Genomic DNA, 144,179 nt, shown 5'->3' with positions numbered 1-144,179 from the left:
AAGGAGGTCATGTGATAAAGTGGGAAGAGCTTAGAGTAATACCTCTCCATCCAAGGAATGTCACAGATGGCATCAAGCAACAGAAGCACAGAGATGCAAAGGAGATCTCTCCCTTATAGCACCCTGGTCCTGCAGGCACCTGATTGCATCTTCCAGTATCCAGAAAGATATTTCCATTGTTTTTGTCCATGGATTTGCTGCACTCCCATGGATCCTTAGGAAGTAACTAAGGCTTATCTATGTAAAAGATAGCCTCACATGATGAACCAGAATAAACTATTCTGGGAAGAATAGTCTTTGTGGCTGGGAGATAGGGCTAGGGGCTAAAACAAACATTGGAAAGAATATTCTGTGGTGGTGTTATTGAGCAACTTAAATCATTCCCAAGGGTCCCACCTAAGCCACATCCCATGATGTTGAGATCCCAAAAGCTTGAAAGGGGGATGATTCCAGGGCTCGAAAACTACATTTGGAGAGAACTCTGGATAGTGTTGACAGTATAACCTGAATTTTATAACAACTCCCCACCACTCACCAACAGCAGCAGCCACCAATTAGCAAAAGATCTTCTAAAATACTGTTTGGTCTTAAAGCAATGATCTACTCCCTTCAAGTAGTACTTTTCCTTGAAATGCATTAGTTACTTTGTTTCTGTCTTGGCCCCTTTTAGCCAGTGGGGAAATGAATATTTGAGACACAAATGCCTGCTTGGACTAAGATGGAGTGACTGAAACTCAATGAATTCCCCAACACTGCCCCCAAACCTCACTTCTTAGAATAAAGAGGTATTAAATTACTATGATAGTGAAAGCCAACAAGGCTACACAAGATGCCTACAGAAAAGTCATCTTTTTCCTGTGATGTGGACGCTCAGGTTAGGAATGGTTACTATCTTTATTGTTGAAAGAGTCTGCTTCTTTTTCTGATTATTCCACAATATTAGATATTGAATTACCATTTTCAGAAAGTTGCATGTGGTGAGTATCTGACAATATAGAAGTCTCAAATGGTGAAGAGGTTTTCCCATGGCTAGTGGAGGGACAGAGACAGGTTCAAACCTCACTAGTGTTATAACATTCCAAGTCCTTCCACTGCCTGCTTTGCCTTTCTAAGGTGGAACAAGGATTCCTCAAATGGGGGTTGGAGGGGCAGAATTCATTAACATCAGCTACATCATGTGTTCTTCCAAGCTCTGATAGATTTGCTCCATGGAGCCATTAAAAAAAGCACTGACCCAAGGGTTGTAAATTACCATTTTCCTCACGCACAGCTGCAACCAGCTTTTTTTTTTTTCATTGTGGTATATACTGTTTATTGTCATAAAAACCACTTTTATAAAACTGAGGAATTATCCTACTCTTGCCAGTTTGCTAAGGATTTTTTCATTGGTTACCATAGAAATTTAAATGCCTTTTATACTTATAATCTATAAACTGATCTGTGTTTTTAATTAATGTTAATCAATAAATCATACTGCTTTTTTTACAATTATGTATTTTCCTTCTGATTCTCTTACAATGTAATTTTGTTGGGAGATACTTTTATCGTTTGGTGTCTGCTTGGTAGACTTTCTCATATTTCCAGCTTTTTAATGCCAGGGTAATACCTTTCTTAAAATAAGCATCAGTTTTCTGGGCATTTATACTCTAACACTCCTGGTTTTCCATCCTTGACTCCATTAATAGAATTCTCTTTAATTCCTTTTCACTTTTAATGGCTTTGACAGGGACTAATTTTCAGGCACAATTGCTAATTTTACAGTGGCTTTCTGCTTTGTCAGCATGAGGCTGACTAAGGAGTTATTAATAGAAGAATGGGATTCCCTTTTCATCCCTTTGCTCTTGACTGTAGCAGGAGGTGGGACAAAAATCCATTATTTAATAACATTTGTTCTTCCTGAAAGGTCATCACTCCAGCCCTTCAGTTTCTCCTAAACTGTAGCAGTATCAGCAGCGACACAACCACTTTCTCTTCCTGAAAGCCTCCTGGCTTCATTCCAGATCACACAGTTGCTATAAGAATGCCTTTGAGTTCACCTTGGAAATCGAGTTCAAGATGGGAATTTTGTCAGTATTCCTTTGCATTTTCCAAATAGTATTTCCTCAATGTAAGAATTTGTAAGTACCTCAGGGACTTGCCTTACAATGCTCAGAATAATTGTCAAATGTGGGAAGTATTAACTAGAAGTTGAATGTGGCTGAGAGGGTGGTCAACAAGAATTTAAGTAAAAGATTAATTTATTGTTCACATAAAATATGTGTTAAAATAGATATTTGGGATTTGTATCATTGTCACCAGGGAACCCAGACTCTTGTTGTCCTGCAGTTTTATGGCTACTAACGTGCAACTTCCATGGCTGCTGTATGGTTTAAAACATGCATGATTTTGAGAAAGAATCAACAAACCCAGTCACGAAGCAAAAGGAAATGTCATTTCTCAGTCCATCTCCAACAGAGCTTTCCCAGAAGTTGCCCAGTAACATGTTTCTGACCACAAACATCAAGGGAGGTTAGTAAATATAGTCTATTCTGCTGCTGCTGAAACTAATTCTATCATTCAGGAGAAAGGGTAGGAAAACATGACAGAGGCAAATGACATGTGTATTAAATGCAGCAAAGAGGACTATTGCATAAGGAAAGTCAATAATCATTAATGAGCTATTTTGGAGATCAGGTAAAGAAAAACTGACTTATCCCTATAAAGAATAAAAGCTTATACAACATTTATTCCTATTGTCTTCTTAGCCTGGAATACTTTCTCCTTCCTTGCTTACTGGCAAAACTTCTATAAATTATTTATTCTTCTCAAATATCACCTGATATCTGCTGCTTCCCTGTCTCTTGGCTCCCAGATCTTATGGATAATTTGTTAATTCTTCTGCTCTGTTACAATTTGTATTTTACTTTTGAGAGAAATTCTTACTGTATAGCCCAACCTGGACCTAAGTTGGAGACTGATCCTCACTCAGTCTCCAACGTGGAAGAAATGATGGTGAAAGATGCTATACTCAGTCCTGTAGCACTCTATTCTTGCCTTAATATGCCACTTCTCCTTCTGGGTGGGGCTAGACAGGGGCCAGCTTCATTTCTCAGGTCTGAGACTTTGGATAGATTCATTCATCTTTTGAGTTGCAACTTCCAACCTCCAGTAGAAGGAATACTATATCCCTAATCTTGGACATCTGAAAACTAAATCAGATGATGTGTATAGCGCATGGTTTCAGAGAATCTTTAGAAATATGATAGTCTATCTCTTTATGCTTCATCCTCTATATGTCTGCTATAACTTGTAGAAGAAAAAAATCTTATTTAAGCTAGATATATGTCCTTTTGGTTTAGGCCATATTCTGCTAAAATTTAACATACTATAATGATTATAAAGTCTGTTGAGATAAGTCATTTCTGTATCTTTCCTTAAAATTCTAAATGAAAGTGTAGTTCATCCAAAGGACAAAGAAAATTCAATAGTAGTGAGAAGAATGATACGATATGAAAAGACTATCATTGAGGACTGATACATGCAAACTAGATTAAGCTTCAATGATGACTTCTATAAATTTGTCTTAAAGACAAACTATAAAAATGAGATAATATGAAAGCGACAATAAATTAACTATAATAAATAGATGTAAAATGCTCAGATCATATAAACAAAACAAAAATATAGAGAGATACTGGAGAGATAGCTCAGTTGGTAAAGTGTTTATTGAACAAGCATGAGGACCTGAGATCATATCCCAAAACATGCCCATGTAAAAACCAGGCATAGTGGTACATACCTGTAATCCCAGTATCAAGGAGGTTGAGACAGAAAATTCTGGGGTTCACTGGCTGGCCAGTTTGTCAAATTGGTGTGTTCTGGGCACAGGAGGGTCCTGTCTCAAAAGATAATGTAGATGGGGATTTAAGAAGATACCAGATGTCAATATCTAGATTCCCCACATATGTGCACAAAAGTGTGTGAATACCCCACACATACAAACACACAGACAGATGAAAAATAGATAAACATGGAGGCACAAGACAGTCCTCATTTATTACAGCTTTAACAGCCTATATCTGTGGTTAAGATGCTGCATTATGAAATAGCAATGTGAGGATCCTATTTTTCACTATAAACATAGCTAGACATGACTGGAACTCAAGGCAAACCATACATTTGGTGATCACTGTAATGACATTCAAATCATTAAAATACATATGGAGCAAACCTGATAGAATTTGGCTAAATAATCTTAAATTTGTATGCAAAGAAACCTCAAATAGCATGTAATTTGACATAAAGTATAGATGTAACTAAAACTAGAGAAATATTCATACAAATAGATAAAAATGACCTAAATTAAATTGTATATCTTCTGTTAGTACAAACTTTACTTTCGTTTTTTATTAAGAAATTTTTTATTCATCTTATAAACCAACCGCAGATCCTCCTCTCTTCCCTCCCTCTGCTCTCCCCAACCCACTCCACATTCCCTTCTCTGAAAAGGTAAGGCCTCCCAAGGGGAGTCAGCAGAGCCTGGTACATTCAGTTGAGGCAGGTCTAAAGCCCCTCCTCCCACATCAAGGCTGTACAAGGTGTCCCACCATAGGTAATAGGCTCCAAAATGCCAGCACATGCACCAGGGATGGATTCTGATCCTACTGCCAGGGGGCCTGCTAATCAAATCAAGCTGTACAACTGTCTTGCTTATGCAGAGGGCCTAGTCCAGTCCCACGGAGGCTCCACAGCTGTTGGTCTAAAGTTCATGAGTTCCCACTAGCTTGGTTTGGTTGTCTCTATAGGTTTCCCCATCATGGTCTTGATGCCCCTTGCTCACAGAATCCCTCTTCTCTCTCTTTGACTGAACTTCTGGAGCTCAGGCTGGTGCTTGGCTGTGGGTGTCTGCATCTTCTTCCTCAGTTACTGGATGAGGGCTCTAGGATGACAGTTATAGTATCCACCAATCTGATTGCTGGGATAAGCCAGCTCAGGCACCCTCTTCACTACTGCTAGTAGTTTAAGTTGAGTTCACCCTTGTGGATTCAGGGAAACTTCCTTAGCACCAGGTTTCTTCCTATCCCCATGATGTCTTCCTCTATCAAGATATCTCCTTCATTGCTCTCCCACTTTGTCCTTGTTCCAGCTTGACCATCCCATTCCTTTATGTTCTCATCCCCCATCTCCTACCCTCTAGTGCCCTCCAACTCACCCTTAGTTTACACATGGAGATATCATCTATTTCTCCTTCCCAGGGAAATCCATGTATCCCTCTTAGGGTCCTTTTTATTATCCTTTGCTTTACATCTAGTATCCACTTATGAGTGAGTACATACCATGTTTGTCTTTCTGAGTCTGGGTCACCTCACTCAGAATGATATTTTCTAGTTCCATCCATTTGCCTGCAAATTTCAGGATGCCATTGTTTTTTACTGCTGAGTAGTGTTCCACTGTGTATATGTACCACATTTTCTTAATCCATTCTTCAGTTGAGGGGCATCTAGGTTGTTTCCAGGTTCTGGCTATTATGAAAAATGATGCTATGAACATAGTTGAGCATGTGTCCTTGTGGTATGATTGAGCATTCCATGAGTATATGCCCAAGAGTGGTAAAGCTGGGTCTTGAGGAAGATTGATTCCCAGTTTTCTGAGAAATTGCCATACTGATGTCCAAAGTGGCTGTACAAGTATGCACTCCCACAAACAGTGTAGGAGTGTTCCCCTTGCTCCACATCCTCTCCAGCATAAGCTGTCTTCAGTGTTTTTGATCTTAGCCATTCTGACAGGTGTAAGATGATATCTCAGAGTCATTTTGATTTGTATTTCCCTAATAACTAAGGATGTTGAGCAATTCCTTAAATGTCTTTTGGCCATTTGAGATTCTTCTGTTGAGAATTCTCTATTTAGCTCCATAGCCCATTTTTAGTTGGACTGTTAGGTATTTTGAAATCTAGTTTCTTGAATTCTTTATATAATTTGGAGATCATCCCTCTGTCAGATGTGGGGCTGGTTAAGATCTTTTCCCATCCTGTAGACTGCTGTTTTGTCTTATTTATCATGTCCTTTGCCTTACAGAAGCTTCTTAGTTTCAGGAGGTCCCATTTACTAACTGTTGTTCTCAGTGTCTGTGCTACTGGTATTATATTTAGGAAGTACTCTCTGGTACCAATGCATTCAAGGGTACTTCCTTCTTTTTCTTCTATCAGGTTCAGTGTAGCTGGATTTATATTGAGGTTTTTGATCCACTTGGACTTGAGTTTTGTGCATGGTGATAGATATGGATCTATTTGCAGTATTCTACATGTTGACATCCAGTTGTGCAAGCATCATTTGTTGAAGATGCTTTCTTTTTCCATTGTACAAGACAAAGAATCAATGAAACAAAGAGTTGGTTCTTTGAGAAAATCAACAAGATAAACAAACCCTTATCCAAACTAACCAAAGGCAGAGAGAGAGCATCCAAATTAACAAAATCAGGAAAGAAAAGGGAGACATAACAACAGACAATGAGAGAATCATCAGATAACACGTGAAAAACCTATACTCTACAAACTTGGAAAATCTAAAAGAAATGGATGATTTTCTTGACAGATACCAATACCAAAATTAAATTAAGACCAGATAAACAATTTAATTAGTCCTATAACCCCTAAGGAAATAGAAATAGTCAATAAAAATCTCCCAACCAAAAAAAGCCCAGGGCCAGATGTTTTCAGTACAGAGTTTTAGCAGAATTTCAAAGAAGAACTAATACCAATACTCTTGAAATTGTTCCACACAATAGAAACAGAAAGAACATTGCCAAACTCTTTTTATGAAGCTATAGCAAGGCTGATATCCAAACCACAAAAAGATGCAGCAATGAAAGAGTATTACAGACCAATCTCCCTCATGAACATTGATGTAATACTCAATAAAATACTAGCAAACCGAATCTAAGAACACATCAAAAAAATTATCCACCATGGTCAAGTAGGCTTCATCCCAGAGATGCAAGGATGGTTCAACATATGAAAATCTGTCAATGTAATATACCATATAAACAAATTGAAAGAAAAAAACACACATGTTTATCTCATTAGATGCTGAAAATGCCTTTGACAAAATCCAACACCTCTTCATGGTAATGGTCTTGGAAAGATCAGAAATAAAAGGAAATACCTAAACATAATAAAGGCAATTTATAGCAAGCCAACAGCCAACATCAAATTAAATAGAGATTCAAAGCATTTCCACTAAAATCAGGAACAAGATAAGGCTGTCCACTATCCCCGTATATGTTCAATATAGTTCTTGAAGTTCTAGCTAGAGCAGTAAGAGAACAAAAGGAGATCAAGGGGATACAAATTGGTAATAAAAATAAAGAAGTCAAACTTTTGCTATTTGCAGGCAATATGATCGTATACATAAGTGACCCCAAAAATTCTACCAGGGAACTCCTACATCTGATAAACACCTTCAGTAATGTGGTATGATATAAGATTAAGTAAAAAAAGAAAAATCAGTAGCTCTCCTATATATAAATGATAAAGGGACCAAGAAAGGAATTAGAGAAACATCACCCTTTACAATAGCCACAAATAATATAAAATACATTGGGGTAACTCTAACTAAGCTAGTGAAAGTCCTGTATGACAAGAACTTTAAGTCTCTGGAGAAAGAAGTTGAAGATGATATCAGAAAATGGAAAGATCTTCCATGCTCATCAATAGGTAAGATTAACATAGTAAAAATGGCAATCTTACCAAAAGTAATCTACAGATTCAATGCATTCCCCATCAAAATCCCAAAACAATTGTTCAAAGATCTGGGAAGAACAATACTCAACTTCATATGGAAAAACAAATGTACAACAACAACAAAAAATAAAACCATGATAGCTAGAACAATCCTGTACAATAAAACAACTTCTGGAGGCATCATCATCCCTGGCCTCAAGTTCTGCTATAGAGCTATAGTAATAAAAACAGCTTGGTATTGTCAGAAAATTCTGACATGTGGAACAATGGATAAAGACCCTGACATTAATCCGCACACCTATGAACAGCTGACTTTTGACAAAGAAGCCAAACTTCACTTTCTTTTAAAGGATTACTTGGATGCTTTAAATAACTCTATTTTAGAAAAAAATTAAAAGCGCTATAAAACTCAAAAAAAAAAACCATTACCGTATACTACATTTTCATGAAATGCAGCAATACCAAATACAAATATCAGAATAGACATCAAAAGTACACTAAAAGTGTACATGGCCTCTTAATTTGTACTTAAAAAAGAGGCTCTGTAGAAGTATCAGGAAAATTACAAGATGAAAACACTGATAAAGAAGTCACTTTAACTTTGCCAAGGATATACCAATAAAGAAATTCAAAAGATTCTAGTAAATTAAAATATTTAAGTATTAATTATATGCTCATATGCTTAATTAAATGGCATAATTTCTGAATAAAGCTAAGAAGAGTACCCTTGAAAAAATTATTCAGCGATTAATTTGCTTATAATATAAGTGGGAAAAAACAGAAATTGTAATTAGAAATAAAATAAAGACAAATATCCTAAAATTATAGGAGGAATTACTTTAAATAACATTTGTAAAATGTTACAATAATAATTTATTAAGTTGACTATATTATAAATTATGTTCTTAAATGTAGATCAAGAAAATTGTGGGTTTTATCTTGAAAATCTGGAGTAATAGAATCTGTCAATATTTGTAAAACATTTAACAAAACTAAATCATATATTAGAAATGTATTTGTACCATGTATTACATTCTCCCACCACTCCTCTCGTTACTCCCCAACCCTCACCCAATTTGAATCGACTCTCTTTCTGTCTCTCACTAGAAAAGAACAGATTTCTAAGAGACAACAACAAAACATAACAAAATACAATATAAAACCAAAACCATCACATCACAATTGGACAAGAAAAACTGTCATCAGGATATATTGTATGAGAAAAGAATTTATTTTCAATAAAAAGGGAAGGGGGGAAGTAATAACCCATGCATGACCAATAAAAATGTGTTTGTAAATATGAAACTGAGCTTATGAGACTATAAGTAAAATCCTTTATAATGAAATACAGAGGGTAAATGTAAATTCAGACAGGGATGCAAATACTGTGAAAGATTGCTCCCTCCTGCATATGCAGAGACACTACAACCCACAGTCTTCCCAAGTGGGATACAAGATCTAGAGACAGCAAAGTAGAAAGTGGAAATAAAGACCCCCCAAAATAGCTGAGACCTCCAAGCACTATGCCATTAATAAAAATGTAACATAAAAAAGAAAAAGGAAGATAGATTGAGGAAGAGAGGGAAGGAAGGGGAAGAGGAAAAGGAAATACAGAAAGGAGGGAAGTAGGAAAGTGGGGTGGAAGAGAAAAGAGAAGATAAAGAAGAGTAGCAGGGAAGAAGGAAGAGGGAAAAAGAGAGGGACCAGAGGTGAGATGAATGGAGGTGTCACACCCGCAAGTTAACTCTTTCCTAGCCATGAGCAAAATTGAAAGAAGAAAAATATTTCCCAAATTGCCTATATCAACATAATGCTACCATAATTTCAACCTAAAAACTTAATACATTGCTGTTCTGAATTAAGAGACATTTTAGGCATTTAAAACTCATCAATCACAGTTATTCCTTAGAAGTTACAGAAAATATAAATTCACAATAAAAATTTAGAAGTAACATGAACCAGTGAATCCCAAATAAAACTCAGCATGAGTAAGTGTACACAGAAAACATATAGCAAGACAGTCCCCAAAGACTTTGCATGTAAGTGTTTTCAATGTACATATATGCTTATGTTTTCAATATAATCAAAAAGAAAACATCTTCATGTGAATTTAAAAGAATCATTTAATGATTTAATCTTGGGGAACATTTCAGTCAGTAAAGTGCTTGCCTTTTGTGCATGAGATCCTGAATTTGATCCTCAAAACTAACATTAAAAAAAAAAAAGCCAAGTTGGACATTGTGCCACACACCTGTTATTCCAGTACTGGGATGCTGGAGACAGATTCCTGTGGCTCTTCCACCAGTTAACCTAGCCTACTCTTTGAGCTCCAGGCTAAGTGAATGGCCCTTCCTCCCAAAATATTGATAGTGACTGAATAACAACAACTGAGGTTGTCCTCTGACCTATACACTTACTTATACACACATATGCACATGCACCTGCACACACATTCATCTGCACATGTGCCCCAAAACTTACATGTACACACACAAAATATTAAAAGCAAAATATGCCAGATGGCGGTGGTACATGTCTTTAATCCCAGCATTTGGGAGGCAGGGGCAGGCAGATATCTCTGAGCTAGAGGACAGCCTAGTTTACAGAGCAAGTTACAGGGGAACCAAAGCTACACACAAAAACCCTGTCTCCAAAAACCAAAAGGAAAAGCAAAATAAACAAAAAAATATTAAATGAAATGAGAAGTTGGAATAATGAAAACTATCCTAAATGTTTAAATGTTGGCTATGGAACTCCTGAAATTAGAAACTTAAAGAAATGACACAGAATCAAATATATCAGTTCAAGAGCTACTGTAGGTCTTTTAGAAGCATCAGATGAAATGTCTGATGACAAAATACAATTAAGGAATGGACACTATAAAAATTTATAAAGCATGGAGAATAAAAAGCCATAAAATATTTGGAATTTCAGTGTATACTAGTTCAGTGGAATTATATCATCAGGATTATACAATTGTTCATGATTGTCTATTCAAATAGACAATAGTTATAACTAAAATAAGAAAAACTATATACAAAAGTACAATAACTATATATAATATATACAAGTAATAAATACCTAAACAATGTCTAGTCCATTTGTATTTGACAAATTCAGAGAAAATAATTCCATTATCTATCCTATTTTGGAAAGTCCAAAATGTATCTAATTCATTTTCTATCCTAATTAATCTTCAACTATAACTAACTAATCATCAACTCCCTCAGAGATCCAAGAAGGAAAATAATATTAGCTAATAAAAAATAAAAACAGGAAGTACATGTAAGCAACTTCCAAAAAAATTGTGAGTTGGCAGAAACAGCCAGCTGCCTGGACAGTCACCTGAGGTCTCTCCACAGGGGGCATCATCTTCAGCCTATAGGCTTAGCGTATCTGACAGACTCATTTGTGAAGTAGGATGTACACAAGGTCAATAGTTCGACCTCACATTGGGTGAGAGCAGTCCATGTACCAGAAACACCTGAATTCCACTAGTGTCGTGTCATGATTCAGGATTTTAAATTCTAGAAATTGTTGATGTTTTTCTTTAATTCAGCTGTCCATTCTTCTTGGCTGTGTATATGTCTATTCAATTGATCAAGTTCTACAAATAAATCTACACTCAGACCTATCCCAGAAATAGCAAAAATAGAAGAACAAGAACAAAGACAAGAGTGAATCCACCCAAATGGAGACAATTGGAAGAGTGCAGAACTCCATATCTACAACAGAAGCTAGGACTGGGAAAACATATTTAGAGTACTAGTGAGTTAATGAGTTAGTGGGAGTTACAACCCATTGACACTCGCTATCAAGATCGGGGGCAAATAAGATTGAAATAAAACTAAGTAATTTTACTACTAAGATGCCCTCAGGAAAATGATCTATAAAAGATGTGTTCCAGGAAAATTCAAAGGAAGAATGGTCTCACAAATGAGAAAACTTAGAGTAAGAAGAAAGACTGATTAAAGAACCAAAGAGCTAGATAATAAAACATGGACTCCATAAAACATCGGTAATAGTATTCAAATACAGATATAAAATAAAACAAATTAAAACTTCAATTTTAATTTGACACTGTTCTAGCTAATTTTTGTTGCCATGATAAACACCATGATCAAAAGCATCTTGGGCAAGAGAGAGTTTTTTCACACTGTAGTTCCACATCACAGCCCATCATTAAGAAGTCTAGGAGCTTAAGACAGGAAAATGGAAACAGGAACTAAAGCAGAGGCCATTGTAGCTAGAGTTTTTCTACCTGGCCCACAGTCAGGACAAATCTCTCTCACCCGCCAGTCCCACAGCCACTCAGACCCAACCAAGTAAACACACAGAGACTAATATTGTTTACAAACTGCATGACTGTGCCAGGCTTCTTGCTAACTGTTCTTATATCTTAAATTAATCCATTTCTATAAATCTGTAAGTTGCCATTTGGCTCATGGCTTACTGGTATCTTAACACGTTGCTTCTCATCACGGCGGCTGGCAGTGTCTGTCTACCTCAGCCTTCTACTTCCCAGAATTCTCTTCTCTGCTTGTCCTGTCTATACTTCCTGCCTGGCTACTGGCCAATCAGCATTTTATTTATACAGAGCAATATCCACAGCAGGCCATGGAAAATGTTCCCTACTGGCTTGTTCCTTATGGCTTGCTTAGTCTCCTTTCTTCTAGAATGTAGGTCCACCTGCCCAGGGGTGGCACTGTCCATAGTGGACTGGGCCCTACCATTTCAATCACTAATTAGGAAAATGTCCCACAGAGTTTCCTACAGGACTGTCTAATGGAAGCTATCCTCAACTGAGGTTCCTTCTTCCCTGTGACTCTAGTATTTTTTAGTTGACAAAATATAAGCAGAACAGATAATAAGCAACCCTTATAATAGAAACCATGAATCATTTCAACATCAGTAGAGAAGAAAATTGTTTGAGAAAAGGAAAATTTCATCTAAAAGAAATCAAGAAATGAAGTCAAACAGTTGCATGCAATTAATTTTAAGTGGACAAAAATGCTAAAGATAGAAAACAGCCATAAGTGTAACACACACAAATGAATATTTCATCAGAAAAAGCAGAATTTTATGGATTGAATTATTTAATACTTGTCATCTAAACGTGATACAAGTAAACCATGAAGACACTGAAGGTTGAAATAAATGGAAAGAAACAAATTTGGACAAAGTAGCAGCCTACAAAATGGGAAAAGATTTATACCAACTACACATCTGAAAGAGGGATAATATCTAAAACGTATAAAGAACTCAAAAATCTAGATATCAAGAAAACAACCCAATTAAAGTGGGGTACAGATCTAAATGGAGAATTCTCAAAAGAGGAAACTCAAACAGCTGAGAAACACCTAAAGAAATGTTCAACGTCCTTAGACATCAGGGAAATACAAAACAAAACTACCTTGAGATTTCATCTTACACCCATCAGAGTGGTTAAGATCTATAAAACATGTGACAGCTTATGCTGGTGAGAATGTAGAGTATGGGGAACACTTATTCATAGCTGGTGAGACTGCAAATTTGTACAGCCACTGTAGAAATCACTGTGGTAGGTCTTCTACCTCAGTGGAAATCAATCTACTCCAAGATCTAGTTACATCACTCTTGGGCATGTATGCAAAGGACAATTCATCATACAACAGAGACAGTTGCTCAACCAAGTCCATTGCTGTTCTATTCATAATAGCCATAAATTGGAATCAATCTAGATGCTAGCAAATAAAAACACCAGTACCAGGAATGGCTTACCTCTTTTTAAGTTGTTGACCAAAAGAGAGACCTCCTCTCACCCCAGGAATTACAATCTTTTGCCAATTCTCTTGGATGTTTTCCGTGAACTTCCAGTAAGACCCCCATTGCTGAAGATGTCACATAGTTGAGTCACATAATATAGAGAAATCAAGCTGGTACTCACCTGGAAACTGCGTCCTTACTGGCTAGCTTTCATGGTGGTAAAAGATACTGTGCACACTACCAAAAAGAAAAGTAATCATCAGTTTTATCCAGCTGTAAATTCTATACAATATAATGGTAGCACTGAAAAGATAAGCCCACTGGGACAATAGTGACACAAATATTATGGGAGTGTGTAAGTTAGGGTTTCTATTGCTGCAATAAAACACCGTGACCAAAAAGCAAGTTGTGGAGTAAAGGGTTTATTTGGCTTACAGTTTCATATCACTATTCTTCATCGAAGGAAGTCAGCACAGGAACTCAAACAGGACAGGAACCCGGAGGTAGGAGCTAATACAGAGGCCATGGATAGGTGCTGCTTATGGGCTTGCTCCCATGGCTTTTTTCAGTATGCTTTCTTATAGAACCCAGGACTACCAGCACCACCATGGTCTGGGCCCTCCCTCAACAATCACTAATTAAGAAAATGCCTCACAGCTGGATCTTATGGAGTTATTTTCTCAATTGAGGTTTCAACCTTTCATATGACTCCAGCTTGTATCAAGTTGACATAAAACTAGCCAGGACAAGAACAACCAAATTTCTGACTGAATCTAAAGCTCACTTCATGAAATGAACCTATATTTGTTACTGTTAAAAGAGCTAAGAATCTATGGCTAAATATATTATAAAACCTCTGGGAGAACCCAATGATACTATTCTACTAAATGGATATGGTATTAAAATGACTTCTAATGATTTGTTACTATATTCATAAGTCAGAGAATCTTAACTCTCATCAGAGAAGCATCTTCTTGTAGCAGATGGCAATTAACAGAAAGGCCCTCTAATCGCCACTGTGTAAAAAAATAAGGGATTGTGGAGAGCTCAGACCAGAAGTGGACACACACAGTATAACCCTGTTCTCAAAGCTGAGAGCTCTTCAAAGACAGGGTAGAAAGATTTAAGAACCAGAGAGAGTGAATAATCTCCAGGAACCCGTGTTTTCCAGATGCAACATGCAGTTGCAACTATGAACTCATAGTAATTTTGACAGCATGCATGAGACCCGTGTAAGCTCACACCAAATAAAATCCCAGCATAGAGGGAGAGGTGAGGATGAAATTCCACCACTAGCATAGGAACTATTTGTACTTGATAACTGCTTGTGGAGGGAGTGTCAATTTTGTTTAATGATATAATTCCTCCAGGTCAGCCACATATTGCTCTTAAGAGTAACCTGGAAACATAATTTGAGAAAAGAGGTGGATAAGGAAGAAGAGAAAGAGGAGGACTCTTCAAAGTTAGATTGGAAGGGATGGGGCATAGAGAGGGTTGTTACAGTAGGAATTCAGTAAGGTAAATAAGTTCAAAAGACACTACATAAAATTCTCCAAGAATTAATAGAAACAATGTTTTAAACACTCAAGGACAAATTATATACTAGATATGATACATGTGAAAATTTTCCACTTCTTTAAAGATAAAAAGAAAAAAAATGCATCAAGGCCTGGTGATGTGGGCCTATAATCCTACCTATTCCACAGGCTACACTGGGAGCATAATAGTTCACTGCAAGTTTGGACAACTTATTAAGCTCCTATTTCAAAATATAAAGTATAAAGAGGTCTGCAGATGCATCTCAGTGGCAGAGTGCCACACTAGTGTGCAGGAGGTCCTAGGTTCAATCAGCTAAAAGTGAAGTTCTTCCTTAATTCTTTAGATGGACCCCTTTTATTTACATGTGACAATTACATGGACATGAAATTATATTTCAAAGAAACTTCTCAAGAAAACTAACACTTGTTTTTATAACTGTAGAATGCCAAGTGCCTGTTATTTTACTATGTGTCCTTATTTTTCTTGCTTGATTTTTTCTTAATAAGTCTCATATCTTTTCTTTCTTGAAGAAATGACTTGTTGCAAGATCTGTACAAAGGAAACCCAAGATAAATCTAGAATATTTTGTGTCAGACACTAACAATTTAAAATCATCAATAAGTGAAAGTCAAGGCTTAATTTTTTCTTATTCTGTATAGTCTGCCTATGCAAGGAAAAGTATTAAAATCTGGAAAGCCATGTTTAACCCTGTCATTAAACATACCACTTGTCCATCAATGTTCCTATGTAAAGTGAGTACTACACTGAGTTGCTTGACAAGAACTTCAAAACAGTTTAAAAATTCAGAAAGCATTTACACAAAATAATACTGTTAATTAATAATACACACTATCCCTTCCCAGGAGAAGATGAAATAACTTCCCAAATAAAAAGTAAACCAAAAGTACCTTGTGGGTTAATACATCCTAATGAGTTTACAATTTAAAACCTTATCCCTCCAGAAACTATTCTTCAATTCATTTACTTTAACTAATTATTCCAGAATACCACTTCTTAGGGGAAATATAGCCCTAAAATTAACACTTATAACACTCAAACCCTATTTTTTTCAATACCAAAATGGGAGCTACTGTTACAGGGGCTATAAGATAAGACTAGAAAGGACAGAGGCCTTGTAGCTTCTCTCCTTGGAGTCGTGAAGCCCTTATGCATTTATTTCTTCTTTCATCCTCTGTAGGGATACTTAATCAGAATGTTAAATACCTATTCTTTCTTAAAAATTTACTGTATTATTTTTATAACAGGGTAAAGGACATGTTTTCTTCATTGTAACCTGAAAAAATTAAAGGATTGATGATTCTGCACATTGCTGAATCACCATCTCAAACATCTGTTCACTTTCATCTCTGAATAGCAATGCCTGATTACTGTTATGGCAAATGTAAATTTCTGTTTACTGAGTGATCACTATTATGCCTAGTATTTTATTGAACAAGTATGATACATTAGTTACCACTAACACACACTTTAACTTCTTTTAACAACAGCTATGGTTTGGATATAATTTGAAGTCTGGTATAAGATGAGAATGTAAGCAAAAATATAATCCTTAGAATGCATTATGTACTTTTCATAGGACTTCAGTAAGCTCTCATGGGAGCAGATTAAGGAGTCACATTGGTGATCATCACTCCAATTCTCATCTCACCACATTACCTCCCTCTGAACTCACTCCTGCCATGTGACATCATTCATCATGATGTCCTCACTAGAGTCCAGTTGATGCTGGCATCACACCACTGAGCCTCCAAAACTGTGAGATTAACAAGCTTTTTTAATTTATTCATTATCTATCATATGTACTTTTTATAGTAGCAGAATAGAGACTAATATACATTCTACGTTTTCAAGATAAGAATGTTGTAGTGAAATGAAATTTAATTTTTCCATCATCTATGAGTTAGCTGACTGGAAGACATTGGGGTTTAGGCTGGAGTTTTTACTTAGTGTAAAGTGTATACTTGGTGGGCACGAGAGCTGAATCCAATCCTCACACCAAAGCATAATATGCCAGCAATGAAAATCCTATCTAACTCCAAAGTCTGTTCTTTCTCCATGGCCCCAGGCTGGTACATAAAACAGTAGAGCTTGTTCTTGTTCATGGAAATGGAAGACTCCTCACCATCGATCCTCTGAAGCCTTAATCTGTGTGCTTGCTCCTGCTCCAGGATCTCAGGAGAAGGTGCTGGGTCTTAGCCGCTGATAATGACATCCACTTCAAAGCGCTCAAACTGAGCATTTGATCTCCTGCCTGACTGCTTTCCTGAGGAACACCAGAGAATAAAAGTAGAAAAGCAGGAATGATTTAGTCATAGTTGTTAAACATTTGCGGTACCAGTCAGAAAAGATGTTGACCTTAAAATTAAGAATTAGAACCACACATTCCATGAAAGAAATCAGTTCAATAAGAACAAAACCAGCAGTAGTGGAGAGGCTTCTGGTTGCCACAGAAGACAAGAGGCATATGTAGCTGCTAAATGATGTGTTTCATCTGGCATTCCAAGTAAGGGGCCACTCCAGGGTGGTGTGGTTTTGTCCGCCCATATGGTTCTCATGAGAGAGTGGAGCAGTCAAACAACTTGTGTAGTTTCCAAAACATAAGAAACAGTCAGTGGGTTGGGAGGAGCAGAACAGGTAGACAGCCTACGGCTACTGCTGTGTTCTGTTGGCTTCAGCAGTATGTGACTAGAGGTCAAGTCAGATAACCGGCAGAACTTAGCAGTTGCTCTTGACAAGCTTGCCTTTGAGATACTTTCTTTAATATATTACAGTAAAACACACATAACATTATTTCAACCATTTTCAATACCATTATGTATATTATTAATGCTATGAAGCTATTGCTATAATCTAGTTCTAGAACTTTCTCTGTCTCCCAAATGTAATTCCTCTTCACCCAGCCCAATGACAATTAATCTGCTGGGTGTCTTGATGGACTTGCCTATCCTAGACATTGCATCTAAACACAACATAGCATGTCTTCTTGCATGACTGACATTTTTGAAGTTTAATCAAGGGAGATGTTATTCAACTAAATTATCTTTGGTGGCCCCTACTTAAATTTGGTGTTGGGACCAAATAAAATGTGCCTTAATTACCTGCTTTAGTGGGCTACTAAAAGTTGTCCACAATGCTGGGATAAGGATAGTTCTACTCCTGTACCAGTGTAGCAGAAAGCAGCTCCTTGATATTGAGATGAGGCTAGTTGTGATTTTTTAGGACTGGTTGAGCAGGAGACAGATTCTAAGGAGCCTTTTAAGATAACTCCTCTATTTTGGAATGTACTCTCCATACCTGCACATGTGGCTCAGTCTTCCATTTCTTTGGGTCTTTACATCCACATCCCTCCTACTTCAAATTGTTGGTATAGGTAAGATACTATGCTTCTTATTATTTTCTGTAGACTAACTTTCCTCCTTAGGCAATAGAGGACTTGCTAACTAGCAGTAGCCAATGACAAATCTATAATTGAGGCTGGGTATTTCTTTTGTAAAGAGACTAGACCAGGGTTTTTGTAAACAATCCAGAGTAGCCTGGAACTTGCAACCTTCCAGCTTTAGTCTGTCCACTGATAAGATTGCAAGCCTCTGCCACCAAACTCAGATATGTGTATTACTCTATTAGCAGTTGACCCTGAAATATGAATAAACTCTGATTCACTGGGCATCTCTGGTAACTTTAAGGATCAAGCCCACACCAACTCCACCTTGGAATGCATATTTGGAAAGTTGATCTGCCTTTAACCAAAGCTAAATGCACCTTGGCACCACTGCCAATCTGCAGATTTCTCAAACAAATCTAGACCATATTGTGTAAGACTCTCTATACTGCCTTTGTGCCACTCTCATCTGTGACCCTAGATCTCTTGGCTCCCACTCTTGTTTACATCTAGGTTATTATCTGTATCCATAATGTGCACCGAACTATTTCTTTTCAAGCAGTCATCACAGTTGCTTCTAGAGATATCTGTGATACAATCCCTACATGTCACAATCTCTATCATAGGCAATTCCTCTGTTTTCTGAGGGGCTTGCTGTAATTGATCTTTCTGTATAGTAAGAAATGGCTGTTCGGGATATTTGATCACACTATGTGAAATGACTCTTGTTTAACTCACCTGCCTAAGCCACTTTCTGATTGGTTTAATATCAGACGGTGCCTTAGGCAGGTGAGGTAGCTGATTGGCCAGTAGCTAGACAGGAGAGGATAGGTGGGACTTCCGGGTAGAGAGAGGATCTCTGGGAAAGAGTCTAAGAGGCATGAAATTCATGAGCAAGATGTGGAGGTATTGAACATACAGTATAGAGAAGAGATAACAACTTTATGTCAACCCCCAAGACTACCTCATCATCTCTCAAGTCAGCAATTCAAGGAGAATTTGCAGGTGCTGGGTTTTTAAGTGTCTGTCCTCTGCAGCCTTCTTGAGAACCTAAGAATTTATGAAGTAACTTGTTTGCAACTCTGTAAGAATCATTGACCCCTTTTAGCTTACATGGCTGCATGTCTTATCACCTATGCAATGTATACCTTCTGGGGTGGGGAAACTGTGCTTTGTAGTATATATTTATATGACTTAATACATGATGTGTAATAATTAATAAAATATTTGTTGAGCACTAGTTGGATTACTGTGTTTTATGATATTTTTCTGTCATGCTATTTTATTTCTACTGTTTCCTTTAAGGCCAAATTTCCATACTTATGAGCTAATAAGCTGAACTGAAGTCAATGGAGTTAATCAGTGACTTAGCTTCTGCTTATAGCCATTTATGAGTTTGAGGAAAGCATCTGGTTTGGATTTACAAGTATCTATTGAATGAAACAAAACCACAGGGATTAACCAGAACATTCAAACAAATGTTGAAGCCAATATTGTTCTGCTGCAAAGGGAGGGCCAGCTTAGAAGTCAACATCTATACTAGTCTGACCCATCTGTTGTCTTCTGTTATGTTAAGCTTAGGGACTCTAGTATTACTAACCCATGTTTTTAATGAAGACATTCTAAGAGAATGATAAAAGTCTAACCAATGCAAATTTAATAAGGTAAACTTTGGGATCACTGAGAAGATTAAGTGAAGAGCCAGCAAGATGGCTCAGTAGTTACAAATACTTGCAGCACAAGATGCAAGACTCACAGTAGAAGGACAGAGCCAGCTTATGAAAATTGTCCTCTTACCTCCACATGCATACCCAGGAATGTACGCACCCACACTCACAAACATACATCACATACACACACACACACACACACACACACACACACACACACACACACACACACTAAATAAATAAATAAATAGATAGATAAATAAATAAATAAATAAATAAATAAATAAATAAATAAAATTTAAAAGACTAAGAAGAAAGAATTTGTACAAGTTACTATCCCATTGCTGCAGTTTGTATAGAGGACACAATTGACACTCATCTGTTCTTTCTGTAATCTATTCTTTGACCCTGAAAAGAGCTAAAGAACTCAGGATCACTCAACCCAATGAGTGATGTGTTATCTTTAGTTTATATGGCTAATTTTCTGATCACCTCTATGTAATATACCTTCTGGAATGGGAACAGTGCCTTGATTTGTAATATAATTCAATAATGGAAACCTACCTATTTTCAGCATTGTCTAGCCTTTCAGCTAGGTTTGGTTGTTTGACTGGCTGATATAATTCATTCTGTGGGCCACAGGAATATATCATAAGAACTCAGATGGTTATGGCAAAGTCACTACCTGGAGGGATCAGGGAATTCCTCCAGAGGAAGCCAAATTCCAAGGAACTTTTGGTGTTATTTGGCTTGTTATATATCAGCTGTATTCTGTTATGAAAATCATGTGTGCCTTCATAGTTTTCCCAATTGACTTTTCCCTAAGGAGGGCTAACAGTGTGGACTGATCACTCTCTGTACATACATATTCCAGGACTTTGGAGAACAGCTTCAGGAAAAGCTTTCTCTAGAATCAGATATCTCCCTTAGCCACTTTCAAGGACTAACAGTGATTGATAACAGTTCACATGCTAGTCATCTGACTTAAGGTAAATTCCACAAGGAAACACTGCCTGGGTCAGGTGGACATTAAGTAATAGCTTTATGCAATTTAGCTCAGACCCTCCCTTCTTATATTGGGACTTCCAGGGCACTGGATGGAGAAGAGAAAAGAGAATGGAAGAACTAGATGGGTAAGAACTTGAGAGGAACAAACTGAGATAGGGAAGAACTAGATTGAAGGGCTAGAAGAGAGTACTAGAGGAACAAGATGGAAGATGAGGAAAAGCCAGATGGGGAAAAACAAGATGAGGAAGAACAAGATGAGAGAGAAGGAGATGGGAGAGGAGCTGATATGGGAAAGAACTGCATGAATGAGAACCTAGAAGGGGCAGAACTAGATGAAAGAATTAAGATAGAACTTGGAGGGGACAACAGATAAATATAAAGAGAATTTGGGCAAGAAAGGAGCAAAAAATGAGAGTAGAGTATAAGCTTGTAGAGAGAGAACTGACAGAATAATAAAATGTATGGACTAAGGAATTTCGTGTACATAGGTTTATTTCTTTTCTTCAAAGATTAATTATCAGCTGGTTGTAGATTCTTCCCAGACCCTGGGAAGGGACTATCGAGGGGCTGGACCTTCATAGTCCCTGATAAATTCAAGTCTTGATCCCTACAACATCTGAATGTTTATTGTTTTACCCTAATTCAGTAAGATTTTTGTGGTCACTTATAAGTCATCATTATTAAACATGGAAATTTAAAGAAAAACCCAGTCATTATATGATTTCTGTAGATTCCAAGTTTATTTTCTGTGGTGGCTTGTAAGAAAATGGGCCCTAAAGGGATTGGCACTATTAGGAGGTATGGCCTTTTTGGAGGAAATGTCACTGTGGAGGTGGGCTTTGAGGTGTCATATATGTTCAAGATATTGCCCAATGTCTCCGACCACTTCCTGTTGCCTGTGAGTCAAGATGTAAGAACTCTCAGCTCCTTTTCTAGCACCATATCTGCCTGCATGCTGCTTGCTTCCCGCCATGAAGATAATGGGCTAAACCTCTGAACTGTATGTGAGCTACAGTTAAAACAGTTGCCGTGGTCACAGCATCTCTTCACAGCAGTAGAAACCCTAACTAAGACATTCCCATAGTGTGATAACCACCTCTTCTTACAACAACAGAATAAGTAACCATGGCCAGCACAGTGATGTGCTTCCTTGTCTATTGTTCCACTGATAGAGGATAAGCCCAAAGCAACTGGGCCAAGTTCAGGACACTCTTAAAATGATTTCTGGGAAAGGGTTTATTCCTACTATAGAACTTTATTTTCCAAGGAATGCAGGGCCCAAGATGATGGGACTGAAAGCACTGATTCTGTGGGTCATCCATGGGTATAAGGGTCAAGGCTACTCTCACTTTCTCCCTTGCTTCCCTGAGCCAGCCATGGGACTTTAATAAAGCAAAGTGCCACAAATTCAAGGCACACACCACATCTTGAAGGTAGTGTCCAACCACTGAAATCATTGTCCTGGAGATGGACACATGTTCAGTCTTGATTCAAGCTTACTATTACCCAGTGATAGGCTACATACTAAAACTAAAGTGAGTCTATTGTGACACCTCCTTTGCTGCAAGAGGGTCCCTTTGGTCACAGGCAATTTTTGTATGAGAATCACAGAAATAAGCTGCATTAGGAAGGGATTCAAATACATATCTATGAAAGATGATGAGTGGCTTAGATGAGGTTCCATTCCAAGAGGAAAAGATTTGTATGTCTTTGAACTGCCACCCAGTTGTCTGGACTGAGTAATCATGATTCATTCCTTGTTGCAAATGGACTTGCAGCTGGCCATGGTAGTGACTGGAACAGCTATGGAGAGACAGGGCTTCAGTGGCTCAGCCTACATGAAACCTACAAATTTGCCTCCAAGCCCACTCCACTAACTACACAGCACTGGCTCCAAGCCAACCATATGACTGATATCCTAATCACAGGCCAGACTCTCCCCTGTACTGAATATTCTGTCATGGTATTAAATACGAGGCATACAGTTCTATATTTTCTGATAGCAATTCTCTTTTTCATTTTTTGGTGGATTCATGATAGGCAATTCCTGGCCTCCTTTAGCACTGGTACTTTTTCTTTTTAGATCCAAGTTTGTGAATGTTTATCTAAGACTTTATAGAATTCAAACTGTCAGATATATTTAGTCAACTGTTATTATCCCAGGTGTCACGGATCTGTACCTTCTAAAATGGGCACATTTCTGACAGAACACATCTACAAAGATAACTTTCCTCCCAGCCCATTGGTTCACACAGTCTCCTCCAGAAACACCTTCATAGGTGTACACAGAAATGATGTTCTATTGCCTAATGTATCCATTCCTTAATCCAGCCAAGCTGACACATACAATTAAATGTTATGGAATCCTTGCTTGTTTCCAGATCATTCCTTAAGTTTAGACTACTCTCCAGTCTTTCATTTGTTAACATACACCTCTGGTCTTATCAAATACAGCCAATCCACTCTGTTGCTTTACCACTTAAGGAGTGTAACATCTTGTTGTCTTAATGTCTTATTCTTCAATGTTAATAGGCCAATTAAGCACAAGTGAAAACTTAACTAATTATGTTGTACAACATTTTATTACCAGTCATGAATGTTTCTTGCTTTTAGTCAAGAAGCAACGTAGTTTAAAGTCCTGTTTTCTAGAATCACATTTTAGCCAAATCTCCCAAGCAAAGATGTGGGCAAAAGAAGTGAAATGAGGGTGCTCTATTTAAGGACAAAGGCCTTAGGAAGAAGAAGATAGGTAAATTAGGGGCAAGGAAACGTGAGAAGCCATACTACACCTGACTCAGACCAGATGCCTTTCCTCAGGTTTCAGGAAGAAATAGGTTTTTGCTGTGGCATGCCTTTGCTTGGTATTTAGCACTCTTTATAAGGCTGCAAAGAACACTTTCTTCTCAGAGAAATCCACAATAGAAAAACTAGACAGGTCCAAGGAATATAACAACAACAACAATAACAAAACCTAGTATGTGGGGAGGCTGCAGCTTCAATCCCCAAGGGTCTTCCCAAAAGGAAGATCAGATGAAATGTTCTCACTTCTATTTACTGCCTGGTTTGTTGTGGGCTTGTAAATGAATTCCAGTGGCAGCAGAGTCAACAGCACCCTCTGAAGAAACTCCTGTCCCTGAAGAGAACCAAACATCTAGACACTGGACACCATGGAAAACATTAAGAAATGGTTGTATAAAATAATAGACACAATATCCAACTCTTAAGTATGTTCATGTAGGTCATGGATATTCCATGGAGAAGACTGGTGGAGAAAGCCAATGGAGCTAGGAATCCATGGAGATCTCATAGACAGTTGCTTCTGATTAACATGGAAGTACATTTACATATCTGTTATTATCTTAGAAATCAAGAAATAAAAGTCACAATATTTTTATAGCTCTATTCTAAAAATAAATTTATTCTTCAACAATTTAATCACAATGGTGTAAAAATAAATACATAAATATTTTAAAAAATGAATTAATTTAAATCATTTTGTTTGTGTTTTGCTGCAGTTTGGATCATAAATTCCCCTCATACATAGTAGTCTTGTTTTCCAAAGGGGTACTATTGGGGTGGTGGAAACTTTAAGACAGGAGGTTTAGTGAGGGATTGCTCTTCAAGCCATTGGGAGTGTGCCTTTGAAGGAGACTGTAGACATTTGTCCCTTTCTTTCACACCCTAGGCAGGAAGTGAGTATTTTTGCTCTACCAAATACCACTATCATATTCTAATACACTTACCAGAGGTTCAGTGTGTCTACCTTATCATGGAATAAAGCCTCTAAATATATGAATGAAATGAATTGTTAACTTATAAAATTGGCTGCCTCAGATATTTGCTATAGTAGTGGAAAGCTGATTTCCATACTTTTAAACATAAAGCAAGTCCAGGTTAGATGGCAGATACAAAGGTATATATAGAGAAGCATAGAGAGAAACCACTCATCTATCTCTGAGCCCATTCAAAAAGAAGTGTATTTCTCCTAAAAAGCATAGCATTCTGTCACATATCTGTGCTGTTGTACTTTTGCTACAATATTCTGTAATGTGGGGCATGTGTTTTCATGATCAATGCATATAGTATATCAAACTTGGTATACATTCAGTTTCTATTTGTTGAATTAAAGAATCAATCAATTAAAGAAAAACTGCAACATATTTTCTATCCTATTTAATTTCTTTTGGCTCATACCACATGGAATCATGATACCACCTCAAGGTTAACTAATCAACCTTAGTTAAGGATATTTGCATGAGTCTTTACAGTCTTTGTCATAACTATTTCTGAGTGTCATAAATACAAAACTGAAAGTCATGTGAGTTCATGGCTGAGGGATGAGCCTTCTAAGCTATTAGTTTCATACCTGAGATGAGTATGGCTGTATTTCCTTCAGAGTAACTTGATGGGTTCATGGCCATGTATCATGTTGGTATTCATAGACTTTAAAGAGAAGTCTGAAATTTATTTTCTTTATACAAATGTGAAAAGATGGATTGTCTTTTTGTAGGCTTCTTTGACAAGTCACTCACACTGGAGTCATTTAGTTCCTACCACAGTCCAAATTTTCCTACAAAGAGCACTTTTCCTTGCCATTTTCTTAGTCATTATGCCTCATTTCTCATAGAAACAGAATAGAAGGAGAAATCTGAACTTTAATTCTGATCCAGTCCTCGGTCCAGTGCATGTGTCTCTACTTCATAAACAGAATTAGAAATGAACAAATGGTTAGAGTGGGCTTAAAAATAACATTGTAACTTTCTCTCAGCATTCAAGATTGTTACCATACATTGGTTTTTCTATATAAAACAACTGACTATGATTAGCTTTTTTTTATTGGTATTTGGAAAAGTGTGTGGTTAGGGAACTCCCTAGATAATTCCACAGAGTTATAAACTAGCTGATGAAAAATGAAGATACTGGGAGAAACAATACATGAGTTGTCAGTGAAACAGATAAAAAGTTTATCAACCCTGGTCAGAAAGTGTTGTTAGGCAGGTAATAATTAGCACAGCTGATGACATCCTGGTAGGCAGTATTATAGGATAATACCCCAGGCCACCTCTATGAATGACACCAGTACCATTCTAGATACCTGGGACTAATGCACATATGATCTCATAGAGATATGTGGCATACCACCTGTTCATATCTAACCCCAATTGGTTCCAAGCACCAAGAGTGGAAGTTAACACATACCCCCAATCACTAACCCAGAAGCTATGTCCAATTGATAACCTACTGTGGATATTGGCCTGTATGCTGTGAATGTGTTGTTCTGATTGGTTGATAAATAAAATGCTGATTGGCCAGTAGCCAGGCAGGAAGTATAGGCAGGATAAGCAAACAAGGAGAATTGTGGGAAGGCTGGAAAGCTGAGTCGGGAGATGCCAGCCTGCTGTCCAGGGAGCAGCATGTAATGGCACACAGGTAAAGCCATGGAACATGTGACAACATATAGATTAACAGAAATGGGCTGAGTTTAAGTGTTAGAGCTAGTCAGTGGTAGGCCTGAGCTAATGGCCTAGCAGTTTTAATTAATATAAGCCTCTGTGTGTTTACTTGGGTCTGAGCAGTTACAGGACCAGGCGGGACACAGGAATTTTATAAGTGGCTGTGGGACCTTGGTGTCAGGTGAGCACAGGAAAATTTCATCTACAATAACCACTCTCAAAGGAAAAATTAGTTTTCTCCAATGGAGTCTCACTGGGCATACAAATCATACTTAGGAGCAGATACCCCATGGCCAACACAAAATGAACTCAATGGTATTTTTAGTCTTTTTTTTCCTCACAATTCTTTGGACATTATTTTTCTCTTGCAGATACTTTGCTTATATATTATGGCTCCAATTTTGTTTTATGAGTTTTCTGTGTGTAAGAATATGTGTCAATGGGAGGTTGGCTTTGAAGTTTTAAAAACCTGTGCCAGGCCCAATGGTGCTCTCTTTCTGCCTGAGGATTGGGATGTTAAGGCTCTCAACTACTTCTCCAGCACCCTGCCTGCCTGTGTGCCATCATGCTCCCCACCATGATGCTAATGGACTAAGTATGTGAAACTGTAAGCAAGCCCCAGTTAAATGCTTTCTTTTACAAGAGTTGCATTGGTTGTGGTGTCTCTTCACAGCAATAGAATAGTAACCAAGACAGTTGTACAGTGTCATTGTCAGATTCAACTTCTTAACAGACATTTGAAAAGCATTATGAATAGTCTTAAAAATAAATATTGCTCCTTTCCACTTTCTACGAATATAATAGCCTGAAGACATAAAAGAAAACTGTAAAAGCTAAGCATTTTTTAGTGTAAACAGACCAATATGCAACAATATTTTCACTTTTTCTTTCACTCACACTTTTCCTCCAACTGACCTTTTTAATGTTGGATTTCCCCTCTTTGCTATTGAAGAAGAAAGGTGGGATCAATAAGCTTCTTCCCTAAAATGAATAACCTTCTGGGGCCTCAGACTGCAGATATCCTTGTCTGTATTTTATAAAACTGAGTTCTGTAGCTATAAGGATCAGAGTTCTGGGGACAACATAATTTTGTCATTTTAGTGCTGCTACTGATTTGAGGGATGAACTTCAGAAAGCCACTTTCCAATTTTAGGCCACATTTTTCTCTTTCTCCAAATGATAGGGTGCAGTGAAGGGAATTTGTAAGTTCAATTTACACCTCAAAGTTTCTTTAATTGAGTAAGTTAATTTAAGATCAGATTAGCTTGATTTTCTTAGGCATCTAATTTACTCCAAAGTAGGCAAGACTTTCTGACTATTAAGTATAGATAGTGCCTCCATGTGGAGAGAATGACTGTTAACGTTGTCAAACATTGTGAACTTATTGGAGTTTGCTTTGGGTATATTTAAGCAATCTTGGAAGATCTCATTTGCGTAGTCAAGAGTGTCCTCAGAGATTGGAAACATGTCTCTTATGTGGACAAATCACTTCAATGTCATAGGTGGGTCTTTCTCTGTTGCTGCTTTTTGGGAATAGTCTTTCTTCTTAAGAACACATGTTCCAAACAGCCAGCTCATGCACTAAGGACAGGTCATGTTCCCACTGCCTATACAGGGACACTTTGCTCAGCCTGGGTGAAGGGAGGAGGGGACTGGACCTGCGTGGACTGAATCTACCAGGCTGAGCTGAATCCCCAGGGGAGTCCTTGCCTTGGAGGAGATGAGAATGGGGGGTGGGCTGGGGGAAGTGCTGGGAGGGGGCAGGAGGAAGGAAGACAGGGGAATCTGTGGCTGATATGTAAATTAAATTAAATTATAAAATAAAAAAGATAGAAAAATTTATAAAAAGAAGCCATTGTTATGCAACTATACCTCTGTAATCTAAAGAAGTAGCTTAATAAGATTAACACAGTGTGTGCTAAATATCAGAATATAAAGAAGGATATCCATTTATGTAAAAACAACAAAAAAAAGAACATGTGTGGATGCAGATGCCTACAGAGGCCAGGAGAAAGCATCTGTTCCCTTGGTGCTAGTGTTAAAGTGTTTGTAAGCTATCTCGTATTGGTACTGGGAACCGAATGTACTTCCTCTACAAGAATATTAAGTGCTCCTAATCACTGAGCCCCCTCTTGTTTTACTTTTAAGTCCAGACTGTACATATTAGAGAAAATGTACAGTGTTTGTCTTTCTGGGACTGACTTAGTTTGCTGAACATGATGATCTCCAACTCTACCTATTTTCCTAAAATGACATAATTCCCTCAGTTCCCTGCTAAACAGATATGGTTGACCTGGAAAAGTTAGTTATCTAGTCAATTGCAGCCTTGAACTCATGGTCCTCCTGCCTCACTCTCCAATGTGCTGTAATAGCAGGTATAACACCTAGATCAACAAGTATTTTTTTCCTTCCTTCCTTCCTTCCTTCCTTCCTTCCTTCCTTCCTTCCTTCCTTTCTCTCTTTCTCTCTCTCTTTCTTTCTTTCTTTCTTTTCTTTCTTTCTTTTTTTTGGTTTTTCGAGACAGAGTTTCTCTGTATAGCTTTGGCACCCTTTCTGGAACTCATTCTGTAGTCCAGGATGGCCTTGAACTCACAGAGATCTGCTTGGCTCTGCCTCCTCAGTGCTGGGATAAAGGTATGCACCACCACCGTCTGGCAACAAAATATTCCTTAAGTATCTAACAGAAGCCAGAATTTGTTCTAGGTGTTTAGGATAAAGCTATAATAATGAATCCTTTACCTGTGAAGACAATGACCTAAAGAACTATTTATTTCTACTAACTTTGCCTCAGGAAGACAACTGTACGGTTATTTTCTTAAAAATAGCCCTTAGGTGGGCAGGAAAGATGATGAATCAGTGGTTAAAAACACTTGCTGCTCTTCCAGAGGACCCATGTTCAGGTCCAGCTTGTATGTAGCTACTCACAACAGTCTGGTCTGTAACTCCAGTTGCAGGGATTCTGACCCAACAACACCTGACAACAGAGATGCGTGAGTGAAGAGAACTGATTGACAGGTGATGAAGTCTGAGGTCTTTAGTTGACAGCCAATAACCAGTTGCCAACTCTGTGGGGAGGGAGCAGGAGAACAAACACTCAACCTCACTTCCCTCTTGTTCTCCAAACCATACACTGTCTTCCAACTTCTACATGCACACCATGGCATGTATGCACTCACATTCACATACACATACATACAGGCAAAAGATGATAATTTTTTTTTCATTTTTCTTTATTAAGAAATTTTCTACTCATTTCACATACCACCCACAGATCCCCCCTCCTCCCTCCTCTCACTCCCCAGCCCTCTCTCCCAAGCCACCCCACATCCCCACATCCACCAAATAAAGGTCTCCCATGGGGAGTCAGCAGAGCCAAGCACACTGAACCTAGGCAGATTCAAGCTCCTTCCCACTGCACCAAGGCTGTGCAAGGTGTCACACCACAGGCACCGGATTCCCAGAAGCCTGCCCATGCACCAGGGACAGATCCTGATCCCCCTGCCTGAGTGCTCCCCAAACAGTTTGAGCCAAACAACCGTCTTCTGTATCCAGAGGGCCTAGTCCAGTCCCATGGGGGCTCCACAGCCACCAGCCCACAGTTCACGGGCTTCCACTAGTCTGGCAGGTCATCTCTGCACATCCTCCCATCATGATCTCGACGTCCTTTGCCTGCAGAATCCCTCCTCTCTCTCATCAGTTGGATTCCCGGAGCTCAGCTTTTTAGTATTTTAGTAGTTTATTCTCAGGAGACTATAGTACCTAATATTTAATAGATACAGTTCAATAGACTTTTGGATAAACAAATAAACAATTGGGTGTAAAGCACACAATGGAAGGAACTAGAGAATATGTGTTATAAGGCTAGACTAATAAATCAAATATGGGAAAATTTCATACCTCATACGTACAATGGTTATATATCTTTCAAGGGAGTCAGTTCTTCCTGTCTGCAGCTGCTCAAGTAGAAACTCAAAATTATTGGTCAGGTATTCTGCAGAAGAAACCCTGGCATTAGATTAGGGGTACAATTTGGTTTCCTTAATTCCTATTTCAACACATGAAATGAGATACTTCCCTGGGCCCTTCTGCTAGAATGGTAACTAGGCTGTGACATTCATGACATTGTTGACTTCCATGTCATAGTATCACTGTCCTTCCTATCCCTCGGTGGCTTAGCCAAGTTTACTTCCCTGAGCTACAGCTTCTACATCTGTAGATTGCAGTTGACACAGACATCTAAGATTGAGTTGGTGATGATTTTAAAGTACTGCTGTAAGTATCCATTAACTGAGCACAAACACTGGAGTCCTCCTCAATCCACACTCCCCAAACTCTTGCTCTCATCCATAAGTCATGCAGTGTTCAGAAACTGTGGCATGAAGTATAAGAAAGAAACCACTGCTGAATCTGAAGACATCATCTCACAAGCTGCCTATAGCCCTGATCACGCTCATGACCGAAAAATTCACACAATATTCAGCCTCTGGTGCTTCAGTTTAAAGGCCCTGAATTAAGAGTTTATTTGATTTCCCTATATCTTAAAAATACTTATTTGTTTCATCCACAGTTTGGAAATCCCTAAATTCTCAGAGAAATATTAGCTTGGAAAACATTCATATGCCTGTCTGCTTTTCTGACTGTTGTGCGCAGGATGCTAGCACGTGGCTAACTCTGACTTGGTCTCATGAGATTTTTCCTGTGTATTTTGGGCTTTGTGAAATGCAATAAGGCAAATGTAATTCATCTGCAATAATCAACCTGTCTCATCAGCTATCCTTTTCAAGGCAGATCTCTCCCATAATAACTTCATTTCTTCCTAGAATGAGACCAAAAATGAATACAGTAGAGCTATTAGGGTTATATTGCAATTTTTGAAAAGGGAATGAACCTAACATGAGCCTGGGTTCCTCCCTGCTGCTACACAGTAGGGTCCTCTGCTTCCTTCTCTGAACTCTTCCCTCCAAAGCCCTGAAAACTCATTCCTTGCTAACTATGAGCTTCTCCAACCATGGGGGAGGACAGCTTATTTTAACCTCCTGCCTTGAAACCGTACAGTACCTTGGCATATCTTCCTAAAATTCGATTAGTCCTTCACATAAAAAGCCCGATACTTATTGTTGTATCTCCTGTCCCCACACCACTCCACCCCTGAATAATTTTTAATACTAGTGATATGAATGATGGTGCTCAGCATTAAAAGGGGGTGAGCTGCTCAATGGAGGTGAAGAGCAAGGGGCGAATAAAAAGACTCTTTTGCCTCTAACTGGAAAATTAAATGACTTTCTCAGTTTGGGTTATAAAAGGAAGAAAAAATTTCACTCAACTCTGAAGGCAAAAGATTTGATTGATGGAGCTGTTATCCTTGGTTAGCTTTATAATGACTTCATTTGGATGGGTTGATTTTAAGAAAAATTGATTTCAGAAATCTGCCTCTGCCTCTGTGTCCTCAGTGAAGTCCAACCCCCTCCCCCCACACACACACACACTGCCCATTCTACAGCACTGTCATCATTAATGACCAGTGTTCAGATTCTGATGAGTTTGTACTCCAACTGCCAATGTGCTGGTAGACGCTGGCTATGCTAACTTTGAAATTTTCACCCAGGGTTCTCAATAAGAAACACATGCTCCTGCCACCTACCTAACTCCAGAAACTCACAAGTTTGCTGCTCGGGCTGTTTCAGAACTCCCTACAGACAAAATGTCCCTGACTCAAAGGGTCCCCTCAGTTACCACTGTGTCAAGTATGTCTGTTGAAGCAGTCATCATTAACTGTTTTATATCATGAGGGGACTGAAACTCAAAAAGTTTCCATAAATTTCTCAAGGTGACAAAGATATTTCAGAATTGAGATCTGAACTCACTTGACAGTTTATGTCCTTTTTGTAGTATTTCCCTGGGAGATCAGAGTGCTGTATCTATTGTCCAGTCACCTACCCTTTCTAAGTCTCTTCTTCCCTCTAGCAATGAGGAATGTCCCAAAGGGTGCTCCAGTCCAGTGGTGCCCCAAAGAAAGAAAATTGCGTGCCTATCTGGCATGAGAGAAATTGTCAACAATGACCTCTCAGAACAAAATAAACATGATTAAAGCTGCTCTTCAGCCAGGATTGAAGAACTGCTTATAGCCACTAAGATCCCATGTTGCTGGTAGCCTTGAGTGCTCATAGTTTTCAGGACAGAGTTCAAGAAGCTTCTTGACTTAGCCCTCTGGGGCTGTCATGGCTTTCATTATTGCTTCCACTCTGCCTTCCTCTCTTAGTGGCTTAGTCTTCAATATACCATCTACTCATCCAGTAATTTCAATAACACTGTTTCTGAAACACCTCAGACTTGCTTATTTTGCCATCCTTGTTCTTCAGTCAACTCAGACTTTCCTTTAAAAACCTACTTCAAAGTCTGCTCTTCCAGAAAGCACACCCTCACTCAAGTTTAATTTAAAGACCATTGTTAGATGTGCCCTAGGAGACGTGAGGTCCTTTCTCAGCATTACTGTAATGGCTGACAGAGTTTTCTTGCCCTTCACAGGTTTAGTGATCACTAAGGACAAGGCTATATTGAATTCATTCATATCTTCCACATCATCACACTAACTAATGTAAAAGTAATTAGTGTGTGATTTTGATTAGTAAATGATTGAGACAATGGCTACAAAAACAAACAGTAAATGACTTTTGGTTTTGAGACACCACAGAGGGGTTTCCTTATGTGTACAATTACATTCTTTGCATCCTGTTTTCACATATTCTTCTTGTTGTTGTCTTAAAGTAGATAAAGTAGTGACTAAAGTCATTCTGTGATTTTCTCTGCTATATTAAAGTTTATCATTAATGGCCTCAATTTTCACTGACAGAAGCTATGACAAACAACCCTAAGACCTTGCTATACTCTCACTTGTTACATTTATCCATACTTTCAGTTTCTTGTGGTGTGTAGCTCTTAGGAAGTTTTGCCTTATCCCCCTTTTTACACTGTAAGCTATTTAAACAAGCATGAATTCAGTTTTGCTTTAAAATATAGGAACATTAGAACTGAATTTCTTGTCCAACCATAGCAATGACATAGAACTTGTTTGCATATTCATATTCTTATTTTGTTTTATATTCTACTTCAAGTCAAACAATATTTACTACTGAAACTTTATGTCATACACCAAAACACTCTACAGACTTGGTATACATCAATTTACACAGAGAGCAATAAAAGTCCACCCCTGTGGAACTTATCTAGTTTGGAGGTCCTAGTTCACTTTCTATTGCCGTGATAAACACCATGACCAATGACCGCTGTGGGAGGACAGGGTTCGTTTCATATTTAAAGGATCATAATTCACCATCGCAGGAAATCAAAAGAAACTCAAAGCAGGAATCGAGAGGCAGGAACTGAAGCAGAGGCCATAGAAGAATGCTACTTATTGACTTTATCCATAGCTTACTCAGCCTGCTTTCCTGTACAACCCATGACCGCCTTCCCAGGAAGGGCACCACCCACAGTGGACTGGGCCCTCCAACATCAATCACTTAATCAAGAAAAATGACCCAAAGCCTTGACCTGACAAGTCTTATAGAAGCAATTCCTCAGCTGAAGTTCCTTTCCCCCAGGTGACTCAATTTGACATCAAGTTGACAAAAACTAACCAGCACAAAGTATCTTTAATTTTGCACAGGATGGTAATCACTTTCAAATAAGTGCAGTACATACAAACAAAGTGGATGCTTATATTCATTAAGTTGGTTTCTTCTTTGATAATGTATTCAACATAAGTACATCTCCCATCTAAATATAAATGCTGACTTTCTCAGATTTGAAACCTACAAGACAAACATAAAATGCTCATAGAATTAGAATCAACTCATTTCTGATGTTCTTAAATAATGGTAACATAAAGCTTATAGGCAGTTTCAGTAATCCCTAATCAACGTTTTCTAACACATTAGCAGTTGGTGTCTGGAGTCTGACATTTGCTGCGAATGAGTGCCTGACAGTTTTTGTTGTGAGTTTCAGATGCTTTTGCCTAGCAGTTTGCTCCCTGTTGCCTTGGGGTAGGGAACTTTACTTTTCACTGTTACAGGAAACTCTCTGGATTTAGCACTCCACCATCAATGAGAGTGGAAGAGAGGAAATGTATTCACTGGTGGGCTGAAGCCAGGGTAGCTCCTGAAAGACTTGGTTCAGTTCCAGTCCAGCTTGCATTCTCATTCTATACGCTAAAACTACAAAGTAGGGTGAGCAACAAGCAAGCAAGCAGAACTTTCTGGGGCAGGTAGTTTGGGGGCTTTGCTTTTGTTTTTCAAAGGCATATGGTACAGTTGCCAGGTATAAGCTTTTGAGGTCAGGTTGCTAAAGGCAACAACCACCTTGGGGTTGGGACTTTTCAATTTCTTTGGCCTTGTCCAGGTCATTCTTTTCCAGGTAGCAAGATAAAGTTATGTTTGAAAATAAGCAGCACAAGCAGTGCTTTTACTAAATAAATCAATAAATCGGTATCTAATAACCGGTCTTTTCTTCCTTATTTACTTCACCAGGCCACCTTTCATAGTGTCCATATCAGTTTTACAAAACACCCCAGAGCTTGCCCTCAGGGTTCAAGGATGACTACCCTGAAGACTCCATCATGATTGTTACCATTCTGGGATTGCACAACCCTTCTTCTGAGATATAACCAACAGTGTTCAAAAGCATATAGGGAACCTTTTCTTTTCCTTGAGAACTTACCAAGACCACTAAGGCATGAGCTGTCTCCTTTATGAACTAATGATACACAGTCTGTGGTATGCATAACTAAAAGATAATGTCTATGCAACTATATGTGCCACACATGGGAACATGTCGTTTATTTTCTACGTCTCCAAAGGGTTAGTGAAAACCTTGAGAATTACGGGTAAGAAAATGAGGCCGCTTGCATCTTTCCTCTCTCCCATCATTATCTAAGCATTTTTTCTCTCCTGGATCCTCTGCTTCTGGGTCCCCTGCTTATTTGTATGTATGTTTTGTCGGAGTATCTGGTCAATGAGACCTGAGCTGAAATTACCTTCACTGTGGAGAATAGCAGAAATTATTCATTGAATCTGAGTTCACTGACTATATTTCTGTGTAACTACTTCACTCTTGCTGTATATAAACCATACACTGATACTGTATACTTCAGCCATACCTTACAGAGCAATAAGTTAATGAAACACTTCTGAGTTTATAAAAAGAGTCAAAAAGTGACAAGAGAAACAACAAGGATGTGGCCCTGGGATAGTTCACTCCAGATTCTATGAAAAAAATATCATCATCTATTTGGTCAAGTTCACACTTTGTCTTTTTTCATGTTGATGGAAAACTGTGGACTTGTGATTATAGAAAAATAGAGGTAGCACCTTCATTTCACCAGTAAGATACCTAGTCCACTCTAGGTTGTTAACTATATTACATACTTTAATGTCTTTACTTTCAAGTAATTGGTGGGAAAATAAACTCCAAGCAATTTATATAAATTATAATGTCAAGAAGCCATAAATAAATGTACTGAATAAAGGAAGCCATTCCTGAGTCATTCCAGGACTTGGGAGGCTGAAACAGAAGGATCTCTACATGTGGCCAGCCTTGGCTACATAGTGAATTCCAGACCAGTGAGTGCTACATAGACAAAGAATGGGGTGGCAGAGATGAAGCCACTCTTAAGCGACTGCATGTTGTATGAATCCATAGAGAGAAAAAAATCAACATAGCAAAGTAGTTAATAAAAGGCAAAACACGTGATGATTAGGAAATAAACCTTTATTTCTATTAACGGAAAATAGAACGAGCCAATGGCTGTTAGAGTTGAAAGAAGAGAAACAAACTTGCCTAGAAGAAAGAAACAAAGTGACAAACCTTGGCAGAGAGAAGGAAACTATGCATTTCACGTTTCTTTTTTAAGGAGTGACTGCATGAATCTGTTCAAAATTGACTAAACTGCAGAACCACAAACTGTTTTTAAATAAAATAAATGTCAAAGGTCATGTGATTTGTCTGCACAGTGTGATAGGATGAGCTTTAGTTAGGTACCTGGCAACTGTAGATTCTCTGAGATATCTGTGCTGCGTTACATCCTGTTTATTATCTAGCCCTCGGATTTACATTGATTTAGAAATTGACAAAGATAAATTCCAGTATTTAAATAACACCTTCATAGAAGCTGAAGTTAGATAGATATGCAGCACAGTCATGCACACCCATAATCCTAGCGCAAGGGAGGTAGAAGCAAGACGGTCAAAAGTTCAGGGTCAGAGACAGCTGCATCGTGAGTTGGGTCAGCTTGGGTTACATGAGGCTCTGTCTCAAATTAATTATGTGACTAATTAAAATAAAAGTTAATATCTTGAAATTAATTCACTATGCTAACAGAGTAATAAAAACTCTATTTATTATCTCAAAAATGTTTTCCTGAAATTTCCCAACATTTAACTCTGATTATTTTTTATTAGACATAGAAGGAATATCCTTAACCAGGTGAAAAGTATCTAGAAACACACCCTAGTTGGCAACACTTAATTAATGATAAGAGACTGAATTCTTTCTCCTAAGATGAGAAAGATGTCAAGGACATTTGTTTCACCATCTCTGTTGAAAAGATGTTTCACCATCTCTTTCTTCTGGGGGTTGTACCAAGGACATAAGGGAACTTTAGGGACTGGCACAGTGGTGGTGATGATTTTGCTCCAGATATATTTATATATCAAAACTTGCCTAATATATACTTCAAAATGTTGAGTTATATTATGTCTAACATATGTCAACAACGCACAATTGCACCACTTGCTGGTAAGCACTGTATGACCTGCAGTCTTATAATTCTTGATGCTCAGAGTAACCTGCAATTTGCTGAGTAGAGTCAGGCATGGTGTTTCAGAGATGTTGGAACATCCTCTACCACTGAACAGAACCACGACAAAATGAAAGATTTCCAGAAAACACTTTACCAGCAGCAGATAAACTATAGGTTTTGATCTCAACCAGAAGCAAGAGATAACTGAACAAAAGACAAAACCTTTAGAATCCTATGGGCTTAAAAGTGACTTCTGAATTAACAAGGATTCATGTGCCTTGTATACATTTATTACACTTGCTAATTTTCAGTCCTTGATCGGTCAAATGAAAATGATATGTATTCGTATGTCTACCCACGTAAGTTAGAATACTTTCATGATTCCTCATAGCACTTCTGCAGAATAGAAACAGGAGTCCAGGATCTGAAATGGCATAACTTCCTTCAAAGAATTTAATAACCAGAAGGAAGTAAAAACAAAGTGAACTCCTTATTCATTTGATACTACACTAATGTCCTAGTTAAAGTCAATAATCACTATTATTGTCTCAATTATAGAGATAAGGAAACTGAGGCTTGGGATAGCAGTTAATGCACATTTGTGATTAGTCAAGATGCTGAGAAGAAATAACTGGTGAGTGCTCAGCATTAAAGAGGAAATCCATATCATCCCCTCTAAAATTCAGAGGACATTGCAGAAGATGAGACTAAAAGAATAAAATACCTCAATGAGCGGAAGAGGGCTTCAAAACACAGGGTGTTTGTCTGCTTGTGGTTTGTTTGTTTGGCATGACATGACCTGGGTACCTATGAACTCACAATATCTGCAGTTAACGACATAGGGCCTACACAAGACTGAGCCAGTAAATATTTAGTCCTAGATGGGGGAGGGGCTTGTGAGGTCTTGTCCAACCCACAGGAGTGAATGGCAGTCAAGAGCTATTAGAAGCAAGGAAGTCATTGCCTATATTGATGCCACCACTGAGGAGTCACTCATGCTCTAGCACACAGCTTTTCACACATGCCCATGTATGTGGCCCTGGTTATGTTCAGCAGGTCTGAAGGAAAAATCTGAGCAAAAATACATGGGAGTAGGATGGGGCCTTACTGGGATGAAGACAGGTAGAAATTGGGGTGGGGGAAAGATAAGAGAGAGTAGAGGGAAGAGAGTGGACAGAATGGATTACATACATGTATAAAATTGTCAAAGAATAAATTTAAAGAGTGAATGACTTCCACAAAGTCATAAGCCTTCTATAAGTCATAATAATCTTACCTGGATATCACATAATAATGTATCATGTATTTCAATCAGCTATCACCCTTTATGGCCTAAATATGTCTCGCCTCATTTCTACTCAATTGAGGATCAGTATCACAAAGCTAAGCCAGACCAATGACTACCAAGAGAATCAGGCATATAGGAGCATGAAAGAGAAAGAGATGGTACACTGTGGAATGAATGGGGGAGAGGACAGAATATTGTCCAGAGAAAGCATTACTAAATGTGGATCAGTCATTGCAATGTGTGTGGTTTTGTGTTTGTCCAGGGGCTTGCCCTGAGGCAGGCTTGAACAGAATATTTAGCTTTATTGAAGACTAGTGATCATTTTCTTATTTATTCAATCTACAGAAAGGTTAATTATGCTTATGACTGTGGTTGGAAAACAATTCTTAGAAAATGCTTTAGTAACAACAGGTTGGCAGTATATGGAAACCATCTGCTTCCCACAAATGTTAAGGTAAACTTTCAAACTTGTGGGCTTAGCAGTTACAGATTGTAGAGTAGTTTAGTGGAGTGAAAATACATGCTGTGTTGATGTCAACTTTCTGAATCTTCTTGACATCCAGCCTAAAAGTTGAACCATGTTATAAGAAGAGTGGTCTCTGGGCATATCAAAACTTAAAGCCATCTTTGCTTGCCCATATTAAGGCTAACAGAACAAGAACATCACACAAGGGAATACAGTATTTATACTGAATGTCTTCTAAGTAAATTAAGCTGCTCTGGTTTGCGCTTGCCCTGACCTACTAATGGGAACAGGATCATAGAGGGAGGATTTGTTTCTTATAAAAATATTCAGTTTATTCTACAAAGGAACATAAAATGCTGCTCTCCTGACCCCATGGTGTGAGCTGCTCTCAAGGGCTACAGTTGCCTTGGTACCAGCTGCTTCATCATAGACCTGCCCTCTCCTCTTCCCTGGACTGCAGGGTTCCTTATCTCCCTACCTCCTCTCTGAAGGGCAGGGAGAAATGGAAATGGCTAATGTTCTCCAAGCTTAGCAAATGCTACAAGGGAAGCTAATCAATCATTTATGTGCTTCTCAAAGAGACAAATTCTGTGAGAATCACTCAGCTGAAACTGAGAGGGAGCATTTTAAGTAGAGAGAAATTTAGAATTATGAATGGCAGTGAAGAGTGGACACAAATCATATTTGCTAATGAAAGTGAAAAATCTTATTAGTCCCTTGTGTTTCCAGCTTGCACAGCAACACCTTATTATGCTTATACTCTGGGTGGCTTATGGCCATTATGTATTGAGAAATGGCCACTAAGATACCTGTGCCACATCCACCTCAGATCTAGTGACAGACCTGATTAGGGCACTGAGGAATGAAGAAAAGACAGATAGATGAACACACAGACAAAATGCTTGAGTCAGGTGGACTGGGCCCTTTGATGAAGAAACCACAGCACCCCAGAAGCTCAGCATGTTTATTATGAGTAATTTCATATGGATGGATGAGGAGGCAGGGTTTAAGGTATACAGATAAACAAGAGAGCAGGACTTAGGATGTACAGCTAGATTGAGGAGAGAGATTTGGCTAATCTTGGTAAGAACAGTCTCTGCAGAACAGTCCTCAGGCTGTAAATATCTGGACATTTTCTGCAAACACTGTCAACATCCACACGCGTACCACAAGGGAAGGCTTTGCCATTTTTGTCTGGGCCTGAGGCTAGGGTCCTTGACATGGCCAAGACAATGTTAGCAGCACACATTCACTCACTCTGAGCTTCCTACACACACAAATTAAAGTTTTAGGTAACCCTAGATCTATATGTGATTAACCCTTTCTACACAACATCCTCATCTTACCTGAGCACTCTTGATGTTTCTAGTGAAGCCTGAACATGTAGAGAAACAACCATGCTGTCGTCCTTAGTTTATATGATGAGGGTCATGTAGAGATGGTTATAAAAAAGGACTCCAAGAGGAAATTTTGTTCAAGTCAGAACACAGAATCAGATTTGCTTGAATACAGATTACAGAGCATGATTCTATATACTTGACCTAGTGCTGGGCATTTAAAATCTTTAAATATTCAAGTTTTTATATTTGAAAATTCAGCAGATAACTGTACTATGTTTCTCAGAAGATTTCTGCAAAGGAAAGTCAGCTATCAACTTAGGTGGCATTTACCTATCATTGGTCCTTCTTAATCAAGTCTACTTTTGCTTATCCATTCTCACCATGACTACATGATCAGATAAAAGATCTCTTTTCCAGTGTAAGAGGTTATTCTTGACCGATATGTAAACCAAATATTTCCTCTGGAAGAAACTAGTTTGGGCATGGGTATGTGACTAATTTCTGGATAAAGGCTGGTGTATGATGAACCTTTGGAGAAAAGAGACCTCTGGAAAAGTGGATTGTTCACTCTGATCCAGAGCTCTGTGACGGCAAGCCTTGATTCCATTCCTCAGGCTGTGTCAGCCAAATGTAATACCTAGATCTGTCCCAGCCATATAAGTATCATAAGACCAAAGCTCAGAATACCCTAGAGAAGTAAAGCTAGTTGGATGATTGTTCCATAGTATAAGTCTATGAGTTAGCCAAATAACCAGCTTCACTTTAATGACATAATTATGATGTATAAGTCATTGCTTTATCCTTACCATGTAGTAGTCAAAGTAATTATGTATGCTATAACCCAAGAATCAACTAAATAATAACCCTAGGGGCAACATTCTAGGTACAGAATAAAGTAGAGGACTGTGTCAAAAGGGGAACCCTGCCTGAAATTATCTCAGTCCTAGACTATGTGATAGCAAACAGTTCTCTACTTACCATTTCAAAGATGGGATAAACTCATTCTGGGGAATACAACATCACTTAAAAATACCATAAATTATCATACATAGTACCTGACAAATGATGGTCCACACCAGGTACATCTAGACTAAGAGTCAGATGACTATTTTTCTAGTCATCAGACAAAAAATATACAGAACTATGATTACTATACCTTAAACAAGCAAATAATAAGAATGTAATCTGAGTTCTAAAACATCTAAAAATTAAATGAAATCTCTACAACTCAAAATGTATTAATCTACATTAAAAATTTGAAATCTGGCATCATGTACATGTTATCTCAACACTTGAGAAGTTGATACAAGAGCCTTGCTGTCAGTTCAAGGCTAATCTTGGCTAATAGTGGTCTCTAGGAAAAACTCAGAAACTAAATAATAGTAATTTGATATATAGTAATAAGCTAGGAAAAAGGTCAATAGAAATATTCACACTAAAAAATAAAAGGCAATATTTGCAGCTGATTCTGGTACATTGGATTCTTCTGACACTGTCAATAGTTCTATGCTGCAGAGTATTCCTTTATACTGTGTGAAGATGTGTCACTGTCATTGGTGTAACAAAGAGCTGAACAGCCATTAGCTAGGCAGGAAGAGGTTAGGTGGGACTTTTGGGGACAGAGAGGAAGAAAAGTGGAGTCACCACCTGGATGCAGAGGAAGCAGGACATGCAGGAGGAGAGGTAAAAGCCATAAGCCATATACTAGCACATAGATGAATAAAATGGTTTAATTTAAGTTATAAGAGCTAGTTAATAAGCTAAGGCAGAGCTTTCATAATTAATAACAAGTCTCTGTGTCATGTTTTGGAGGCTAGTGGTCCAAAAACATGGCTATAGGGTTACATTAATAAATACAAGAAAATTCTTATCCGGGCTACTAAATACGCTCTTTAAAATTTAATTTGGGCCAGGCAGTGGTGGTTCATGCCTTTAATCCCAGCACGTGGAAGCAGAGGCTGGCAGATCTCTGTGAGTTCAAAGCCAACCTGGGCTACAGAGTGGGTTCCAGGAAAGGCGCCAAAGCTACACAGAGAAATTCTGTCTCAAAACAAAAAAAAGCTGGGCGGTGGTGGCGCACGCCTTTAATCCCAGCACTCGGGAGGCAGAGCCAGGCGGATCTCTGTGAGTTCAAGGCCAGCCTGGGCTACCAAGTGAGTCCCAGGAAAGGCACAAAGCTACACAGAGAAACCCTGTCTCAAAAAACCAAAAAAACAAAAAAACAAAAACAAACAAACAAACAAAAAAATTAATTTGTATCCTATTGTTTTCTCCCCAGTGTTTTACTATTTATGCCAAAGGATATAACACATCCATATTATATTCCACAAAACATCACTGTTTTTATTTCGCAAGATAATATTCATTTAATTTTATCAGCTTATGTACTTTCTTCCACTGTCTTAAATTCTAGTAATTTTTTTCTCTTTTTTTTTTTCTAATGGGGAGAGATTTATTAGGCTCAGTTAAAAGTGGCAGTGTCATTCTGTGGGCTGGTCTTCTTTGCACTTGACTTGTTCTGGATTTCTGTCTCAATTTGCAGCAGAAAGCAGCTTCCCACACTTGTCTGTGGGTGTGTGGACGCAGTTTTAGGATGGAGTTAGAGGTGATGCTGTCTCGGAAAGTGGCAGTTGTAGGTTCTCCTCCAGTGATGGTGCACTCACCAGCCAAGGGTAGTTGACTACATTTACAGTACCAGGCATGGATATTCTCCTACTGAGAAGGCCTTAAGTCCGGGAGGCAAGAGTGATTGTAAGAGACAGAGGCCCAGGGCATCTGCATCAAAATCTATAGGATAGAGAAGTTACACCTGTGAAATCTTAAAGCTATGACTGGTTAAATCAAATCTGCATCTGGACTCTGATTTCTTTGAAAGGCTAGTTTAACAAGTTGTTGGGCATTTAAAATGCATCATGGTAGTTCTCATCTCTCTTGCCTTTGATGTTTTGTTGACTCCATTCTTCTCTTCTATAAACCAACTTCTTAAGGCTTTCTATCCTGGCCAACAATCCTCCACACCCAGAAGTCCCTCCTGTTTTTTGGCTCATATATATCCTACTGAATCTAATGGTCAGGCTTTCACCCTGGAGCCACCCTAGAGTCATTTAATAGGATGAGAATGAGAGGTTTATTGTGCTTGGTTGGGCCTGGACACATTCTTCCCCATGGCCTTGAAGGCACACAATCTTTATAGACCCATCAGAAACTGTGACATGTGTTGTGGGGAGGGGCAAATCTCAAGAGTAGAGGGTTTAGATAAAAGCATGCTGGACAGCTGAAATTTGACCTTAGAATTCAGTACACTTAGTGTCCCAAAGGTTAAGATTCATGGATTTCTACAAACACTTCACTGAGTCTAGCTGTGTCATTTGGCCTAAATATTCCTATATTCTGTGCTTTATTCTCTTCATCTATTAAATAAGTTACTAACATGGCTGTTGCAATCAAGTGGATGAAAACCCCCAAGATGCTTAGAAATATTCTATACATAGTAGTAACTACTAATTATACTAGTGGACATCTGTAAGTCTTGAGCTCCTAGGCACAAAGCGGTTTTGACTTGCCTTTGGTCACATCTTTGAACTTGCCAATATAGAGACCGTAACAAGTAAAAGAGATTGGAGCCCCACAGACATCTTTTAAACTCTGGAAGCTATGATTTGTCAAGGATGACACTGGGTCCTCAGAGAGATAAAGGCTCACTTTTATCTGTGCTTAGGGACAGTTGTATGATAATCATACTATCTTGTGCTGCATGGTGCTTTTATTTTTCAAAGTGTTTCCCATCAATTACATCATTTTACTTTTAAATATCCCTATGAGTCAGGAAAGACATTATCACCATTAGATGTTGTTCTTATTATTGATTTTTTAAAAATGTTCTGCTTGTTATGAGCAAATATAGTCATCCTCATTTTTTAAACTGTTTTAAATATTTTTTCAGTGAATTCTAGTGCATAGCTTTCTCTGACAAGAGTGGCTTTATCCAAATTGGAAATGACAAACTTCCTTGACAAATGCACAGCAAGATGGCTTAGGCAGAAAGCCACTCGAGAGTGAGAGCTGGAAGACTTTTTTTTTTTTTTTTGCATGCAAACAAATGAATTACAAACTCCTCACTTCCTAATTCTAAACTTCTGCAGCAGTTAAAGTCATAAAGACAAAGGGCTCTGTGAACTAGCTAACTCCACAAGTTAGCATCTGTTCACATGGATCCCAGACAGCTGCCAAATGAATATGCTTGCCAGTGTAAACAGAACCAACGGAGGCCTGGGCCTCACGGAATCTTGAGATCTGCAGCACTGCTCCAGCTGCATGGAAACTAGTTTTCACCTCCTTTTCTCATTGTACTGAATAGACTCTGAGAGGCTGAAAGGAAAGAATTTGGGTAGAGTTTGAAGCCACTATCTCAATTTAGAAAGTCACATTCCCTCCCTGAGCCCCATTAGCTCTGCAGAGTTGAGAGACAATGAATTGCAAGGAGAACACAGATGGATGTGAGCTGTACCCAAGTACACAGTTAATTTTCTGTGTTTTTATTACACAATCTGAACAGTTTATATTTAAAGATCTTTAAATAATGAAAATATATGAAAAGATCTTATATATCACCTGTTGCATAGCAAGTTGTCAGCAAGTATTATGAAAGCAAAATAAGCAATTATGTGTGTGTGTATATATATATATATATATACACACCTTACAGATGAAAATATATAGATAATATACATAATTATAGTATATACATACATATAATTAAGAGGGTGTTTCTCAAAATAAAAACAAATGTATAAAATATGGTATGACTCAAACATATACTATGTGTTATTTATAAATTTTTTTAATAAATCACCTCTCTTTAAAATGAGAGCCACTGTGTAAAGGGAAGAGATAGAACCATTCTCAAGTGTTACACAGGTTAATGAAGGGTCATCTATGTAACATCCAGTAGTACAGCAAGCATAATCTTTGCCCTGAGCATAATGAAAAGCAAAGGAATGCTCCTCCATTGGGAAAGTACCTAGATAGGGCACTTTGTAAAACACATAAGAGGCTGCATCCAACCTAGACTCAGTGAACTTTTGCCAGGATGAGAAGGCTGAGAACAACAGGAAGACAGCAGATCTACTGAAGGTAAAAGACAAGCCTGGGCCAAATCTAAGGAACTGATTGCAAGAAGTAAAATCCTCAACTAATAATAGAACATAAGCAGCCTCATGTATTGAAAGTACTAATAGAACATAATTAGGCCCCATGTGTTGAAGGCACTAATAGAACATAAGCAGCTCCCATGTATTGAAGGTACTAATATAACTAAGCAGCCTCATGTGTTGATGGTACTAACAAAACATAAGCAGCCCCCAAGTATTGAAGGTTCTAATATAACTAAGCAGCCCACGTATATTGAAGGTACTAATATAACTAAGCAGTCTCATGTATTGAAGGTACTAATATAACTAAGCAGCCTCATGTATTGAAGGTACTAATATAACTAAACAGTCTCATGTATTGAAGGTACTAATATAACTAAGCAGTCCATGTGTTGACAGTAGAGCTTTTCCAGGAGCACCTTCCTTTTCAAAGATGATTACTGCACACAGGCACAAAATCAAAGCAGCAAAGGTTCAGCCACTTACAAGCTTCAAAGACAAACACTGCTGAATGACTCTAAATGGATGGATTCCACAACCTAAGACTGTTTTGTGGGAAGTCTGACTTCACCATCTGAACCCACTCAACAGTGGTGTTTCTTAGCAGGTCACTGAATACCCAGACCACAGTTTCACCAATGGTGTGTTGGGTCAGCTATAAAACAACTCAGTCTTTCTTTCCTCCTCCTCCTCCTCCTCCTCCTCCTCCTCCTCCTCCTCCTCCTCCTCCTCCTCCTCTCTCTCTCTCTCTCTCTCTCTCTCTCTCTCTCTCTCTCTCTCTGTTTCTTTCTTTCTCTTTTTCTCTCTTTCTCCCCCTCTCTCCTTCCTTCCTTCCTTCCGTCCGTCCGTCCGTCCTTCCTTTCTTCCTTCCTTCCTAATTGGCATTAAAACATTTTCATAGATGTGCATTATATCCTTTGTTCAGATCCCCCTCATTATCTCTCCCCTTAGTTTTCCCAAGTAGTCTCTTTTCTACTCTCCTATCAGTTTTTGAAATGTAGATTCTGCACATAAGAGAAAAAATGATGTCTGCCTTTCTGAGTCAGGCTTATTTCATTTAATATGATGACCACCAGTTTGATCCATTTCCATGGAAATAAGGTGATTTCATTCTTCTTTATGGCTGAATAAAACTCCATTGTGTACACATACCACATTTTCTGAGTCTTCTTTTCAACCAAGAATACGTGATTAAGGTTTTGATGAGAGCTTGCTTTGCTGATACTTTCTGCCATGTGCTTTTAAGTGTTTATCATCAAGGCTGATTTTATCATCAGGCAATAACTATTTATGAAAGAAAATCCCCTGCATAATGATACCCTGTGGAAATAGAAATTGGAGCTTACTTGGAAAAATCAAGCAGCAAAACGATTTAGCTCTTGGTTTACTCTAGCCTGGGCTGTGCTCTGCATGTGAAATGAACTCAGCTTCTAATGCAGCAGATTCTTCTTGTTTGGGTAGTGTTTCTAATCGAGGCACATATATTTTCCCTCGATTGCAGGAAAACAAATTGGCAGTGGCATATTGCTTTGATATCTCAACCATGTGCTAGATTTCCATCCCTCCAAAATATCTTAAACAGAAGCATGAAGCATGAGCAAGGCAAACCAGAGAGCTCAGTATTTATGAGCCTATTTGAACCTTATAAAGATTTGATCAGAAAATACGCCAATTGATACATGATAATGTTTTACAACCACAGTTGTCTTGATCTATAAAATGTATTACGATTCTGAAGGGATTTTTACTTTGTCTGCAGACATTTCTGCTTTACTGCCACCAAGTGGTCTAGACTAGGATTGGCAATCTTGTTGCAGGTGTTTCAAGCAGAGAAAAGGAGGGTGATTTTAGTTTTAATTGTAAGATGCAAATAATCAATGTTGAGAGGAAGCTCCCTTTCCTGCCAGGTTCACTCTGTCAGCTTCACCCAAAAACCTCCCTCCCACACACAAAAAAACAGACATGTACATGTGAATGTATATGGACACACATGTACATAAGACATAGTCGCACTTGAATGTATTAGGTCGTCATATGAATGATCACCTATAACATCAAGTGGGCATTCTGTCTTTGAGTAACTATTCAGTTTCTCTGGCTTTCACTTTGGGTAAAGGATATTTTGTTTTTGTTTTCTAGACAGCCTCATCTTGTTGTAGCCTGGGCTGGCTCCACACTCTAGATCCTCTTGCCTCAGTTTACCAATCTGTAAAGGAGGCATACTGAAACTGTAATAGTCCTCTTTGTTCTGATAACTCTTGTTTATCCACTCATCATCTGATATTTTAACATCACCACATAGCAAGAGCAAAACTATATTCTTAAAATATTTACATATTAAAGGCATAACCCAAATAACTCAAAGTCTGGCTATGTAAATGAGGTGATTTATGGAGTTAAGCTGATGTGAGGCCACCAGGCTATGACTGGTATTTTTTAGGAAGGGAATGTTTGAAATAAGACACACCAGATGCATGAGCATGCAATGAGAAGGTGACTATCTGCAGCACAGAGAGACCCAAAGAGAAATCAAATCTACTCATGTCTTGAACTTGGATTTCCAGTTTCCAGAATCGTAACAAAAATCTTTGTTTAAGCCACATACTTTGTGGAACATTGTTATGGCATTCCTATTAACACAATATAAACAAATGTCACAAGATATATGAAGTATTTATTTAGAATTAAGCAACTAATGTCTTCTTATTTGAAATTTTTTTCTTTCCTTTTACATACCAACCCCTGTTCTGCCTCCTTCCCCTTCTCTCACTCCCCCCATGCCTACCTCCATTCTACCCCCATCTCCTCCTCATAGAGGGTAAGGCCTCCCTTGGTTAGTCAAAACAGGCTGGAATATCCAGTTGGGGCCAGACCTAGCCCCTCCTCCTTGCATCAAGGCTGAGTGAGGCATCATACCATAGGGAATGGACTCTAAACAGCCAGTTCCTGTACTCGGGATAAGTCCTGGTCTCATTTCCAGGGCACCCACAAACACATCAAGCCACAAAACTGTCACCCACATTCACAGGGCCGAGTGCCATCCCATGTAGGCTCCCCTGCTGTGAGTCCAGAGTCCGTGAACTCCCACTAACCTGGGTCAGCCATCTCTGTGTTTTTTCCCATCATGATTTTGACCCCCTTTGCACTTATAATCTTTCCTCCCTCTCTTCACCTGAACTCTAGGATCTTGACCAAGTACTTGGCTGTGGATCTCTGCATCTGCTTCCATCAGTGACTGGATGTAGGTTCTATGATGACAATTAGGGTAGACACAAATCTGAGTGCAGGGGAAGGCTAGTTCAAGTACCCTCTCCACCATTGCTATGAGTCTTAGCTGGGACAATCTTGTGAGTTCCTGTGATGCCCTATTGAAGAGCTTGTGACATGAAATTGTCTGAATCTCTAGTGTGAAGGTGAAACTCCTGAAAGTAATTGAAAACCAGAAGCTCTATCTATGTGTCTATATTCATTCATGGACAAAAATATTTATATTTATATGTAATATATCAAATATTCACAGTTAGATGTATACATGCATAAATATACAAGCATATGCATATGCAGCACATACACACAACAGACTTGAGAGTGAAGCCAAGTCAAGTTCAAATTCAGGCTCCATCACACACAATCAGGGTGGCACAAGTAAGATAACGACTTTTCTAAGATCACATGACTTTATGACAAACTAGAAAATAACCAATTGTGATGGTGCCATGAAGCAACACATGAAGCCTTAAAGGGTATGTAACCCTTTTTGTCTTTAGCTCCTACTTGTTGCTCAGACCATGTAGAGAAAGCTCTCTTCATCTATCTTTTTCAACTCCCTGTGTAGTCATAGTGCCTCAGGGGGAAGGGCAGTTAATACTGATCAGTAAATGTGGTATGATGATTAATATTGACTATCCATGTGACAGAATCCACAACCACAATGGAGATAAACCTATGTTATGTCTATGAGGGAGTTTCTAGTTTAGGTTATTGAAGGTGAGACGGCCAACCTTAAATGTGGGCTACAGATCTGAACTGAACAATAAACAAAAACAACAGAGATCAGCATTCATATCTCTCTTTTCTGATTGCTGATGAAACGTGACCATCTGCCTTGCACTTCTGTGGCCATGCCATCATGTCTGCCACAATGGACAGTATCCTCAGACTGAAAGCCAACATAAAACCTTGCTTCCTTTGTTAAGTCGTTTCTGTCAATCATTTTGTCACAGCAACACCAAAAGTAGCATGTACATCTGACAAATATCATGCCCTATCTGGATGAGGGGACAATGGCACAATCTTAAAGGCAACATCCCCTTTCTGTATTATATGCTGCAGATACTTGCCTCTCTGAGCCAAGAAGCTTTTGACTAAACACACATCTCAAAGTCTGCTCTAAAGACTTGACCATGCCTCCCAGGCAAGATCTTAGTTTTAGGGAAATCAGAAGGATGCCAGATCTATTTTTATCAGAATCTTGATCTTTAATATTTGTTGAACAGGGACCAAGACATCAGTGATATTGCAGACCAAAGTCCTATCTCTCCAGAGAATACAGAAATTACATTGGCAGAGACTTACTGTGCTATTGAGAAGGATGGGTTGTTAAGTGGGGTTCCTGCCTGGAAGATGCCCAGGGCACTAAGCACCAAGAAAAAGAAACTCAGTCACATGTGCTGAGCACACAAATAGAAAAGGTCTGTTCTGCAGAAGCTGCATGGGTCTCCATAGAAGCAATGGCCCTCATCCAACACAGCAATGCTGAGAGCCTTTTGATCAGTAATCGAAGTACTACAACAAATGGTTCACACTTCTGGAAGCCAGTCCCTAAGAGCAAGGAATTCTAAGTGGCCTGTAGTGCTCTGGACAGTTCATCCCAATGAAAAATGCCAGTAGTGTCTCAACTGAAATAAAAGTCCTTACCCAGACGACAGAGACAAACATGCACTCTTATTTCCTTTTCTACACACATTTTCTGAGGGCCTTCACACAGGAACCTAAATTAGAATTGATACATCTGATAGTAAAGACATTTCTTCTAATAAATCCCAATGTATCCCACTTGGGTATTCCTCCCAGTTTCACCAATACATCACTGCTGTACTTTTGTGGATTTTCTTTTCCTCTCTTGGGGATATCAAGGAAACCACATGAGAATAGTACTGTCTTGCCAGTCTTGGGTGAGGAGGTTCCAAAGGAGGATATTGGTTACCTGCCAAGGATGGATGCCATTGTCCAGAATGCTCAAAATACAAAACCCTTGGGAGATGGCCACATAACTGCCTTCCCTGTGATCCTCACAGTGTGGAGGCCACACTGGGCCTCATGCCAATGTAGAAAGACATGTCATCATTTCCCTGTTGCATAACACTTAATCACCTACTGTCTAAACAAGTATTGCATGTATTATTATATTTCACAGTCTCCTACATATTTTTGGTAATCTAGCAACTTGTAGACTGGAGTGCCTGAGACCTAGATTTTAGATAAACATTAATTTGTATCCTACTTCAGGCTTAGTCCTATTCACATAATATTACTATGTTCTTTTCTTTGAGCAACTCTTCTCCATCCCTGAGTGGGAAAAGATCCTCTCCTGAACCCACTCCCCAAATGTTGCATGCCTGTTTACATCAGTAGATATTGTGTAAATCCCAGGTTACAATCATACTGGAATCTCTTCTTCTAGTTCTTCTGAACTGAACCAACTATATTTCCTTTACATATGTTAACAACTGACAAATAGATGACATATGTAGATAGACAGAAAGATAGATACATGAAATGGAGACGCCTCCTAAATATAGCACCAGTAGCACAGACACTGAGAACATCAACTAACACATAGGACCTCCTGAAATTGAGAAGCTTCTGTAAGGTGATGGACATTGTCAGTAAGACAAAACAGCAGCCTACAGAATGGGAAAAGATCTTTACCAACCCCACATCTGACAGAGGGCTAATCTCCAAAATATATAAAGAACTCAAGAAACTAGACATTAAAATACCAAAATAATCCGGGGCTGGAGAGATGGCTCAGCAGTTAGGAGCACTGATTGTTCTTCCAGAGGACCAGGGTTCAATTCCCAGCACCCACAAGCAGCTTACAACTGTCTGTAACTCCAGTGCAGGCAAAACACCAATGCACATGAAATATAATAAATAAATTTTAAAAAATACCAAAATAATCCAATTAAAAATGGGGTGCATATCTAAACAGAGAATTCTCTCCAGAAGAATCTCAAATGGCCAAAAGACATTTAAGGAAGTGTTCAACATCCTTAGTCATCAGGGAAATGCAAATCGAAACAACTTTGAGATACCATCTTACACCTGTCAGAATGCTTAAGATCAAAAACACCGATGACAACTTATGTTGGAGAGATATGAAGAAAGGAGAACACCCTCTAGTACTGGTGGAAATGCAATCTTGTATAGACATTCTAGAAATCAGTATGGTGGTATCTCAGAAAATTGGGAATCAACCTACCTCAAGACCCAGCAATACCACTCTTGGATATAGACCCAAAAGATGTTCAACCATACCACAAAGACATAGGCTCAACTATGTTCATAGCAGCATTATTTGTAATAGCCAGAACCTGGAAGCAACCTAGATGCCCTTCAACTAAAAAATGAATAAAGAAAATGTGATATATATACACAATGGTGTACTACTCAACAATAAAAATCAATGCCATCATGAAATTTGTAGGCAAATGGATGGAATTATAAGAAATCATCCTGAGTGAGGTAATCCAGACGCAGAAAGACAAACATGGTATCTACTCACTCATAGGTGAATATTAGATGCAAAGCAAAGGATAACCAGGCTACAATCCACAATCCCAGAGAAGAGATGAGGATCCTAAGAGGGACATGAATGGATCACCCCAGGAAGGGGAAAGGATTAAGGTCTCTTGGGAGAGGGGAGTAGAGAGGAAGGGATAGGAGATGGTAGCATGAGGGTTCAAGATGGCCGAGTTGGGGCAGGGATGGAGAGGGAGAGCAATGAAATCAATATCTTGACACAGTGAACTATTAAGGGGTTAGGGAGAAATCTGGAGCTAGGAAAATCCCCAGGAACTCACAAGCATGTCCCCAGCTAAGACTCATAGCAATGGTGGACAGGATGCTTGAACTAGCTTTCCCCTGTACTCAGATTGGTATCTAACCTAATGGTCATTATAGAGTTTATAACCAGTGACTGATGGAAGCAGATGCAGAAACCCACAGTCACACACTTGGCCAAGCTTCTGGATTTCAGTGGAAGAGAGAAAGGAGGGATCATAGGAGCAAGAAGAGACAGGATCATGATGGGAAAAACCACAGAGATGGCTGACCCAAGCTAGTGGGAGCTCATGGATTCTGGACTGATAGCTGAGGAGCCTGCATAGGACCACACTAGACCCTAAGAATGTGGGTGGCAATTTTGTGGCTTGATGTGTTTGTGGGTCCCCTGACAATGGGACCAGGACTTACCCCAGGTACATGAACTGGCTGTTTAGTGCCAATTCCCTATGGTGTGATGCCTTACTCAGCTGTGATGCTGTGGGGAGGGGCTTGGTCCTGCCCCAACTTGGTATGCCAGCCTGTATTGACTACCCAAGGGAAGTCTTTACCCACTATGAAGAGAGGATGGGGGTTGGATGGGAGCGAGGTGGGGGGGGCAGGAAAAGGGAAGGGAGGGGGAACAGGGGTTGATATGTTGAATGAAAAAAATGTAAATAAATTTTTAAAAAAGAGAAAAAAGAGAGGGAGAGAGGTAGCCAAGCATAGGACATAGAAATAGTTTAGTAACATGGGACTCTATTTCTACTCGATTATGCCCATTCCATCTTCTAATCATGCACTTGATGGTCACACTCCTTTACCTGCCTACTACCTGCACACTAGGCTCTCTCCTAACAACTCATCTAATAAATAACTTTATACACCACCTGCACTGGGCTGTGAGTACACTCCTCTCTGAGCAACATAGTAGGCTTTTCCTCTCCTAATGAAAATCAGACTTATACATTTTCTACTCCAATATATTCCCAATGTATCCAAAAACAACCAGATTGAACTGATTTTTGATAAGTGAACAGTCAGATAAAACTGAGTCCTCCTGTGAACTTTTAAGGAGATCCTTCCCATTTGCCATCCTATACCTATGAATAATTGGGCATGCATACATTATAGTCAGATGCATTATGGGAAAGACATGCACTATAGAAAATGATAGTCTGACCTAATCTAGCCAGCAAATTTCTATCAACCCCATAAAAAGAAGTTTCAAATAATAATTATGGTCCTTGAGGATCTTCACATATGTGGCCCACTGTCAATCTTGACCTGTACTATTACTTTCTTTTACATAAACTTTTCTTGCTACTTTTGCAAATATGTGTAATTCTTTAGGTCATTCCTTTGAATAAATGGCCAAGAACTCTGAAATTCAGCCCAAGCCCCTATAATCAGTAACAGGGAGGGCATGGGAAAGAAGGGAGGAAGGGAAGAAGGGAGGAAGGGAGGAAGGGAGGAAGGGAGAGAGAAAAAGGAAAGCATGTGAGCAAGAAAGTCAAATGTATGTAAAATACTTAGCATACACCAAATTCTCAGTTTTAGTTAAGATGTTGTAGAACGATGCCATTGTTATCGATGGCATCTTAAAAACAGAGAAACTGAGACTCAAGGTCACAAGACAATTAGTTCATAGAATTGGATTCCTAGCTCATTTTTTTTCTGACTCCAGAGCCCAGGAACTTTTGATTAAAGCATGTAAACTCTACATTTTATCACAGAGAAAATGAAAGTATTTTGAGGTAATATAGCAAAATATCAGACATCAGAGGCTATGTGGATATGAATGTGTGTTCACATTGTACTCAAGCGCTTTATTCTGTAAGCATGGAATTCTCTTTCATCATGTTGTAACTAGGAAGCTGGATGATCACAATTAAGGCAGGAAGCATATAGCTGAATCCAAAGGAGGTGTCAGCTGTGTGTCAGCAAAGATCACTCACATCTCATGCAATGCACACCAATTTACACCTCTCTAGAGATAATAACAAGCAGATTATAGAAGGAAATAGGTATTTTTCTTTCAATATGTGTTGTGGGTAGATAAACAAAGTAGTAAATGCAACAGATGGGAAAGTGCCTATTAACATCCTATTAAAAATCTTACATGTCTCCGTTCTGTTTGAAAATACAAACATGTTCTGAACCACAGCGAATTTTATGCAAGTGGAGAATGGTAGACCAGCAGGCTCATCATGACACACTTCACTCTTTCCAGTCACATGGAAACCTGCTTTCCAACCCCTCTCTTTTGCTGTTCGGGAGGTCTGACTCACTCATTCTAACCACTGGGCTGCAAGCAGAAACTGCACGTGTTTCTTATAAAACAAACCATTTTCTTTAAGTTGGGTAGCTCTCCAACACATTTTTCTCTTTCCACAGACATCAAGGAAACAAGAAACTTGGACCAGCTATTTGAACCAACACATGGAGGAAAATTGTCCTAGAGAAATGTCTACATTTTGTGTGAATGAAAACTTGACTTTCATTTACTTCTTTTTCTATTATATTCAGTGTGTGTGTGTGTTTGTGTGTGTGTGTGTGTGTGTGTGTGTGTGTGTAAGGCAGAGGACATCTTTGGAAGTCAGTTCCCTTCTCCATATGGACCTTAGGGATTGAACTAAGGTTAACCAGCTGAGCTGCAAGTGCCTTTATGTGCTGAGCCATCTTGCAGGCCTGACTTTAATTTTACAAGTACTGAGACGTAGGTACTATATGTTAGTATATGTCATTTATTTTTTCTGACTAACATTATAAGAGAGATGATTTCATTCACATATGAAAAATGCATGTCTCTTTGCTGTTGTATGATATTTTGTTTGTGTTCTGACAAATAAAGCTTGCCTGGAGATCAGAGGGCAGAGCTAGCCACTAGTTAACCACAGAGGCCAGGCAGTGGTGGCACACCTTTAATCCCAGCACTTGGGAGGAAGCAGGAAAGATCAGGAGTTCAAGGCCATGGCTTACATGAAATTGGACCAGTCTAAAAGAGAAACAGACCCCGGTGGTGGTAGTGTCCGCCTTTAATCCCAATACATGGGAGGTTCATGCCTTTAATCCTAGCACTAGGTAGGATAATGCTTTTTATTCCAGCACATGGCAGGCTTCTGCCTTGAATCCCAGCACTAGGGAGAATCACACCTTTAATCCTAGCGTTGGGAGGTAGAGACAGGAATATAAGGCAGGTGGAAACAAGATCTCACCCCCCATTCCATCTGAGATTTCATAGAGGTAAGAAGTCTCTGGTAGCTGGTTGCTCTGCTTCTCTTGAAAGACCCCCGGAGGAGATCTTCCCTCAGGAGAGACCCCAAGTCCAAGGAACACACCGAAACCACGGATCAGATGCAAGCAGCAAGAGGGTTTATTCACACACAGGTACCTGGGGCGACAAAGTCTCTCGGAGGACTTGCGCGCCCTCCTTGGGTAAAGGGGACTTTTTATAGGATCCCAAGGGCAGAGGCACGGTTACAGAAGCGAGAAGCATAGTTACAGGGTTCCCATTGGTTGATTCAAAGAAGGCCAGGGTGAACTTGGGGACATATTTTTAATTCTCGGAAATTTGATGTGTGTGGCTGACTTGGCCTTGGGGGTGCTTTCCCAGCCCAACTGTTTATTCCCCAAGGCCAAGTGACCAACCATAGATATCTTATTTTGACTCAACGGTTTCTCTCCCAGGGCGGGTGGTCAGGGTGAGTGTTTCCTTGGTCCCAGGCTTTTGCAGCTGGCTGATTACGGTTTATGCCAAGTGGTTTATCTAAACGTACATTTTTGCAGTTAGGCCAAGGACGCCCTGTTTTTCTGGTACTTGCCTCGCAGAATGGCGTTTCTTATGCTAAGTAAAAGCCTGCTATAAGCGGGGTCTTTCACTCTGATCTTCAAGCAAGCATCATTTGTCAGAACACAAGCAAAATATATAACACTCTGCCCTAATTAAAACAAATAAATGCATTCTAGTCTGATACTGAAGATTGTCAACATCCTTCCTAATTCTGTCTTCCACCAATCTCCAGATGAAAGTAGAGTGTTCCTTGATCATATCACAATTTTTGGCTTTGTTATTTCCTCTGCTTTGTATATTTTCTCTCTCCTTTTTATCTGCCAATTATTACCTTTTAATATATTAACTCTTCAATATTATTAACTATTATATATATAACATATATTAACTCTTCAATAAAATCTTCCCTTGTATCATTATTTTGAAGCAATTGTCATGTGTTCTGACATTTATTACTTATTTTTTCTAACTACTTCTTACCTTATATTCCATACAGTATTTATTTGTAGTCATGTTTTATTTCTCAAATCCCAAAAGTAGAACTGCAGTTTGATTTATCATTGCATCTTCAATAACTCACTATAATGCCTTAATATTATATCACTATATGCTTGATAGATATGCCTCTACCTGTGAATTTCATCATAAAAACAATTGAGGTCACTTAAAAGTGCTATGAAGAAACATTCCTTCTCTGAGCCGCTTTCTGTTTCTCCCACAGAAGATTATGCTTATTGATGAGCAGTAGGGATGTTAAGTGTTGAAAAGTCCTGAATATACACACAAATTCTTCCTTCAGACCCTGAAGTAGTATCAGGAAATAGATCCAGCTTCTTTGCTCTTCTTCAATTGTTCATGAATGAAGTATGACACTGAGACTCTCAGTAATAAGAAGCTGGAGCTGACAGCAGCGGGAACTATCATAGAGAAAAAATGATATACTCTGTCCATGTGCTATATGTTTACTTGCTCTTCCCTCAGATATCAAGGAGATAATTATACAAAGAGGAGTCAATCTACCTGCCATCTTGTATACACTGTTTAATTTCTCCCCATCACTATTTCCTTCAGTGGGGACAATACTTCCTACTCTAATGATGATTAATGTGTTGGTGAGTATATAAAACATTCAGTAGAGTGTCTTTACTTAGTAAATATTTTGCAGTAACAAATGTTTTAAAAAAGAATGATGCAGTAATTGCTATTAGCCAGTATTGGTAGGTTACAATATTAACCACAAATGCCCAAGGATGTGGCAGAGCCACATTTGAATCCAAAGCTTCCAGCGTTAGAGTCAGAAATCTTACTTGTTCTAATTTACAGCCACTCTGGGGCCTCCAGCACCACCAGGCTCTTCTCCAGAGCCTCTGCTTTTAGACTATCACTTTGGGGGTATGTTTCAGCATATGAAGTGGTGGAGGGGTATATTCAGTCTAAAGTACTAAATCTGTTTAAATATTTAAAGCTTAAAAGCAAATACCTTACCTGACAAGCCAGAGCATAAGAAGCGTTCTCCTATGCTTCTAATCTTGGGATTTCTTGGTTACCTTATCCTGACTCTTTTATTACACTCTATAGTTTATAAACATAATGCTCCAAGGAGGAAGTATAAGCTATCTACCTCAACAAACATGACTCAGAGTCATGGCTTACCACTTACTGTTGGCTAGACCTTGGGCAACTTATTCAACCTCCTGCCAGGTTACTCTGACTTAGGCTTCTAAACCTTAGAACCCCTGACTAAGGGCTCTGAGCAACAGTTTTACTTATGATTCTGCACTGGTATACTCTGCGAATACAAAAGTTGGTCCATTTAGACATTCACAGACCTGTGCTGGACATACTAATTTTTTCTCAAGCGGGGCAAACTAAGAAGTTTTAGGTTTGGAGTCTCTTTAATAGAAGTGATGTAAACTCATGAACTAAGTTTGGTGATTTTCTTGCCTATTGTCTGAGGGATGAAAAAAAACACCAATGAATATCAGACTCACAGAGAAGAACTGATCTGAATCAGAAAAGGGCAATTCTCCTCTAAGTCGCTGGCATGCATTCTCTGAGAGGCTTTCATTTGGCTAGAGTTGGCTCTAGTGGTCTGTTCACTACTATAATGGTGCATATTGGTTAATCCATTCTGAAAATAGTTTCCTTGTCATCATAATGTTATTGGGAACCTACCAGAGAAGACCACTAGAGCCAACTAGACTATAGAGACACAATCTATAGTCAATTGGAAGTCTTTATTCCTGTTGGCTGGGACTGCATTTGGGTATTCTGGACCCAAGCATAGCCCCAAGAATTTAGAATAAGGGTTTTTTTTTTAAAGGCAAAAACTTCATTCTGGTGCAGGAGGAGGTTTTGTGCAAGCAAGCAGTTTAACAGAAGCTAAGATAAGCAGTTAATTGAAGGTCAGGGGAGGTACTGCCTAAGCAGACAGTTTAACAGAAACCAAGCTAATTTGCTTGCAGGCATCTCTACCTCACATTCCTAGAATAGAATTGAGTAATTTTCCATGAGATTCTCAATCAAGGAGATCAAATTCTAGTCAAACCTCAACTGGCCTCAGCAAGAATACAAAATGGAGGAACTTCTGCATGGTCTTGTCCTATCCAATCACAATAACAGGGAATATAATACATTCCTGTATTACTAAAATTTAATGAGGTACTACATAAAAATTGCCTTGTCCAGTAACTCACACAAAGGAAACCTTGAATAAATAGACCTTGAATAAAGTCTCTATTTAGAGGCTTTGGTTCTTTTTTACATATGATTACTTGTCAACATCATGTTATATTACAAACTATCATGATCAATTTTCTTGAATCTAATATGCATTTGTGATCATGTGCTATGTGCCAGTACTCTACCTAGAATGAGTGATATGAATAGGATAATGCTCAACAACATGAGGGACTCTCTTCTTAGCAAGACTTTCTTCTCTCTACCCGCCCTTATCTGGAGAATGTGTCTATGTCCAAGTAGAACTGACCTTATCTGAAAGCTGTGTCTAAACCTGGATGCCTGATTTATCCCTCATGTGACCTTTGGCACGGTTTCCTGCTAGAAGAATTTTCCCCCTGCTGCACATACGGTGACTAAGACTTGTACTAGGAACTTTGCTATAGGATCCCTCTGCCACTAACCCAGCCTTATGAATAGAGTGTGCTACTTAATGCAAATTAGAGTTTGCCACCAGGCTTCCCAATCCTATATTTTTCCTATACTCTGGGATAAAGTTGATCTGATTCACCAAAGTCATCTCCCAGGGGGCTGTCTCCATCATATCCACAGCCATCTGAACTCTGTTTCCCCGCTTCTGCTTCCTCCACCCTCAAAGACCAGCAGCCACGATCCCAAGGAAGAAGGAGAGCCACAGTTGTGTATGCCTTTGATGCCAGCAATCACACCTGGGAGGCAGAGGCAGGTAAATCTCTGTGAGTGCAAGCCTGGTCTACACACTGAGTTCTGGGCCAGTCAGGGCTAGACAGTAAGAACCTGTCTCTAATAACAGTAGGAATTTCTTTAAAATAGTTTGAAGAGAGATGGACTAAACAGCTAGACATAGCTAAAGGGTTAAAAGAATAAAACAGAAATTTGTAAGTCTGCACAATGGATTGCTTGGGGAGTCTGAGATGGAAGGGAGATAACAAACAGTAGAAGGGGAGAGTAATTACAATGTAATCATGTGCATGGATGAAATTATCAAAGAACAAATTTAATAAAAATATTTTTAAAAAGTAAAAAGTGGCTGAGCAGGGGTGAATTCCTAAAGCAGTGATCACCATGAAAAGAGTACTTTCATTAAAACCTAGTTTACTGAAGAGTGGGTCAATTGATAAGAGACATTATGGCACAGCTTCACCAATGGAGTCAAATCTGAGCTAATCTTCCAAGTCAGGAGCTGAGCTATGAGGAAGCTTTGCTGTTTCTCAGGCAAACAAAGACTGCAAAGGCATGCAGAAATCCCTGGTGCCATGAGACTGCATGTGCAAGCAATTGACTAAGAAGAGAAATACTAGACATAAAGGATTAGGAGCCAAACAAAAAGGCCTTTATAAAGCACATTAAGGAGGTGAGTGCAAAGGCAGCAACCTTGTGTGTGGACCAAATATTTTTTCTAAGTTATCTTTTCAAACATTGTATCCTCATATTTATGTATGTAATTGGTATTGCCCAAGAAGAAATCTGATCACAGAAAAGCAAGGTAGTTTGTGTGAAGTAATACCAGTACCATGCTAAGTGCAAACCGGGGTCCTGGGCTTGTTACATTGTTGATTTATGTGTTCCTGAATTTGTCAATAGAACTAACTTAACCTTCAGTATCTCCCACTATAGCTCTACATAGATATAGGATAGTAACAGAGGAATGTAGATGGAAATTTCTCTGGTCCTGCCTTGCCCAGCCGTCTGGACAAATCTATCCCACCTGTGGTCCTGCAGCTGCTTATAAAATAATTACTCAGAGGCTTATATTAATTACAAACTGTATGGCCTTTTGCTTCAGCTTCTTGATAACTAGCTCTTTCATCTTAACTAGCTCTTTCATCTTAAAATTAACCCATTCCTATTAATCTATATATTGCCACGTGGCTGTGGTGTTATTGGTCTACTGGAATCTTGTTATTCCTTGGGCAGCAGGCTAATTTCTCTCTGGACTTCTTTTTTCTCTCTGTATCTCTGCTTGGATTTCCCACCTGGCTGTAAGCTTTCTTGCCATAGGCCAAAACAGCTTTATTTATTATCCAATGGGAGCCACACCTATTCACAGCACACAGAAAGACATCCTACAGCAGAGGAAAAGACAAAGTTACATAGAGATAGGAATCTAAGCCACTATCACTTGTGCCCTTGTAAAAAGGAGAAATGTGGACTCATACACACACAAGAAAAGAATGTATCATGAACATCAAGCTTATCTACAAGTTAAGAAATAAATGCCTGAGTGGCCAGAAAACTGCCAGTGGATAGCAAAGAGGCACTGTACACTCTGATGGAACCAGCCCTGCAAAACTGCAGGCCTCCAGAATTGGGAAAGAACATATTTCTTTTACTGAATTTACTCATTTTTATGGCACTTCAGTACTGAATATCCAAAATGTATCCATCTAGTCTGTATGTTATAGCCTCTTTTCAGCCTCCTACTCTCTGTTCTCTTCTAGAAGCAGTCTGGCACTCCTTTGTCTGTTCAACTGAAGTCCCCATTAGTCTCCTGGAGGAAAGAAAGAGAGGGAAGGTGACAGGAGGAGAGGAGGAAGAGAAGAAGGGAGGGGGAAAAGAAAGGAGGAAAGGAAGGAAGGAAGGAAACAGCAAAATCCACTACTTTTTGTAATACAGCTCAGTATTGATGTCTTCTCTGTTGGTCAGGGAATTCACTACAAAATGCCTCATTTTTATAGATCTATGATTAAGCTGTTCAAAGAACAGTTTTTATTACTTCCTGTTTATATACTCATTCAACTTTGACTTATACCATCCAAAGCAAAGCACTAGACCCCATTCTTCTCTCCATACCTCTGTTTGATGGTAAATGGAAAGTCCTGACATTTGGGGAGGGGGCATTCTTTGGTTCTCTTATTACAGCAATTCATCTTTCTTTGGGGGAAATCGAGAGAGCTGACATTGAATGGAGACGTTTCTGTAGAAGCTTTCTCTGGTGACTCATAATCTAAAGCTGCTGAATCCCGGGAAGGTGGTTTTAACCACAGTATTTAATCTTATGGAGACATTTACTGCAGAGCCTCTTGTTTTGCCTTGTTTAATATAAACCACAGGAGAGGTGTTTCTTGGTCATGTTATTTCATAAAGCAGAGTGAGAGATGAAAATCCCCAGTCCTGCTTCAGAATTGCTATGTATTCTACAATGCTGTAGGAGATCTCAGCCTCAAAATACCATCACCAGGAACACTAACAGGAGTAACTGTAATGACAACAACTAACATCCACAGAGGAACTGAGTAGGAATAGCTGACTATTCCTGGAGTCAGGCATACCTGGACTTGCCTTACAGTTCTGACGTCCCAGCTACATCCCCACAAGCAGGGTATCTTTGCTAAGCTCAGCTTCCTCTTCTCTAAAACTAGAGAATTAATAGTCTTTTAAAGTTGTAAAGACTCTTACCACGGAGTGTTGATGGTAAAACTCTCAGAACAGTTTCTAGCACGTGGTAAATATTCACTGTGTTACTTGCATGATTACAAATAAATGCATAGTCTACTGTAAGCCTATTACTTTTGGGGAGATGTTCCCAAGTGTCTAGTGTGCAACCCTGAAACAGCCACTTTTATTGTTAGGCTCCACTTTACAGACACAATAATTCAATGGAATGCTCCAGCTCATGGGTTCAAAAGTGGCAAAGCAGAACTTCCCTTGGGTCAGAAAAAAATATATCAAATTTCATCTGACAACAACCAGCTTGGTTAAAGGGCTCAGTTGATCCTGCCAACGTCATTAGTTGAAGTAGGCCATTGTAAAACCTATAAAGTCAAAGGACATAATTTACTGATCCTTCAAGCTTCACACCAGAGTTTACAGTGACACTGAAAATGCCATCTTAGTTAGGGTTTCTATTGCTGTGAAGAGACACCATGACCATGTCAACTCTTATAAAGGAAAACATTTCATCGGGGTGGCTTACAGTTTCAGACGTTTTGTCTATTATCACCATGGCAAGAAGCATGACAGCATGCAGGCAGACATGGTGCTGGAGGATGACCTGAGAGTTCTACTTCTTGATCCACAGGTAACAAGAAATGAACTGTGTCCCATACTGGATGTAGCCTGAGTATATGAGACCTCGAAGACCGCCCCCACAGTGACATACTTCCTCCAACAAGGCCACACTTCCTAATAGTGTTACTCCCTATAGGCCAAGCATACAGACACATGAGTCTATGGGGACCATACCTATTCAAACCACCACACCATCCAATTGATTAACTGGGTCCCACATCTGAACTTTAAAGAGAATCTGAATTTTCAAAAGAAGCAATGGTGATTTTAAGCATTTATATTAATGAAGGTCTATCTCAAAAATATCTTCAGCAAAAGGTAAATTGTTCACATCTGTTTCTAAGATCACTAAATCCCATTTCAGGCCCAGCTGGACCCAGACTCTGTGCTGACCTCTCCTTTCCACTTGTTTCATTTTCAGCTCTGCTTCCCACTGTTGAGCAGCTATCCTGACAGAGTTTGTTAAAACAAACCTGCACCAAAAATCTCAACATCCTTTCTCACTGCCTGGTAGTCCCACCAGACATCAGGCCTCCTTGGTTTCTAAAGTTTGTTGGTCAATAGTCTAATCTGTTTTAGGAAGATGTACTATTGAAGGAACAATTTAAGTGACAGCCTCACAAAGATTACTTAGAATGAAAAAAACAAAACAAACAACAAAAAAAAAACACCCCAAAGAAAGGGTTAGATGGGAAAGTTTCCAGGAGAATGGAAAGTTATACTAAGAAACTCAAATTCCATGGGGTGCTCTATCTACAAGTGGTTTGCTCAAACAGAAATTGCTGTGTTTAAGCCTGGAGTGAGAACAGAATATGTAAACCATGGGCCTCTGGGACTTTGAGCTCTAACAGGAGAGGTTCTATTAGAGCTGGGCCTTGGGAAGGCTGGGAGGTCTACAGTGTGAAAACAGGGCTGCAGATGGGAGAAGGAGATATTTTGCTCCCATGGCACTGTGTATCATGAGTTTTGCTTGTGTCTCCTGACCTCCAGAGAGTGAGGCCCTGAAGTAAGGCCATCCTTCTTTGCCTGCAACTGGCAGCAGAGGCCGCAGTAAAACTGCAAACACAGCAGAGCCAGGGCCTGAAGGCAGCTCCTTGGATGTTGGAGTTGATACAATGATACCATTCTGGAGTCAAATTAAAGTGCCATTACTCATATTTACAGTCTTTGAACAGAGGACAGAGAACCTAGAAATCTGGGTTGGACGGAAAAGTTATCCAGGAGGAGGGATATACTGAGTTATACTGAGGAAATCAAACTCCATTTGGTGTGCTAGCCACTGGAGCCAATGTTCTCAACCTGTGGGTCTCCACCTCCTGGCGGTCATACGACCCTTTCATGGGGGGTGGGTCATATCCTGCATAGCAAATATTTACATTATGATTCGCAACAGTAGCAAAATTACAGTTATGAAGTAGCAATGAAATAATTTTGTGGTTGGGGGTCACCATAACATGAGGTGTCAGCATTAGGAAGGTTGAAAACTGCTACACTATAGGTTTGTTCAAACAGAAACTGCGGGGTTTAAGCTGGAGTCGAGAGATCTACCTTGAGAGCAAACTATGCAAACCATAGGTCTCTAGACCTGAAGAGATGTTTGATACATGAGCGGAGAGGCCCCGTGATAACTGAGCTCCTTCACTTGCCTCTGTGGGGTCTTGGTAATTTCACAATACCCAAGCTTCAGTTACTTGTCCTTTAAAATAAAAGCAAAATGTTTAGTTGGCAGTTGTCAATAATGCAATACCTCTCTGGCTCAAATAAATGATCTTACATACTGATGGCATTCAAGGTCATTATTAAAACTTTGTTTCTTTACTTATTTTGTAACAGGATCTTATGTAGCCCAGACTTAACTGGAACAGGTGGCCTAGCATGACTTTGGACTTCTGGTCCTCCTATTCTCCGAGTTCTTGGGTTATAGGCACTCACCATCACCCCTTGTTTACGCAGTGTTGGGGATCGAACCCAGGTCTTCATGGTGGAGATTACACACAGATCTTCATGCAGGCTAGACAAGCAATCAACTGAGTTACAACATCTTCAAGTGTTTTAAATTGATTTATTGTTAACAAATTATCTTGTGTGTTAGTTGTTTGCATCACTGTACAGCAGGAAACAATCCTGGAACAAAGAAGAGGTTTGCCCAAAGCCATGCCATCCCCAGCATGGGCTAGTCTAAAGATTTCAACTTTGTGCAAGTTTCAGAAAACAGAAGTCTAAGTGGAAAGGTGAAGCAACATCAGTCCAGAGGTGAGCAAGATGGGCTTCTGGAAAGGCTCAGAGAGCCTTCAGAACAGACTTCAAAACATGCAGCTTCCTCCTGTCAGCAACCACACCCTGGGACACCTGGTCCCTCCCCCCACCCCAGGACTGGCAGCCACCAGTAGGTGAGGAGAAATCTGTTTTCCGCCCAGCAGCAGCCTCTGTGCGTCCTTAGTAACAGGGCTGCAAGGCCCCTGCCGCGATCCAGGCGCTGTGATTGGCTGGATTCTGAAGCTCCTTGCTGACATTCTAGGTTGTTTTTTTAGACCGAAGCACTGGTACCTCTGAACTTCCTGGGTAGGAAGCGCCACTCCAGCGGTAAGACTGCCTGCCCCTCTGGTCCCAGCACAAGGCTGATGCCCCACTGCGGGGCAAATAGCAAACCTGATAGTCTCAAATCCCAGTTTTGGTTTTCCACACCCACAGCTTTAAAGAGCCTGTGGTGGGCTGGATGCGGTTTCTTCTGGGGCTTTAGTGCTGTTCACACTAAGTGAACTGGACTCTTGGGAAGGACCCAGTTGTAGCTATCAGAGCAGAACACTGGAAAGACTCCTACCCTCTCTTTTCCCCTCCAATCTGGGAGACCTTGGTGAGCTAGCATTTGGCCTCAATTTCCCAATCAGTAAAGCCAGTGTTTAAATTAGAGTAAGTTCTAGACGTCTCTTGGACTCTCTGTAAAGAAGTGGTCAACCGGGTTCACCTAGCATCACTCGGGTTTAAACACCCTGGGCTTATCTCAAGCAGGTTTTCAATTACTGACACTGGTAGCTGTGGGTACCGATGGGAGATAATGAATCCCTTTTTCAAAGTACAGTGCTTCTTCAAATACTTTGTTTTCTGGGGTCACCGAAAGTCTCTGAGCATAACAGGAATCACAGAGGGCAAAAGGGAGTATCAGAGCTGATCTTTGATTCAAGTGTCTACTACAGCCCAGCTTTCTACTCTGGCCTCAGGATAATCCCATCCCAGGCCCTGTAGTGGAGAAAGATGTAGTCACCCAAGGACTCAGTTTGTGTGCTTTGCAGATCTTCTTCTGGAACTGACAGCTCTAGCTATACATACCTCTTCCCTTGACGGTGAAGTAAGAATCGTCATGGTTATTAATAGTACCTCACACCCTGGCTGGGGAGATGGCTTGGCCTTTGAACATGAGTTCACTAGCTAGGAAACACATGGTAAAAGCAGAAACTGATTGCATCAGGTTCTTCTCTGACTTACACACACACACACACACACACACACACACACACAAATGTAATTTTAAAAATGTAAAAGGAAACTTTATTGGGCGTGTTAAGTGAGGTATAGGGATGACAGCCTTTTACTCAATTTTCCCAGGCCCTGGATATTCAGAGAATTAACGGAAAAGAAGCATATGCGTTATGTAATACATGCTTTACATAGCACAAGAAGCTGCCACCCCACCCCCAATAAGGAAGTGAGACTTCTCCAAAAAGTATTTAGAATAAATTGCTTATGTCAGAACTGGATAAGGAGTAGTTGTAATAGAGCAACTGAATTATTTGAGGTTTGAAGAGAGTCATTTTAACAAGGTTTGTCAGACCTGTTTTAGTCTTGACTTCTCAAAGGACAAGGATGCTGCATCCTTTACATAAGAATTTCATCTTCTGCTTTTACGGAAAATCATGGAATGCAATGATCTTTCTGTTCCTCCTGATGTTTTCAAATATCTTTAACTTAGTCTCTATAGTGGAGTAGTCTATATAATCCCTTCACAGGAACAATGCCAGTAGGTCCTGATGTTATTGTTGATGTGGTTGATGAGGAATCCATAACTACTTGGTGGGAAATCAAGAGGAAGAACCTATTTATTTTCTACCCCTAAGGACCTAACAAGATTTGGAGAGAGACCATCCATGTCTTCAGGTTGGCAGACCTCCCATAGATCAGAGCCAATGCCGGAAATCATGGTGAAAATCATTGGAAGTAAACATTTTCGATACGTTGTGGAAAAGCCAATGATGTAAGTTTCCTCTCTGAAAAAAAATGACTGTACTTCTTGGATAACAATGAAATTGTTTTTTTTAAAACTAAGAAATTTTAAAAGTGCCATCTGTGCAAAATTAAGTCATTAAAATGTAAAAGTAGAAGTAAAATAGGGTTGATAACTCCATGAGCAATTCTTCTGATATTTTCATCTTTATAATTCCCCAATTCTCTTTAATTACTTGGGCTGATTTTCCAAATATATGGAAAATATGAGCATTATGACACTTATAAATATTAATGGAATATTGCTGCTTCTCCTAGTCAAGTTTGTAATCTACTACATGCAGTAATTTGGTATTGGGAGGGAGAAAGGGAGGCAGACTATTAGTCAATTTGTTGTGAATTACAGGAGTGGGATTAATAATGAATCACAACTTGTAAGGTTTTCACTTACTCTTCTTGTGTTTGTTTCTTCTCCAAGCAAACTTTTCAGAGTATTGCCAACATGTCTTTCTTCCCTTCCCTTACTGACAGCTCATTTGAGGAGGGTCATTTAAACATCTCTAAAGTTAACTAGGTACTTGGCACAGAAGAACAAGGCAACCTCTTTCTTCTAGAGTTTTAGTGCTTTGCAAAAGAAAAGAATGCCAATTAGACCTATTGTTTTTAGGCAACTCAGTAGCTACTTGCCTTTCCCTTGAAAGTTGATTTCTTTGGTTCTTTCCACTATTGCATTATTGAACATAGCTACAGGAAGTAATACTTATTGAACTCAAAAGACAATCACCAAAAGCATACTTAAAAATGAACATATGGACCAACTCAAGAGAAACTGAGTCAGAATCTGTGAATGCAGATCCCATGGCCAGTGTTGCCAAAATGGATTAGTAACATCAATTGCTTTTGCTTTTCCACTACTAGCATTGTCACACCAGAGCAATTCCAAAACGAATGCTATTGGGAGTAATGTCTAAATGGACTAGGAAGTGAGCATGTCAGGACCTCGGGTCCATGATTTGGAGGTCTCTGCAGAGCAGAAAGATGGGAGTTTAATCCTAGTCCTGTTCCTTCCTGGTCTGTTGACATTGCAAAAGTGTGGTGTCTAGCATTCTATTCTATTTCTATAAAGCAGGAATTTAGTGGCATTTATCTAGTAGGTTGTTGAGGAGATTAAGGAAAGTATGTGGGCATTTTGCAGTGTCTTACACATTCTGGGGTAAAAATCCCTATTCTCCACTGTGGCCAGCAGAATCTTTCTAAAATTCAAACCCACTGCACCTGGTAGCACCCACAATACCCTTAAGGATCTTATTGTGTTGAAACTTCCTATATTTCTGTCTGTCTTATTTAACTATGAAGTCCTATTTGCTAAACTGTATCCTCGGCAGAAAGTACCAAATCCTGTACAAGTTGAAAGCTGAGTAAGGGAATTAGAGCAATGCAGTTGCAAACAAGGTAAAAGTTTGAAAGACAATGTTTAGTAGCTTTAAAGGGTTTCAGGCCTACAATTCCAAGCTTCCAAATAGCATGCAGATGTTACTCGGGATTCCTGAATAGTCTTTGATAGCCCAATGAAAGGAAGAAATGCCTTTATCTCATTTCCAAAAAAGAGTAGATAAGAATGGGGAATGAAATTCAGAGGCTTGTGAACAACCCCTGGACAAATTATAGCTAAACAGACAAATACATATCATTATGAGAATGAAACATAAAGTGGTGATCTCCAAGGAGCAGTGCATGTTGACAAAAAGCAGATTCAATTATGCAGTCCATCCCCCTACTGATGAGACTGTGCAGCCCAAATGAAGGGGATGAAAAGATGCGGTATTGTCAATTCTAATGAATCGTCGCCCTCACAATGGCCTGACACAAGGCATACTATTGAGGCAGGTTAGATCCTGCTATTCATTTGCTGTTGCTAACAGCATAGTCCCACAAACCATACAAATCTGAGCAAAATAGGTTTATTTGGGGCTCATTGTTCTGGAGGTCTAAGGCTGAGGATTGTGCCAGATGATGGCCTTCCCCGTGGCAGAGTCTTAAAGTGGTGTCATCATGCATGACAGTAAAAAAGATTGTATGCATGTTTATTTCATCTGTTTTCTCTCATTTTTTTTCAAATTCCAGGATTCTATCACAGGGTTCTGTTCTAGATTTTTTTTTTTATCCAAATTGCCTCATAATATTCCCACTCTAAAAATAATAGCTTGGTTAAAATTTCACCCTCTTAGTATCTCACAAATGAGGATTAAATTCCAACATGAGTTTTGGAGGGGACAGACCATATTAAAGCTATAGTGTACATCAAAATAGTTGCTCTTAGGTAATGGAATGATTAACAATTCTACCTCCTGAAGTGGGGATATTTTGTGTGCGACCCTTTCTAACATACAATCAAGGAAAACTGGGTACTTGTGATAGTAAAGAAGCAAGTAGCAGAATCCTGAGGGGCCTTGGCAGGAAAATATGCTAACAACCAAATCAACGTGGTATATATAAAGTCTACTGTTGGTAAGTGTGCATGGTCATGGTTATAAGGATTAGATGCTTAGGTTTTAGTCTTTGTTTGTGCTGAGCATGCACTAAGAAACCCAGAGAGATGTGGATATCCTCTGTACTCAGTACTCCATGGAGGACTATGCTTGATTCTAGATACAAGAAATCCCATCATAGTGAAGATGAAGGGAGTATTACGGAAGATCCTTATGGCAGAGCTATAGCAAGTGAAATGTGGCTGGAGTGGAATAATAAGAGGATCTAGGTATTGAATTGATGAATATAAGTGAAAGGTATAGAGTCTAAGAAACCTCTTTCAGTAAATAAAGTTGACCTCTATTATTTCTTCTAATGTCAAAGGTCAGTGACAAACCCCTTTGGCCTGTAGATAGTATTATCAGTAGAGCAGTATTAGACACCAGGAAAGTTTTAAGGGGAAAGATTGTAAACATTTGTAACAGTTTACCTTGGTAATACAGGTTCATGTTTTCTCTGGTATTTTCTCATAAGACTGTATCAGAGCACATAATTGTCACTCTTCATCCTATGAGGTCATTCACAATAATAAATTTTGTATGATTTTTCTCACACTTGTTAAAGTGCCAACAGAGTTAGAAGTCAATGTGCTATGTGCGATACCATCACCACCCTTTCCACAGACGGGAATGATCACCTACTGAAAACTGAGCCTTCGGGATTCAGCAGGACACATAAAGTACCAGTAGTAAGAGACACACAGCAAGTGGTGACTACTCAGATGAGAACAGCACAATCAGAAAAAGAGGAAGGGACTGCAAATACAAACACAAAGAGTATTCTCAGAAGGCCTCTCTGAGCAGGTAGAATTTGCCCGAGTCTCTGTGGAAACACACAGGCAGCAGCATACAAGAGAATGATCCCAGGTTAGCTGGCATTAAGGGGGCTAGAGCTGACCAGCCAGTGTTCCAGCAGCCACTATCCTATTAGAGTCTAATTTAGTGTAAAGATGTATGCATCTTCTTTCTTCCTCTGTTTCAAAAGACAAGGTCGCAACTTTCCACAGGTCAAAGTTCAGGTATCAGCCAACTGGCCTTCCTAGCAACTTTGACCAACATAGGGGTGCTAAATTGACTGCACAGAGCTCACAAACAACAACAACAACAACAACAATGACAACAATGAAATGTCTGAGATCAGAGAGGCCAGCAGGCTTGGATTTCGGGCTGTATGACCTATGGTGTGAACTCTGTTTTATATACAGTGAGAAACCATTGGAAAATTGAGAACAGTGGATAACATATCATGTTTACACTTTCTAAAACATGGTTCTAGCTGAGTGGTAGATAAACTGGGAGTAACAGAGGAGAGAGAAACCATTTAGGGCACTGTAATTATAATCTGGAAAAGAGAAATTATACCTTCTAGATAAACCCTGAATAAACCTCATGATGTAAAATATTGACATTATTGCATGATATATGGATTGGTTGAAATATTATAGGACTGAGAATAAAACTCAATGATGGAATAGAATGTGCCAGACTCAGGGTTCAATTTCCAATACCGGGAAAGAAGGAGGAAGGGAGTATGGGGGAGAATAAATATCACACTATAATCCTCTAAAATGTACAACTGGGGGCTGAACAGATGGCTTAGTGATTAAAAGCACTTGCTGCTTCTGCAGAGGAGTCAGGCCCCCATATGGCAGTTCACAACTGTCTGTAACTCCAGGGAATCTGGCACCCTCTGCTGATGTCCAAGGGAACCAGGCACACAGGTGGTACACAGATATCCATGCATGTCAAACACTCATACACACACACTAAAAATAAATAAATCTTTAAAAACAACTGAACACCAGAGTTGATTTTCTCCTTGCTGTGACAAAACACAGGACAAAGAGCAACTTAAGGAGAGAAGGGTTGACTTTGGTTCTGTTGGAAGACTTGCAGAGGAGCATGAGGCAGCTGGTCACAGTGCATCCACAGTCAGATGCAAAGTGCAGTGAATGCTGGTGCTCAGCTTCCTTTCGTCTTACATATCTCGTAACTTCCATCCAGGCAGTTATAGTGGGTCCCTCCTCAATTTATCTAATCTTGAAACTCTCATCGGCATACCCAGCAGCTGTCTCCTAGGTGATTCTAGAACCTGCCAGGTTGACAGTTTTAACTGTCACGGTGGTTTCCATGGATTCCCCGTGTTTGGTTTTGTGTTTGTCTGAGGTATTATGAGAAGTACAAAGAAACGTAAGATACTGCAGATGTGGATGCATAGTATAAGGCACAGGCATGAATCTTCAGTCTATGGCATTCTGTAGAATATCAAGAAAAATGTGTACCTACTGATCCCGGATGTTGAAACTATATGGTAAAAGTTGTCATTTTATCATTTAAAATTCTATTTTTCAAGAAAAGGAAGAAAAGAATGGAAGGAAAATAGGAGGGAGGGAAGAAAAAAGGAGGGAGGGAAGGAAGAAAGGGAGGGAGGGAGGAAGGAAGGAAGGAAGGAAGGAAGGAAGGAAAGGAGGAAAACTTCAAATAAAATACTAAGTACTATTTGAGATGCCTATGACCCTCACCCTTCACAAAATAACCCTCTTAAAATACAGGACTTTTTCAAGCTCGTAAGGAAAAGATGAGCAGTCCAGCTACAAAACATGACAACAGGCCCAGACAGGCAATTCACAAAAGAAGAAATGAACAACCAATATTACCAGGAAAATTCAGCCTGCAATGTATTATAAGAAATTTATATAGCAATGAGATAATATTTTCACAAATCAAATTTAAAACATTTTAAAATGAAAATATTCAGAGTCGATAAGGCTTGGAGAAAGAATGTGTGGAATTTTTAAAAGTATGCTCTCATCAAACCTTTAAATGTCTATATACCTCAGTATAATCAAGGCTTGGGGACATATCCTGTCTTAGATAGAGTTCTTATTTCTGTGATAAAACCATAAACAACTTGGGAAGGAAAGAATTAATTTCATCATGCAATTCTTAGTTCATACTGCATCACTGAGAGAAGTCCAGCCAGGAACTCAAACAGGACAAGAACCTGGAGGCAGGAGCTGATGCAGAAGCCATGGAGGGGTGTTGCTTACTGGCTTGCTCTCTGTGACTTGCTCAGCCTGCTTTCTTATAGGACCCAGGACCACAAGCCCAGGGGGTGGCACTGCCGGCAGTGAGCTTGGCCCTCCCCCATCAATCATCAATAAAAAATGTAAAAATGTACCACAGGCTTCCCCACAGGCCAATCTAGTGGCAGGACATTTTCTAAATTGTGGTTCCCTCTTCCAGCTGACTCTAGCTTATATCAAGCTAACCAGGATAGATCCCCAGCACTAGAAACAGTACTAAAACAGGTTTTAGAAAGAGATTGCATTTATAATCAACCTGATTTAAATAAAAATATTGGTTTTTCTCTGTCCCACACCAGAGGGCTCTTCTGATTTGGGACACAAGAATCTCTTAACCATTTTTTTAAGCAATATGGCTGAATTTAGAGAAGGAATGAGCCAATTCCATTTCCACAGCCAGCTTGGTATATTTGGGAATTTGGGTGTAGCTTTTCTTACTACTTCCTGCTGGAGGGGGGCGCTGCAGGACACTGAGAAAAGTAACCGAGAGACTCTAGCCCTGTGGGCTGAAGACAGATGCCCCAACTTTACAAAGGAACATTAGGTGACTATCCAAGCTGCCAGCTGTCTCTGTCTACCCTGCAAGACTCCCGAAAGTTGCTTGAATCCTTCTCACATTTCTCAAGTATTATTATATCCTTCTGAGGTCTTTGATGTAGTTGAAGCTAGATAGTTACAATTTTCCTTAGTTATGATAAAAGATAAGTTAGATATAAAACCTTAGACTCACAAATATAAGATAGATAGGATATCTTCTTTAATTTTGCCAAATAAACTAGTTATTATAAGTAGACTAGATATTATAACTGTAATTCTTGCTTGATAATTGTTTTGTTATCTGTAATTTTACTATGCAAAAGTTAAAACCTTCCTTTAAAAAAAGAAAAGGGGAAGTGTTGTGGGATGTTCTGTATGTTACATGTGTTGCTTGATTGGGTAATAAATAAAACACTGATTGGCCAGTAGCCAGGCAGAAAGTGTAGGCGGGACAAAGAGAAGAGAATTGGGGGAAGTGGAAGGCTGAAGAGAGACCTGCCAGCCACCACTATGACAAGCGAGATGTAAGGTACCAATAAGCCACTAGCCACGTGGCAACATATAGATTAATAGAAATGGGTTAATTTAAGATATAAGAACTAGATAACAAAAAGCTTGCCATGGCCATACAGTTTATAAGTAATAACAAAAACAAAAAACAGGTTTTAGTACTGAGTGGCCAAGGCCATCTTTTGGGCTGCCTGGCAGCCATTGTGGCCAAGTAGATGCTGCTGAGCTGGATGGTGGTGGTAATACTCTGCGAGGGCATCAACATTTCTGGAAATTTCTACAGAAACAAGTTAAAGTACCTGGCCTTTCTCTGAAAGCAGATGAATACCAGCCCTTCTCCAGGTCCTTACCACTTCTGAGCCTGGAGTTGCATTTTCAGATGCACTGTGAGAGGCAAACTGCCTCACAAGACCAAGCCAGGTCAGGGTGCCTCGAAAGCCTCAGTGGGATCCCCACCCTATGACAAGAAGATTGCGTGACTGAAGCCTACTAGAAAGTTTGCATACCTGGGCATCAGGCTCATGAGGTCTGGTGGAAGTGCCAGGTATATGACAGACACTCTGTAGGAGAAACAGAAGGAAAAGATCAAGATCCACTTTTGGAAGAAGCTCATGAGGCTACAGAAGCAGGCAGAGAAAAGTGCAGAGAAGAAAATCAACAAGTTCACCGAGGTCCTCATGACCATTGGACTCCTGGAGTGAGCCCAATAAATACTGTATCTTAAAACAAAAATAAAAACAAAAAACAAACAACAACAAAAAACTGTATGTACTCTGGCTTAAGTGTTTTATGGTTCCATCTTGTAAAAATAGATAGTGTTGAACATAATGGTTCATTTCTTAGACGTCCATAAATTGTAAGGCTGGACTCTAGTAGTAAACAGATTTGTGCATTTACCCTCCACAATTAGAAAGTTTTAGTTGTGACTAATTGCAGAGATACAGAATTAGATTAAGAAAACTCCAATGTGCAGCACAGGGATGATGGGTCAGCATCTACAAGGTGAGTACCAGCATTAAATCTGGAAAGAACATGAGAAGAATGGCACTGAAATTAAGTGGAGCATTCTGTAGCCCAGGCAGGCTGCTATAATGGAGGAAGCAGTTTTTAGTACAGAGGCATGGGAAGACTGAGCAAAATTACAGGGAAGCCGGGCGGTGGTGGCGCACGCCTTTAATCCCAGCACTCGGGAGGCAGAGGCAGGCGGATCTCTGTGAGTTCGAGGCCAGCCTGGGCTACCAAGTGAGTTCCAGGAAAGGTGCAAAGCTACACAGAGAAACCTTGTCTCGAAAAACCAAAAAAAAAAAAAAAAAAAAAAAAAAAAAAAAAAAAAAAAAAAAAAAAATTACAGGGAAAACCCCATCCATTGCTAAAGCCACCCAGCAGAAGATGTGAGAACTACTGACAGAGTCCACCTGGTCAGTTTATCAGGCAAGAGAGTAGCATGAATCTAAGCACCAAAGGAATACATTTCACAGAACAGAGTATTTAAATTAATGAAAATTTCGTGACTAAATCTTAACAGTACATGATGGATTAGACTCTTCTGTATTAACACATCAAGAAACTATTAAACATTTAAAATAGTAAAGAGCTTAAGGTATTGGTGTGTAAGTTTGCCCACAGTATATTGTCAACCAGAAATATGAATATGAGGTCCACAGGTTGTAAAACACTACCACTTTTCTCAAGAGTCAGTTGATCCATTTTTCCTGGAATACTTCTTTCTCTATTTTCTCTTATAACACTGACTTATATGTAATTCTTTCGTGAGGCCATTTTATCTTCCTTAAATAGGTGCAATTTGAACCTCTCCTACAGATTATATTTCTTTTTATGTAAATTTCACACTATTGAAAATTTATGTTTAAATGTGTACTTCCTCTTGAGTTCTTCAAGATAACACAGTCTGAATACAATGGCTAGATTTAATGCATGTCTATGCCATCAGAATAAGGAGGTAATAACACATACACCTAAACAAAAACAGAAGACAAGGTCCATGGTGCATGCATATCTATTACTACCAAACTATATATAGGGAAGAGAGATTTAAAGAGAGCAGAGATATTGAGATTATTATTATTTACAATTTAAAATCACAGCAAAGAACAGTTGTTGGTTGCGTTAGTAACTAATTTTATACCCTCTGTGATCATGCCAATTTGAGATATCTGATCTATTCTCCAAAATACTATAGTGTAAATGAGCTAAAAAACATAAGCTTCGATTATCTTCACTAATACCAGAACTTAGCTCAATGTTATAAGGAGTTGAGCTACTTTGGGATTTTAACATCTCTATCTCTGGGAAAATACAAACACCAGCTAAATGACCACTTTGGTATTCTACAAAGACACTAGGTCAAAAGATAGAATAGATACCACTCTGGGTTAGTTTTCACTAAAGTTTGTATTAACATTGTAAGGACAAGAGGTTTAAAACCCTATTTATAGATAGTTTGAAAATTGCAGGTATGAAATTGAGGCATGCAGGCTTTGGAGCCATATGGGGCTGGGTTAATGTCATAAGTCTCCACCGACTAGAAAGATAGCATTATAATTTAATCATCTACAGTTACCATAGCAATATATCTACTTTGGATACCATGAATCGAGCATGAAGGAATGTATGTGACTTTATGTGGGGTGATATACACATTTATGACATCACTAGTGATGGAGAAATGATTTGATTTGGCATGGGTACAGGAGTAAAATTAATGTAATTTAAACATCTTTCTGGAAATTAAATCATTTGTCATATTCTCATATCTTAAAAAAGGAAAGAAAAAGTTTAAAACCCTCACAGATTTTCACAGTAATATTTTCAACATACTTTATCAGACTTATCCTTCAGTTACTGAGTGGAGTTTGGAGATATTTCAGGTGTATTCCCTCTCCAATTGCTATTTTACATTTAATATCATTCTAAAAAAGGAAGATGGTGACCAGGACCCTGATTATGTTGATGATATTTTATGACTTTAAATAAGAACATTTTACTAAAATTATAATTAGATCACTAGCCCCTGTGCTGTCACTCTCCAGACTGTCTACTCCAGAGGATAGTTGGCACATGGTTGGAAATTAGGGACATTGATTGGCTGCCAAGGCTGGCAGACCTTTAGGATGTATCTAGTGACCTTTTGCTGGGCCCCCTGGGTCCTTTATTTGAGATTTTATGTAATCCAAATGAAATGTGTGATCTGGTGAGGTGGAGTTACATGGGGGAGCCATCAGGGACTCTCCATCACCAGCTCAAAGGATTCTGCGACTCACCCTGCAGTGTTTCTAACCTCAGGACTCTGACTTTCAGCAATGTGTTTCCCTAAAGGTCTGGGTAGAGCAAGTCTCCAGTGTGGGAGAGGGAACAGTTGGACAGCTTCCTCTAATTTACTGAGCACTCAGTAGCACTGTAATTGTCCCTCATTGCTCTAGCCCAGGATGCCACTGAGCTCTTCACAGTCCCCCTAAGGATCAGAAGCTGAGGTCAAAAGTGGCTGTGGGGAGACTAACTGCTGGGCTTCAGAGATACTGTTGATGGTGTGTTTCCCCCTTTCTTTTAAAATGGCAAACTTCTATTTTCAGTAAAGTAGGTAGTTAACACACTGCCTAGAAGAAAGAACTGTGAGTTTGTGAACAACACAACAAGAAATGTGTGTTGAAGAATTGTTTGTGCTAAGCAGAGACACATGTCGTTTCTCAGCTGGAGAGTCTACTTTATGTTAATTTTTTAAGTGTTATGTATTTTTTTTAAAGACAGTTTTTACTTGAAACAGACCTAACAGGCTATTTTTGGTTTCACATCTACTGTGGTTGTTCTAAAAGACAGGCAGATACATTGCAGAATTTCTTGGGCATTTCTGTCTTGTGTTTGCCAAGAGAAGGATTTTATAGGTACGTAAAGCAAAGATGACATAGGTTCTTTGCCTTCATCTATAGGTGTTATGTCTGCTCCATAGCCTTCAAAGTCTGTACTTCTTGCTTTGGTTGTCTATGCCTTTATTTTTAGATCCTCACACAATCCCAAACCTCCATGGTCTCTCTATGACTCTACTGCCTACAAGATATAAAGCTGGGTATGTAGCAGAGAGTTTAAATCAGAGTCTACCATTGAACAGTCGTGTAGTCATTTAAAAATCTCTGAACCTTAATTTCTTTATCTGAAAATGAGAAGTAGAATCCTCCTTCTATGGAATTGATTTGAGGAACAAATAAACTAAGATATGGGAAGAGCTATAGGATAGACATCATGGACATAAACAATCAGTAATATAATTATTTTACTAGTTGTCACAGACCATAGTTATGCCTCTCTCCTCTGAACACCAAATAGTGCTAATTTTTTGTAATGTTCACTAGATATGTGTATGTTAGGGAGATATATTTGTAAGTTTTATGCCATTTTCTCTGGACATTTCAGAGAACTATATCTGCACTGAGATAAAAGCACATACTCCTTGTCTGCCACTTGCTGGATTTTCACACACAGTCATGCAGCAAATGTCCCATTCAAGAAAGGGAAGATACTAGTACCCCCAAAGTTCCCCATACTCCCTTCTGTACTCCATATTAACCCCTACAGGTAATCATTATCCTGACTTCTAGAATCAAGTCTAGATCATTTCTAAACTGTAAAATTCCAAACTTTATAGTTTGTTATTTTTGTTGAAAATTTAAGTACCTTCAATAAAGAAACCAATGTCTTTTTTTCTCACTCAAAGTACTGTTTGTCAAATATGCACTCCCTCTTTCTAACACTCTGCCTTTCACTATTGTCTTTGGACTTTACCAGTCTGGCAAAGGCATAGTCCTTGGTGAATCTCACTGCTTCCTCTGCATCTCCATAAGGGCATCCATACTCCCAAACTGATGTTTAAAAAGTTCGTGTTCTCCATTTTACCTGGCTGGATACCTGTCCTCATTTCTCGTCCAGGCACCAGGTCTCTTTTCCACCCTTCGTACCAGATAAATAAAATAATTTCTCCTTAATTCAGACTCTCTATTACATACTTTCCAGTGAGACTTAATGAGTAACTGCCATGTTATCAGCGAAAAAAATCAAGCTGTTAGCAGTTATCAACCTGTTGTCGCCAAACACAAAACGTTGCCTACACACGTCGTATCTTCCTTGTTTTTTTTTCCTGTGCTGGGCCTCTCTGACATAACATCTTACTTTATTGGGTTCACTGTCCTTCTTCAGTGACATCTTCTCCTTCGCATTTGTGTTGTAATGTGTGAAAAAGTCTTTGCCATCTTTAAATGCAACAGTAGGAAAGAGTTGTCTGAAAACCCAGATTATGTGCCTGTCGCCACCCTCTTCACCTCATGTAGATAGATTTCTTCACACCATTCTTTACACTTTCTGTTTATGGTTCCTAGTTGCTGTCTTCCCTTCACCCACTTCATTCTAGTGTCCACTTTCACTAGCTCATTGAACCCCCTCTCATCCCCACGTACACCCCTTGCTGAGATTCCTGACACTGTCCATATGGCTAAACTGGAGACACTTTGCTGAACGCCCTGGCATTTGAACATGTTGTCAGAGCCTCTTTCTGGAAACATCCTCTCTGTTTCGCTGCTGAATCTATGCTGTTGGGTTTTCCCCTGACTCCCTGGGAATTTCTTTCTACTCACCTTTTAGGCATCTTATCTGTTCTTTCATATAGATGCCAATCTGAGGTCTTTCTAAACTTTCTTTTTCATTTCATGCGCCATTACAAAAAAAGATAACTGCAAAATTTACACATTTATTCAAAGGACTGATCATAGTTTAATTTGGATCAGATCAATAAATACCAGAGCATCTGTTTCATGCTCAGACATAAGTCATATTTTAAAACAAATCTTCTTCATCATTAATAACAACTGCAGTTTATAAAATGCTTTCTTGACACCAGGCATAACCACTTTGAAAGTAATTATTTCTCATAATAAGCAATATTTTGTCATATAGAAAAACAACATAGCGTGACAGAATGTGACTTCCTAGAGATAACGTTAACAGCCTAGGTTTCTTACCCAGAGATACTGGGTAATTTCTGGCAGACTTTTTAGACTTACTATGCTTTCATATTGTATGCATACATTTTTCATGGTTATTTTCATTTATTTTTATAATTGGACATTTGTGTCATCAAAATTATTCACAACTGTTCTAATGGTTTCATGTATTCAGTTATGAAACAGAGGAATATTCATTATATACATATGTTATTAAAGTTTTAATATCTTTTGCATGTTTTCATTGGTACATATTTTTTTAGAATGGGTCTATGTGTTAAAAAGTTTCAGCTCTTTGATCTTTGGGTGCTCTACAAGACACCACTTTAAAAACTGTATCTGTTTCTGTGGCCATTGGCATTTTAATTTATTTTGTTATTTTTTTTAATTATTACAATTATTTACTTATTTGTATCTGTGGGAGGCAGGCAGGTACTGTAATGGAAGTAAAGAACAACTTGTGAAAGTCAGTTTTCTTCTACCATCTGGGCCCTGGGCGTTGAACTCAGGTTACCACAGATACGCCTTTTTGCCAGCTCTCAATTTATTTGTAAAAAAATTTTGTACATATAAAGTGATACCTTGTATTTTTATTCATAAATCCTTACTTAATAAACAAGGCTGACTTTACTTTTTGTTTATTAGTTATAATTAAATCATTCCTATAGTTTTTATTCTTTTTATTGCTGATTAACATTGAAATGAGCTGGAGGACCATTAAGAGAAAAATAAGTTTCTGGGTAAAACAACAGGAGAGACAGAGCAGGCCTGGGCCTGGCACAACATTCTAACTTACTTCCTCTTCTAGGTGCAAAGGCTAGAATTACCTGTTTGATTTATAAGTGAGCAATATGCTAATGGTCAGCGTTCAGTTTTGACTCTGCATTTCTTATAGTAAGTGTTCTGGAGCAGATGGGTAGATTATTCACAAGCAGAGTAGAGAAAAGATAGTCTGAGAGGACCAATAGTAGCATGGGTTCTCTCTGGTGCACGATGCTTAGACAGACAGCCACGTTTACCACTACAGGGCTGTTACTGCTGTTACTGCTGTTCACGCTTCCAGACTAACACCTTCTGCTTCTCATGCCAACGTTGTGTGTGATGAGTGTTCCTTATGACTGACAAGGTGCAAACTCTCTCTTCACAGCAAGCAGAATGAGAAGTTGAAGACAGAACCTCAAACCACACTCCAGAAACCCAGGACTGATTATGCAAGGCAGGTGAGCAGAGACCTGCTAAGACCCACTGACCCTTCTGAGGAGCAAATCACTGCTAACTCAGCTGATAAGGAAGACAGTAAGCACGCAAGCAGCAGCCAAAAACCAGAGAGCAATCAAAAGTTCTTAAAAGGAGAACTCAGTAACAGATTCCTGGATGGCAGGGTGAGTAACAAGAAATAGCTATGCCTTTCTTGGTAATTCATTAGGAAAATACAGAGAAAAACAAATTCACACAAACTTATACAAATGGAAATTAGTACATTTTTCATAGAATAGAAATTATAAATGATTCAACTTAAAATAAATTTCAAGGAGATTTTATGTATGACATCTTTGTCCACAATGAATTGAGTTGTTCAACATAACCTGCCTGTGGCAAACTCACTGATACTCAGTAATCAATACAGTAATAAGTATCACTATCCATGTGTCTTATGTGGTTGATACATTGTGCACCCCAATAAACTTATTTGGGGGTCAGAGAACAGAACAGCCACTATATTAAACACAGAGGTTAGGCAGTGGTAGCACATGTCTTTAATCCTAGCATTCCAGAGGCAGAGATCCATCCAGCTCTCTGTGAAAAGGAAAGTCTGCCTGCTTTCACATTACAAGAAGAGATTATTAACTTTCAAAATCCCATGCAACCATGTCTAATTTTAAAAAATCCCCAAACTGTCTTGATAGAAATGCATATCACTGGACTCTGCTAGTAACCATCCACACAATCCATAAAAGCTGTCTTGAGAAAGATAAATTTAAATGATTAGTAATTTGAAATTAAAAGCCAAGTATAGCACCAACTGAAAACTGGATCCAAATCAAGACAAAAACTAATGATTCATTGATAACCAAGCGCCATTTCCAAAAATTACTGAAATTTCAATTAAATGGATACATAGAGTAGGCGTTTTGCAATGCTGCCAAGCATTAAGTGACAGCCAGATATTTTAGTAGAATACTGATTAAAGTCTGCATAAAACTCAAACAGAAATATTTTTAGCTTATAATTTTAATAGCCCTTTAAAAATCACTGGGATGCTAGCTAGATTTTATCCATATGAGGAAATGAATGCCTATGGATTCCAATTTTCTGTGCATAAGAACCAGACAAAATATTATATATTTGGAGTGCTTGACAGCCCACCAGTAGATTTCAGAATGCACTCTGAAGGTTCCAGCTGAGCACTGAATTCCATTTATGAAAGTAACTTGGCCAGTAAGTTAGTGGTATAACCGAGGCTGAAACCCAGACCTTCTGGCCCCCATTTAGTACATTTTATTGGCTTTCTCAAGATGAATCCTTGAAGTCCCTGGTCTGCTTAGAGCAGGGAAGAATGAATTAGCAAAACTAAAATAATATTGTATGAACATCTAAATGTCTATGAGTTTTTCTCTAATTTTGATTCTGGCATTGATTTATTTCTTGTTTTGTCACTCCCAAGAATGACTTTGGTAATAACACTACGGTTAAAAAAAGAAGACACTTTATTATGAACAGGTGCTTCTAGAACATCTTATTATTTGCATTCTCTGTGTTACATTACCTGGTGCAGGTGCCACTGCTGTTTCTCTTACTATGACAGATGACAACCTGAGACTCCAAAGCTGAAGTGACTCATGAGTGTGCAAATAAGACGCCTGACCCACTGTTGCCACTACTATTCTCTGCCTCCTCCCCTGCTCTTCCTATTTCTCCTCCCTCTGCCCCTCCTCACTCTGTTCCTCCTCCCTCCTGCTCCATATCTCCTGCTTTTTTTTTCCTCCTCCACCTTTTTTCCTAGACAAGGTCCAATTTATCCCAAGTTGACTTCAAACTCCCTGTGTAGCTCAGGACTTACCTTCAATCTTTTCTCCTCCTGTCTTTCCCTCTTGGGTGCTCGGATTACAGGCATGTGCCACCATGCCCGGTTTATGTGGTGCCAAGGCTGGAACTCAGGCATTGTGCCAGCTAGATAAACACTTTACTAATTTAGCTACACCCTTAGCCTTTTACTTTATTTAATTTTTAATTGATTTCCCTAATCAAGAAATATTACACAATTGCTATAAAACAACATAATATAAATAATTAGAAAATAAAGCCTAAAATAGAAAACTAGTGGCTTTCATTTTCTTTTTTTTTTAATGGTTCTGCATTATTTATTAAGTTAGGAGTATACATTGAGGCAGCCACCATAGGGTGGGCACATGGCCATGCCCATCGCTTTGTCACATTAAGAAAATAACTTTTTGAATTGCATTTCAACTGCAATAACACTATTCTGGAAAAAAAACCCTCAAATCAATGCTGCATACGCAAGAGAGGGCTTCAGAACTAGTTTCCAAGATTCCTTGTTTCTTGACTCCTTGATGTAAGCAGTGTCCTTGTTCTCAGCCCTAAGAATAGGAAGTGCAGCCAGAGCCCCAGAGTTTCTATGTGACACTTCATAGACAGAGCTTTTATGATGTACTGAAGAACCAAACACCCCTCTGGATGGCCAGGGCCAACCACAGCTGGAACCAAGTCCCCAGAACTCAGCAGCACTGAGATTCCAGCAACACCCACAGTTAGTAGTCCAGCACTGGAAGTTCTGGCACCCCAGGGAAAAAAAACCCAGCAACACATTTGAATGACAGTGACTCAAGTGGTCGGAAAAACAAGGTGGTTGATGGCCTTCAACCAGCTGCTGGCCACCATCAGGTCCTTTCCAGAGTCTTACTTCCCAGGTCAGAAACACACAAACTGCAAAGGAATTGTCACAATATGTATGTCACAATATAAGTGATGGGACATGCAAGTGACAAAGTTTTCCAAATATCTTTTCCCCATAATAAAATAATCTTAATAAAAACATAATTTAAAGGAAGTGTCAAAAGCAGAGTGTAAAATCATAGTTGTAAAGTATCAAAAGTCGAGGGCTTTCTTGAAGAATCATCCAGATCAGTCCTGATTTCTTGGTGGAAACTTCAGTTCAGTGATTTCAGAGTCACGGCTGCTGCTCCTGCTTCTGCCACTGTAAATGTCCCTGGGTGAGAGCCGGCAACCTTTCTGCAGGTAGTATGGGAGCTTCCAGACAGAGGGCAGAAGAAGGCCAAAGTAGGGCAGGGAGGGCTTGAAAGGATTGGACAGCAACCCAGGGTAATTCTACACCCCAACAAAGAATGGGTGACCTTCCAACTCTACAGTCTCCATCCTCTCGCCTCCAACAAGTTGGCCAACAAACTTTAACCCTTGTTCTTCCAAGCACTTTTTCAAGACTAGATTCACCTCAGATCAGTGGTGGTGCCTCTCTTCTAAGTAGTCTGCATCTCCCTAGAGTTCCCTCATGATTGAGTTCTTGGTGTGCACCAGGATTCCCCCCCCCTTGCCCAGCAACTTATAGAAGGTAGAAGAAAATGAAAACCAGTTGTGGTGTCCTTCATTTTCTTCTACCCTGTATATGTAGCTGTAGAGTGAGAATCATTATGTATGTATTCTTTGCTCTCCTGCTCAATTAATTTCACAAACAAGGATTCTATTAGCAAGAAAAAAGTTTGTCCTATCTAAAACTTTAAGAACTCCTTCCTCACAGTTTAAGCTAGCAGCCATGATTTGCTGCTTTCTATCCCAAATCACCCAATGATCCAAGGAACACATCTTTAGTTCATGGAGAAGGAAACTGAAAGATGAGGTCAGTTGCCTTGCCAGTATCATAAGGCTGAGAAGTGTCATCTGATGATTCATGCTCAGATTCTAGGCCCTGCTGTTCCCAGATTGAATCCACTCCTTTGCTTGGATACAAACAAAGCCATTGTAGCACATAAGCTAATTTTAATCTCGATGCTCATCCCCCTATGTTCAGCTCCTCACTGCTGACATGGAGTATGCATTTACCATGACCACCTGGAAGAAGTTTGCTGTATCAGCAGTTCAGCTCATGGACTTCCTAGATTTGGAGTCTTTGCTGGTTCTGTAATACCAAAGGGAAATGACTTTCCTCTCTCCACTTAGAATTCATTATGGGTTTGTAAGAGGCTCAGTGTGGGACACCAGTTACCAAATACAGGAAGGCCTCCTGGGAGGTGTGGGGACTGACTAATTGGTTCTGTCTGCCAGGCAGGCATGTAATGCTGTCTTGCCAGATGGCAGCCACAGTTGCCTGGTACAGAAACCCTCATTACCACCTTGACTAAGTGGTAAATGGAATCCTGCTGTAGTTATAGAAGCACACCAATCAGAACAACTTCCAGATCTTTATCACTCACACATAGATAAAAATAAACCTGGGAGGTAGCCCACAATCTGGACAGATTAATTCGCTCCGAACGAAAAGTTCCTGATGAAGACTGATCCAGCATGAAGGACGCAAGCAAGCATCAAAGAGCAGGTGATGGTCAAAGGATGTCCTTAATAGGAGGTAAGGCTTAGCATGTTATGAAAACACAACACTTTATATATGCAAGAATAGTAAGACATCTAGAAATCAACAGGACAAGCCTTAACCTCATACCTGAATGAGGCTCGGAGATCTTGAAGGAGTTGTCTAAGGTCTCCTAAGATGAGAATTGGGCTATTATGTAACTAATCTTTTTCTTCCTATGGATAACCCTGTGAAAATGTTTCAAATATGTACACACAGTTTCTCAGAAACATTAGTTCCGATTTCTCTGCTAACAAATTCTTTTAAAGAATGTGTGACTAACATCAAAGACAGTAACACGATTTTGAAATATGAATTAGAGTGCCTACAGCATCTGGCGGTATGAAGATAGAAGTGCGAGTGCTTTCATTTTACTAGCTATCACAGCCAGTCTGCAACAGTGCTCTTCAAAGCCCTGTTGCGTAGTTGGCATTCGGCTACATGGTAGAACCCTATGGTTTTGCCTTCCCTATAGAGATGAGTGGACAGATACGAGGGGACTCCCCACTTACATGTGCATTTACAGTTCAATTCTCCATGTTCAAAGCAGGGCCTTTGTTTTTGCTCATCTCCCTCTGACCTGATTCCAAACAGTCTCTGTTGTACTCCTGCATTTGCGCCAGCAAGAAACCTAGACATGCCTTCCTCTTCTCACTCCAGAACTCTGATGTCCAACCAGTCACTGAGTTCCTTAAATTAGTCCTTTCAGTGTCTCTTTCTTTTGTTTCCTCTGTTACTGATCTAATCAGAGTCCTATTCTGTCTTACTGTAGCAATTCTAATGATCTTCACACCCCTGGATTTTTTTGTTTGTTTGTAAACTCCCCTCCTTGCACTGGCCAGCTATTACAAGAAACGTTGCCATGTAACGCCTAGTATTTGGGTGGTTGATGACAATTACCATGTGCACTCACATCTACAGGTGTGAGCTAAGTCAGCCTTAATTGATCCCAGTTGGAATTGGCTGGGCTGTCTCCAAACTGTAAATTTGTTTCAGGTATTATTTCTCTTATATTTTGTCTTTATTGTATTTTCACTTATTGTGGTATATCTTTTTCTTATTGTAATACATATAATTTATAATATATATAAAGAATATATATGTATTATTAAAATATATATACATACATACATACACAAATAACATCAATTAATTTTTAAAAAGAGGCCCTGAATTTGAAAAAGCAAGGAGCGATACATGAGAGGGTTTGGAGGGAGGAAAGGGAAAAGGCAAATATATAGTTATATTATAATCTCAAAAAATAAAAGAAGCAGTAAAAAATGTTTCAAAGAATATATATGTATAAACATTTTTAAAGATTATATACATATATATATGAGAGAGGAATTCTAATAAAATAGTGTGTGTGTGTGTGTGTGTGTGTGTGTGTGTGTGTGTGTGTGTGTTTGCCACATCTTTTAGGAAGAACTTCAAAACCTATCAGCTTTAGCCTCTACTTCAAACATTTAAAATTGGTTGGTAATCCCATTGCCCTGACATAAAATTCAAACTTCTTCACCCAGTTCTCTCTACTCTATTTCCTTTCACTAAATAAAATTCCACCCCATAAATAGAATTCTCTTATCCTTCCTTAATTTTCTTATGCTCTTCATTTTTTAAAATAATTTATTTTTTGAGAACTTCCTCCATGATCTACATCATTCTGACCCATCTCACTCTCCCTCCAACTTTCTCCATGTCTCCTTCTTTCAAGTTTATGATCTCTTCCCTAATTAAACACTCTCATTCATAATAGTCTCAAAAAGCAGTATAGGAATAACCCTAACCAAGAAGAATGCTACAAAAGACTTCCAAAGGAATTTAATAAACTTTAAATCTTTGAATAAAGAGATTGAGGAAGATATAAAGAAGTAGAAATATCCCCATACTAATGGGCTGTTAGAATTAATATTGTGAAAGTGATCATTCTATCAAAAGCAATTTATAGTATTAATGCAATATCCCCACAACATTCTTCACAGAAATAGAAAAACCATCCTAAAATTCATCCAGAACTACAAAGGACCCAGGACAGCTAAAGAAATTCTAAGTAAAAACAGAAATTCTGGAGGTACCAGAAGTCCAGATTTCAGGATATATTAAAAAAGTTGTAGGAATAAAAACATCAGGGTATTGGCACACAAAAAAAACAGACACATAAACAAATGAACAAAATAGAAGACTCAAACAGAAGTGCATATAACTACAGCCATTTGATATTTTACGCAGATGCCAAAAATGCACACCGAGAAAACAGAGCATCTTCAAAAAATGGTGCTGGAAATACTGAACATCCATATACAGAAGAATGAAATGAGACCCATATAGATCAATATACAAGATTTTTTTGGCTTCCAACATTTCTAATGCCCCCAAGAAAAATTAGTATGGGTGAAATTCTTATGCTTTATTTTTAACAATTCTTACAGGCAAATGTCACAAAACTAACATTGACAGAAATTATTGTCGACTGCTCTGTCATCCAAAAGCAGGATTTTATGATTGCCCTTGGATAAAGAACAGACCCTAGCAAGTCCTAAAAGGAATTCATGGCTTCCCTCTAGTCTCCCTCTGCAGCTTTATCTTTTACCTGTCCCAAAAGTTAAATTAGATTCTGAAAAGATCTCTCCCTCTTGCTAGTACACTGTGTACTTCTTTAGCATTTTCTATATTCACGTCCCTTTTTCTGTCATCTTTCTTCCCTTCCCCTTCTTCCCCAGTGATTAGCCCATCAAATCTAACTTCTTTTCCAAGAGTAGACATAGGTGACACTGCCTGTGGATCTATGAGCCGTTCTAGTAGGGCTTTCTCTACCCTATATTGTATTTCTGTCACAGTTCCTTACTGTGCATCTCACTCTTTTCAAGTCATGAAAGCAATGGCTGATTCTGCTCTGTTCATTCTCGGGCCTATTGCAGTGCCTGGCAGATACTAGAGAAACAATTATATATACAAACATATATGCATCATACATTCATGAATGCATGCATACATATGCCTCTGTGTGTGTGTGTGTGTGTGTGTGTTCTGCAAACCTGTGCTTTCTAGCTGTAAAAAGGAGCTAATTCCATATACTCCATGGAGTTGACATAAGAGTAAAACTGATTGATATAAGTCCACATAAGAGTAAAATTGATTGATATAAGTCCCTATATGGTACTTTGTTCAGAGTATGTCACATAACAAATAACTCTTCTTTATGTGAATATTCTGTAACTGATATTCTTACCTACTCTGGAGAATCTGTAGATTTGCCTTAAAATAATTCATAATTACAAAGCACCTATAGGTTGCTGTTATGTTGATGGTTATTTACCACCATGGTCAGTTGACTGAAAACCATAAGTTGCCCCAGTCCCTTTGATAGTATCTCTAATTGCACTAAAACTAATCAAAGATCAGGATTTTACCAAGATTTTGTTAAAACCAAGTATGGGCCCAGACTATAAATTGATGAACACAAATAGCTTGGAATTAATGGTTGCTTTTTTTCTAAGAGTGAAGAAGATATATTGTCCTATTGTGGGATAATCTTTTTGTACACTATGAAGATGTGTCTTTGCCAAGGCATCTTCTGATTGGTTTAATAAAGAGCTGAATTGCCAAAAGCTAGCCATGAGAGGATAGGTGGGATTTCTGAGGAAAGAGAAGAAGAAAAGGAATCTAGGTGCTTGGATTATGCTGGCAAGATGCAACAATATGGTATAGAGGAGAGGTGACCAACCCATGTGGCAAAATGTAGATTAATAAAGGCAGGTTAAGTTGAGAGCCAGTTGGGAAAAAGCCTAAATTAAAGGCCAAGCTTTCATAACTAATACTAAGTTTCTGTGTCATTACCGGGGAGCTGAAAGTCTCACAAAGGAAAGTCTGGCTACATTTGAGAGTTTATTACATTTGGTGCCCAATGTCCAGCATATAAATCCACACAGGGCCTGCAAAAGCTGAAAAAAAATTCTGAACATGGAGTCATGTGGTGGTATTGTGTTCCACAAAATATTGTGCACCCTAATAAATTTATCTGGGGTCAGAGAACAGACAGCCACTAGATACAGAGGCTAGAAAATGATGGCACTCATGCCTTTAATCCTGGCATTCCAGAGGCAGAAATCCATCAGTTCATGGATACAGCCAAAGCATGGTGACTCATGCCTTTAATCTCAGGGAATGATGGTAGAAAGCAGAAAGGTATATAAAGCGTGAGGACCAAAAACTAGAAGCATTTGGCTAGTTAAGCTTTTAGGCTTTGAGCAGCACAGTTCAGCTGAGATTCACTCTGAATGAGGACTGAGAAACTTCCAGTCTGAGGAAACAGGATCACCTGAGGAATTGGTGAGGTAAGGTTAGCTGTGGCTTGTTCTGTCTCTCTGATCTTCCAGTGTTCACCCCCCCCCCCCAATTCTTGGCTCTGGATTTGTTTTATTAATAAAGACTCTTTAAGATTCATGCTACAGAGTCAGACACAGCTTCTGGGCAACCTTGGACTTTCAAGGAGGCTGGATACTTGTAGCATACAGAGGCAGCCCCTTTAATACAGCCAAACACTTGAACAAACTGCGCACTACTGGGGCAGGAGATTAGGTAAAAAACAGCATGAGCCCAGAAACTTCCCAGGAATGTGACAGATAAACAAGGCTCCAGGCCAGAGCCCATGAACATGAGGCTCAGCTAGCACCCACCAGAGGTGGGGTGGAGCCAGCCACCAGCGACATGTGCTAGTGGAGTTTTGCTGTGGCTGGCATAACAGTTTAAAGTTTGACTCATGTGGTCTAAAAAACACTGCAGAGGTACAGACACACACACACACTAAAAAAAGCCAGTTCCAAGAATGCCTCTGAAGAGATGAACAGGTAAAGTATGTTTAAAAATATGCTTAAGTGTAAAGAAAGAAAAGAAAATGTATATAGACAGTTATAAAAAAAAAATAAACAGTTTAAAAATAATAAAATAAAGTGTTTAAAGAGAGTAAAATAAATAAATAAACAAACAAACAAACAAATAAATAAATAAATAAATAAATAAACAAGCCACATAAGGATGGGAAATACGCAGAGTGCCTAGATCCTGTATTTTGTTAACTTTAAATTTTTGAATGCTAATGAGCTAATGACAAATGCTGCTGAGAGACATTCAATTGTAGAAAAAACTGCTAAATTAAACCAACCTATATGTCGCCTTGCTCATCGATGCAAGCGGTGAACTCATCAGGAAAACGCCAGAGAGCTCAATCTGGTGGTGAGGACGAAGGAGAGCAAGCAGGCTGACCAACCCTGCGACCACCCAGGCGGCCCAGAACTAGGGTAATGTATTGGCCCATCCCAACATTCACTCCATCTGTCATCTGCTGGAGGATGTGAAGGGATGGGTTCCTGCAGAACCAAAGCTGCAGGATCTCCACAACACAGGGCAACAACAGGATAACCAAGAGGAGTTCTAATGAGGGCCCAGCATTGATAGTGTAGCAGAAACCAGAGGCCTTGAACCAGACCAATGACTTTCTGCAATGAACACTTACAAGTTAAAGATATATGGATAAAAGAGTTTAATGTGTGACTCACTGTGTCACACTACAGCCTCCATGATGAGATTGGGTTTTTCCTTTTTTTCTCTTTTTTTCTTTCTTCTCTTAAATTTTATTTCATTTTATTTGGTGTTGAGGAGGTTGCAAAGGCAGACGGTGGATGTGAAGGGATGGCAAAATGAATGGGATGGAGATGCATGATGTGAAAAACACAAAGAATAAAGAAAAAGAAAAAGAAAAAATGTTTTTAAAATGTTTTAACTTCAAAATGGAAGTCAGAAAATATGTTGCATTTGTGAAGAGGTTTTGCTTTTGCTTCTATGGGAAACAAAATATTACGATTTACTCAAAATTAATAAATATTAGATTTGATTAGGGGAGAGCTCCTGAAAATCCTGGCTACAGACATGAAGGAAAAGAACAAGAAAAACTACAAGACAAGTAACATACAAGCTGATCCCTTGACATAGGAACAACTCTGAGACTGGATGAGACATGATAAATCTTGTTGGTTACAAAGTCCTCATGACTTACTATTATATGCCATCTTTTCATATAGCATGGATAGAGATTTATATTGCAGCTTAGTTATGCTATTCAAACAGACTTATAAAGTGACAGATGCCTTTTATCTGCTCAAACATAAATTTTTAAAAAATCATCTTTAGCTGATTGTGCACACCTCAATTCTATACTTGTGTTAATTCAGATATACATGTTACCTTTAAAAGTTTGTGTGTTTCAGAAAAAAAAAGGACCAGACAAAAATGAAGACAAGTAGCCCAGGTGATCCAGCCTCTCAAAATGCCTTTGTTGTAGGTTTTTTCAAAATTTTACATCCAGAACAACTTCAAAGCTGCTAGCTGAGGTGGTAAAGCCTCACACACTACTCCAGCAAGGAGTAGTACTTCAGCTAAGCTCTATACCTTCCCATCACATAGAGACTAAAGAAAAAAGTAATACAGCTAGCCCTCCTAGGACTTGACCATTATTCCAATTTTCTCAGGGTCCTCTGAATGTGCTACTGCACCAGAGAACAGGAAGCAGTCTAAGAGAACATGATGCCCACATTCTCAAGGTGTGGCATGGGGGAGGGCGTTGGTTGTTCAGTGAACTACAAATGTTTGTCATTGTTTAGGGGGATTGGTTACAAGTTGTTATTGGCAATGATCAGGAAAAAACTAAGCAAGTGAGGTTAGATTTAGGGATCTTGTTCTGAAAATAAAAAAGGTGGGATATAAGAATGATAGGATAAAAGGGTATATTATTGAATCTATTTTTTTAAACTAGAAAGCAACTATTAATCTCAAATATTTTACATTGTTATGGATTTGTGTCTATTGACACAAATTTAAGGTTATTTTTGTTTTAACATACTGTATATATATTTATTCTCTTATTTGAGGTATTGTACCTATGTACCTCATTTGAAAATGTTATGTCAAGTTCTAGTCCTTAAAGGCTATTATTACAAACTAATTAAGAAATGTAGGTTAGTAGTTAGTCATATATAACAATCAAACATAGAGTCATGTTAGGTATGTTTTCAAGGTCAAACAGAGATATATTTTTAAATAGATACTCTTCAAACACTTCAGAGACCTACAGAATAGGGCATTTAAAAATTTTTAATTACATAAGGTTTTGCATGACAGTGAGACACATCTGCTCCTAGCAGCACTACTTACTTCAAAAAAGAATGATGGGTATTGAAGAACCTTCATATGGAGTTTGCTTTCTTTGTGGCAAACTTAACCACTGGGCAAAGAAATTGCCCTTGCCTCAACTGCTGACAGTATGCTGTCCACATTGAATAAGCAGGACACAAAAGAACATTGTTGAAGGCCACTACTGAATATTACCAAGACAAGGTAGGACAATCCTTCAAAAATTCCTGCTTCACAGAAAAGTATGTTAGATATTCTAGGCCTATAAGTCAAAGATAGATGCCCCAACATTGCAGAGGAACATTGGGTGACTGTCCAGGCAGCCAAATGTCTTTGTCATTTCTGTAATTTTGGAAGTTGTTTGCTCTGAACTTTCTGTTTACTCAGGTAATATTATATCCTTCACAGGTCTTTGATGGGATTGAAGACTAGATAGTTATATCATTTTCTTTATTACCAAAATCAAAAATGAAACTTACAAAAGAGATGTAAAATTTGTAAAGGTTGAGAGACATAACAGCTTAAATTGTTTATCTAAGGTCTAAAAAGATATTTTTAAGTTGATAATACAAGTTGTGATAAAAAGTGGTTTAGGTATAAACCTTTGGATTCATCAGTATAGGATAGACAATAGAATTTTTTCTCTGAATTTTCCAAATACAGATGGACTGGACATTGTGAATGTAATTCTTACCAGACAATTATTCTTATTGTCTAGTTTTACTGTATTAGAGTTAAAACCTTTTCTTTTTATTTAGACAAAATGGAGAAATGTTGTGGGATATACTTTTTGTATATTGTGAAGATGTGTCTTTGACAAGACACCTTCTGATTGGTTTAATAAAGAGCTGAATGGCCAATAGCTAGTCATGAGAGGATAGGTGGTATTTCCAGAGAGAGAGAGAGAGAAAGAGGAGAAGGAATCTAGGTGCTTGATGTGAAGCAAGTTGGACATACAGTACAGAGGAGAGATAACTAAGACATATGGCAAAACATAGATTAATAAAAACAGATTTATTAACATACAAGAGCTAGTTTTGGAAAAGCCTAAGCTAAAAGCCAAGCTTCCACCATTAATATTAAATCCCCGTGTCATTATTGGGGAGCTGGCAGTCTTACAAAGGAAAGTCTGACTACATTTGAGAAATCTTGCTGTGCTGTCCTATTTAGGGCATATGGGAATATACTAACTTCACTCAAAATGATGAAGGAGATTGGAGGGAAAACATAAGGCCAAAGTTTGTGAAGTTTCTTGGGGTCAGCAAGGCAAGACAGCACAAATGGCTTACTGGTTAGGTTGAAGGATTCCCCCCAAACTAGGACAGAAAGATTGCTCCAGAGCATCTGAATTCTGGTACTAGCTATTCAATAATTTAAAATATGAAAGTTACATAAAGGCAGTAGCTAGTTAGCTTATGGAAAGTGTTTTACTAGCAAGTTATTTACTGTGTCCAGGATCTAACTATCCCTAGGCAGATCAATCTCCCCTAGTCAGTAAGGCCCTGTCAGCTAACATGATCAACCACCATAAAATACAGAAAAAATTTAAAGCATCAATAATTCACCATATTCTATGGCACAATGAAATAATGTTTTAACCTTGAACCTAAATCCATTATTATTTTGTTATAAACTTTAATACTATTTTTGGAGAGTAACATTTTTAGTTTCTTTTATTCTTGGCAAAGTCCATAATTGCCTTTACCACCCTTTATGAACTTGCTAATTAAAACAGTCTATGAAGAATCCTGTTTTTGATAAGAGCACACTTTACCTACAAACACATTTTGTTCTACCTATTTTTGGTTTGTCAGAGACACCTTCCTTGCACAGATAAGACAGTATCTAATTGTTCACATTTTTCTTCAACATGTGTTAATTGTCTAATGCTGAAAATGATGTGGAGTAAACCTTCTTCACTGGGAATTCAGTAACTCAATCATTCAATGGGCTGAAGTTCATTTACAACTGGAATTTGCTGAAAGAAGATGCTTGCCTCATTCATGTTTTCCCTGTTTCTTTTCTTTTCCTTTCCCCATTTCTTCTCTTTGCTTATGTTTGTCTTTGTTTCTTTAAGATTTCCCATGAGGTAAATGTCTACTGCAGCTCTGTACCAACTGGAGACCAGTCTCTATCCTATATACACTGTCACCCCAGTAGAAAGTCTAGAGATTGGTCCTTGGAACATACAACAAAGGATAGCTCTCAACAACCTGAGGTGTGTATAGTAAATTATTGGCTTGTTTTCTATAGCTGTGTGGATAATGAGCATTATTCATTGACTGCATATTTTCATGTGAAATACTAATCATAAAGTCTGAGGATGGATGGACAGATGTCATAACCTCGGTGCTCAGCAGTTTTGCAGGAATCTTCCTTGGGAACTTTATAGGCAAACACAAACTTCAACTCCTTTCACTCCAAATTTCCCAGAAGGGCTCCTGAAGTCCAGTTAACCCGATATGAAATCAGCTTTTATCTTTTGTTTTATTCTCAGCACTAAGCTTGTCAATCTGAAAATTCTTTAAAATTTATTGTTCTAAATTTTTATTCAAGATGAAATGTTGTTATGCTCATTGTACACAACAATGATAGGTATTAAAGAGCCTATGTATGCCCTCCCAGAAGAATTGTTTCCTTTCTTCCTAAGGAACAGATCCAGGGCCCCATAAACTAATGAAACTACCTTCTTGTCTTATCTTAGGCCAACCCTGCAGGTGCAAGCTGTGACACTTGCCCCAGTGATTTCTGCTTCCTCCCCAGGTCTTTACCCATCTTGTCTCAGAGCTCTGTTCACATTTCTATCCTTTATTATGTTAGGAAATTATCCAGAGACCAAGTATAATGACAAGTGAAGATTCTTTTCTACTCACTTTGGTCAGAAGAGAACTCAAGTCATGCTCATTGAGCTCCAGCCTATGGGACAAACTTCTGAAAGAGCTGAAGACTCTGGACCCCATCTCTTCAGGGTTTCTCCTCCAGTCACAATTAAGCCGCCTCCTCCTAAGACTTGAAGTCCCTCTTCAGTTCCCAACAGTCAAGCTCCTCTGCCAAAAATTTTCCAGAAGGGATTCTCCTGAAATGGTAGGACCATCATGTGATCTGAGATGTGGGTTCCTCTTATGTCTCTGCCTTTAACCAAACAGAGTAATAAAATTAAGAAGTTAGTTTTATCTTTGACCATGGCCTTTCCTATGGACCCCTAAGCTTATTCATATTCATGAGTGGAAGTTTTCATCAGAAAACACCAGAATAGGAGATAAAGTTAGGGATCTCAGCTCTGTTCAGTTTCTCTTTAAAGAGTCTCAACTTTCACTGTCTATTCTAAACATATGAAGCCTGGACTGATTCAAGACAATGGGCCTCCCTGTGTCTGGTGGTAAGCTGACTTGGTCTGCAAGCCTCAGGATAAGAGTAGAGAGCTTGACTAAGACTTCTCATGTGTTGTGACAGTTTCTTAGAGGTCAGAGGTGAAATATAATTTAAAATATAATTTATCACTACCATTTTGGAAACTGGAGCCCAAGGAATTAATGTCAGATCTGGAGCTGAGACATGAGTTCACTGATGATAAGACCACAGTGGCTTTGGATATGGCCTATTTTGGGGTACTGAGCCCAAACACACTTATGTCTGAATATAGTACAGTCCAAGTATAGACAAATCACAGAGCTACAGGAAAATATCTTGAAATGGAAATAATAGCAACGAGAAAACCATGAGTGAGTATCATTGACCATTAGGTCTTAGACAGTGTAGACCTCACAAAGGAAGGGCAAGGTGCTGACCCAAATCCCAGCAGCTGTAACTCTGTGACATGTGACTGTTCTACTCAATGTCCCCGGTGCCCCAGTGATCTTATCTAGGAAATCAAGTCAAAACCAATCTCGTGGGCATCATATCAGGATTTAATGATATGACAAATGAAAAACACGGATGTTGTATTTAGCTCTTAGATGCTCAAATAAATGTTTTCTCTCCTCTAAGCTGTTGTAACTGAACCTTTTCTATCCTTATGAGCATTATTTAGCAGTATGTTGAAAATGCATGAGACAAACTACATGAAACTTGAGTTTAATGAAACTTTATGGTTGACTGGCAGTGGTGGCGCACACCTTTAATCCCAGCACTCAAGAGGCAGAGGCAGGTGGATTTCTGTGAGTTCACAGCCAGTCTAGTCTACAGAGTGAGATCCAGGACAGGCACCAAAACTACACAGAGAAACCCTGTCTCAAAAAACCAAAAAATAAAAATAATAATAATACAACTTTATGGCTCAAGACCTACATCATATGAGACTATCCTTAACTGTCTCCTCTGGTTTTCTGAAGGTTCTTATATCCACCATCTCTGAAAGGCCTCTGTCTTATCAATGGCAAACAGTGACCATCCTTCAGTCCCTTACTATATTGGAAAGGAAATTTGGCTTTTTATCACCTAGCTCAATAAATTCATGTCTCTAGATTAAGTGAATGCATCTAAACTTATAAGCACGCATTATATACAATAACCATTCCTGAGATACGAGAGGGAAAAAGAGGCTAAACATATGTTAGTTGCCAGTAGCAACCTAAATCTTCAGTGGTTTAAAACAACAAATGTCATTGATTGATGTTTTGAAACACGGTCTGATGCAACCCAGCCAGCATCTGAAGGTACCTAGGTAGATGAGGATGACCTTGAGTTTCTGATTCTCCTGCCTCCATCTTACAAGAGGTATGATTATAGGCATTTACCACCATGTCTCATTTTGATTGGTGCTGGGGATCAAACCCAGGAACTATGTGCCAGCAGGCACTTTATCAATAGAGCTACATTCTCAAGTCCTGATAGTTGTTAGTTTTTAAATATCCATTACAATTAAGAGGCACTAATGTTCTTTGAGCTGCTGGATCCATCCTGATGAAACAGCTGCTTAGGAATACTTTTAGTTGTGATACTTGAGGGGCAAAAGGGAGACTTCCAAGGCTCTCATGCTAGAAGCTTATTAATCTTCAACCCAAAAACTGTTCTCTGTATTTCTTTTCATAGTACCTTAGCCAGAACTAGCCACAAGGCTCTTCCATGGTTCTGTAAACTTTGTCACTCGTTACACTTTCTTGCCAAAGGAATTTTATGTGGCCTTAAGATATATATATAAAATAGATATACAAATAACATTTAGTGATAATGGATCACAAAGAACTTTCAAAAGTAATTCTTTGGCATACATCAAATTTTAATATTTATAAAAGATGAAAGCAAGTTTACATACTAATGAGATGAATGTGCTAATTTACTTAATTATTTATTTTTAGATTTATTTTTTTACTTTATGTGTGTATATTTTGCCTGAATGTATGTATGCATGCCATGCCTGGTGCCCATGGAGATCAGAAAAAAGCATCAGATACAATAGAACTGGACTTCCAGATGGTTGTGAACCACCATGTGGATGCTGAGAACCAAATTCAAGTCTTCTGTAAAAGCAACAAGTGCTGTTAACCACTGGGTCATCCATCCAGCCCCTTATTTATTTTTTGAGTTAAAATATAATTATATCACTTGACCTTCTTTTTCCTACCTCTGATCCCTCCCCTCCAATCCCTACTCAAACTCTTTTTCTTTGATTAAGATTATTATTACACGTTAGCCAGGTGGTGGTGGTGCATGCCTTTAATCCCAGCACTCGGGAGGCAGAGCCAGGTGGATCTCTATGAGTTCAAGGTGAGCCTGGTCTACAGAGCGAGATCTAGGAAAGGCGCAAAGTTACACAAAGAAACCCTGTCTTGAAAAACAAACAAACAAACAAAAAAACCAAAACCAAAACAAAAAAGATTATTATTACATGTATAAATATGCATAAATACAACTTCTGGGCCAGTTTTCATTGTGTGTGTGTGTGTATGATTAATTTCAAGGTTGATCACTTTGCATTGGATAACCATGTAGGCATCTCATTGCTAGGAGAGGGTAATTCTTTCTCACTTAATGGTCATTAGCTAACTGTAGCTTTTTCTCTAGGAGGGGTGGCATCCTACCTATAATCCTATCCTATGGGAAAGGAGGACAAGATCCCTGGAGCAAGCCAGTTAGTGAAACTAGACAAATCAGCAAGCTCTGGGTTCAAGTGAGAGATTCTGCCTTGATACATAAGGCAAAGCATAACCAAGGGAGACATCCAACATCAACCTCTGCCTTCCACACTTGTGCCCACACATGTAAACATTTATACATACATGGACACCACACACATTCATATACACAACAAAAGAATTCAGTCTCAGATGAGTATTTGTTACTGTAGGATGTAGAGCATCTTCAACATTTTTCAGATATTGGTTGATCGAAATTTATCAATACTTTGATTTTGTAATTATCAATGCTAAGAACACTTCATCACAAAAAAATGTAGTTCAAAATGGCAGAAATCTGTTTAATGCTATTTCTGAAGTTGAAAATTCTATCCTAATCCTAGGCCAAACGTCACTGAATGAATTTTCATGAAACTCAAGTTAGGAAATCAATTAACAGCTTTTAAAACCAAACATTATAACAAAATATCCAAAAATACACTAATTTGATATAATATGCTGAGGAATTATTGTATAAAAATTTCATCTTTGTTTTATGTAATTAAGCCCACTGTTTCTGTATGGGCAGAAAAAAACTATGTACAGTAAGAATCCTGCAATTCCCAACACGTGTGGTCTAGAGTCCAAGGCAAGGTGTTTCATACAGGGCTCACTGGTGTTGTACGATATGATGCAAGCACAGTATAAGTGTATACACTTTGTGACCAGACCAAGGCTACAGTGAAGTAAACAGTGTATGAGAAAAATGTCTTGTATGTTGGGTTTTGAATGAGTATGTGGTTATTGCATGTTCACTGCCCAGAATTTAAGTAGTTGGGTTTAGCATAAACCATTAATAATTATGGGCCTGAATATTTTAAATATTCAGGATTTTTTAAAACTATCAATGGTAAACATTTTCCGAGTACATTGGCTCCATTAGGCCTCTTTCCCTTAAATACAAATTAAGTAAAGATGTTCTATTTTATATTTAATTTTCAGGTGAATTATGGAGAGCTACTTTGCTTTTTAAAAGGGGCAAGTTCAGATAAATTGCAGAAAAATGGAATTGCTGTACACAGTAACCCAAGGAACACTCCAAGTCAAAGCCACCATAGACAAAGGTATTCTTTCCCTTTTTGTAGGCATATTGTTCTTCCATATCTCAGGCCATGCTGCTGTAGTGAATTGAAGTATTGTTGCTAGCTAGTTTTGAAAGTTCAATGTTTAAGATGAAAGATGCTTAGGTTTTGGTTTCCATATATCACTTCCTTTCTTATCTTTATACAACAGGAGAAAAAAACCAAACCAAACCAAAACAAAAACCCTATAACCTCTCCTACAGCAGTGTTAACCCCTTTCATGAAGTCTCCAGCCTCATGAGCTAAGGCTCTAGAGTTTGAATTTGTGAAACCAACATTTAGTCCATTGCCTGAGACTTCTAGAGCTTTCAGGATAGTAGAGGCACATTCACTAGGGTAAATTATCCAGTTCACAAACACTTGGCTTGTGTGTATTCTCCCCCCCCCTCTCTCTCTCTCTCTCTCTCTCTCTCTCTCTCTCTCTCTCTCTCTCTCTCTCTCTCTCTCTCCTTCCCACTTCCCTCCTTTCCCCTCTCCATCCCCATCCTTATACCCCCTCCTTCTCATCTCTTTTCCTCTCAGCATAGAAAGTAATTCACATTAACTTCATGTGTTTCTTAATACCAAAATATTTGCCTTTTTGTTTATGTTTCAAAAAGAAAAATCTCATTACAAAATAAGAAAGAATCATGTAGGGTGTAAAACTCACCTATAAAGTGTTTGGTTAGTGAAGTCCTAGATTATTGGTACTGGCACAGGGTGTGAAATATAAAAATCACTAATATTTCTGCTTAATCACAAGCAAAAGAAATGACAGAAAGTTTTTATCAAAATGTATCCGAGAGTTATATTAAACATGAAGCAGAATGAAGTGTGATATTGTCTGTGTTTCCCAAGAACAGTGAGGGAGTTCAATTGTCAGGAACACAGGCTTTGTTGCCAAAAGCCTGGGTCCTACTTCTTTACCACAGAATAACTATGTGACCTTAGAATCCACTCCCCTCTTCTGTGCTTTCAGAGTCCAGTTGGAAATAGAGAGTCAAATAAACTTCCTTTGATTGATTTTTAACTGGTAATAAAGTCAAGAATCAATAAATATAAAATTTCCCTTTTCTGAATATCTTTTATCTTATATTTAAAAGTGTGTATATCTGTGCTCATGTCTGTGTATATGTGTGCATGCATGAGTATGTGCATACATATTTATACTTGTGTGAGTGTAGGTCAGGAAACTAATAGATATCATGAAAGAGGAGAAAGAGACCAAAAGGGATAGAAGAAAAGAAATAACAATAGAATGCATATGTCCTGAAGGTAGATTTTTTGTTGGGGGGGCACTCTTGGGGAAGGAACGGAATCACTCAGAGGTATGCAGAGGATAATGAGACAAGAGGAACAGGATGATTGAGAGCAAAGTATAATGAGTCGTGTCTGCAAAACTGTCATAATGAAATGTTTTTGTATTGTAGTCTAACACAGAAAATTCATTTTAAAAGTAAGTAACAGAGACAAGAGGGTAACTTTGAGCTTCATGCCAGCCTTTTCTACACAGCAAGTTCAAGGCAGGCAGAGGTATGAAGTGAAATTCTATTGTAAAACAACTAAAAGTCATATAAAATGAAAGAAAATAAATGTGTACACGTACAAAATTCTTTAGAACAGTGTCTGGCATGTGGCATTTTTATTACTTCTCTTTTCCATTAGAAACAAGGCTACTTCATAGTTAGAAGCTGTAGCATTGGGGATACATGTCCGTGGGCCAGGCAGTGGAGTCAATTGTGTTCTAGAAATCTTGGCACATCCCACTGGAGTTGCCACATGTACTAGGAAAATCAGGGTTTACCCTTTGGGTTTGTAGTATCATTAATAAAATAATTTATGAAAGAACTCAGAAGAAAGCACAAAGACAATTTTATTAGAAATAAAACCCCAAGGCAGGCAAGATGTAAATCTTGGCAGCTGCCCCACCAGGCCACAAAGATAAAGAAGAGGAAGGAAGTCATGACACACTGTGACATCTGAGTTGAGCCAGCAAAGAGGTCAGACATATGGCAGACAGGCCGCTGCTTGGCTGAGAGAGTGAGATTTAGAAAAAAAGTGAACCCCAAAGGGTTATGAAAATCATGCTTAGAAAAGAAATAGAAAGACAAAAGTCAAGTTATGCCTTCCCAAGTAACGTAGATCAGTGGAAAGACTTAATGAAGCTACATGGCTTTGGCTCAGTAAGTGACTGTACAAAGAGGGTGGAAAAGCACATTGTCTCATTGGGGGATAATTATTCTTCCTATCTGTTTTACATGGCTTATCGTGAACTTCACTTTTTTAGGGGTGGTCTCTTGGCCAGGTGATTCACCTGCCCAACTGGATTAACTCTTAAGGGAGAAGACATGGTATGTCTCCACCCAGAGATAGGTTCCATTCTTTGATACAATAATACCTTTCTATAGTTCATTCCTTGACTGTAATTCTTAAATTTTACAAAGTTTCATTGCCAAGTACACTCTGCTGGACACAGTAAATCCCTATACTGGACAGGCCTAGTTTCTTCCTTATGGGATCATAATCAACAGAAAATTATATTAGTATGTGGATACTCCAGCTAAGTATGGCTCAGGAAACAACTATGTTACTAAGAGCCATGAGCCATAGAAAGTTTAAGTAAGCAGCAACCAGCCTTCATGTGCTATAGATTATGAAATTATGGTCCTGAGAATTTACTGACTATCCAGATCTTGTAAGTGCTAAATAGGAGTGCTCTTCTGGCCCCTGGACAGGATCACATTTCTTTTTCTCATGGTCCAGAGTTCTTTTCCTTCCTGACAGGAATTGCATTAGTAATTATTTGGCATTTGAGGTTAGGAATGGTATCTAACCTAGCCAGCTTTATGTCTCACTTAGTCCTACCATAGTTACTGGCCTATAGAAGGTACTCAATAAATATTTATTGAATAAAATGACATTACCAGGTATCTAAAGATGTTATATCATACTTGGAGGGACAACTAGGGATTTCTGTTTTACAAAGGCACACATAGAGATCACTTTAAGTGTTTCAGAGAAGACATTGCTTTGTTCAGAGTGGACAGTGTATTTGTAGAAACATAGGACTGAGCCTGCAACTAAGGAGGAAGTCTTCTTTATCATCTGCTAGGTGTGGTAGCTCTGTGACAGGAGGGCTACCACACCCATCTCCTAAAGTGAGACAGATGAAATATACTACTGCAACAGCCTTTCCAGAAATCCTTCCATCTACAGTACATTCCACACAGAACCAACCCAGTTATCATTCAGAAAACTGAGCAAGGGCCAAAGCCCAATGAATCCTGACCCTTATTAACTGTTATGGAAAGAAAGGAGGGAGGAAAACTTGTAATTCAAATCAGAAACACAGATATCTGATTGGCAGAGTCTGCATACCACTGAAAGGAGCCTGGTGTATGTGGGTGTGAGATGTAGATGCCACATCTTTATTCTGAGGAAGTGGCACTTCACTTTGTAAGTGTAAATCAGTTTGAACTTCACAGAGGAGGTGTGATTCAGATGGATCAGGAGGAACAAATGGATTTGGATGTAAAGGGTTCACTAAACAGATCAACATAACGAATTAGTGCTATGGGATGTTCTGTATGGCAAATGTGTTGCTCTGATTGGTTGGCGAATAAAACACTGATTGGCCAGTAGTCAGGCAGGAGGAAGTATAGGCGGGACAAGGAGGAGAATAAAGCTGGGAAGTGGAAGGCTGAGTCAGAGACACTGCCAGCCGCCATGATGAGAAACAGCATGTGAAGATGCCGGTAAGCCACGTGGCAAGGTATAGACTTATAGAAATGGATTAATTTAAGCTATAAGAACAATTAGCAAGAAGCCTGCCATGGCCATACAGTTTGTAACCAATATAAGTCTCTTTGTTTACTTGGTTGGGTCTGAGCGGCTGTGGGACTGGCGGGTGAGAGAGATTTGTCGTGACTGTGGGCCAGGCAGGAAAACTCTAGCTACATATTAGTGTGCCCAGCTACTGTTACCATTCATCTATTATTTAAAGAAGAAACAGCCAGACATGACTGTCTTAATAATTTTATATTTGCATGTTAGACTATAAGTAAATGTAAATCCCAAAACACTAGGTCTTCCAGACTTAAAGAGGAAGTTTAGAAAGCATGTAATACCTCTGCCCAGTACAGGGTTTCCTATGTAAATCTCCCCATTACAATATCACAGCATCTGTGTGGCTTTGCTTGTAGCAATCAGTAGTTTAAAAAACTATGAGTAATTAATTCAATTTAAAAACAGAAAGATTAAGTAAGTTAATATCATGTACTCTTTGTTGCCATTTTCTTCTCCAATGAGAAATGAGAACTAGAGGACAGCTTAAGTGCCTAGGTCCATGCAATAACCCAGTTGGTTTGCTCCTCTGAGAAGAAATTGCAGAGCTCATTTCTGTGAAAAAGAGGTGTGTTAATCTATGAAAACTGTACATGCATCTCATGTCCAGGTTACTAAAACTTAGGTGGAATCCCAGGGATTAGCTGAACTGAGAAAAACAACATGAAAACACAGACTTTTAGCAGGCCATCTTTTTCATAGCCTTTTATTTGCCTCTGTAATCAGCACACCACCTCAAGGTACTGATTTACTGTCCAAAGTGAACAAGAGCTTGCTGGAGATTTTGAAGATGGCACTAAGAACATGCCAAGGCAAATTCAACATAGACAACCTCAACCTGAGCCTTCAAAAAGAAGATCACTCATTCTCTGGCTGTCTCCCTTTGCCCAAGGTAAGTGAAAGTAGATTTCAGATTTGTCAAGAGTCAACAGAACTAATGCAGAACACCAGCTATGGTCTGTGTTCTCTCTGTGGATTACTTTACACAATTGTTTTTTTTTGTTTTTTTGTTTTTTTTTTTTTTTGTGTGTGTGTGTGTGTGTGTGTGTGTGTGTGTACTTGAGAAGAGAAAAACAAAATAGAGGAGAGATTTTTGAAATGTGCAGAACTGGTCCAGCAATTACTTACATTGTGCTATATTTAATGTTAATAATAGAAAATATGATAATATCCAAATAATACTTCACAATAGAAACAAGTACCTTTTCAAGGCCAAACTCACTTCTCACATCCTCTCCCAGCTTCTACTGGAGCCAGCATGTGGCATCTCATGCCTTGGGAACACCATATTTTAGGATTGATGTAATTTATTGTGGATAGAGCTCAGCATGCTGATTTGAGACAGTAATTACCAGTGCAGATGTGTTTCATGGAAGAGGACCCAGAACCATATTAATTCGTGAATCTTCCGTAGCCAAATAAACTGATGTCTCAAAGCTATGTTGGATAGAAATGGAATGATGATTGCTGCTATTACTATAACTACATTGATAATACCACAGCTTCACACTGCTTAATTCTTACTAGGTGCTGAGCACTGTGATAAATGATTAACTGACATGATCTCATATAACATCAACAAAGTTAATTCCTTACACAATCTCATGAAATATAGGTAGATGTTGTTACTGCCCTTTCATAAGTGAAATAAATTCTGAATTTTAAAAAGAGACAATTGAACTAATTCCTGGGCCACTACTAACAAGGGGCAGAGTCACGATTCCAAGCTTAGAAAAGGTTGGAAATTGGTGAGCCAAGGGAACTCAACCAATAGGTGGTATGCAGAAGTTTTTACTGAGACAAAAGATAGAAATTAGAGCATTAGGGAAGTTGGAAATTATGGGTGAATGGTTCTGTCAGACACATTGCCATATATCCTTCATTCTGGGCATGCAGGAGTTAAAACAGAGGGAATCAGAGTAGTTTCTGATATTTACTAAGAAAGCAAAGATACAATACAGTACAAGCAGGTTCTTATTCCCAAATAAAAGCTGCCTTTCTCTGGGACTGCATTCATGCAGTCTGCATACAAAGCAAGGTTTATGCTAATGTCTTTGCATGCATTACCTATGTACATGTGTACTGTACATACAAACATGTTTCAGTAGAAAGAGAATAATGCAGGGCAGTCTGAACCTCATGATTTGCCTGTTTTGTGTTCATGAGAAGAGTAAAACTAGAATAAAAAGCAGCAGTTCTTTGTTAGATTGGAAACCACGTAATGCCATTGGCAAAGCCTCACGTTCTCAGATATTATGCATAGAGTACAACACAAAAAAAAAAAAGAAAATTAAAATACATTCACTTAATCTCTTTTGGTCTTAGATTTTCATCTGGAAAACCTAGGTTCCAAATAGCCACCTCTTTTGACTATTGTGAAGATTAAATGAGACTAAGTATGCAAAAGTATTTGTGTACAGCCTGGTATACAGGCCCTAAATAAATTTTATCACACACACACACACACACACACACACACACACACACACACACACACACGCACACACACACGCACACACCCATTTTCTGAGGTCTTTGTCCTGTGGTCAGATGATACAACATTAAACACTGGCTATTGTAGAGTCTTTAAATGTTCTTGTCTACAGCTGGCCCTGAAAGCTTAACTTTGTGGTTCAGATCCAAGGAACTGGGGTGCATTTTCCTTAAAGCTGGCCTGTCTTTCATGAGCCATCTGGCATCTCTTAAGACATCTGGAACTCACTCAAAGAATAATACAGTTCTGGGAGGCATGTTAAATAGAATTCTGTTTCCTCAGAATGTGAAGCAAATTAAGGCCCAAGGGATATTTGATACAGGAAGGAACAGGGTGCAGCCACACCACAACTTCCTTGCTCCTGGACCCTAAGTTGAGAGCAAAATATAAAGACTAGAAGCATTGAAAATTTGGAACTATAAGTCTTAACTTTCTTAAAGTGCAAAAGAGAGAACCATGAACTTTCTTGGGTAGTCCATGACAGCTATACACTAAACAAAAATAATGATAAAGGGGGAATAAAAATACCCAAAACCATCAATTCAAAGTGTTTGCAGACTACCTGTGGCTTCCAAGAAAACTAAACATATCAAAAATAATCTACAGATCTTGCCCACATCAATTGAATTTTAAAAAGTCACAAAAATAGTATAGAAACAAATTTAATATTAGTCACCTTTATCTATGGACACCTTCATCTTGCCTTGCACATCCTCAGTACAATGATGATTTGAGAAGACTGCAAAGGCAGTGTGGAATGACTTGCATTTCTTTATTAACTCTTTCACTCTCTTAGTTACTCTTCTTGTTGCTGTGACAAAGTACCCTAGCAAAATCAAGGAAAGAAGGGCTTATTTTTGCTCACAGTTAGAGGGGACAGACCATCATGACAGGTAAGTTATAGCAACAAGAGCTTGAGGCAGCTAGTTATATTGCATCCAAGGTCAAGAAGTAAAGAATCATGATGAATGGTCATTCTCAGCTCACTTTCTTCTTTTTATAGAGGCAAGGATCTCACTAAGGAACTGTGCTACCCACAATAAGGAGGTCTTCCCACTCAATTAACCTAATGAAGATAATCTTTCACAGTTATCCCCTGAGACTCATCCCTTAGGTTACTCTAGATCTCATTATGTTGGCAACTGAGATTATCTGTCACAACTGCCCATCTCCTGAGTAAGGTATACATTCACCAGAACTGTAAAAATTCAGATCTTGAGCATGTAGCTTCAGATTAACACTTTTAGAGAACTTCCAAAATTCCCCCTTTGAACATATGCTAGGATAGCAGATTCCCCATCCACCTTCTACAGTTCCTCAGTCACCTTTTTCATACTTCATTATTTCTATATCTCTGTCCTAAAACAGTCCAAATATTTCTACTACTTCTGTATTGTTCTCTACCTTCAATGCAATAGCCAGATTTCTGATCAATATTATTTAACTGACTTTCAGTTTTGAATGCATTAATTACTATGTTTTCTAGGCACTAGTGACAACAATTTCAGTTTTCCTTGTTTTCCAGGCAGTTAAGGAAAGACAAATGCCATCAAAATTCTGTGGCAAAGGTAGGGGTAGCTGTTACTTGAACATCGAACTAGACATCAATGTAGCTTATCTAAAAGTGGTCCAGAGAGATGCTATAAATATTGTACCTTCGTCAGCATATAGGTTTGACAAAGAGCAGAGGAGGAAAAGATAAAATGATGAGGCAGGTGATCTGGGTCAAATGGACAGAGTGAACCATCTGCAGAATAAGAACTGAGGGAGACCATGACCAATTGAGGGAATGGTTTCAAGTCAATTATGGAATAAAAAGTATGAGCCTGCATATGAAAGATCTTTCCAAGGAGTTTATATTTTATCCTATAAAACTATTGTAACCACCAAAGCATTTTATATATGTAAATGACATTATTACATTTGAACTTTCAGAGGGACAATTTAATATAATTTGGAGAATTTTTCAAACAACCTAAACTGAAAGGAAAAGATCCTTGCAGGAAGCTGCTCCAGTAATGCAGAAAGAAATGATGATGCTTCAAGTAAGGCACTAACAGGAAGGATGGAGACATTAGGAAAGATAAAGCAGGTTTTGATGTGTCATTGAATGTGGGCCAAAACTAACTCCAAATTCATCAACTTGTTGGATGATAATGCTAGTCACTAAGATAAGAAACTAAACAGTAGTAATGTGAAGGAGTAGAGTAAGGACTGACGGACTGAGTTTTGACCTTGTTGTTCTGGATAGTAAGATTGCAAGTATATAATGATTTGAGACTATTCAAGATGGATCAGACATCCTGGGAGCAGTTTAGACCACTCCAGAACATACAGGAGAGCGAGACAATAAGCAGATTAAAGAAGGTACTCATTATTAAGTAGTTAGACAAAAGAAGCCAATGAAAAAGATTAAATATTATCAAAGGAGATATGGGAGCATTCAAGAAAGCAATGAATGCGAGTTTGGAGGAGCAGAGCATGGCCATTCAGCCTCATGCTGCAAAGAAATCATCTTTAAATAGGACTAAATCTGTTAACTGGAAATCCATAGAGGTTCCTTGTAGCTGGTAATAATGGTTGAGTCAAGTAACAGTATAAAACACAGTACACGGGAAAACCAGAACCTGTGACAGTGTGCCAACTTTCAAGAGACATTTTTAGCATGAATAGTCACTTGGTTTGTCATTTGATAAATAATATAGCTTATTGACTTTTTTAAAGGAAAAAATATTTACTTCTAATTGAAGCCATTTTCTCATTGAGAGAAGAAAATAACATTTCTTACTAGGGGTCATCAGTATAAATATTTATGATTTGAAGGATTTTGATGGTAATCCTGAGTAACACTGTCTTAATTAATTTTTCTGGTAGATGTTTCTATTGTTCCTCATGACTGTCAGTCAGATTTTAGCAGCCATCAGTCAGTCTGTGTCTAGGTACCATGATGTACCCTTTTTAATCTGCTATTCATTTTAGCCTACAGAAAAAATGAATATTGACAGAATGATCTATTTTGAGAATAAACTTTCAATATAGGTGTTCAAAAACACATCAGTATGCTCTAATTGTGAGGATAATCAGTTTTTATTTTTATTTTTTTTGGTTTTTTTTGAGACAGGGTTTCTCTGTGTAGCTTTGCGCAGTTTTTATTTATTAAATAAAAATGGCAAAATATGTGATCAATCTCTATGCCTTTTTGCTAACCCTCCCCACACACATTCCATTTGCATTCATCCTTTCCTTGAATCCTTTATTTTCCAAGCTAACCACTAAGCAATAGTGGTAGAAAAGAAATGAATAAAGGACCACCTCACCCAGGAAAAGACACTATCTCACCAGGAAGTTCAGAAAGCAATAAGATTGCTGCCCTGCCAGGAAAAGGCACAAAACGTCAGCAGAATGGGCAACACCAAAATACTTACCATTCTAAAGAGCACTGCAATTTTTTTCACCTATTATTTGTCTTCTTGTTCTTTGCCCAACATTCTGCTCAATGCCTTATACTTTTGGTAAACTGTTTGTTTTTTTAAGTGTTTCAAAATAATCTGTTATTTATATTCTTCTACAAGTCTTTCTGACTCTTAATTCCTCTACACCTAGAAGGTAGCAGGCAAGTTTTAAAACCTCAGAAAGACAAGTAAAGATGAGCATTTGCCTCTGCTTGCTTGCTTGCCTACTATGTGCTGAGGATAAACCCAAGACCTGGCCTAAAATAAGAAAATGTTACAGAGCTAAACCCTTGTCACTGTTTTAAAATGTAGATTCCATGATTATTTAGCTGTACTGATACTAACAGATCAGTAGACAATTGCTATTGAAAAGAAGATATCACACCATGTAGGGCTTCCCAGGGAGGTGTCATTGTGGTGTAGGACAAAAGGGGAAGGTAGGCAAGAGCCTGTTACTATGGCTTTTGTGGAAAGCAAGGTAAGCAAGCTCAAGATTAGCTGGTTTGAATAATTCCTTTGAACTCTGGAACTTTGGAGGCTGTCTCTGGTTTCCTGGTCCCTTGTCCCAGGATGAAAAGTCAGAGGAGTAGTGGAGTCCTGAAGGTATTTATAAAGGCTTTTGTCTAATTGGATTGCACATATTCAGCTGAGTTTTCTATTCTCTCTGGTAATTAGCTACCCTAAGAAGGGCAAGATTGTAATGGTTAGTGTTAACTGTGAGTTTAATAGACTCTAGAGTTTGGGAGATGGGCTTTTTGCCAGGTCTGTGAGGATCATCTTGGTTATTTTCATTGATGAAGGAAGATCCTCCTTACCTGTAGGTGAGACCCTTCCCTGCGCTGGGGATTCAAGATGGGAGAAAATTGAGAAAGCAAGCTGAGCACTAGCACACATTTCTTGCTTTTTGCTCTGTGACTGTGGATGCAATCTGACCAGATGCAGTCTGTTCCTGCTGCCTTGCTGCCACCATGATGGACTGAACCTTGAACTGAGTCACTTCAAACCCATTATCTCTTAAATTGCTTTAGTCAGGGTAATTTCTCACAACAACAACAAAAAAAGAAACTAAGACAGAGGCATTAACCATGAATACAAGACACTTAATTTTATAAATCAAAGTAAATGATTTACAAAATGTTTTACAATTCATCACGTAAAGAAAGGCAGATCCTTCCTAGACCTTAACCACACAAGAGTTGATGAAAAAATAAGATCAGTAATAGAAAGCCTAGTGGCTTCTGAAAAGTAAACTGCACCTGCCTGCCAACTAAATATAAGTTTGTTACCCACAAGCAGTGAGCTGAAAAGGCTTATGCTGAATGATACCTCAATGGAAGAAAATACTCCTGAGCAATAGCTCCTTGTCAGAATCATATGGGCCATAATAGTGGGAAGAAATTCAAACACTCATTCCATTTTACTAAAGCTTCAAATTCTTTCTTATTTCTAGGTCAGGGCTATATGTGGCAAGCATGGATTGTATCTAACCTTGACTCTGCTGGAAACACTGCTTAACCACCAAGATTTGGGTTACCAAGGTGAAATAAAGTAAGTTGAATTTTGAGGTTTGCATCCCTCCAAAATGAAAATATGGCAAAGTCCTAACTCTCAATATGATTCTAGGGGCTGAGGACTTTGAAGGTCAGTAAGTTTAGATGGAGTTGGACCACCTTGAGAGAAATAGTATCTTTCCAAGAAAATAAGACACTAAAGCTTCCTTCTGCTCTCTACCAGAGAAAGACACAGCAAGAAGGAGATAGCCATCTACAAGTCAGAAATAAAACTTTTTGTCATCTCAAACCCATGAGAAAAAAAAAGAAAGAAAAAAAACAATGATATTAGATACTTTAGCCACTATGCTATGCTGTCTGTGAAACTATGATAACTCCTTATCCCTGTTGCCTTCTAATAGGATGCCAAGCACAGAGATCTGCCTTTAGAGAACAAGTTTCATGTGGGAACCAATAAATTTCAATCGCTTGACAGCTAGGTTAAAGAGTGTTTTATTAAGACTAAAAGAGGCTGGCAAAATGGCTCAGTTGGTAAAGGCCTTTACTGCTAAGCCTGATGACCTGAAGTCAGTTCCTGATCGAATGAGAGAATCCCACTTGGTAGAATGAGAAAGCCCACTCTCCAAAGTTACCATCTGACCTCCACACATGTGCATGCATTTACTAAATAAATAGATATATTTATTTTAAATATTTAAGACAAAAAGTTCTCAGAAGTTGCAGAAACACAAATTAGGAAACCTTTCCTTTCAACCCTTAAGAACCACCATGGCCTATACTTGCCATTCCGCCTGAAATAGCTGAATAGTAGGACCAAACAGATGGAATAGTGTTAGAGAGGTTGAGGATCAAGCATTACCATCAAACAATTATTAAGAAAGGAAAACAAAGTTTGTTGCAGAGGAAAGTGGAACGCTAACAGACTGGAACCTTCAATTAGTTGGAATAAGACAGAGTTGGAGGTTAGGAAGAGCAAGGAGGATATAGCATACCTTACCAAGAGTACAGGACATATATCCCCAAGGACATCCCCTGGAGATGTTCAAGAGATGTTTTCAAGGATTCTTTTAGGTACTGGCTTATGTATGAAATTGGAAAACTGCTCACAGCACTGGAAAGGAAAAGACAGAAAACCTCTTAGGGCTCACACAATCTGTGTGGGCTATACTAATTACTTTACTCAGAATACTATCCCCCACACTTTCCTCTTTACCTGCTTTCCTTTCGTTTGCTCTATGAACCTCCCAACTTCTTTTTTGAATGTTTTATATAAATGTACATTCTACACTGAGCTTAAAACCCCCCTTAACTCCTAATAAGTGAAATAACATTGATTTAACATGTTATATTAATTGCCATATTGTGACAAACAATAAACTACAGTACCATAGGGCAAGCAGATTCTGTACTGAGTTCTGTATCCCAAATGTCTAATGCAGTAGATATTTTGACGATAAATGTTTATGGGCTTGAACTGAGTTAGGAGAAAAGTTATCTTAAAATACCTCATGGTCAAACTGATGAGTGCCTTTCCCAACCATCTCAACAACAACAACAACAACAAATCACGTTCATGGTACTAAATGCTCTAATAGCACCTAGTCACCTTATTTATTTCCTAGCACTCTTTAGATGATGACTTTATTTGTGTGGTTTTGTAATTGATGTCTACACAATGATCACAAAAAACATAGCTGCCCTCCTCATGATAAATGGTTGCAGCATCTAACCTACAATGTGGCTCAAGGTAGGTACTCAATGTGTATTCAATAAGCTTGATGATTCATTTATTTAAAAAACATTTGCCAAGAAACAGCAATATGCCATTATTCTAGACACTGGGAATACAGCTATGAGTAAAGCAAAGCCCCTTCCTTATGAAGGTATAATCTAGTTAGATAGATCAATTTAAATTATAAGGCACAGTCAAGCAGTGGTGGCACATGATTTAATCCCAGTACTTGGGAGGCAGAGGCAGGCAGATCTCTGAGTTCAAGGCCAGCCTGGTCTACAGAATGAGTTCCAGAACAGCCAGGGCTTCACAGAGAAACCCAGTCTCAAAAAAAACCAAAATCAAATAAAATAAGATATATGGCATATCACAAGGTCATAGGAGCAATAAGGAAAAATAAAGTAGGTGAAGGTTTTGCAAAGATCAGTGAATAAGTGAATGAGTTTGAATCCAACCCAGTGGATGAATTTCTATGGACCAGTTTTGTACATGAGCATATCCATAGAGATGGTTAACCTACAAAAAGCAGAAAAATTAGTTAGGAGCAGACTAAAAACCAAAAGGAGATTCTCAAAGTGGCTCTAGTCTAAAGGGAAAAAAAACCTCAAAAGCACCAAAGTTAACATTATACATAGGATATAGGAAAGACCCCATTGATATTGTTGATTAACAACTAATTCAGAACAAGTAATGCAGGAATCTGGAATATAAGAGCAGAGATTTGCCTTCTTTGACCTTAGAACATTCTAGGATTTCAAAACCATGAGAATCAAAAGAAAAATGTGTTTATAAGAGATAAACCTATTTCATCTTTAAACAGTCATTGGCTAAAGCTTCGTCTGTGAATTAAACCCATTCCATTATGGGCTTTGTATGCAAACCCATATCCTTAAGAGATTAAAGATGCAATTTAGGCACACATTTTAGGAGCTGAATTCTCGAATCATTATCCCAGTACATATTGTCCATTAATCTGTGTTCAATTGGAAAGCCATTTGGAATGTGGCTGTCTGCTAATTAGCAGGATTCTAGTGCTGAGCTGCTTCCTGATTAAATGTCCTTTAGAATCAATAAAACATCAGGAGGGATTGTGGTGATGTGGGATTAGCTCCATCTAGCCAAATAAAATGAGTTGCATTCCCTTTTTAAACTAGCATGTTGTAAGAGCTGATGAGAGGGGCAATTTCACCAGCCCTGAAACAAAATTGTGGGGATTTTTGTTGTTGTTGTTTCTTACATAATTTTTTTAAACTCTGAGATTTCATTTTTATTTTCCCATTTTTCTAACAATTAGCAGGGACATTAGTGAATGACTGCCAGGATAAGGCGATTGTGAGGAAGACTCGATTACGATTTCTAATCTCCACTCTGAATCATCCTTATGTAAAATGAGCTCAGGTTGTGTTAGATGGAAATTATTATCCCTGTTCTTGGCCAGGGAGATGGAAGTCAGAATTCACATTTAATGTTTCTATATGACTTTGTAATAAATGGTAATTAAGGAGGGCAGAGCAAGAACAGGAGGCAATCTAATACTCTAAAATTATATTGGCAAAATTAAATGCTTCAAACCAGTTTAGAACACACATGCACAAGCCAAATTGTGTTGGGGGAGGAGATAAATAATGAAGCTGCTAGGGAGGCTTTCATTGAGTAGAGCAATTGACATAGCCACAAGTAGGACTTAGAATACACATCTGGCCCACTATTGAAAATAGAGTTAGGTTGGAAAGGACTTTTTGCTAATCCTGGGAACAAGCAGAGAATTTTGGAAGATAAAGGAAACATGAGGTGTCTTATTCAACAATTGTTGTTTAAAGGGAATAGGAAAAGTGTTACACAAAGAACTATTAGAGGTGTGCTGTGGTTTGCCCATTGGCTCAGTGTTAGACAGCAAATCCAACTTCCCATTCTACATTCTAATGATGATGACAGTGCCAATAAAGTTGTTACTGTTTATAGAGAACATTTGTAGAACTTAAGCAATCCCAATATTAACCCTTTTAATTCCTGCAGCAGCTCCATGAGGTAGGTATTATTCTACTTTTCAAATGAGGAAACTGAGCCCAAAAAGTGTAAGTACCTGATAAATGAACTCATCAGGAAGGCTGAGTTGATGTAGGCTCCCCAGCTCCAGTCCTAGGCCATAACCATGGTACTGTAGCCACTTTCCTGTAAGTTCTACAGTTATGAGAAACTTGTGTGGGGCTGGTCCAGGGGCTTTGGATAGACTGGGTGCTGGAGTTCATCCTTGGGTTTGGTACTGGACACAGTTTGGAATGTGAGGAGTCTATCTGGAAGAATTTCTCTTTGCTAGCACCTAACCCTTGGATTTCCATCCTAGAATCTGTGGTTTTTGTCATGACCGCCCTGTTGTAGTCTATGTGTGCTCCAACAACACAGCTCCATGAGCCACAGATACGATTTTCTCACAATTCTGGAGGCTGGTTTTAGTTTTCTCACTGTATCCTCACATGATAGAAAGGATAAAGGGTCTGTTATAAGAAAATCAGTCCAATTCCTGAGGATTTTGCTCCAGGACCAAAACCTTCCAAAGGTTCTACTAACTAATATATCATGTGTGAGGATTTCGGTCGAGGGAGACATAAGTATATGAGATTACCCTAGGAAACTTTTACACCTTGCTTGCTAGATGTCTCCTCTGACAAGCCTATGTTGTGCCCTTCAGTGAGAGTTAAGAATAACAGGAGTCTGAAGGGAGACTTGAACTTCTCAAATCCAGGAGTATCATTTCTACCTGGCAGTCTTAACAGAACTGCCTCCTCTGTGCCCTCCTGGCTGTGCATGGTCATATCTGCAGTAACTAACCTGGTGGGGCACGAGAAACAGAGGCAGCCCAGCAGTACAGGAAGTAGAGGCCTTGCAAATCTGGCTTGCCAACACCCTGGTGCTAAGAACAAAGTGAACAAATTTGGGGGTGAAGAAAAGCAGCTGGTTCCGGTGGATATTCAGAGCTCTTTTTGACTATGTGAAGTTTCCAGAACGCTGCCCAGAACAAGCTCCATTGAGATTACAAGGGTGCACTCTAAACTAGCCCATGTTTTGATTTTTCAGTGTTGGGGCTTAATTTCTTTTTAAATATCAAAGGTTATTATATAAAAAGGCATCTGCTTTGTAGCCCCTAAATAAATGAACAAAAATTAAGGCAAAACTCACAGATATTACTAAAATTTATGGGCACTTCGTTTATGTGTCAGAATCAAGAATGAATAGTCACCATCAAAAACTAGTAGAATGTGGGGGAATCAGCAAGCTACCTGTCCTGGGATTCTGAGGAAGTTTACCAGGCAGAAGATGCACTGCTACCTTCCTCTTGGTTGAGAGACCACAGACAAGTCTTCCCACACTACAAACATGAAGTAGTACTGCTGAAGGGCTACCCTCCATCCTACCTGAGCACAGATGTGTGGGTGCTTTCCCACATAGCCCTTATCTGTACCTATTCAGAGAACATGTCTATGAAATTGTAGCTGAAGTTTTTCTGTGTCCCGTCCAGTCCTCAGTCACTCAGACTCACAAGTAAACTCACTCAGTCACTCAAGTAAACACACAGAGGCTTGTATTAATTAAAACTGCTTGGCCATTAGCTCAGGCCTACCACTGACTAGCTCTTACATTTAAACTCAGCCCGTTTCTGTTAATCTATATGTCACCACATTTTCCGTGGCTTTACCTGTGTATCATTACATGCTTCTCCCTGGATGGGAGCTGCCATCTCCTGACTCAGCCTTCCTCTTCCCAGAATTCTCTTTGTCTGCTTATCCTGCCTATACCTCCTGCCTGGCTACTGACCAATCAGTGTTTTATTAAACCAATGTACAAAAGCATTGTCCTACAGAATTCCCCCTTTTTCGTTTAATTAAAAAGGAAGGTTTTTAACTTTAACATGAAATAACATAGGAAAGAGTTAGGATGAGCAGAGCAGGAAGTGGAAAGCCTAGATTTAGTATTTGCATCTAGCAGTGCCATTCCCTGAAAGTTAAGTTGTGTCAGTTGGCACAGAGTCAGATGGTTGTTGTATGCACTAATGAGAGTATGGATTATGAATATGATAATAGTATCTTGTATCCAACAAGTATGTAGAGGGTAGCTCATGTGCAGCTTAGAAAGAAGAATCTGAGATGCCAAGAATGCACAGGAATTGTCATCTGTCCCTTGTCTGCAAGCCTCCAGGAACAATGAGCAGAAGCATGGAAACCAGGAAACAGTATATGTTTGGTTATACCATATGTAGACAAATTCTCATTTGATAGTGGTGAATACAGAAAAAATTCAATATATAAAGCCTGCTTTAAAAGAGTACTATTAACCTAAAAGATAACTTTAAAAACAAAATTTAAAACTCTACAATAAAATAATCACCATAGAACATGGGAAAGAAAGTATAATCCTACGTGCTCTAAGTTTCAATAACACTTTGAAAATATTTCTGCTCTAAAAACTAGAAAAGTTTGAGAAATTATTGTGGCTCTCTTAAAGATGCAAAACCATGTATCCTGTTGATATGAATTAGAAAGGGATAAAGAGATAAGAATAGTGAGGCAAACCAATGATAAAAATGAAGCTTAAAAAGTATTAAAGATGATTGGATAAAATCATGAAAAACTTGGAGAAGTATGGGTGATTTCAAGGAACCTGCAACTTCTCAAGGAGAATTAAAGTCACTAGGAATCAATAAAAATAATAAATATACAAAAGGAACACAGGAGAAAAATCTAATATATTATGTCAAACTTAAGGGACTCCTACAGAATCTACCCAAAAATAACTAAGGGAAAAAGATAGAGACTATTAGACATACAGCTAGAGTGGAGACTCAACCTAAAGTGACTTGGCATCATTGGAAATTAGGAACAAAATAGAGAAATAAAATAAAATGAAAAACAAAGTCTTCACTATGGTAGCCCTTTTCTTTTCTTCTTATATAACAAAAACTCTGAATTTCTCTGCTGTATTTTTAAGTGTATTTAGCTGAAAGCATTAGAGACTAAAAATCCAAAATTAGGTGACTTCATCACCCTGGCCTCTGGTGAGAGCCTCTGTGCTTGAGTCACAACATAACAGATGGCATTATGGCAGAAATACATGCAAACGCAGAGACTGCATGGCAGGACAGAAAGCCATTGAGTTGGAAGAGCAGTGTTGTTATTTTTATAACAACTAATTGTAAGGGAATTTACCAGAATCCCTTGAGAACTACATTAATCTCTTCCAAGGGTAACAGTCCTAGTGCCTAATAACTTTCCTCTAGACTCCACCTCACAAGGATTTTACCACCTCAATATTGTTATGCTGCAGAATGAAGGTCTAGTATATAAGCCCTTAGGTGACCCACACAAGCCATACCCAAAGGCTTGCACCAACTAAAGAAACTTTACAGAGCTGGTGAGAAAGAGCCTCTTGATACAAATTGAAAGAACTCAATCTAAGCTAAATTAAGAAAAAGAATGTACCCATGTGTTTGTATATTACAATGAAAATTTGTATTATAAAGACAAATAGAATTTGCCAAAGATCTTTACTGAAAAAAAATAAGGGGGAAATTAATTATTAAGGAATAAAATCAGACTGATCTCAGACTTCCACAGTAGTTGGTGTTAGTAGACACTGAAAGAAGGTTCATAATTTCAAAGTGAAAAACATGGATGAGAAAATAAGTTCTATGACCTGCCCCCTTGTGAATCTAGAGTCAGATTCATTAGCCTGTGTCTCAGAGTAAGTAGTTTATATGTCTTTCATAATGGTTGTCTCCATGAGAGGAAATAATGAATAAAAAGTACCAAGAACACTCTCTAAAGTCTATTAAGGTGAAAAATACAGTTGAATTTGGAACATGTTGTTGCTGTTTGTGAAAGAGTATCATGTAGCACAGGCTGGTCTGGAACTTGCTATATGTCTGAGGATGACTTTGAACTCCTGATCATTTGTTCCCACCTCCAAGTGTTATCATCACAGGTACACAACACTATGCTCCCTAGAGATCAAACTTAGGACTTCATGCCTGCTAAGCAACCACTCTACCCACTTAACTACACCCCCAGCCTGGAACTGGAATGTGAAACCAAGTCTTCCTGAATATAGAATCAGGGTCAAAGTCTTTGTCCTCTAGCTGGAAGGTGAAAGCTTGGTACATACTTTTGTTATTACAATTACTAGTGCCTGTTATTACAATGGGAACCTCTTCTTATATTTGAATTGAATGGTTCTTTGAAGGTCTAGAAATGTAAGAGATAAAGAAAAGGGAAATATTTAGTAAAATAATCTTAAGAAATGTATTGATCACATAAGTCACATATGCTTTTTATATCAGACATGCCCGAGTTGAATACCATTTGCCACCTTCTCCTCCCCTTATTCTCAGTATATAATCAAGAAAAAGTGGAAAACCTCTAACAGTGTTTTATCTGGGGCCTTGTCTCCTACATTTTTGCTGTTTATGTACTCATTACTCATCAGTGTGTGTGTGTGTGTGTGTGTGTGTGTGTGTGTGTGTGTGTGTGTGTGTGTGCCTATAGAGATCAGAGGAAACATTTTTGGGAATCAATTCTCTCCTTCCACAGTGGATTCTTGGGATCAAATTAAGGTTATTGGGATCATACTGCAAGGTCCTTTATTCACTGAGCCCTCTCTCTGGCCCTCCTCTTCTTTTGGTATCTGGGAGAACTTGGCCTGATATTTCTTCACAGCTCTGAAAAATAAATAGAATGCAGTCTGTGACTATCAGTAGATCTAGACTCTTGGTTGTGTTTTATTGTCAAAAGTTTGGAAGATGGTCTAAGCATATTGCTGCTCTTCCTAATAGTGTCTACAAAGAAACAGTGAAGAAAATTAAAACACGAATCCTTTGCAGTCTATTTTGCAGACCTGAGCTAATACCTGATGCTTGAATGACTATTACCCCATGAGAGCTTCTTCTTCTCCAGCTTCTCTTTACCATCCTAGACCTGATACAGTCACCTTGTTTTCTGGTGGCATCATTGCACATTATGCCTTATCCCTTTTTCACATGGAGCTCTGGAGGCCACATGTTCAAATCTATCAGAATACATATGCTGATCAAAGAATGCTTCTGACATGTGACCCATGTATAGGAAAAGATTTATGAGGTATAAGCAAAACAAACTGGTTTCATAGTTAATATATCACTTCTATTTAAAGAGATTAAAATTATATGACATTAGAACTCCTTGAGAAAACCTAAGACACATTTTTGCCAACTTCTTCTCCATCTCAGTTTGTCTTCTGCTGGGTGAGCTAGCAACAAAACTTCTTTCCGTTTACAGTTTGTTGGTGAGCAGCAGATGCTATCTTTCACCAACATGAGCAAATGTCAATTTCTTCATTTTTCCCCTCATTTTAATAGTTCTTTGAGAACTTCATATAATGCATATTGATCATATTCACTTCATTCCCTAATTCATTCTAGATTTACTCCCTCATCCCACCTACCCACCCGTGTCCTGTCTTTGGCTGTATGGAGTCTTACTTATTCTGCCTATGTATTCTTGAATGTGTAGCCTTCACTGGAGCTTGGCCAAAGCACCAGGGATCTTATGCTTAAAACAACTGGCTCTCCCTCTACAGAAATTATCAACTGCCAACAACTACCTCATTAAGGAGTGGGACTTTATGCCTCTGCCCCCCTCCATGCTAGGACGTTTTCCCACTTGAACTTGTGCAGGTCTTTCTTGTGCATGCTGTTATAACTCCTGTGAATTTATATGTGTACCCAGTCTGTTGTACCTACAAAACAGTTTCCTTTCAGTCAACCACCACCTCTGGTTCTCACAATCTTTCTAATTTCTCTTCCACAATGATCACTGGACCATGGGAGGAGGGGGTGTGGCACAGATGTATCATTTAGGGCTGTATACTTGGCAGTCTCCTATTCTATGCACCTTGACCAATTGTGAGTCTCTGTATTAATAACGTGAAACAACTCACAATATTAGAGGAAAATAAAAATCACAGAGGACCAGAAACAAGTTTAATGACAGAGATAGAAGCAAGAGACAGGTGCAGGAGAGAAAAAGGAATAAAGAAATTCATAGATAGGTGGGTCACAGCCTTAGCTGATCAGGATACAGATATTTGACTACAGTCCTAACCACACTATATCAAAAAGGCACCTATTACTGCCAGAGAAGCATATTTATATAACATATAAATGGGTGCTAGGCAAGAAAGTATGAATGATTTCCACTGCCAAAGCTTTGCTGGATTATCTTAAGCTTTAGATAACTGATTTTTCAGTGGTGACATATTATTACCCAATACATTTCTTCTTGGGAATTCATGAAATGTTATCTAAGTCCAGTACATGTAACTATCCTCCTTCTGTGTTTGTTCTGTGTTGCAAATCTTTCCACACTCATGGCAACACAGAGGGACATCTCTGATAGCCACTTGAAATGAAGATTCCATGCCCAATTTAATTTATGTCACTGATAGACAAATGCATAAGACTGTGAGGTGGTGAAGAAGGCAGAATGGTGCTAACACAGACAGGTCATGGACTTCTTCGTTTTCTTGTGTAACAATGCAAAAACCAGCTACTCATGTTTTTACTTCCATCAGAATAGTAATCAATTTAATGGCTACAGTTGATTGTGACATTAGCCAGATTTTCTCATAGTTGCCTGGTCTCTGGATGCCCTTGACAGCAGACCCCAGTCTCCAGTCTGTTGGCTTTGCGGTAAATTGTTGGATATCTAACCCAGGGTCCACTATTATGTGTTTGTTTTGTAGACAGGGTGTCACGGTACAGTTTAGGCTGGCCTTAACCCCCTAATCCTCCTGCCTTAGCCATGCCCCCTACCCCTGATATTCTAGGATGGATAGCCTAGGCCACCACACTCAGCTCTCACTGTAACCCTGAGAGCATCTAATTCCCTGTACAGAAGTCCTTTCTAGTAGATATATCCAAAGTAATTTCTGTTTCCTGCACTGATATCAAAAACGCTTTCAATATTGCTGCCAACCAGGAAAACTGAGCTTCGCTGTGCATGCTTCCAAGGTAAGAGTGCATTACTACTCGTCACTCAGAGCCTGTCTCCTTTTCTTACACAGGTGGCGGAATTTTGTTAAGTGGCTAAACAGGGCTTCTTCTGAGTTGCTGTGTGATTTGCCTGTAGGTGAGTACTGTTCTTCTTTGTTCCTCAGCAAACCTAGCTGGCTTTTATCTCATTCTTCCAAAAAACATTCAGCAAAGGAAAGGTAAGACTGAAAATTTCCTTAAAAATCATTCTTTTAGATGAGTTGGATGACTAAAGGTGTGATTCTTCAAGCTCTGTATTTCACTTTCTGTGGTAACCCTTGGATATGAATCTAGCACACTTGCACAGGAAGGTGGAATTGTTTGCTTAAATTTCAGATGCAGTCTCTTTAATCTAGCAGTCCTTCAGGTTAGTGTCTACTTGGCTAATAAATCATCAAATACCACATACAAATACATATAGCAAATATACATATGTGAGTATATAAATATATGTTTAGTGCAGCAAGGAAAAGATCCCTCAGTGACTATTTAATTAAATTATAGTACAACTGACAGATTAAATTGTGGAGTTTTAAAACAACACAACTGGGCTGCTACATAATGATTTCCATGACATATTATTAAGTGAGATTTTAAAGATGAACATGGCAAAATATTTAGCAATTAGTAAGTTTAAATATGACAGGTGAAAAATATATGCATTTGTATTAATCTGTTGCTATGATTTCTCTACTTAAACATCCACTAACTACTGTGAATCACAGTGAAAGGTACCAAGTATGTGTGGTGGGGTGTGCTGTGGATGAATATATAAGTCTATATCCAAGTGAGCAGGGAAAACATAGAAATAGGTATAGGGCATGAAAAATATGAAGAATATATTCATGATCTTGGCCTTTATAACAAATTCTTATAATCTTGGGACTTTAAAAAGTAGAAAATGTTTCAGTCATAGCTCTGAAGTCTGTAAATATTAAATCTAAGTATCATTGAAGGCCATAGTCCCTCTGAAGTCTCTAGAAAGGGTCTCTGGTTGCTTCTTCCAGCTTCTAGTAGGCCCAGGCCTCCCTTAGCCTGTTACATATGACCCTGTTGTCTGTCCACATCTTCCCTTGGCCTTCTTCTGTTTCCTTTGTGTCTCTGTATCCAGTGTCCTTCTCCTTTCTCTTATAAAGAAAGAGCTAAGCTATTGTCAACTTGATTATATCTATAAAGATTGTTTCCAGATAAGACAAACTCCCAGATGCCAGTGGGTAGGAAATGAACATATAACTTGAGGGAGAGGCCAGCATTCATAATGCTTTGCTTTGACAAAGTCCAGACCTTAGTGACTAAGAAACATTCCCACCCTTGGGGCTGGAGAAAGCATACTATAGATTGGCATACTACGTCAAAAATCTAGAAGTCAGTATCCTGACACACCTGGTCAAGTATCACTAAAGAAAAAAAATCAAGGAACTAGAGAAAGCATTCTCCAGGACATCCTATGAAGCTGGGTCTTAAGTGCCACATAGTTTTGAAGGTTGGTGTACTGGTGTTTCAAAAAGAATACCATGTTATAATGCTGAGACCACTAAATGGGTGCCCTGTGCCGGTGGATTCACATACAACTCTGGTTGAGAAGGATGAACAGCATAATAGCTCTGCCCTTCCTCAGCACCAGATGAATGCTCACTACATCCTCACAGGACTCTTCCTCTGCATGCATGCATCCTTGGCCCTTTCTGTCCAGATGCCCTTCACTTTTAAGATCACCAGCGAGATTGTGTTGGTACATACCCAAACAGCCTCGGTTTCATAATCACTTTTTTAGGCCCTATCTCAAAATACAGTCACATTCCAAGCTCTCTGGCATTAGAGTATCAGTGCACAAGTGCTGCAGAAACACAGTCCATCTGTAGCATGTGTCACAGATGAAGTACTGGTTTTGTAGCTGAGTGATAACCTTATATTAGAGTATTTTCTTCGCAGCACTCTGACTTATTTTATCATCTTTAAAACAGAGAGAGAGAAAAAGGGAGAATAGGAGAGTACACGTACGAGGGAGATAGATTCCACTAGGTGTGCAGAGAGACTCGAGTCTAACAAAGAAAACAGAATATTAGTCACTGTAGAGCACCAAGAAGACAGGGGAGGATTGCCATTGGTGCATTGTGTTACGGACACATGCTTACTGAACATTAATGTGATGGGCCTTTTCCATTTCCAGATCACTGGATCTGTTTTGAAGTTTGATGTCCATCTTGGAACCAAGAAAGATGGTGGTTAAGAAATTGTTAGAGGCTTAGATTAATTAGAACAAGCTCGGAGAACTGGATTTCAACCTACCAAACCACAGTGGACTGGACTGGTAGTTCAGTGGTCCTACAAAGCAAAATGTAGTTTCTATCATGAAAGGAGGAAAAGGAAGGGGAGAATCTCCAGGAATGAGTGAGGGCTGGAAGCTAAACAGACAGAAGGTGACTTACAGCCACTTCTGGTATTAGCAGACAATTGAAATTTTCATCTTCTTTGTTAGGCCATCTGTTGAATAGAGGTAATTTCCACCTCGCAGAGTTGTTCTTTAGATGATGTGGGAAATGCCTGTCATTGATAAACATTTGATGTATGTTAATTTGCTTATCACACAAGCTTTATTCATTAGAGCCCATGAGTCAAATACCCCCAACCTTGTTCCATTTTATAATCAACTAGAGGTTCTCCTCAGCTGAAATCAGGATTTAATTGGTCTCGTGAGTCATTTGTGCATGGCCATTTTGTTGTTGTTGTTTTGTTTTTTTAAGACAGGGTTTCTCCGTGTAGTTTTGGTGCCTGTCCTGGATCTCGCTCTGTAGACCAGGCTAGCCTCTAACTCATAGAGATCCACCTGGCTCTTCGTCCTGAGTGCTGGGATTAAAGGCATGCACCACTACTGCCCAGCTCACAGTGGTCATTTTTTAAGGCCCCCAAGTTGGGCTAATATACAGCACCAAAGAGTACTGATTTCAGTAGTCAGAGCAAAAAGGAGAGGATGACTATATATAGGAATATCACAGTCTCCCAGCAGCCTTATACATCCTGGTCTTTACCATGCTTGGAAACTTCTAGAAGTCAGGGGGCTTGATTTCTCCCAGTGCAAATCTTCCACTGGCTGACTAGACAGATGGTTCTTATTTACCCTTCCTGCTGTGTTAGGGAGAAGTATAAAAAGAGATCTCCAGCACAGGTCTTTCAAACAATGTTTACATATGCCATCAGATATGACAAAGGAAAGCAGTGCTTAAAAGAAATCAAGTAGACTTTTTGTATATTCTCCTAAGGAAACACTGAAAGGCGCAGACAGCAAGCAAGAGCTAGACAGAGACAAGTCTAGGTTCTAAGTCATGTTCTAAGAAGTGCCATGTGTTAACATGTGCCCAGGAAAATGTTTGGCATGCTGTATGGTAAATCCTTTCCTCTGGGGAAATGAGGTTTTGCCTAATGTTAAACATCTTCCCTTGTTGAGTGTTTTACATAAATGATTTTAATCTCATGGTATTACTGCAAGTTCCTAGATTTTCACAAATGAAAGAAGTGGTCCAAAAGTTCATAGTTGGTAAAAGAAAAATACAGGGTTAGTATTTGGGTTTGTATTTAGGTTTGCCTTTCTGCCATACACAGCAGCTAGAGTCCCTTTAGCTGTCTGTCTCTGTCAGAGTAAGCTGAGTGTTTCCCCTTGCAATAAAGAACAAATTCTTTTCTTTCACAAATGTGGTGCAGCGAGCAGATCTCAGTGTGAGTAGGTGTTCATGGGTTCCCATAATAACTTAAATTCTCAACAGATTAATTCAGATTTGCCTCGAAGGGACTGCCATCACAGTCTTCAATAAGCATCTGTCTTAGTTAGGGTTTCTATTGCTATGAAGAGACACCATGACCATGGTAACTCTTGTATGGGAAAACATTTAATTGGGTGGCTTACAGTTCAGAGGTTCAGTCCATTATCATCATAGTGGGACATGGTGGTGGCATGCAGGCAAACTTGGTGCTGGAGAAGGAGCTAAGAATTCTATATCTTTTTTTTTTTAATTCTACATCTTGATCCGCAGGCAACAGAAAGTGAACTGAGACACTAGGTGTGATCGGAGCATATGAGATCCCACAGTGACACACTTCCTCCAACAAGGCCATACATACTCCAACAAAGCCATACCTCCTAATAGTGCCACTCCCTATGAGCTTATGGAGGTCAATTACATTCAAACTACCATCGTATCGGTTGAAGTTTATTCTATGGTATCTGGGTAGGTTATAAAGATATATCTGGGTAGGTTACAGATAAAGAAATACAGAGACACATCCCTGTTCTCAGAGGATTGGAAAAGGAATTGGAGAAAGGAACTACACATTTAGTGGCTTTATTTTCCAAACTTTATTAAAAGTGCATAGTCATTCATCTATGAGCAAGCACTGAGGTCTATTTTCATGCTGGGTGCTGAGGCTTCATGTGAACATGAAATTTCATTGTTGCATTGTCTTCTCCCTCAACAAATTGAAGAAGAGCTGGGGAGATGGCTCAGTTGGTAAAGTTCTTGCTGTATAAACAGGAGCACCCTAACACCTATGTTAAAAAAAAAGTCAGGCCCAGCAGGGCAGGACATGGCTATAACCACAGGACTGGGAGTGCAGATACAAGAAGGACTCTGGAGCTTGCTGGACAGTCAATCTAACTAATTGGTGAGCTCTAGATTCTGGGAGAGACCCTCTCTCAAAAATAGAAGATGGAGAGTGCCTGAGGAAGATGCCTCTGGCCTCCACACTCACATGTACTCATGTTCATAGTGCCCCTACACATATGCACACACACAAACATGTATACCCATGTGTATTATGCATTCATACATGTGCATGTATTAAAAACAGTGAGGCCCAACTGAGAACTATTGTATGTTTGTTGGTGAACTATTTAAATTTCACTTGGCACTATGTGATAGTCACAGGGATTTATAGGCCATAAGATCCTCCCTAGACTGGGGAGGACTGAGCAGAAGGTTGTTCTGCATCTAAAGCAAGTTGCCTTTATCCATGAAGGCAGCAGCCTACAGCCTGGGAATGGGAAGTGTTCACACATCTGATGGGAAAGGGGGTGCAGTACTTGCATTCTAAGAGGCAGAGTGGCAGGAAGAGGCTATCAGCCTCACTAAGCTACATAGGCCTTTCTGGTTCAGTGCCTTCCACGGGTTATACTCTGGCTAATCCATACCTCCTCTTTGCGGGCACCATCACCTTGCCTTTGTCCAAATGCTCATCCCTCCAATCATCAATTTGCTTCACTTCCTCCAAGAATCACTCCCCACCACTTCTACTGCTTCTAAATAAGTTTAAATGTTTTCCTATTTTCATATATTTCCTGTCTGTGATACATATGATAATTGTGTTGAAGTAATTTGTTTGAGAAATTATTTATCGTCCCCTCCCTTATTCTGAAATCCACAAGGTAGAAACCTGGCCTTTTATCCACCAAGTGTCCCCATTGCCTAACACAATGCAAACCACCCAACAGAACCACAGTCTTGCCTTTGTCTCATGTGTATATATGTGCTAAATGTGTATGTCAAGTTCAACACTTTTCTCTCTCTTTTCCTTGCTTAGGAAAGAATGAAAAGGAAACCCCGGGGAACTTGGTTGAAGTCCCTGAGAGACCCCAAAGCAAAACTGAACATGTGGTATGCAGCTGGGCATGTGGTGCTCCAGGGAGGGCCTTGAGGACCCCTACCCCATCCTCCTACCTCTTGCTGTGCTGGAAGCCTACCCTCCCTCATGGGTTCTTTATTTCCATCCTACACCTTGGTGTCAGACTGTCTTTAGGACCTGCTTCACACAGAAAAGAGAGGCAGATCAACTCCTAGAACATGGTTTAACTCTCATTCTAGTTAGTATGTGGAAGTCTCTTGCCCTTGCTCATTGATGGGGTGCCTTATGCCCCAAGCAATTGTTCTTGTAGCATGTGTACAACTGAGCTTCCAAAACTTGTGACCACCAACTGTCATCAGATTAAAGGGTGGTCAGGAGACCATTTTAATATCTTAACTCCAGCTTCCAGAACCTGAGGGTGACCTTTCCCCAAGGGATCATTTTTTAAAATGTAACAAGTTCTCTGATTTAAAAAGAAAAACAAGGAAGAAGAAAATAAATATCTAGCAAATGGTTAAAAATCCATCTTAATATTCTCAGAATTTAGACAGAAGATTTTTGAAGAATTGAAAAGCAGCACGAGTTTTTCTATTGTTGTTTTCAAAGGTCAGGATTAGAACATAATTCATCCCAAAATGATGTGAGGCCTCTTCATGCCCTTCACACATGGAAATATTTTAGAAAACAGTATCCATTTTGGCAAGCATCTTGCCATGAAGAAAACAACCACAAATGCTTTTCTCCTTGAGTGTTAAGTCTGTTGTGAATAAGATTGTAAAAAAATACATTTTGCTCTTTTATTTTGCCTCCTGTTGAAGGGTTGTTTTGCATTTCTGTAATAATTGACTCCTCACATTCTTGTACAAGTAGCCTTCATTGCCCCACTTTTAAAAAAGGAGATGAAGCAAGGGGTTGATAAAACAACTTTCCTGTAGCTAGAGTTTTCCTGCCTGGCTCACCTCAGGACAAATCTCTCTCACCTGCCAGACCCACAGCCACTCAGACCCGACCAAGTAAACACAGAGACTTATATTGGTTACAAACTATATGGCCATGGCAGGCTTCTTGCTAACTGTTCTTACAGCTTAAATTAATCCATTTCTATAAATCTATACCTTGCCATGTGGCTTGTGGCTTACAGGTACTTTACATCTTCCTTGTCCTGACAGTGGCTGGCAGTGTCTCTCTCACCCAGCTTTCTGTTCTCTCAATTCTCCTTTCTGTTAGTCCTGCCTATACTTCCTGCCTGGCCACTGGCCAATCAGTGATTTATTTATTGACTAATCAGCAACACATCTGACATACAGACCATCCCACAGCACTTCCCCTTTTCTTTTCTTAAAAAGGAACGTTTTAACCTTTACACATCTCCAAAGTCAGCTTGGTATCTTTGGGAATTTGGGCGTAGCTTCTCTTACTACTTCCTGCTGGAGGAGGGCGCTGTATCTTATGGAAACACAAAGAATATTTTAGGATTATGGAGTAGTCCATGAGGGTGTATTGTCTGAGCCAGTTGCCTTGAAACGGTTCTGGATGTTGGATCATCTGGGCCATGGTGTCTTCGGAGACCTTTCAGGTGGTCTTGGCTGGTCAAACCTGATGTATATTAATCTGGAACAAATCCATAGCCTCTGGCTTTCTGTGGAAACAAAAGCAGAGCCTCCTTTCCAAAGCAACATATCCTTACATCCAAATTTTGAAGTCAAGGTACCTTTAAAATATACATTTTGGCATAACTCAACAGCTTTTGTAATCAAATGTTTTTCTTCAGTTACGAATACCAGAGAGAACATAATCCAGATTCTCTGTGTGGTAGCCATTTTTACGTGGCTTATTTTTTTATATTAGCTTGAGCCTATTGCTTTAAACTGCAGCCTTCTAAGCCTGAAAGAGCACCGGCGCTGTGGCTGCAGGCTCTGCCCACTTCAGCTTCCCAACATGGCGGTGGTACATTTTCTGCCAGCTCTGGGAGCCATCAACTCTCAGAAATAGTGGGTCTATGCTTCTATCAAAGCAGCGTGTAGCCCAGAAACCTCTTTTTTTTTTTTGTTTTGTACTAGCAAAGGCTAAATCCACCACACAACTTAATGTACCACTTGCAGAGGCCTCATTCCCACCATACTGCAGGTTTAGTGCACATGCCAGGAACCCGCCATAGTAGCTCAAACACGCAGGCTGCCACTAACTTGAGAGAAACAACTAGGAACTGTTTTTAGCTCCATTTTAGAATCTTTTTTGTCAGGTTTTAGGTGGAAACTCTTGCCAACACGTTGGGCGCCATTTGTAGCTAGAGTTTTCCTGCCTGGCCCACCTCAGGACAAATCTCTCACCTGCCAGACCCACAGCCACTCAGACCCGACCAAATAAACACAGAGACTTATATTGGTTACAAACTATATGGCCGTGGCAGGCTTCTTGCTAACTGTTCTTACAGCTTAAATTAATCCATTTCTATAAATCTATACCTTGCCACGTGGCTTGTGGCTTACCAGTACTTTACATCTTCCTTGTCCTGATGGTGGCTGGCAGTGTCTCTCTCACCCAGCTTTCTGTTCTCTCAATTCTCCTCTCTGTTAGTCCTGCCTATACTTCCTGCCTGGCCACTGGCCAATCAGTGATTTATTTATTGACCAATCAGCAACACATTTGACATACAGACCATCCCACAGCACTTTCCTATGATACCAGAGAAAATAATCCATCCACATGTTCATTCATTCATTCATTCATTCATTGGCATTCATTCAACAAGCATGTATTGAGAACCTCTATCAGGCACTAACGAGACCTTTGGGATTTTTCAATAACTGTATTCTATAACCTTGAGGATCTATCAATAACTATCTCTAGGTAATAGATACTTAGACAAATATAGTATTCAGTGGTGAGTGCCTAGACAGGCAAATGGGTGGCAAAGAATGAACTCTTGCCCATTGTGGGCTGTGTGGGAAGGCAGTACAAGAGGCAGGATGTGAGATGTGTCTTGCAAGTGGCATAGGAGCCCATCCATTCCAGGCACAAGCATCAAAAGGGCTTATGTAGCCAATGGAGTGACATTATAAAGAGGTAAAGACAAAAGGAATATCCGGTTGTCAGGTTTTATGTGCCTGGAGAAAACGATGCCTATGTAAGGCTGAAAGGGATAAGCAGAGAAATAAGCAAAAAGAATGTTAATGTCCCTTGGTCCAAGCAAGGAATTTGGACTTCTCCTGGTACATAAAAGTGATATAGGGTACATTAGTTACTTGCTCCTTTACTGAGCCTAATTTGGGTTGACACATATGTCTACTTCTCCTTGCCTTTATCAGAGAGTGGGGAAGTATCCAAAGAAATTAAAAAAAAATTGAACTTTTTTGATAAAAACATCCATGTATGTAAGTATATCAAATGAATAGATTTTTCTAAAGCTTTCACCATTTCTAAAGTTGCCCAAAGCTCTAAAAACGCATCAGAATAATTGTTTTTTTTCTATATGAAAATTTTCTTTGTCCCCAAATTAATTTTATCAAAACAGAATTATTTTCTATTCATCCTGAAAATTTACCAGTTGCCTGTCAACTGTGTTAGTGCGATTTCACACAGTGTTCTGGTATTTCAAACAAAAAAATTCTTCACATTCCCCAGGAGCAACCTCATCCATGTCTGTTATCCAACTCAGAAGCGGCTTGTTACAGGCGCTCTTCTGCAGGGGATTGGGGTGTTCAACCTTTACACATGAGAGGTTTGACATTAGAGAAAGGCGGCAAAGCTCCAGATATCTGAAGGTCAAGGGAATGCAGATGGTACCCATCAGAGGCATTGTTTTATGGTGAGTTATGCACATTTTAGATTGCAATGAACAGAATCAACTCTACTCGCTTAATTAACAGGGAAATCGGGAACTTTTACTGTGTTAATTATGGACAGAAGTGTAACATAAACGAAACCAAGGAGTCATGTAGCTAGAGTTTTCCTGCCTGGCCCACGGTCAGGGCAAATCTCTCTCACCCGCCAGTCCCACAGCCACTCAGACCCAACCAAGTAAACACAGAGACTTATATTGGTTACAAACTGTATGGCCGTGGCAGGCTTCTTGCTAACTGTTCTTACAGCTTAAATTAATCCATTTCCATTAATCTATACCTTGCCACATGGCTTGTGGCTTACCGGGATCTTCACATGCGGCTTGTCATGGTGGTGTCTGGCAGTGTCTCTCTCACTCAGCTTCCTGTTCTCTCAATTCTCCTCTCCGTTAGTCCCACCTATACTTCCTGCCTGGCCACTGGCCAATCAGTGATTTATTTATTGACCAATCAGCAACACATTTGACATACAGACCATCCCACAGCAGAGTCAAACATGGGCAAGCTTCCTTATCTTTATTGTGAGCTTCATGTTCCCTGGCCCCTCTCTGCTGGACAATAGGTACACTGCTTGTTTTGCATTGGATGCCCAGCCTCTAACCATGCAAATAGAATGGGGTGTTTCTTCCTATAACCACATGGACTGGATAGTCAGGGGGCAAATTTACCTGAAGAACAGAACACTGAAGCTCTCAGGATGCCTTACTTGGCACCAAGGGGTCTCACTCGCCTATTTAATCATAAAAGCATTTTTTTTGTTCTGTAGTAGACATGAGATTAGAATATTGAAGTGATCTAGGTATCACTTGTATTCCCCCCTTAAAGTTTTGGGTCTAGTATGAGGCCTGCCCAATCTTACAAGTCTCTTGTCCTTTCTGAGCTTCCATTTCCTTTGTTAAATTACAGTCAGAGAGAAACTTAGGTATTCTTTAAACTTGGCCCACATGCCAAAGGTGACATTATTATTGTGCCAGTCATTCATTCAACATAAAACCTGAGGAGATAGTAGCTTTTCCCAGAAGCCCCTTCCATGTAGATTCCTCTAGCACCCTTTAGAAAATGATATCAGATCTGTCAGCCAGGTCCCAAATCCGTTGCCTGTTTCAAAGCAGAAAACTGAACAAAAATGATGATGTCATCTTTCTCAAAAAAACAAAAACTTGCCATGTTTGCATTCAGCAAAAACTTGGCAGATAGAGCCTTGTGCTGCCAAATATGTTAGACTCTTCTTCCTTGTTTTCCAAAGGCAGACCTTGCAATAAATCTTTCTGGTTATGTGGCCTTGTCTTTAGCCCAGAGTCTGGAGAAGCTCTGGATAGTGAATATGTGCCAGTGAGATGCTTATGTTGTTTTGCTAGAAAACTCCAGAAGAGAATCCATGGCCAGAAAACCCTACCACTATGACTTCAGCCCCACAAGATCCAGTGAACTCCTTTAAGAACAGGCCAGCCTCTCAGCCTATTTTGAGTCCGGCCATGATGAAGGATGCTGAACAACCTGAGCTCTGGATAGACAGGTTCAGGAAGCTGGAAAATGCCCTCTACTTATGTGACCTGAGCAACACCGGTAAAGTGTGAATTCCAAAGCCCACTAACCTATCTCTATTTGTGTTCTAACCTACACATGAATGGCTGGCTTGTTTTCATTTTATATGTCAATAGTACATTTTATCTAGAAAACAGATGCCTGGCAGAATCAGAAAACAAAGATAAGTTAAAGAATCCCCCACCCCAGATGACTGAAAATGTCTTTGTGTTTCTTATCCCTACCTCCACTCTTTCACCAGTTAAACACATACTTCATCCTTGTAATTCCCTTAACTCCTTTTTGCTTCCATGATAAACTCCAAACTACTTAGCAAGTCAAAATCAAGGGTCTCTTGACCTGAGATGTCTCGATGTCTCTTGTACCTTTTTTTTTCAAGCGTTCCTCACACAGTCATAATGGGTCACTTTTTGCCTTTCCTCAGATATGCCTTACTTTCCCATTTGTCTGAGTCGTCTGCCGGTCTGGTCTCCTTTGCCACAATATTATTTATACATGAATGTAATCACTATTCTCTGGGGCTTGAGACAGATGTAGGTCAGACCTCATCTGGCTTTGCCAGCCTCTTTGATATCTACCATCATATTTGATATCATGTATTTTTTGCTTGACAGTTCATGTTCTCTCACTAGTAGACTATATTTTTTTCTACTGCCTAAAACAAGCATAATTTTCTGAACAGTTTTTCTTTAGTTTGGAGAAAATAAATGATTGCATGAGTATAAATAACTAAATATAACATGCAAGGTAACATGTACTCATATTGTGCCATGTGGGCCCTCAGAGAAAGAATCCTTTAGTGGGATCATTGAAGGATTTATTAATGTTAAAATGATCACTAAAGGTTGAGTGCAAGTATGCTCTGTAAAAGCACTCATATGAAAATAGTGATGTCTTCATTCTCATTGTGTATTCTTTTTTTTGTTTTGGATTTCTAATACAATTTTAGACTTCTTGAAATATAATTGTATATACTATGCCAAGATTTTTAATAATTATGCAAAAGGAGGAAGAAAAAGAAATTTAGAAAAAACTAAAAACTTCACATACAAGATTAAGCTATCTGAATAATGAAATAATTATTAAAATTGTATTAATGACCCCAGAACTGTGTTAGAGGCTAGACCAGGAAGAAAACAAGAAAGAATGAGTCATGGCTTCTGGCCCCAAGGACAGACTTTTAGGTAAGGTGCAGAGACTCGCAGTAGTTAATAGCATTACAAAGGAAAAGTAAAGAGATAATACATAATAAAATGTTATGATTGAAGGAAGGATTGAAAGTTAAGTAGTCAAAGGAAACACATCAGGTGCTCAGTTACTATTAAATATGAGAAAAGAGTTCTAATATACTGTGTATTTCAAATAATCTAAAAAGAAGGAATTTTGGATAATTTCCTAACAAGAAATGATAAATATTTGAGGTAAATATGCCTACTCCAATTAAATTATACAAAGTTTATTTTTAGCAGAAAATAACATGATATTCCATAAATATATATCAACTGAAATTGCTAATATAAAAAAGAAAGAGATGAGATACTAAAGGAAACTTAGCATATAATGTCAATGGAAGTACCAGAGACAGTACTGGGAAGACAGAGCTGGACTTGAAACATGATGTAAGGAATGCTTTAGTGATGTTAACAACTTATTCTAAGTTGAAACCATCTTCTGCAAATGTTAGGAGTTGAGCTCACTCATGACAGGGAAAAAAAGAATGAACAAGACAAACCTAGAAGATGACATTAGGTTAAGACTCTACCGTGAATCCTGGGAGCTAGGATAAGGCTTCCTTCTTTACCAGAATCCATCAAAAGTTCAACCAGAGAAGGTCATCAGGAAAGCTGAGATATATCATTTAGGGAAGATTTCTCTGGGGAAGAAGGAAGATTAAAAGGTTATTGAAGCAACCCTGAGCCTAGCTATATACTATGTTGAAAGAAAAGGCATTCCTAAATAAAATGTCAAATCATGATAATGGATGCTGGATCCTAAACTTAGTTGCTAAGAAACTCCCCAAAGATTTGGACCTTTCTCATAGGAATGAAACAGTTTAAGGGAAAAATGTAGTTTTGTTGACTTTGGGGACAGATTCTGATGGCTTTGAGATGCCTTTTTCATGCCCCCTTCACTGTTTATGCCTGTTTTCTCCGTTTCTATGAAATTTGCTAGTTGCTCAACAGCCAAAGAATGTATCAGCCAGATCTGGGAACATCTACAACTGTCTTTAATGGGAAAGAGGATTAACTAAGGTCACGCTGTTGGTTCATTAGCCACAGTATTTCACAGACCGTGAAGGCCTTTTCTAGATGTGGGGCTGACAACACCTGCTTTGCCCACAGATGACTCACTGTGCTTTATGATGTGCAAGGAGCTAAGTAGGCCAGTGCATTCCCTATCCAGGAGCCAGGCAGACCATCCATCATCGAATCAGTGTTTCTGGGAACCTACTGAGCTTATCCTCTAATGGGGGTTGTGAAGAAAATAGCCTTGAAGAGAAGGAACAAGGAATGACAAGTATTCTAAAGAAAGAGCAAATGGAAATGGTGTGCTAAGAATTCACCCAGTGAACCAAAGTCTAAATAGAAAATATAAAGTCAAAGGGGCAGAATGCCTTAAAGGACATTCTTTCCATGGGCCTCAATATTTCATGCTTTTCCTCTCTAAATTTTTATATTCGCCAGAAAATGAAGGGTTAGTGCTCTTTTTTGCAGAGGTAAAACTCAAGCTCAAAATGATAACATAGGAGCCAATAGGAATCTAATCCATAATTCAAACCTAGGTCTTCCTGATGTCTCGCTACAGCTAGTACTCAATACATACTAGAAGGAGAATGAGGATTTGCTTATTTTTGATCAAGAGATATAAATTCAAGCCCAGACTCTATCAGTTAATGTTCTCCACCATCAAGTCTGTTCAGAAACAGCTGCCTAAAATGGTGCCTCCTACAATGAGGTGGATCTTCCTATGTCAATTAACAATCCAGAAAATCCCAAAGACATGCCTAGGGGCTAAACTGATTTAGATAATTCCTAACTAAGACTCTTCCAGGTTGTATCAAGTTGAAATTAAAACTGACCAGGACACAAGAGATCTTTTTTTTGTTTTTTTGTTTTTGTTTTTTTTTTTTTTTTTGAGACAGAGTTTCTCTGTGTAGTTTTGATGCCTGTTCTGGATCTCACTCTGTAGACAGGCTGGCCTCAAACTCACAGAGATCTGCCTGGCTCTGCCTCCCAAGTGCTAGGATTAAAGTGTGCACCTCCTTTAATCCTTAAAGACATTGGAAAGCTTTTTTGGGGGATGGGGCACTTTATGGCATAGATTTCACAGTTCAAAGAACACAATTAACAGATCATATGACCCACATTTAATTTCTTACCCTCATTTCATGTGATATAGTAGTTAGCTTTGAGCATCCTTAAGCAAATGATTGAACAACTCTATGACTCAGTTTTTTCCATTATTAAATGGGTCATGGTAAGAGCCAAATAAATCAATATTGTAAAATGCTTGGAATATAGCTTGAGATATGGGCTATTTTGTAGGAAAATATTCATTATTGTTTTTATTGTTCCACTTCAGTGAATCTTTTGCATAACTTATCTTCCTCATAGTTTGGAGAACTTCCATAGACAACAGAATTATTGCTCTGTATTCTAAGCGTAGCATCTAACACATCTAAGCTTCTAATTCAGGCTTCTGAACCAGTTAGTGATCATTAATGATACTGTGATCCACACTTACAGTCCTCTCTGCAGCTATCACCACCCAACCTTCATGCAGAAAGCATGCTGACACTTCATCATTGAGGCATATGACATATGGGTGACAGAACACTTGCTGTGCATCCACACTTCTGTCACACAGGTTACTTGGAGAGAGTCACAGGAGAATGTCAGGAAGGAGCAGTTTAATGCCTGCATGTTTTGAAACATCCATAGGTACTTTGATAAGAAAAGAAGCCAGGATATTTAGGAATGCTTTTAACAGGCACCCCACTTCCTTGAAAATTTGCCCTTAAATGTATAGATATAAAGAATGAGCTTAAATTCCTTAGAACATACATGTGGTGTTACTGGACCCATCTGCTTTATTTTACCCCAAAGTCACCTCCTAAGATCTATAAGTATATCCAAGACTCTAAATATCTTAAGTCAATTTAAAGAACCTTAAAGTCTTAAAACATTAGTGTTTAGCATCTAAACACTCATTCAGGCTAACATATATCTTTTCTTGATTTTTTTTCCCTTCCTCATTGAAAAACAAAACAAACAAACAAAAAAACAAAAAAAACCTTAATCTTAATCTACCAATGGCATCACAGGAGTTTTGGAGAAGGAGAGAGCCAGACGCCTCATACACAACTACAATCTCATTTACAACTTGTCCCTGAGTCCTCGGAGAATTGACCAGGCTTTGCGGAGGTTCCGTTCTGGAGAAGATGTCATCTTGGAGCCAGCACTGCGGTATTTAAAGGAGCTGTGAGAACAAGCATGGACTGTGAGAGCAATGTTTCTTTCATTTCCCCTTTACCTGGACTTGTGCTTCTTCTCAGTCTGAGTGCTGGGGTAGAGGCTTTGTTTGAGCTGAGACAAATGTAGCTGTTCTAGCCACTTTTGACTTGGACTTGGCTATGATGAGGAGCCGTTCACAATGATCAGAGAAATCTGACTTTCTCTTCTGATGTAACAAGAGTCCAATCACTTAAAGTGCTCTTCTGTTCTTACAGTGCTTATTATCAATGTGTTTAATATTTTTCTACATTGCCAACAAACTGGCTTTGTAAGCAACGTGAGTTCATGTGTCAAAAAAGCATGCAGAATGGTGTTGACTCACCAGAATGTCTGATGCAGAGGAGACCTCAATAGATTTTTTTGTTGGGTTTGTTTTTGAGACATGGTCTAAATATATAGTCCAGATTGACTTTCAACTTGTAATCTTACTATCTCAGATTCTTGAGGGCTCCAATACATAATTCCCCATGTATGTAATTAGGTCCATATGCTAATCACTATTCTAGGAAGGATTTACACTATAAGAAAAATAAAAGTATTGATACTGAACAGTAAGCAGGACAATAATTTCAAGTTAGAGTTTTCTATGTAAGTCCATCATCTTCTCCAGGGCAATGTGAGCCGTGTCTCCAGGGATATTTCCCAGAGTCCCTGAGAGATGTTTCAAGAAAGGATGCCTGGCAGTGGAGCCAAGATCTGTCCTTGGTGCATGGGCTGGCTTTTTGGAGCCTGGGGCCTATGCTGAGACATTTTGCTCAGCCTTGGTGCAGGGAGGAGGGGACTGGACCTGCCTCAGTTGAATCTACCAGGCTGAGATGAATCCCCAGGGGATACCTTGCCTTGGAGGAGGTGGGAATTGGGGGTGGAATGAGGGGGAAGGCTGGGGGTTGGGAGGAGGGAGGACAGGGGAATCCATGGCTGATATGTAAAATTAAGTTAATTATAAAATAAAATAATAATTTAAAAAAATATATAATTATAAAAAATAAGAAAGGATGCCTGGGATTAGACTTCAGAACATGCTCTGCTCTCTCAGGGTAGAGTTTCCACCAACCACAGAGTTCTATCTTGAACATGCTCTCAGGCTCTTCTCTTCCTAAGTACAACAGAAATAACCATAGGTTCACTGAAGACTTCAGAGATAAGGTGTCCCCAGGATCATCACTAATGCAAACTGATCTGGATGCTGACCTTGAATAGTATGGGAGATAAGATAAATAATTTAGACCATATCAGGAAACAATCAAACAAAATGACCTCTGAGCATGCCATATTGTCCATTTCTAGTGAAGTGTCTCATGAAAACATCTCATGAACAAACTTTCAAGAACAAAAGTACCTAGATCCATTAAAATAAACTCATTAGTTTTTAACCAGCTTAACTTCTGGAACTCCTAGACCTGCCTTATAATTCAATAAAGTAAAGACAGGAATAGCTTTCTCATGCTGCCAACATGCCAAGTAAAGAAAATGAGGGGTTTAGGTCTAATGGTTCAATACAACTACTAAGTCCCAGAAAGTTGACACTTCAATTCCCCAAATTTGATATTTCCGTAAGATGTCTCACAGGTCCATTTCACAGATAAGAAAACAGGCTTAGAAAAGCAAAGAGTAAGAAAGCTTCAGGCTGTGCTAGTCATTTGCTAGAGAGAGGTGGCTTCCTGTGGAGCTCTGGACCCTGGTAGACTATCTCTGGGTAGGTGGGCAGGAGACGCAGCTGGGATAGGGGGAGTTCTAAACCTGATTTGAGATTAGATTAATAAACTCAATCATAATTCTCAACAGCAAGAGTTTTTGCCTTGCCCAGTATTTTCTATTCCTGTCCAATAGAGTTCTTGATCTGTGGCCTTAGTAACCAACTGATATAAATGGATGGGGCTCATTTTACATAGACTGCTGTGCAATAGGTGTTCCCAGAACAGTGTGACTACAGGTGGAGTGTAACCAGTACTCCCATAGTATTGGCTGAATGAATGGTAAACATGGAGGGAAACCATGGCCAGATCATAATCCACACCATCCAAATCACACCAAGAATAGAAGAGGAACAGGCTCTATGAACAGCTAAAAGCCATTCAATATACAGAAGACTTGGCAGCCAGTGTCTTAATCTCCCTGAACTTCAGTTTCTTCATCTACAAGAAGGAAGTAATTGGACTTCCTTGTAAGAGTGTGATAAACACTGGAAGCAATGCCATTTTTACAACTCGTTGCATACAGAAAACATGAACTCTCAGGAAATCTCAAAAAACTGAACAAATGGTCTGTGTGGCATAACAGCGGGGAGTCAGTCCAATACCATACCAAAACAAATTTTTATATGTATTTTTTTATTCTAGTTCCAAATAACAATTGCTTTTGAATCATCTCCTGTCTAGAGTTTCTCACTGCTTTACCCCCAACATGTATGTGGTGTGTATGTGGTGTGTGTGTGTGTGTGTGTGTGTGTGTGTGTGTCCTAACTTTCTAAGAACTGCAAGCTTTAAACATAGAGAAAGTAGAGGACAGAGCATTATCTCACCAAGGGCAGACTCTCTCATACCATATAGCATTTCATTCATATTAAATGAGATACTGCTTAGCACTACATCTCCCACACCTCAGAAAAGTACCACAGAGGAAGAGGAAAGTGCACTTTATTTTCATACAGGATTTCCCTTTACCTTCAAGCAACAGGCCTAATCATTAATTTTCTCCAGATTCTGAAACTAGCAGTTGGCTCATTCATTTAGGTCCTTCTTGGTCAGCATAAAACTGTATTTTACATTATTTTCCTGCCTGTAATTGCTCTTCTTAGTACACAAAATAGGTTGGCATTACTGTGTCAATCCTACAGTTGAGAAACTGAGGCTCTAGGTATTGAGCCTCAAATAGATTCTCACATAGGTTCTAACAGCCCTAGTGAGATCAACTGAGTCAAGACTAGAAAACTGTCATGTTACCTCCGTGCCCAGCAATCCCATGCAGGCCACGCTGGCAGCAAACACCCTGCAGAATGAAGCTCACATATGACCATTAGCAAACCCCAGCTGCTTTCTTCCAGCTCCATCACCCCTCTTAGCCAGAAACAAAGAGCATTCTCAAGCTACCTGGGGGTGGGATGTTCACAGAAGCAAAAACATAACAGAAGCAATTGCAAAGTCCAGAGTTTGCTAAGTGCTCACTAACTCTTCTGAGGAATTCCCAAAGATCATTAAAAGGAGCAATAAGGAGGGGGTGATATTCTAATTGGGATCAGAAAATGGACAGCTTTGGTTCTGTCTAGAGAACTGTGAAGCTCTGGAAACAAGTGCGTGCCTTTCTTCTCTCCCTCTCCTCACTCCGTGTCTTTATGAGCCTTTCAGCTACAGTTCCAATGCTCCTTAGCAACAAAGGCGGGCTTCCCAGAGCTGGGTGCCTCAGGAATGCCAGCCCTTCCCCTCATTAGCATTGAGGGGCCTCATCTGCCTGCACAGTTGGCCGGGAACCATGCAAAAGGCAAAGTGGTTTGGGGGAGGCCCAGCATTTGCCACGGCTTGTTGGAAAGTGGGAAGCCGCCACAAAAGTTTCCAAACAAAAGGCATCAATATTATTTGTGGAGCCATCAGGCTGCCTGGGACACAATATGGCTCTGGCTTGGCCACATGCTCCCTCTCCAGGTTCTGAGCAAAGACTCGGGGCCTCCCCACAACACATCTTGGCCTTAGATACCTGTACATGACAGTGTTTTCCTGCTCCCTCTCTTCTATTTTGTTGCTCTTTAGACTCAGTTTTTCCAAATTGGACAATGGGTAGACTCCACCTGGGAGTGGAGTTGCCCAAAAGAGGGCAGTTGACAAAGGGTAAATGGTCAGATGGTAGGACAATCGGAAGCAGATGGTGCTTCCAGGAATGGAGTCCAGACAAATTCACAGGCAGATTGAGCTCTGAAAAAGGGCATGGGAGATTTATCTTGTGAAGAGCAATTGGCACCTGGTACAAAGCCCTAAAGTACACACACTGATATCCCACACAGTTTTCTGTTCTCACTCAAGGGAGATTCATACTGAGATACTGCCTCATCAGAATTCCAAAGTACTGGCTAGTTAGCCAATGCCCAGAAGATTACAGCTGAAGCTCATTTTCTGCTCTTTCACAGAGCTAGCTCTAAGGAGAAATTCCTTGAGCTTCCCTGTGCTTGGACACCTTCTGAGATGGGGCTCTTGACTACTTATCCCCTTGGACAAGTCTAATTTGTTTTTCCAAAAACCATCTCTACCCTCCCTGTGGACATAGAGAATGAAGATTGATGACTGTGCTAACATGTGCCTGGCCTTTATTGGCAGAAGAAAGAAAGAAAGGGGGAGGGGGAAGGAGAAGTGGGGGTCTTGCTTCTCTCCTACAGTACGGACTCAATTTCCAGAGGGTCAAAATGTGAAGGGAGCTAGAGAAACTCATGTATAAATAAATGCATTAGGTTACAAGGGGTTCTTTTTAAAATGTTCTAAGTTGTGAGAATTTTGTACATGGATACTGTATTTACATCCTTTCCACACCTCTCTCTTTCCCCTCTAATTCTTCACATGCCCCCCATTCCCTTTCATATTCATGCCCTCTATTATTATTAAGCAAACATACATACAATCACACACACACACACACACACACACACACACACACACACACACACACAACCTACTAATTCAATTTAGTGTTGCTTCTACTACATGTGCTTAGGGCTGACCATTTAGGATTGGATAAACTATCAGGAGGCTTGTTTCTTGAGAAAACTTATTCTCCCTCTCTCAGCAGCCACTGATAGCTTGTAGCTCTTCATTGAGTGGTTGAACCTTGCAAACTCTCTCCCATCCATGTTGATGGGTGTGGTCACTGTTTGGGTTCTGTTTAAACAATTGTACTATATGTTGAGATTTTGTGGGTTCAGTTTTTCTGCCATGTCTAGAAGATATTGTTCTTTTTAAAGATTTACTTTTATTCATTTTTTTGTTCAGATGACCAGTCTTTTGGAGAACGTGAGGGTGTTAAAATCAATTACTACTAATGGGTTGAGATTAATCTACATGTTAAATCCACTAGTATGTTTTTATGAAATTAGGTGCACTTGAATTTGGTGAATGTACCTTTAGGTAGTTACATCTTCTTGGTTAAGTATTCTCTTGATTAAGATAAAGTGTCCCTCTTTATCTTCTCAAAATAGTTTTAGTTGGAAGTCTATTTTGTCATATATCAGAATAGCAATGCCTGCTTGCTTCCTGGTTCCATTTTATTGGAATACTTTTGTCCATGCTTTTATTCTAAGACCATGTATATTCTTTAAAACTAAGATGTATTTCTCATAGAAAACAAATAGATGGACTCTTTTCTTGATCCATTTAGCCAGCCTGTATCTTTTGATTAGAGAATTAAGACCCATCAACAAGAGGAAAATCATTCCTAATACTGGACACCTAGCCAACTACCTATGGATAGTAAAGTCATGGATCTTAGAAGAGAACTTGTAACTACCACTTACTAAATCAGCATAATTTTCAACTACATTCTAAAGGCATATCCTAACACCCAGAGAAAAGTATAGTTAGTCCTTCGCCTTCATCAAAGAAATTTCTCTTTGAAACAGACAGTGACCGTTAAAGAAATCTGCAACCAATCAAAATGCAGAGTTGTGGCTATCAATCCCAGTGGATACATCTACAGCACAACTGCCACACTTAAGGCCCAGGGATTGTTACAGGAGAGTGAGCAGGAGTGTAAAAGCCATAGATCAGTGAGTTAGCTATGAGATTGTGTCTCCTAAGAATGTCAGGGCTACACCCATAAGGTTTTACCAACATGACGCTTAAAGATGGGCTAACAAGGACAACAACAGTAGACATGCTTATGTGGCTGGAGGAAAGCCCAGGAGGCTTCAGTCCTACACAAAGAACTACAGACAAGTAAGACATACTGCAAGAGGGGGATAGTCTTCTCCAGGGAAGAGCTAACCAATTGGTTACCCAATGCCAAATTGTCAGCCACAAAACATACAAGGAATATTATAAAGAAAGTTGTATTTATGTATTTACAAATATATGTGTGTGTCAGCTATTGGTGAAAAATGAGACCATGAATTTGAAAAAGAGCAAGGAGGGGGGTTATGGGAAGGTTGGGAGGGAGGAAAAGGAGGGGGAAATGATGTAATTGTATTATAATCTCAAAAATAAAAGAAACATTTTTAAAAGATTTGTGTTTGACATTTTTATTTATGTATGGCTATCTATATCTGTGTCATATATGTGGATATGTACTGTGTACACATTTCCATAGAGGTCAAAGAGGATTTTCTCCAGCTCCAGATGGTCATAGCTGTCCAGTATGGATACTCTGAAGGAGCAGTTGATACTTTCAACCACTGAACCATCTTCCTAGTTCCTTGATAGGCCTTCTTTAACTAAATACTGCAAGTTAGGAGATTTAAGCAGAATTGTACTGTTTCAGTCTGGAGGCTAGAAATCCCAAACCGAGGTATGGCAGGTATGGCAGGGCTAGTTCTTTCTGAGGCTTGAAAGGGGTTTGCCCTACGTCATCTCCCTAGCTCTGCCTAGTTTGCTGACATTCCTTGGCATTTCTTAAATTTTAA

The 144,179-nt window shown here is 39.0% G+C and overlaps 1 protein-coding gene and 1 pseudogene across 1 annotated transcript; both read left to right on the top strand.

Annotated features, from left to right (window-relative positions):
- Positions 1-65,624: 65,624 nt before the first annotated feature.
- C2H1orf87 (chromosome 2 C1orf87 homolog) lies at positions 65,625-138,139 on the top strand. Its single transcript, XM_059254551.1, has 12 exons — positions 65,625-65,718; positions 67,248-67,384; positions 81,167-81,401; positions 94,884-95,024; positions 95,627-95,890; positions 99,862-99,983; positions 104,550-104,715; positions 111,220-111,317; positions 122,103-122,167; positions 127,642-127,715; positions 132,884-133,091; positions 137,395-138,139. The coding sequence occupies exons 2-12, from the start codon at positions 67,278-67,280 to the stop codon at positions 137,553-137,555; spliced, it is 1,641 nt and encodes a 546-aa protein (XP_059110534.1). The 5' UTR covers positions 65,625-65,718; positions 67,248-67,277; the 3' UTR covers positions 137,556-138,139.
- On the top strand, positions 70,475-74,715 carry LOC131904426 (large ribosomal subunit protein uL13-like; annotated as a pseudogene).
- Positions 138,140-144,179: the final 6,040 nt, after the last annotated feature.

The sequence above is a fragment of the Peromyscus eremicus genome, chromosome 2 (assembly GCF_949786415.1).
Source record: "Peromyscus eremicus chromosome 2, PerEre_H2_v1, whole genome shotgun sequence".
In the NCBI taxonomy this organism is placed as follows: Eukaryota; Metazoa; Chordata; class Mammalia; order Rodentia; family Cricetidae; genus Peromyscus; species Peromyscus eremicus.
This window is presented reverse-complemented; position numbering and strand designations above follow the sequence as displayed.

What these genes read in the sequence shown, in the direction of transcription:
- C2H1orf87 (XM_059254551.1), top strand. Translation starts at nt 67,278, where the DNA reads ATGTCTTCAGGTTGGCAGACCTCCCATAGATCAGAGCCAATGCCGGAA. An exon ending in GTTGTGGAAAAGCCAATGAT is followed by an intron (nt 67,385 to 81,166) that starts GTAAGTTTCCTC and finishes CTCTCTTCACAG; the next exon opens with CAAGCAGAATGAGAAGTTGA. An exon ending in ATAGCTCTCAACAACCTGAG is followed by an intron (nt 95,025 to 95,626) that starts GTGTGTATAGTA and finishes TTATTATGTTAG; the next exon opens with GAAATTATCCAGAGACCAAG.